Source organism: Corvus hawaiiensis, chromosome 17 (assembly GCF_020740725.1).
Source record: "Corvus hawaiiensis isolate bCorHaw1 chromosome 17, bCorHaw1.pri.cur, whole genome shotgun sequence".
NCBI classification, from domain to species: domain Eukaryota; kingdom Metazoa; phylum Chordata; class Aves; order Passeriformes; family Corvidae; genus Corvus; species Corvus hawaiiensis.
In genome coordinates, this window is record NC_063229.1 from 7,179,710 (window position 1) to 7,290,466 (window position 110,757).

The 110,757-nt window shown below is 54.4% G+C and overlaps 7 protein-coding genes across 15 annotated transcripts; 3 read left to right on the forward strand and 4 right to left on the reverse strand.

Annotated features, from left to right (window-relative positions):
* The first annotated feature begins 6,248 nt into the window (after nucleotides 1-6,248).
* SRC (SRC proto-oncogene, non-receptor tyrosine kinase) lies at nucleotides 6,249-34,095 on the forward strand. 2 transcript variants are annotated; one of them, XM_048321720.1, is made up of 14 exons: nucleotides 6,249-6,332; nucleotides 18,908-18,982; nucleotides 22,441-22,690; nucleotides 22,910-23,009; nucleotides 23,464-23,481; nucleotides 26,803-26,901; nucleotides 27,646-27,749; nucleotides 28,939-29,088; nucleotides 29,344-29,499; nucleotides 29,662-29,841; nucleotides 29,922-29,998; nucleotides 30,171-30,324; nucleotides 30,479-30,610; nucleotides 30,955-34,095. In XM_048321720.1, exons 3-14 carry the CDS (start codon nucleotides 22,450-22,452, stop codon nucleotides 31,161-31,163), a joined length of 1,620 nt encoding a protein of 539 aa, XP_048177677.1. In that variant the 5' UTR covers nucleotides 6,249-6,332; nucleotides 18,908-18,982; nucleotides 22,441-22,449; the 3' UTR covers nucleotides 31,164-34,095. The 2 variants fall into 2 exon arrangements, with proteins under 2 accessions (XP_048177677.1, XP_048177678.1); XM_048321721.1 differs by lacking the exon at nucleotides 23,464-23,481.
* A 4,344-nt stretch (nucleotides 34,096-38,439) lies between these two features.
* On the reverse strand, nucleotides 38,440-46,238 carry LOC125334648 (BLCAP apoptosis inducing factor). 3 transcript variants are annotated; one of them, XM_048321724.1, is made up of 2 exons: nucleotides 46,042-46,238; nucleotides 38,440-40,034 (listed from the first exon to the last, which is right to left on the reverse strand). In XM_048321724.1, exon 2 carries the CDS (start codon nucleotides 39,948-39,950, stop codon nucleotides 39,687-39,689), a length of 264 nt encoding a protein of 87 aa, XP_048177681.1. In that variant the 5' UTR covers nucleotides 39,951-40,034; nucleotides 46,042-46,238; the 3' UTR covers nucleotides 38,440-39,686. The 3 variants fall into 3 exon arrangements, with proteins under 3 accessions (XP_048177681.1, XP_048177679.1, XP_048177680.1); XM_048321722.1 differs by having other exon boundaries at nucleotides 38,440-40,039; XM_048321723.1 differs by lacking the exon at nucleotides 46,042-46,238 and adding an exon at nucleotides 44,762-45,865 and having other exon boundaries at nucleotides 38,440-40,039.
* A 2,747-nt stretch (nucleotides 46,239-48,985) lies between these two features.
* Nucleotides 48,986-54,378, reverse strand: PIGT (phosphatidylinositol glycan anchor biosynthesis class T). 2 transcript variants are annotated; one of them, XM_048322142.1, is made up of 12 exons: nucleotides 54,186-54,378; nucleotides 53,601-53,778; nucleotides 52,648-52,775; nucleotides 52,075-52,175; nucleotides 51,834-51,920; nucleotides 51,496-51,583; nucleotides 51,324-51,421; nucleotides 50,839-51,004; nucleotides 50,555-50,723; nucleotides 49,851-50,117; nucleotides 49,660-49,743; nucleotides 48,986-49,533 (listed from the first exon to the last, which is right to left on the reverse strand). In XM_048322142.1, exons 1-12 carry the CDS (start codon nucleotides 54,376-54,378, stop codon nucleotides 49,281-49,283), a joined length of 1,812 nt encoding a protein of 603 aa, XP_048178099.1. In that variant the 3' UTR covers nucleotides 48,986-49,280. The 2 variants fall into 2 exon arrangements, with proteins under 2 accessions (XP_048178099.1, XP_048178098.1); XM_048322141.1 differs by having other exon boundaries at nucleotides 49,851-50,016; nucleotides 50,555-50,755.
* A 1,951-nt stretch (nucleotides 54,379-56,329) lies between these two features.
* On the reverse strand, nucleotides 56,330-63,928 carry DBNDD2 (dysbindin domain containing 2). 4 transcript variants are annotated; one of them, XM_048321777.1, is made up of 4 exons: nucleotides 63,810-63,928; nucleotides 58,279-58,434; nucleotides 57,703-57,846; nucleotides 56,330-56,922 (listed from the first exon to the last, which is right to left on the reverse strand). In XM_048321777.1, the coding sequence occupies exons 1-4, from the start codon at nucleotides 63,814-63,816 to the stop codon at nucleotides 56,714-56,716; spliced, it is 516 nt and encodes a 171-aa protein (XP_048177734.1). In that variant the 5' UTR covers nucleotides 63,817-63,928; the 3' UTR covers nucleotides 56,330-56,713. The 4 variants fall into 4 exon arrangements, with proteins under 4 accessions (XP_048177734.1, XP_048177733.1, XP_048177736.1 ...); XM_048321776.1 differs by lacking the exon at nucleotides 63,810-63,928 and adding an exon at nucleotides 63,205-63,317; XM_048321779.1 differs by lacking the exon at nucleotides 63,810-63,928 and adding an exon at nucleotides 59,753-59,955.
* Nucleotides 63,929-67,471: 3,543 nt separating this feature from the next.
* Nucleotides 67,472-70,987, forward strand: LOC125334676 (neuritin-like). The gene is made up of 3 exons (XM_048321781.1): nucleotides 67,472-67,637; nucleotides 68,032-68,179; nucleotides 70,743-70,987. Exons 1-3 carry the CDS (start codon nucleotides 67,595-67,597, stop codon nucleotides 70,966-70,968), a joined length of 417 nt encoding a protein of 138 aa, XP_048177738.1. The 5' UTR covers nucleotides 67,472-67,594; the 3' UTR covers nucleotides 70,969-70,987.
* Nucleotides 70,988-75,004: 4,017 nt separating this feature from the next.
* SYS1 (SYS1 golgi trafficking protein) lies at nucleotides 75,005-77,354 on the reverse strand. Its single transcript, XM_048321780.1, has 3 exons — nucleotides 77,165-77,354; nucleotides 76,456-76,523; nucleotides 75,005-75,882 (listed from the first exon to the last, which is right to left on the reverse strand). The coding sequence occupies exons 1-3, from the start codon at nucleotides 77,324-77,326 to the stop codon at nucleotides 75,642-75,644; spliced, it is 471 nt and encodes a 156-aa protein (XP_048177737.1). The 5' UTR covers nucleotides 77,327-77,354; the 3' UTR covers nucleotides 75,005-75,641.
* A 6,737-nt stretch (nucleotides 77,355-84,091) lies between these two features.
* On the forward strand, nucleotides 84,092-103,055 carry SDC4 (syndecan 4). 2 transcript variants are annotated; one of them, XM_048321874.1, is made up of 5 exons: nucleotides 84,092-84,252; nucleotides 97,768-97,909; nucleotides 98,784-98,836; nucleotides 99,078-99,261; nucleotides 100,508-103,055. In XM_048321874.1, the coding sequence occupies exons 1-5, from the start codon at nucleotides 84,178-84,180 to the stop codon at nucleotides 100,657-100,659; spliced, it is 606 nt and encodes a 201-aa protein (XP_048177831.1). In that variant the 5' UTR covers nucleotides 84,092-84,177; the 3' UTR covers nucleotides 100,660-103,055. The 2 variants fall into 2 exon arrangements, with proteins under 2 accessions (XP_048177831.1, XP_048177830.1); XM_048321873.1 differs by lacking the exon at nucleotides 84,092-84,252 and having other exon boundaries at nucleotides 96,448-97,909.
* The last annotated feature ends 7,702 nt before the right edge of the window (nucleotides 103,056-110,757 follow it).

The window sequence follows — 110,757 nt, forward strand, 5'->3', positions numbered from 1 at the left end:
TTTTCTGGCTTTTGGTGCCCAGGCCACTGTGCAGTAGCTGCTCCAAGTGTCTCTTGCTTGGGGCTGGCAATTGCAGGGCAATGAAATCGGCTTCCTGCCTCTCCCTTGAAATTCAGCTGATTTTCCCATTTCATGATGATTCTTCCCACTTTGTGGCTTTTCTGTCACCATAAATCACTTCCATGACCCCTCTTGTTGCTTCCAGCCTGTAGACTCACGTCCACTGCAGTTGTTCTGTCCTTGCAGACACATTTTACCTGCCAGTGACAGTGGGCATTACCTGCTGTTATCAAAGACTGATATGAAGGAACAGCTGGAGGAGCATCCAGGATGGAGAAAGGTGTCCCTTTGTAATATTTGGTGATGATTCTTTTGGCCAGCAGATGTAACAGCTGGGGAAGGAATTTTCCCTGCCCTGAGAGCCCTGGGTACACCCAGATAGCTGTGCCAAGCACATCATCCCTCTAAGCCATGAGGAGCCAAACCCATCCCACACCACATTTCCGAGCTCGTGGTGAGTGAGCGCTGTGGTGCTGCATGTGCTCCACACCACCCGCTCAGATCCTGCTCCTCACCAGCACACGCAAGATTTGTCTTGCACAATCCCAAACCTCTCACAGTGCTCACTTCCCTCCTTGCATCTTCCCTGGTTTCATTTACTGCCTGGAGGCCCCAGTGTGGCTTTGATGCCACCTGCACCCTACTTGCCATCCCTGGGAAACCACAGTCCTGGTGAGGACTGAGCGATGCAGAGCAGGGGGTTGGAGCACAGAGGCTGACAGGCTCCTCCATGGTTTCAGTCCAGCCTTTCTGGCTGGTGGGTACAAGGTAAACCTGCTTTGGGTCACATCTGCTCTGCTTTTTAAAAACATCTGTTGCCTGGTTAATGTGTCTCGTTGTACGAGAGGAGCTCAGCTCCCAAAGGGGGGAGCTGTGGGTGGAAGGGTTGAAGGGCTCTCACTTCTCCCTATCTCCAGCTCCAGGCAAGGAGCTGTGTCCTTAGCACCGCACTCTGCTGGAAGTCCTATTTGCACAGCACTCCTTTTTTGTGAAACCTGCACTCTGGACATCTCCATGTTTCTTGCCAGAGGCTGTCCCAGCCTCTGAGCTGCCACTGCTGTGTCAGGTCCAGCCAGTCCCAGTGCATGGACTGGGGCCATGGAAGGCATCAGCAGTGGCCTGAGACATCTTGTATCTTGCCCAAGCTAACAACCCAGGTGTCCCTGGCTCCAAGGCTTGTTCCTGCTGCCTTCCCTTTGGCTGCTGCTTCTGCAAAAGCCATCCCAAGCTTATAAATTCACCTTGCCATGAGCCAAAGTCCAGAGTACAACAGGCACCGTGAGCTCGCAGGCAAAGCCGCTCCCACGGCTCCAGGAATCAGCTCCAGACGTTTCCTGCTGTTATTTGTGCCTCAACTCTGGCAGCACAGGCAGGGACCATGCTGGAGCTGTGCTGCTGGTGTAGAGCTTGTGGGGTCACGTCCCTCTGGGTCCCCAAGGGCAGCTCTGTCCATGACTGGGTGGGCCCATGCTGTAGCCAAAGGGCTGGACTGCAGGTGCTGGGGTCTGTGCATGGCTGGGATTCCCACAGAGCAGCTATTTGTGATTCTGTGGTGGCTCCTTTGGTGGCTGAAGCAGATGTCCCCCAGTGCCAGGCCTGGGCAGGAGGAGCAGATTTTGAGAGAAGCTCCGAGCAGTTCTCATCCCTACCTCCCCCCTCACTTAAATTGTTTTAAACAGCTTGGATCCCAACATCATATGGTTTAAGTTTTTCAGATTCAGACTTTGGCCTCCTTCGCCCATCTCTCGCTCGAAGGACCAAGAATGGATGATTAAGGGGAAACACCCTCGTGTCTGCCCCGGCTCTGCTTGCTCAGGCTGCAGGCGAGCCAGCAAGCAGCTGGGTGTTGGCAGGGAGGGAACATCACAGCCCTGGGGCAGGGTGTCCTGGATGTGGCCACCAGAGCTCTGCACCAGCCAGCCATCCTCTGCTGCTCTGCTACCAAATCAAGCCAGAAACAGGGCTATAAATCTCATCTGGATGAGCTTCCTTGGGTTTTTCTGAATTGCTCTTTTCTATGGATACTTGGACTGGCCAAAAAGCAGAATTTCCATTCTGGGAGATGCCAATATCTTGTGTGTGGCTTTCATGCTGAGCTCAGGCAAGAAGCAAAACGTGTCAGATTTATTTCCAAATGAGCTATTCTAAGATATTTAATTCAGATTGTATCAAAGCATATTTTGTCAGTCAGAAACCTGACAGGAAATGTTGTGCCTTTATTGACCATGCAGATAATTTCGGCCCACAGCTGTTGAACTCCGTGCCTCCTTATTAAATATTTGCATGTCACCGAGTCAGTGGTTTCCCCGCAGCCCTTTCCCCCAGGGAATTTTGCAATGACACTTCCTGGCTGGGGCTAAGGGCCCCTTTTGCACAGCAGATTGTCACCACACTGAGGGACACAACAGGTCCTGAGCCCTCCTGGTAATTTCTTCTCAGCTGCCCCTTATTATCCTATAACCTGCAGGATGCTGGCAATCGCTGCTCAGCCCCTGCAGCCCTGATGCTCAGTGTGGGAGAGAATGGCCAGAATGAGCATTTCTAGCATGAAATATTGCCAAATGGCTCATGCTGCAGGGGTTATTCTGGTCAATCCCCCTTAGTAAATCAGCTTCTGAGCTTGAAACTGCAGCTTCCCTAACGGGGCTGATGGTGCTGATCATTTCCCATCTCACACTCACTATTTGCAGGGCTATAAAGCTCAGTGATCGTAAAATCTCAGGGCGAGAGCTGTGGCTGCCTCTCTCTCTGTCCAGCATCTCAAACACAACCATTATATTATTAATAGTAATAATTCCTGCAACTATATTTGGAATTTGCAGTGAACAAAGTGCAGCCTCAGGAACAGAATCCAATAGACAAAACTTACTCACACATGCCAAGGGGATGCTTAAAAATAAAGCTGGCTGGAGATGAATAGATGTTTTGTTGTAAATCCTCAGTTACTTTGGGGAGGTCAGGACTCAGATCAAATACTGGACCCAACAAGCACCCTCTTACCTCGCAGGAGGATTTCAGGAGCCCTGTGGAGCGGTTTGATCTGCACACCTGGAGGGGGAAGGAGCCACGTACTTACTTACTTACTCATGAGCATGACAGCATCTGCCCACAGTAGCTCTCATTCTTCTTGTTCCTGATGAAACTCGCGTAAAGGTCAGCAAGAAAACACAGAAATACCTGAGCATGTCTTCATTTATTTTTAAAGTATCATTTCAAGACATCCTGTAATAACCGAGCTGCTGGAAATACTCAGTGCTACTTTTGTTCAAATTGAAAGTACCTGGTTTTCAGTTTCTGTAACCCTCTTCCTCTCTCTGGGGCGGGTTTTATCAGCGCTATTTAAAAGTGAAGAATCATATCAAGAAATAGGTTTCAGACAGGAGACTGAAATCCCTGGTTGGGTTTAAAAAGTAGTAATGGTGCGTTAGGCTGCTTAAAGATAAATATTTGGAGTGAGGCAGGAGGCAAAGGGAAGTGGGTGGCCAGGGGGTGTCTGTCAGGCTCAGGATCTCATGTCTGAGCCAGGAGTGTCCTGAGGTGTGCTGGGTTGCTTAAATGGTCTTAAATCGCAGTATCACCAGCACTGCATGTTTAATGTTAGTCCTGTGAGGGCACATTCCAGCATCTGAGCTCAAAAGATAAGAGTCTGGGTTTAGAGACTGTCTGTTTGTAATTTTAGATTTGCACGTTGGCATCATCTTAGAAGAAGAAGAAGAAGAAGAGGTTGTGTCGTGGACTTGGCGTGGCGTGTTGAAAGGCACGGTGCTGTGGGTGTTTGCCTTCCAGCAATGGGCCGGCACCACCAGAGATGGGAACTCCGATTGGGAGGACAGCCTGGAGAAAAGAAGTTGATTGCAAAAGAGAAAAACAAAATACAAATATTTATAAGTCATAATTGCATCTTAGATTTGGGTCTGGATCCAGTAGAGGCTGAGTCATCCTCACCAGCTCACCCGGGGCTGGAGCCAGGTCCTCGCTCCCGCGGGGTGTTCTCCCCTCCGGCAGCGCTCCCGGCCTGCGGAGTGGGTGCTCCTGGGACAGGGAGGGACAGGGGAGTGTCCCCGTGTCCCTGTGCAGCACAGCAGGGAGAAGGTGTGGGGCTCCCCCGGTATTGGTGTGACGCCCTCTTTTCCCTACGGTACGTCCGTATGGGTGAGCAGAGCAGTACCCGGGACTGCCCCACAGCACCGGGTGAATTCCTGCCTCCCGCATCGGATGAAGAATCCTTCCCTACACATCCCCACGCCAGCTGAACAGCAGAGCGGGTGGGCTAAGCATGAACACCCTCCTAAGCTTCGGAACAAACCGGGCTGCGGCTGGATGCTCCGGCACGGAGCAGGCAGGGCTGGTCCCCCACTCCACACACGCCACGGCTGTCCGGGGAACCCGGCCGGCCTCGCCCAGCCCTGGGAGGGAACCGAGAGGGAAAGCGTCTGCTGCCCGGCTGGAGGGACCTTATCAGCGTCCGCTCCTCCCAGGGAAGGGCCCCTCACAATGCGCTGGCCAGGGGTGATGGATCGGCGCGTGCATGACTCCTTGTTCCTGGTGACTCATGGATTCGCTGGCCTTCGCCAGTGTCATGGGAAATATTTTTTTAATAACTCAAAAGGCGGGCGGGAGTGGGAAACAGAAAGAAAAACTCCACCACATAGTTCTCTAAAACTTGTTAACTTCCCAAATTGTTTCTGAAGCGTCAGATCTCGCTCAGAGTAAGGGGGGTTTTCGGAAAACCCCCTCGGAGTGGCTGCAGCGTTGGTCGGAGGTGTGGGCAGGGATGCCAGAGGTGGTGCTGGCTGTGGAAATACACGGGTCACTGGAGCTGGCCAGCAGCCGAGCGTGCCGGATAAAAGAGCTAAATGGGGGTTTAAGGAGTGGACTGCTTCACCCCCTTTTCTTCCTGGAGGATAACGTGACAGGGAACACTTCACAGGATCGCCAGTGGGGGAGGTGGGAGGGCTGCCAGCGCCGCTGAGCTGGTCGGGCAGCCCCGACGGGCTGGGTGCAGGCACCGGGACACCCGGCTGAGCCCTGAGCCCGTGTGTCCACCCCGGCACTGCTCTGTGCCAGGGGAAAGCTGGGCATTTCCCACCTCCTACTGCTGCTGAAGGGGGAGGGTACTGAGGAGCAACGGGGAGGATGGGTGGAACTGTTCCCGTGTGCCCACCTGCCTGAGTGGAACTCAGGGACACCCACACCATGAGGGGGAGATGCTGCCAGCTGGGGACTGGATCCCCCAGGAACACCCACAGCTCCACTCTGCCTTGTTTTGGAGGCCGGCTCCGGCTGCAGGGGAGACCGGGGGTGGGGGGTGTTAACCCATAAACGGGGCAGATGCCCCAGCGGAGCACAGACACCGCTGCGTGCCTGTGCTGCTGCCTCCAAAGGGCCCCATGAAGTTCTCCGGGTTCCCAGGGAGGCCCAGGACGTGGTCTATCTTTGCCTGCTTTTCCATCTGAAGTTTTGCCTCCTGATTTCAGAGCAGGGGGAACGTGTGCTGCAGCTCTCCTGGGGATGGGGAGGTACAGAACCTGACAAAACAGCATTTCCCCTGCAATTCGCCGTGTGTTAGAGCTGTTGAATAAAGCGAACCGCAACCCAGCCGGGTTTCAGCCTCCTGACGATCACTTTTGTGTTACCAGCTCCGGCTTCCAGGTAACACACCAAGCCAGCCCGCCGGGCTAGCAGCGCTGGGCTCGGGTGGGAGCACCCCCAGCCCCTCACCCGCAGGGCGACGCGCCCCGAGGACCGCGGCCGCCGCTCCCACGCGTGTCCCCGGCGCGACCAGGCGGTTCCCCCGCCGCGGGCCGGGACGCGCCGGCAGAGCCGGCGGCGGGGGCGGCCCCTGGCCCGTGCGCGCCCCGCGGAGCCCGGCTGCCCGGAGCCTTCTCCCTGGAAAAAAAAAAAAGCCACGGAGGGAGGGGAGGGGCTGCTGCTGCCTTTTCCCCCATCCTCCGTTTCCGGTTTGCTGCCATATTACTCTCTTTTTTTTTTTTTTTTTTTTTTCCTCCCCTCCCCGTGGTGCCCCCCCGCCCCGCAGAAGGGGTGAGCGGGGGCGGGCGAGGCACCAGCGCGCCGGGGCCGCGGCGCTGCGCGATGCTGCTGCCGGCGGCGCAGCCCTGAGCCCGGCCCGGTGCGGGGCGGTGCGGGCACCGAGCGCGGCGGCGGCGGCGGCGGCGGGGGGCGGCGGCCGCGCCCCCGGCGCGGAGACAAAGCCGGGGCCGAGCGCTGGAGGCGAGCGGCGGGGGCGGCCCCGCTGCGCGGACAGGCGGGAGGTGAGTGGCGGCGGCGGCGGGGGAGCCCCGCTGTGGGGCGGGCGGGGGGTCCCACGGTCCGGCAGTGGGGTCCGGCGGGGGGTGCCCGGGGTCCGGCAGTGGATCCGGCGGGGGATACCCAGGGTCCGGCCGTGGGGTCCGGCGGGGGATATCCGCAGCGGGGACCGGCGGGGCTGCGGGGGGATGCCCGCAGTGGGATGCCCGCAGTGGGATGCCCGCAGAGGAGTCCGCCGGGTCGGCGGGGAAATGCCCGCGGTGGCGCGAGCTGGTTGTGGGTCCGATCGGGGTTGCTGGCAGTTTGGCAGGGAGGCGATGGGTCCAGCCAAGGATGCCCAGGCTGCCGTGGGGCAGCTGTGGGTCCAGCAGCGTGGGATACCCGCAGCCCGGAGAGCTGGCTGCGGGTCCCCTCAAGGATGCTGGCGGTCAGGCGCCGGGTGTCGGTGGGGCGGCTGTGGGTCCGGCGGGATGCACATCGTCTGGTGGGTCACCCGTGGGTCCGGCTGGGGCTGTCACTGCCTGGCGGGGTCGAGCTGGGGACGCAGGGGGTCCGGCGGGGCGGCCCCGCCTGCCTGCAACTCCCCTTTGTTGTGCTCAGGGGCTGTGGGGGACCCCCGGGAGCGCAGGGCGGGGACAGCCGGGCTGTATGTAGGCCAGGACATGAAATATTCATCGCCCCCCTGCTTTGATGTCTCGTGATCTGCTTCCCTTGTCGTGTTTGTTCACCGGTGATTCTGGGGCCAGTGTCCAGCCCTGGTGGACCTGGCAAGTCGTGCCCCTCGCCGTGCCCCTCGCCTGCCCCTTGCCGTGCCCGGCTTGCTCTTCTGCTGGGCGACTGCAGAGCCCCGGCTTCTCCGATTTAAGACTTCATCCAGTCGGGAAGTTCCCCATTACAGCCTGGGCGATCCAACCTCCATGTGTGGCTGCAAGTGGTGGTAGTGGCGTGTCCCCACTGTCACAGCCCCCAGTGCCATGGAAGAGCATTGTGGGTTTTGCTCTGAGCCACACTGGGATCGGGATGAGGTTTTATCCTGCTCAGTGCCCAGACAGGCTGTGCTGCATCCTGGGGCCACTTGGGATGGACACAGGAGGCAGCCTGCAGGGATGAGGCCGCTGCCCAGGGCTGTATGCATGGGGACAGGTGTGGTAGGGGGCTGGCGTCTTGTGGTGCTGATCCTGGCATGGTCCTCTCTGGTGCTGGGCATCCTGTCAGGAAACTGTGCAGCCTCGTGTGAGACCTGCTGGACTGAGTGGGGATCTGCTGCATCTCCCTGTGTTTTGCTGGCCCTGCACAGTGCACTTTTCCCTGGCCCTTCCTCACCCTGGTGGCTGCTGTAGTGTGCCAGGGCTCAGCCCTGGACTTGGTGCCAGGAAGTGACTGTGGTCCTGGTCCTGGTCCCAAAGATGTTGAGCAGCAGTTGTAGGTGGCAGGGAGCAGGCTGTGCTGCCCTGTGTGTGCCATGGCCCATCCTCCTGGCTCTCCAGAAGTGATGCAATGGAAGGGACATGATGTGACATGCAGCCGGGGGGGTCCCTCAAGACAGGTTCCACCGCACTGTGGCATTAGGAGCTGGGGACAGTGGAGGGTGCAGAGCACAGGGTTCCCCTGAGGTGAGCTCCTGCCTGTGCAGCAGGGACAGGGACAGGACAGCACATAGGCAGCAGTGCTCTATCAAACTGCATGAAGGTGGCAACAAAAGACTTGATTTTTCTTTCTCCTCCCCAGCTGGTCCTCCCAGAGGAGGAGGTGCTGGGGGTCTCTGTTGCTCTCCTCTCTTCTCCTCTCCTATAGAGGAGATACCCACTGCCAGCACGACCAGTGCGAGAACCGAGTTGTGACAAATCTTCCCAAGACCCAGCCATTAATGATGGGAACCCATTTGTCCTTGCCAGGCTTGAAGACCCCCCTCAGAACGCAGTGGCTCATCATGTGCCCAGGCCCCCATGCAGCAGGTGTTGGTCACACAGTCACAGGGCTGCCCAGGAAGGCATTAGGAAAGGGATGTGCAGGAAGACATCAGCAATCTTGCACTTTAGAGCAATATCCTTTCTGTCATTTCCACTGTGGGGCTCCTCCTGACACCCTTGCCATAGAGTTTGATCCTGGCTTACCTATGCTAAGCCATCAGCTTCAGCTGGCTCTGGACCTAGCCAGAGCAAAACCTTGGCACTCGGTGTCTGAGCCCAGGCTCGTGTGCTGGCTCCCCGGGGAGCTGTGTCCCTGTAATCATTAGCCAGTTAATGCTTATATATCAGGAAAGAACGCCTTTGCTTGGGAGATCGAGGGTCAATTCTCACTTCCAAGCTTTGACCTGGGAGCAGCAGGGCAGGGGCTCCTCCAAACACCTGGCTCTACCAAAACAGCCCAAGACAGGGTTATTTATGGTCTCCGCAGCAGCAGCGAAGGGAAGTCCAATGTTCCCTGTCTCGATCGTTAGTGGCCTTGCAGTGCTCCCTGTGTGATGGAGATGCCCTAATGATAGCTCTGCCCTTTAATGACTTTGTGCCAGAGTGATGGAAAATCGTGGAGGTTCCGCGGGGAGGCAGAAAGGGCCGTCCCAGCCCCTGCTGGAGAGCTGGGGGATGAGATGAGGAGAGCGCTGCGGTGACCGACCAGTCTGGAGGCTCTGCTGCAGAGACAAGAGGGTCCTTTTCTGCCTTGGTGGCACGGAGGGGACATCAGAGATCCTGAGGCAGGGATGGCCTTTAGCAGCATCCTGGGCAGCTCCTGCAAAGCAACATCATTTCACTGGACTCACTGAAGCAAGCAGGGGATGGACCATGGGGCTCCCACGCTTCCAAATCCCATCTGCCTCTCCCTGTTACTGGTGCAGGATCCTGCCTGGCCTTTGAAGTCATCGCAGAGCTAAACTCTAATCTAATGAGACCTGAAGGACTTGGTCCCCAACCTCTCATTTAAACAACCAGCAAATGCCTGTAAGATCTTGAAAGAGAAGAGGCAGGAGTGAGCAAGCAGCCTGCACCTCCTCCCAGCATGTCTAAGTGGGGGAACCCACGAGCATCCCTGGGACAAAGCACTGGACTCCTGGCACAGCTGTGGGAAATTGGAAAGCCTATCTGAAGCACTATTGTTTCCTGTGCTGTCTATTTTGCAGCTTGGTTTCCAACTTGTTTCTTTATCTCTTGGAACAATTTCCCATCTGAGCTCACTTCAGCAGTGCTCCACATCTCACTCCAAAGCCCGCCTGGAGATGTGTCCAGCGTGCATCCCATCGGAAACGGCCTTGTCAGACAGCAGCACATCCCTGCACTGCTCTCTGCAGAAGGGAGCCCTTTAATCCCATGCCCAGAGAGCGGCTCGGACCTCTGGATGGAAATAACCATCCATGCATAGCTGTTCCTGGGACAGGAGCGCGGATTGTCACTGTTTCCAGTCCGAGCTCCTCTTCCCAACCGCCTGTAGCTGTGGGTGGTGCAGTCCAGCTCCCCGGGACTCATGTCTTGCTGAAGTTTCCACCCATCAGCAAAAAAACATGCCGTGTGTCACGGGGCTGTTTTAAAGCCTTTGCTTCCTCATCGCTTAAATGGGCAGCAAACTGGGAGATAGTCCAGTATATCTCAGAATCATGGGGTGGTTTGGATTGTAAGGGACCTTAAAGCTCATCTCCTTCCCAGTTCCCCTGATCATCTAGTTCCAGACTTGCCCAGAGTGTGCTTAGGAGGGGCACCCAGGCCCCCAGCTCGGTCCCAGGTTGGCGCAGTGACCTCGGCGCTGGCTGTGTTGGGAACCGGTGCCGCCGTGCACATGGCTCTGCACACGCATGCTTTGCAAAGAAAACCCTGAAACAGATTTCAGGAACAAATGTGGTTTGAACCTGGGCCAGGAACCAGGACCTGCAAATCTGCGTGTTGCGCTGACTTCCCTTCAGGCTATGGATCTGCTGGCTGTTCTCGCTGGGGAGCAGGGAGGGGTTTTTGAGGGCTGGGGGCTGGCCGGGCTGCCAGAGGCATCGGCTGCTGGGTGAGGTGGGGCTGGTCATTGATTTTAACTCAGCGCTTAAAAAAATCTGCCCAAGCCCCTTGACTCCATGTAGTCTCAGTGGAGATGCAGCATCTGAAATATCCATAGGCTGGCATGTGGGGTTGGTGGGCTTGTCTGGAGAAATGTGGGGAACAGAACTACCTGGGCATTTAAGGCAAAAAAATAAGGAATGGGGCCCATGCGTAGTGAGCCTGCCCTCACCTCACAGCCATGGGCCCCATGCCAGGAGGGCACTGGGATGGCTTTGGGGTCTGCAGCCAAGGCAGACGTGTGACACAGGGACATCTGTGACTTGAGCTGTACTGTGGTTCTTTCCCTGTGCTGCAAGACTCGGAGGCTGGCCCCGAGTTTCCCAGCCCATGCTTGACCTGTTGTGCTCTCGTTCCTGTGACTGTGAGGTTTTGGCTGGCCCTGAGGCCCCTCTGCTGGGGAAGGAAGGAAGGAAGAATGGATGGATGGATGGATGGATGGATGGATGGATGGATGGATGAAAACCTGACTGCATGCTGTGAAAATAGCTTCCACCCAGCACAGCTGCTCCCATCCTTCCTGCTTGGCAACCTTGGCCACCAAAAACCTGGGCAATAAGGGTAAAAGCCCCTTGCTACATTGCCCCCTCCACCATGGGAGAGGTTAACAAATACAGCCTGTCCTGAGCAATGTGTCCCCCTTCCCATGCCAGGCACCAGTTTGGGGGCAGCATGACAGGGTCAGGTCGGTGCTAAATTTATCCTAAAAATATCTCACCTTGGGGCACCCTTTAGCAGTAATTTGAGGTTGGAGGTGTAGCGCTGTGTCTGAGTTTCACTTCTCCACCTTGCTTTCCCACTGTGTTCCTCAGTTTCCCCCAGGAGCACCTGAGAAGCTGCTGTTGGAGTTGGTGAGGTTTTACACAGTGTGTGCCTCAGTTTCCCCCTCTCCCAGCCCCACTGCCCTGCTCCATGCACACATCACAGGTAAAGCCTCCCCTTAGGCAGGGCAAATAGAATCTGATCTCCATGAAGCACAACCACCTTCCTCATCCTCAGCTGCAGCTGCAGCCAGTGCCAGCAGCACTGGGGTCTGCCAGTGTTCTTCTGGGCTTCAGATGTTCCTGGGTGGAAGCATGTGCCTGCTGACTTACGCAAAAAAACCTACACGAAAAGGCTGTTGGAGTCACGCCCTGCTCAGATGGGCCCTTTCCTTCCCCTGCCCATCAGGCAAGTGCTGGTGGGGCCCTCCTGTGCTGGGAAAGGGATTGGGAATCCTTGGCACAGCTGGCAGGAGCTTCCAGTGAGCACCATGCTGCATCAGGCAGGGAGGGTGACATGGGATCAGGAAGGGTGCAGATGTAGCTGCAAAAGTCACTGTGACCAGGATGAGTTCTGTGCTGTGACACCATGAGCGGCTGGGTTTGGAAGTGTGTGGGGTGGGAAGGCTCAGGATGCTGGGACTGGTGTGTGTGGCTGGAGCTGGGCAAGGAGGGCAGCTGGCTGCCCACCTGGCTGCCTGCACAGGTGCAGGTGTGTGGGGGTATGCACGTGTGTGGACATGCTCCCCTGAGCCCTCTGGGTGCTTTAGGGGCGGGCACAGCTCTCGTGCTCCCGTGCTGTGGTCCAGGGGGGCTGCGCTGAAGGCATTGTGAGCCACAGGTGATGGGAAGCAGAGGAGACGCCCTTCATCCCTTTGTCCCTGCATCCCTTCACCCTGTCCCTTTAGGATGAGCAGCACAAGCGAGGGCTGGAGAGATGCCATGGGAGGGTGCAAGGTCCTCGTGTCACTGGTCACATCCACCTCACCCACAGCCCATCTCTGTTCCCCACCACGATTGCAGCAAGTGGTGCCAGAGGTGTGCAGAGCCCAGCTCTCTGCTCCAGGAGTGACAGGGATAAAAGACACCAGCTCAGCATTTTTCTTTGTTTTTCATCTGCTCGGGCTGTTGATAGTGAGCACTGTCTGGGGCTGCACCTCCCAGCTGGATCCTCTCTGGTGTGAGCATCCCGCTCACCCCAGAAGCAGCTGGCAATCCAACACAGCTTTTTGGGCTTGGGAATGCCCAAGGCTGGCTGATGTCTGTTTGCCCCTCAAGACCCTCCCTGGTTGCTTCGTCTGACGCATCCTGAGCGATGCTTTGTTTTGGTGGTGCAGATGGGAGTGGCTGTGGGGACCAGCATCTCTCAGGGCTCTGTTGCCAGTGATGTCCTCAGTGTTCCAGGGCCAGAGCCACAGTCCCATGCTGTGATCACTGGTATGGGACCTGCTCCCAGTCCCACCCATGCCCATGGAGGTGAAAGTAGGAGTCGAGTGAGCATTGCTGGAGGCTGATCCCGATCACCCAGCCCTGACCTGCAGCCACACGTAGCATGTGTGCGTTAGGGCTGGTGGCCCCACGGTTCCCCAGAGCATGAGGCTTGTGTTGGGCATATGCCCCAAAGTCCCAAAGTAACCCAGGAAAATAATCAGCATAAATTTGCTCTGTGGGATCCTCCTTATTTGAAAATGATCAGGGGTCTGCAAAGTGGGAGGTGTTTGAAATCTGTGGCAGAAGAGCCTTGGCCTCTGCTTGGCTTGTCCTTCATCCCCTCCCATTGCAGTGAACCCCAGCATGAGTCCTGCCAAGTCCCCGTGGCTCCAGCTGGGAGAGGGGAAATTCCCAGCTCCCTGGGTTTGTGTCAAGAGTGCACATACCCACATACCCTCCCCGCATTTTCCTTTTTTTTTCCCCACGAGTGTTTCAGTGCCTGTTCCATGTCAGAAGGGCTGTTGGGAGGTTTCCTGCCACGGGGGTCCTGCAGGACCCCTCAGCAGGGCTGATGGGGCTGTGGCTCTGGTCCTGGAGGGCCAGTGGAGCCCCGGGAGCTCCTTGCCTGGCTGGACTGGATGGGCTGGTTTCTCTGAAAGTGGAAATGTTTTAGCAGTGACGCCAGCATGGCCAGGGGTGGTTGTAACTTGCTCGGATCTGGAGCTCTTCTGCCTCCTGCGTTCCTTGCCCCCTTCCTCCCCCTGCCCTGGAGATTTGCCTCCTGCTTGCGCTGCCGTCCCGCCCGGGTCAGAATGGGTGTGGCAGCCCTGGAGCCATGGCAGACGCAGGTGGCACCACTGTTTTGTCCGGATCTGAGACACCCGTGAGTCACATCGGCCTCCTGCTGCCACCTGCCCCTTCCCCAGGAGCCGGGCAGGGCACAGAGTGGGCTGAGTGCTGCCTCAGCCATCCCCGGCGAGAACCCGGGGTTGATATTCACTTCCAGAAAGCAGAAGGAAATCACATTTCCTGGAGCCTGGGGCTGCCTGTGCTGGGAGAGGCGCTGCAGAAATGGGGAACAGAAATCACCCCTCCTCCTCCAGGGGCCACCTCGTGTCACCAGGTCTCCATCAGCCCCTCCAGCTCAGCCAGTCCCTTGTCCTGGTGCTTTGCCTGGAGGAGGATGGGAACAGCATTGATGTGATGGGCCATGGGAAGCTGAAGAATTAGGTGGCAGGCAGTGGGAGCTCGGAGGTGCCTGCATGCCCAGGGGCCAATGTTAAAAGGGCACATTTTGCGAGTGTGGAGCCAGAGGGCTGTTTTGGGGAAGCATTGCCCCGTGGCACCAGGCAGTCCTGGTGGCCAAGAGCTCCAGCTCCTAATACCATTCCAGCTCGACATCAGAGTTTCCCTGCCCAGCATTGTCTCTTCCCAGCCCCAGGGGCACTCCTGCCCTTGGAAGCATTTCCTTTCAGTTTCTTTCTCCTGGACTTGGCAGGAGGAGATCGGTGCCCTCATCACCTGCCTGGGAGAAGCCAGCTTCAGGTTAACGCAGGCCAAAGGCTTTGTGTGCCTTGGAAAGCATTTGCTGGAGCTGGTTGGGCAATTCCTGGCTTTGGCTGGTGTCCTGGTGGGAATGCTGGAAGTGCAGGCTTGAGTCAAGCTGGGAGGTACTGGGAGGCATCCCTGCTCCGACTCAGAGCAGCACCAGCACGGTCAGGCTGCACAGCACCCAGCCAGCTTTGAGCATCTCCTGTGGGGATCCCACCACCACTCCGGTTCCTGTTCCTGTGTTGGACCACCCTCAGGGTGAGAAAGCTTTGTTTTCCCTTCTCTAATTGTTGGATGCCCTTACAGGGCAGAAAGGATGCCCCCGTACACTGATGGATCCAAAGATGTGGCCCTGTCAGTCCCCAGGCCTGCTGCAGTGCAGTGATGGGGATGTGACAAGGTGTGGCAATGGGCACCTTCCCTTCTCACATCTCTCAGTGGAGAAAAGGCTTAAAACTGAGTGCTCAGCTCAGCACCAGCAAGCACAACTTGCAGCACATTCCGCTTCTTCCCTTCAGCTGCTTGCATTGTTTCAGGGAGATAAGGCTTGTGGCTTTCTCCTGCTGGCCTTATGCAGGATGGTGCTTGGGGGTGCCCAGTGTCAGGATGCCCCTGCCCTTGCCTGGTTTTGGGGTGCTGTGGGGGCAGGGAGGGCACAGCCTGCAGCTCTGTGTGGCCACTGATGTTGGCAGAGCCACTGCCCATCACCCCAGCAAGCCAAAATCTGCATGTGGAGGGGTTGACCCTGTGATGAGGGGAGAGCTCAGGCTCCCTGCATGCTCCCAGTGTGCATGTTTGGAGTTTCCCAGTTTCTTGGCCACGTGAACATCCAGAATGTGCTTGTGTGCTTCTCAGGGTTTGTTTTGGTCTTTTAAACTCCCTGTTTTGACATGTCTTTTCGGAGGCATTTTGCATCGCTCCTGACCGTGACTCTCCCCCATGCTGAGGGGGAGTGAATTTGGATGGTTGATCTAATTATCCTTTCCCCTTTTTTGATGCAGTGGCCTCTGCTGTCTTGGGCTGTGGAGCTTTAATTAAGATGGTTTTAATTTTAACGGGAGTTGACAGGGTCAGAGAGGAGGGGTTGGAACTTCTGTCTGTGGGGAGTGTGTAGCTGGGGCCCCTCACAGCAGCTGCACTGCTCTCCCTGCTCCAGCCATTCCTTCATCTGGAAGAGCTCTCCATCAGCCGGGGGGAGCCAGGAGACGGCTGGAGTGCCTTGGCTCAGGTGCCTTCAACATGCAGTTACTGGGCGAAGCAGAGATCCCAGACAGGCACTGGGGACACCTGCCTGTGGCTTCCCCCATCCCCAAATTGGAGCTGAGTGATGAAGTGACCATCTCTGCATTGCTCCTCCTGTTTTAGGAATCAGTGCAGCTGAGAAATGAGTGTCGTTGTGGAGGAGAAGGGCTGGAGGCACAAGCCAGACATGCCCTCGCTGCGTCAGCCGGGCAGGGAGAGGGTCTGCAGCATCACAGCCCGCTTGCGGGGCTGGGGCAGCAGCTCCCCCTTTTCACAGCTCCTGGGACTCATTGCAGTGAGGCTGGTCCCAGCCTGGCAGAGACGAGCCTGCGTTTCCTGTCTTGTACTGAGCAAAGCCTGACGGCATGGGACAGGGGACAGGGTTTGCTTTCTCCATGGGGGACACGGTGACTGGCTGTATTTGGGTGGCAGAGGGGATAGTGGGCTGAGCCGGGCCAGGGAGGCTGTCCCCAGAGCACCAGGGGCTGTGCTGCTGCTCGCTGGCCCCCAGCTGTGATGCTTGCCGTGGGAAAGGGCAAAACCAGGAGCATCCCCTGGGACAGAGGGGGAAACTGTTCTGCAAGCATATCCGGGGCTGTGTGTTCTACCAGAATGTGGGGAGGGAGCGGAGAGCGATGCGGGCGGGAAAGGGGGCAGGGTGCCACTTTAGGATGATTAAAAGACCTCCTCGATGTGGTTACAGCAGCGCTGACCAAGCTGGGACTTCAGCCGCAGCACTGACCCCGCTCTCTGGGGGCCACGCTGGCAGGGCCACCACTGCTGCCACTTCGTGCCACCCACGCAGGGGGACACGGGGGATGGCAAAGTGCCCTTTGGCTGCCTCCAGCCTGGGACCTCTGGTTTAATGGCACCCCTTGTAGGCAGCGTCCATTGGTCCTGCACGGATCTGCCCCGGCTGGCCCCTGGCCCGGCTGGGAGGGGGTTGGTTGTGTGCCAAGGGGACAGAGGGGCTGGGTGTGTTTGGGACCGCTGCTCCGTGCTCTCCCTGTCCCCGGTGCCGGCTGCTGTGGGCTGGGTGCCGTCAGGCTGCTTTGTCTCGCCCGCCGTCCCGCGCGCTTCATTTTTCAGTCTGGTGTGAGACAGTCGCCGTGATTAATCTCACCGGGGCTCTGCGAGCTGAGGACACGGCTCGGCTCGTCTCCCTCCATCAGTGGGTGGGTGCTGGTGTTCCCAGCCCCATGCCGCCTCTCCTCCAACACCCCTCATCGTGCCTGCCGGCAGTGCTGCTCAGCACCCACCCGGCTTTGGAGCAGCTCCAAGGACAGTGCCTGTTTTGCCAGAGATGCTTCCCTCCCCAAAGCTCGGTGTCGGGTGTTGGGCCCCAGCCTGTCGCGGCATTTCCCAAGGTTTCTGCCTCTGCTGTGTTTTGTCTGCTCCCAATCAGTGTCTTTTGTTAGTGTCTTTGCAAAGACGATAAGATCGCTTCCCCCAGCGCCAGCCCGCTGTCAGCCCGCCCGTACCACGGCCATTGTATCCTTGAGCGATCCAGGCGGAGCGGAAAACAGGCGGAGCGGGACTCGCCGGGGAGCTGCCAGGTTCCCCTCGCTGTTGCCTTTGCGAGAGCGTCTCTCCACAGGGAGGTAGGGCAGAGGATGGAGCCGTTTCCTGCCACCCAGCTTGCCAATTAATTTTTGGGGGGAGACAGCCTGGAGCGTGGGTGTTGGAGGCGTGGGGATGCTGGGCAGTCCAGGTGGCATTTCCAGCGCCGGCAGTGGAGGACGGGGATGTCGCTCTTTCGCCTGCCGTGATCTGATCCGAGCTGAGTTGTGCAGCCGAGTGTGCTTCATTTTTAATTGCTTTTGGAGAGGGGAGGGCGGGGTTGGTCTCTACTTGCTGCGGCCTCTGCCCCGGGCAGGTTGCGTGGCTGAGCTCAGCCCTGGCACCCTCCCCTCTGGCTCGGGAGGAATGCGGGCCGGGAAGACCCCAAATGCTGAGCCAGGTGGGGATGGCAGTGCTGGCCAGTTGTGTGAGCCTGGCTATGGCTGTGCCAGTGATCCGCTGATGAGGATGGCACCTCACTGCCAAGCGAGCAGCAGGACTGTGCCAGCTGTGCCAGATGTGCCAGGGAGTGCCAGGCTGCTGCCACCAAAGAGCCAAATCTGGCAGCGTGAGGTTGCTAGTGCATCCATCCCCCCAGGGACCTGCCCCTTTCCCATCAGAGGACCTGGCACCTCGCTGCTCCAGTGCATGGCTGACCCCAGGCTGAGGCATATTTGGATTTTCCTCGTGGCTGTTTTGGCCCTTTTTGGTCTAATCATGATGGTGGCCTCGCAGCATGAGCCTATGTGGCAGGGACATGGGCACCACGTGTGTACGCGGCTTTATTTGTATGTGCTGCAGCCTGGAGTTGGGGCTGCAGCTTCCCCCCTCCATCCCGCTGTGCAATCATTGCCAGCCAGTATTTGTCAAGTACAAATTACAAACCATTCAACGTCTTAAAGAGCTGCCAGTCAGCTCCCACTCGTTATCCTAATCAAATGCACTAAAAATAGTGACAAAACTTATTAGCGGGGGGAAGGGGAGGCCGTGAAAACAAACCTGCGGTGGGACGAGGCCCCTGCATGCAGCCGCTGGGATGTTCCTCTTATATGAGGTGTGAAACCCGGGATGTCCCCCTTGGATGAGGTGTGAAACCTTGGCCCCAGCTGGGACAGGAGCCTGTTGGGATACTGTTTGGGGCCTTGAAGTGGGGTCTGAATCCCCTCTATGCAGGAGCAGGAGCCCCTCGGGGATGGCTGAAGCCTCTGCCCAGCGCTGGGTGAGCAGGGCTGGTTGGAGAGAGAATTTCCTTTCTGTAGGAGAAGAGGGAGCAGTTCCTGCAGGATCTGGGGCTGGGAAAGGGTGGCAAAGCAGGTGAGGGGCAGCCCTGGCTCTGCGGGGCCGTGTCTTGCTCTGCTTTCCTCTTGAAGCTCTGCCCCGAGCTGCTGCTGCTGCTGAGAAGCGTCCCTCTGTCACGCACACTTGTGACAGAAAACCGTCCTTTTTGAAAAATTTCGCTAAAATATGCTTTTCTGGATGAGTCAGGGCTTGAGCAGCACAGGTTGCTCCCATACCTTGTGCACGGTTTGTGCCGTAGCATTTGTCTCTGCTGATGGGGATGGAGCAGGTGACTCATCCCGGGGGACGAGGTCTCTGGTTGGTGGCCCACCATGCCTACCGCAGGTCGTGGCTGTCTGGAGATGGAGCAACAGGGCTGGAAATGCTGGTGTGTCTGGAGGAACTGGCGTTGCTTTTCCTGTGAAAAATCCCTTGGTGGGCTGAGGGTGTCTGCGCTCCCCTTCCACTCTGGGACATCGCCTGAGGCGGCTCCAGCCGCCTCCTCTCCCATCCCCAGTGGGTTTGATGAAGTGGAGCAGAGAATCATCCCTTCTTCACACATGAGAGATCAGAGCGAGCGGGTGTGAGCTGCCGGCCCCGCGCCGGAGGGATGGCGAGGAGGAGGAGGATGAAGGCAGCCCTGGGCACTGGACCGTGGCGTGGGGGGAGAGGGTGTCGGGGCGCGGGGGCTGCCGCGGGTGCTGACGCTCCCTCTCCTCGCAGGCTGCAGCGGGAGCTGAGCTGAGTTCGCCGGCAGCACCTCCCCACCCCGCGGCGAGGCTGTAGCCGAAAGCACCGGTAAGACATCGCCGATGGCCCGGGGAGGGGGGACCGGGCTGCTTTACCTTCTGGGGGGCTCACAGCTGCGGCACTGGGTGCTCTGCCACAGCCCGATTGGCCCTGGAGCATCCCTGGGTGGGCTGGGTGCAGGTGCAGAAGGCAGAACCCTCCCTGGGTGTTCCCCGCGGCGTGGCCGGCCCGGGCGGCAGAGCTGAGGCCTCGCAGCTCATGCCGGTGGTGGTTCGCGATGTGCCGCTGGCGCTGCCCCCGGAGCGGAAAGCAGGGAGTTCCTGCAGGCTGCGACGTGCCCGGGGTGCTAATCCCCGCCGCAGGAAGGCTGCCTGTCCGCCGCCTCGCATCACTCAGAGCCGAGCACAGGGAACGCTGGCCGGGCTCCAGCCCTCTGCACAAGCCTTGGGAGGGGGAGAGGGGCAGTCCTGCTGAAAACCAAAGCACTGGCCGCGATGGGGAGCGATGCTGAGCCCTCCACCCCAACGTTGTCAGCTGTGAAAGCACGGCAGCAGGGCAATATCTCACTGGGCATCAGCCAGGCTGCCCCGGCTGGGTGTTGGTGGTGCTGAGCATCCCTGCAGCCTGCTGCGTGTAGAAATGCTGTATTTATTAGACATAAATTTATTAGACATAGACACAGCATAGCTGCTGGCAGTGGGTATTTTTTGCAGTCTGGCTGCTGCGATGCTGTCCCAGTGCTGCTGGGGTGTGCTGGGAGCCACCACACTTCCTTCTCTGCCCTTTGACTCTGGGGGGGTTTCATTGACGACTATGCCAGAGGCAGAGGGGTCTCTCCCTGGTGCCTCTCGAGGACCTGAGTGCACAGCGCATTCCTGCTGTCATTAATCACTCCTTTGCCAGGCTCTTGCACAACCCTGCTTTCTTCCAGGGGAATCTGCACCCTTTCCTTGCCAGCTGCCAGGGGGATGTGGGAGCTGTAAGGGTTTTCTCAGCCCCCTCTCCTCCCTGGGGACAGGTGGAGAGCCACAGGGCTGAAGCCACCTGGTCGTGTTGGCCGAGTTACCTGAGACTCAGAGTGGGGATGGTGTGAGGCTGCCAATGCCTCTGGGCACAGTTTGGGGTTGCCAGCCTGCATTTTGCACTGGCCACATTGAAGTCAGAGAGGACAGGTATTTAGATGCAAAGCAACAGGAGAGCTCGGATTTGGGCTGGCTGCTCTGCAGCCCGTTCCCCAGAGGGCTGTGGGCTCATGCTTCCTCCTCCTCCTCTTCCATCTTTGGCTCTTGCAGCCAAAGTCCTGACAGCTGGACTGGGCCCTGTCAGAGCATCATCAATGACCAGCACATTCAGCAAAGCCCTTGCCCAGGAAGATCAGCATCCTGGTGCAAGGTGGGAGCTCTCCCTGCCCAAACTGCTTCGTGAGGAGGGATGAACTCACAGTTCACGGTGTCCCTGGCCAGGATGTGCCTGGAAATTGCACATCCTGTGCCCACAGCCTCACAGGTGTGAAGGCGAGGGCCCCCCTGTTTTAGGGACGTGCCTGGGAGATCCACTGTCCCCCCTCTCTGTGCTCTGCTCCTGGCTAATCTCTGGGCATATTGAATATTTTATACCCTGATTTCCTCAGCACACTGATAAATATCTGACCCAGGCTCTGAAAATGTGCTTGGGCAACACTTGTGCTCCCAAAGTGCTGCTAAATCCACCACCCTAGCTGGGGTATTTTCCTGCTTGGGGAAGTGCTGCTTCCAGGGAAACTCTGAGCAGCTCTACTCTTGCTCACAGTCCCGTGGGGAGTCACAAGCCACACGGTCACAGCCCTGCCATGCTCCTGCTTTTCTCCCTGCACTGCCACTGGCATCCTGGGAGCCCCAGCAGGTGCCGGAGCCCCGGGCAGAGGTGAGCAAGGGGCTGGCTGGGCACAGGGAGGTGGGGGCTCCGTGTCATCACTCCTAAGGTCCTACTCTCCCCTGCAGTTCTGCTTCTACTGCAACAAGCTTTTAAAGTACATTTATTTACAAGACAGACTCCTTCCCTTTGGCTGCAGGATCTGCCTCTGGATTGCCAGAAGTGACCATTTGCAAGTCCAAAGCTTTTATTTGACCCTTATTTGCTTTGAGACCCTCAAAGCCTGGCACAGATATGGGTGGACTGAGTCCTGGGGCAGACAGGGGCATGATCCCTCCTCATCACCTGCATCCACAGGAGGAAGGACAGCTCTGCTGCCCGCTGGAGTGGCTGCTGGAGTCATACCCAGCACAAAAAAAGTCAGTTCATTACATTTCCCAAACCCTGGCAGGATCTGAGCCTGCCGGCGTGGGTCACACAAGGACACTGCTGGTCCTCTGTGCAGTGTGGGAGCTGGAAAACAGTAGATGGAAATTGTGTCTTTTGGGAAATCAGCCCTGATCGTCAGGCAAAGCCCTCACTGTGGGAGGGGAGCTGAGGGTGACAAGGGAGCAGCTTGTGCCTGGCACCCCTAAGCTTTCCCACAGCAAGAGCTGAGGGCTCTGCCACAGTGGCACTGGGGCTGTGCAGGCTGCTGGGGCTACCCATGGCTCTGGGGGGCTCAGCCCGAGCTTCTTTCCAAAGTTGGGCTAGAAAAACCCTCTGTTGGATGGGGCTGAGCCTTCCCAAAACCTCATGAATGGCTGCGTCCAAGTCTGCACCCTGTGGGCAGCAGCTGCCTCCTCTGCTGCTTCCCTGCTTGTGTTTCCTTATCAGAGATACTCTCCTCCCTAGTTGTCTCCACCTCCCTTTTCCCTCCTGCCATGCGTGATCTAGCCTAAATGTTTCTGTCCATAGCTTCAGGACACTGCTGGGTATCCTGCCATCTTTGGAGATTGCAAATAATTCCCTGCCTTCATTTATGTCATTACCTTGAAGGTATTTATAGAGTGTGGTCTTGAGTGGAAAGGAAGGCTATATATAAACTATTTGACTATATATAAAGGCGAGATCCCTTGGTCCTTAGCTGCAAACTGCCTGAAACTGCTCCTGATTTAAACTTTTATCCTGTTTGCTGCATGTTTTGGACTTCAAAGGTCCATCTTCATTACTTAAATCCCCATCCTGGTAGAAACTCACGTGTAGGAGGAAACGTGGGGACTGAGCTATGTCCCATGGCAGATGCCTGGCCCTAGAGCTGCCACAGTCTCAGCACAGGTCCAGACTCCATGCTCAGCATCCTTACTCTTTATTGCCACAGCTCAGCGTGCTTCCCTCTGCTCCCAAAGCGTGTCCTGGCAGTTTCACTGGCTGCTGCAGCCACGCAGGAGGTGTCTCGGTGTTAATGAGGGGCGATGGTATCCCAGGGCAAGGGCAGGATGGCCAGACTGTCCGGCAGCTGCTGCTTGAACAGACTCCAGAGGTTGTTTCGTTTCCTGGTGGGCAGGCATCTGTCACTCGAGCCCTGGGAAACAACTTCTTCTTATTAACAATAATAATTACTATAATAATAACAATAATAATAGAAGCCCTCTGGATGTCTGTGTCTCCTCCAGCCCGGGACTATGGGGAGCAGCAAGAGCAAGCCCAAAGACCCCAGCCAGCGCCGGCGCAGCCTGGAGCCCGCTGAAAACACCCACCATGGGGGTTACCCAGCCTCGCAGACACCCAGCAAGGCGGCTGCTCCCGACGCCCACCGCACCCCCAGCCGCTCCTTTGGGACCATGGCTGCTGAATCCAAGCTCTTTGGAGGCTTCAACACCTCTGACACGGTCACCTCGCCGCAGCGTGCCGGGGCACTGGCTGGTCCGTGTGGGTTGGGGCTCGCCAGGGTGGGGAGGGTCTCAGGCTGGTCTTGGTGGGTTTGTGTCCAGCTTCTTGGGGTCTCGGGCTTTTGAGGGGCTCTGGGCTTGGGGGAGAAGCAGATCTGTGTTATCAGCCAGTGGGAGGATGGTGAGAGGGTGGTGAGCACTGTTCCATGGCCTCACCCATGGCTGTGCCCCTCCTGAGTGCTCTTTGTCACAGGGGGAGTCACCACCTTCGTGGCCCTCTACGACTACGAGTCCCGGACCGAAACGGACTTGTCCTTCAAGAAAGGAGAGCGCCTGCAAATCGTCAACAACACGTGAGTGTCCCTGTCCCTGCAGCCAAGCCCATGTGGTGAGCTGTCACCTCTGTCCCTGCTGTGGAACCCCCCGCCCAGCCTGGCAGGACCAGCTCTCCCAGGGGTGGGTGCTGAGAGAGATGTGCCAAAATGCTCATGGACACGATGACTTGTCCAAGGACACTGACACTGGAAGCAGTCACTTGCCTGCTTCCTCATCCTCCTGGCCCTGCTGCTGGTCACTGTGGCCTCACAGCCTTGTCACCAAGCCACGTCCTCTGCTTGCTGGCCATTCTGTGCCCTCCAACACAGAGCCACGTCCCCAACAGTCCCGTCCCCATCCGTGCTCAGCTCCCTTTTGTTTGCCTGGACACATCCCTTAGCTTCATGGGTGCTTTCCCCTGTGCTTGTATGCTGTCTCTGGTCTCAGCTTCTCTCTTGACTCTTCTTTCTCTCCCTCCATGCTGCCGTTTAGGAGAAAAGTGGATGTCAGGTGTGTATTGCACATTCTTACTGCTATTAAAAATGACCTAAATGACCAAAGCCCATCTGCTGCCCACATGAGGGCAGGTTGGATGGAGCAGGGCTGGGAGGAGATGATTTCCAGATGGTTTTGTGGTTGGTTGCATTTGTCCCACCTGAGTGATCAGAACAGAGCAGGGAGTTCCTTCCCATGCTGGGGAACTGTTCCATCCAGAGCTGTGTCTGCACCTGGGAGCTCTGAACCCATCCCCTTCCCTTGTCCATGCCTGGCTCCCCTCTGCACTCTCTTTCCAGTTGGCTCTCCACTCCCCCCGGCCTTTGCATTTTTCTTTTGCATTTTTTAATTTTACTTTTATATTTCATGAGTGGCTCTGGTGATTCAAGTATTCCCTTAAGGGTCTGACCCCCTGGTTTGCTCTCCATCCTGCTCCCCACAGCACATCCATCACGTGCAGGGCAGCATGACCAGCTGGAATATGCTCCTGAAAATGATCCTGCATTAAACCCATGTGTGGTCCGTCCTGACAGGGGGCACGCACAATCCAGAGCCTGGCTGGCAGAGCCAGTGTTCCCAGCCATGGAGCTGCCACAGGGTCTGCAGCTCCTGCTCCCCCTCCACTGCTGCCTTCCAACACGGGCACCCAAAACAGCTTTGCAAAGTCCAAGGGTGGAAAGATGAGGGAACATCCCAGGAGTGAGATTTCTCCTGAGATGCTTGGGCAGTGTGGCACAAACATGTTTTCAATCTGATCCTTGTTCTCATTGTTCCGATGCTGTTTATTAATGGTGATTTGTTTCATCTATGAAGTCTGGGATGGGCAGCGTTTCAGTGTTGCAGGAAAAGCCTGAATTTGGGAGTTTTGGTGCTTCTAACTTCCAGTCTCAGCAGTGTGTGAGCTCCATGCTTGAGTTCTGCTGTGGGCTGTTGCAAAGTGAGCTCTGGAGGTCCAGATCAGACCCACATATGAGGGGTTTTTTTTAATGCCTTTTATCAGTTCTGGGGTTTCTGCACTATTTTTTTCCTCTACTGCTATTTGTCAAAGGCTTGGACAGAGGGAAGGGTTGGTCTGTGATGGGCTCTGCAGCATCCTGGGGAGCAAAAGGGCTTTTTTTGGTGATGCAGTCCTTTGGTGGAGGGTGCAGGATGTAGCTGCCAACCTTCCCAGTGTCTGTGTGGGTGCAATGTCCACAGGGAGAGAGGCAGTGGAGGAAGCTGGGCAGTCTGTGCAGCGCTCAGGAGGTGAATCACTCTTCTCACTGACCTCCATGAGATGCTCACACAGTCTGGGAACAGCTCGGGCTGCTGCACTTTGGGGACAGCAACAGACAGATGTGTGATCTCCCCTTCCTCTAGGGTCCCTGGCAGGACAGTCAGTGCCCTGGAGCTGCGGGAAGGGGACTTGGGTTCAGTCCGGGAAGGGCTGGCAAGTGCTGGGCATAGTGGGAGCCCATGGCTAGGGTGGCTTTGCAGGGTGGCAGCAGGTTTTGGCTGATCTGATGGGGCTGGGGCTGCTCAGGGTGAGAGGAGGAGCCTCCACATCGCTCACCTCCCTGCTCTGGGTCATCCTACCAATCCACCCAGTTCAGGAAGGCTCTTGTGGTACCATTGCTAGTGGGAAGGAGTCTCCTCCCAGCCAGCAGGCAGCCAGCTGGGATGTGGTGGGATATTTTGGGTAAGACTGTGCAGGGAATTGTTGAAATGCTTTGTTTTGATGATGATGATGATGATGATTATTTTTTTTCCCCACTGAGACATTTTTGGAATAGTTTGTTTTGCTGAATTCCCAGCTTGTAGCCTTGCAGCCCAAGCTGGAATGAAGCCACAAGTCAAAAGCTGGGCATTTTTCAAGCAGTTGTTTACTCTGGACCTGTGGGAAAGGAGCCCAACCAGCCTCCTGTCCCCTTCAGAGCCACCTCAATGAAGGTGACTGGGGCAACAGCCCTGGCTGAGGAGCACAAGCTGTCTGCCATGAGATGTGCTGGGGCTGGAAGAAGCTAAAATGTCATCCAGGGCTGCTGTGAGGCTGGTCCAGGGGCAGAGCCCAGCTCTATGGGTGGGAGGAGATGCCTGGAAGGCACTCCTATCCCCACCCCACTGACACCATAGCAGGGAGCCGGGGGCCGTGTCTGGGTTATCCTGGTGCTTTGAAGCATCACTGGTTTAGCTGGGAAAAGCACAGGTCTCAAGCAGCTGGTGAGTCTGGAGCAAGGATGGAGGTTTACACGTCTGCAGGGTCAGGGATGGGTCTGGATGTGGTCTGATGAGCCTTGTAGTGGTGACTGAGGTTATTGGTGTTTTTCTGTAACATGTTTGCGGACGTTGTCTTGCCAAGTCCTTGAATCCTTACGGTGCTGTTCCCACAAATCTGCAGTTTTCCCGTAGCTTCGTCTCCCTTGTGGTCAGGATGAATTCAGTGACTGTCTTTGATGGGCAAGAAGATGCAGGTGGTGGGAGGAAAAGCCCTGCTGTCTGCAGGAAGGGGAAGCCGCCTCCTGCTGCCCTCTTGTTCTTCTCTATTTGTTGTCCTTCCCAGCCCCATCCGGAGCAGGAGCCGGCGGGAAGGAGGGCAGAGCACCCTCCAGCTCCTGGGGACGTGCCTGGGGCCGCTGTGCCCGGGCAGGAGGCATGGACGGTGGCTCAGCTCCAGGTTTTTAGGGACAAGGAGCCTCACTCGTGGCTGTGCAGGCACAGCCCTCGCTGGGGCAGCAGGAGGCTCACGGTCAGAGCCACAGCCCTGCAGGGTGTCCATCCCATGGCTGTGAATGGGACACCCGGGCTGGACAGATCCCACTGCATCCAGGCTGGACACCACAGCTGGGCAGGGCTCAGCCCCTGCCCAAGCCTCAGCCCTGTCCTGCTGCTTTTCTGCAGCCTGTGTTTAACTAACTCTCTTGGGTCTTCCTGGTGCCTTTTTTAATCACTGCCATTAATCTGTCGCTTCTCCCTGTTTCCTGTCCCTCCCCTTGCCTGCTGCTCCCTGCTGCCAGGACCCCCAGTGTCTCACAACCTCCAGCCAGATCCTCTTCCCATTCAGGTGGCTCCAAAGGTATTTTGGCTTGCTGGCTGCCCTGCCTGATTCAGGTTTAAAGCATTCCACATGTGGATGGGTGGCCCCAGTAATGAGAGCTCACCCAAACGGAGCCACGGGAAGAGGCTGGCAGCAGGAGCACTCCTGGCTGGGGTCTGGCTGTGGGGTTGGGGTCTGTGGGGCCGCACCTTTTCCCAGTGGGGCTCTGTGCTGGCTCATCCTCCCCCGGTGCCTGTGGGCGGGTGAGGGGCTGGCCAGGGGGCTCCTGGCTTCACACTGAGTGTGTTTTGGTTCTCTTGCAGGGAAGGTGACTGGTGGCTGGCTCATTCCCTCACTACAGGACAGACGGGCTACATCCCCAGTAACTATGTCGCACCCTCAGACTCCATCCAGGCTGAAGAGTAATTGCCATCTTTTAGACAGTTTATAGCAAACACACCCCGAGCGCTCCCCCTCCACCCCTGCCCCGCTCCTGGGCGAAGCCTCCAAGTTCTCTGGGTTTTTCCTTTTTGTTAGTTTTCCCTGCTGAATGTGCAAACCAGCCTGTCTTTAAGACCATTAAGTGCAGAGCTGCAGTATGCTTGCATGGTGGAGGGGTGAGTGGTGGCATAGCAGGACTGTGGATGCTTTTGGTCTGGTTTTTATGGAGAGCCTGGAGAAGAGAAGGCTCCAGGGAGATCTCATTGCAGCCTTTCAGGACTTAAAGGGGGTTCCTAAAAAGGAGAGTGAGAGACTTTTTACACAGGCGGAGGGGCCTGTGAGAGGACAAGAGGGAACATTTTAAACTAAAAGAGGAGAGATTTAGATTAGATGTTAGGAGAAAATTCTTTACCCAGTGGATTGTGAGACACTGGCACAGGTTGCCCAGAGAAGTGTGACTGCCCCATCCCTGGAAGTGTTCAAGGCCAGTTTGGATGGGGCTTGGAGCAACCTGGTCTAACTGAAGGTGTGGCACCACATGGCAGGGGAGCAATGCCCAGCCCAGGCTGTACAGGGACATGGCACACCCCGAGGTGCCAGAGCCTGGAGCTGCAGCCCCTGGTCTCCCAAACCTGCAGTGGGTGGGCCAGGGCTGAGCCCCCTGCTTGGGCAGGCAGTGGAGGGGGGGCAGTGCCAGGTGCTGAGCCACTGCCTTTCTCCTGCAGGTGGTATTTTGGGAAGATCACTCGCCGGGAGTCCGAGCGGCTGCTGCTCAACCCCGAAAACCCCCGAGGGACCTTCTTGGTCCGGGAGAGCGAGACCACGAAAGGTGAGCAGGGCTGGCCTGGAGGAGACCCTCTCTTGGGGGTGTGGGGGTACCCTGCGTCCCCTCGGTCTCTCCTGCTGGTGCTGGTCTCCTGGGAGCCGATGCTGACGTGGCCATCACATCACCAGTGACACTTGGCCTGTGCCAAATGCACTGTTACACCACTGAGCCCATGGGCTGCAGGGACACGGCCACTTCTGTCCCACCACTGCCTGCCCAGTGAGTGCCCTTCAGAACATCTCTGCCTGAACAGAGATGGTTCAGCTCATGGCAGGGTGGAAGCCAGGGGTCTCACCAACTCTGGAAAGACCACCAGGCAGGATGGTCTCTTTTCCTGGTTTTTTTGTTATTGGTTTGTTTGGTTGGGTTTTTGTACACCCTCAACCAGATGATTTTTTGGTTTTCCCCTGGTTCCTGTATAGTGACAAAATCTTGAATGTGTTCTTCCTGGGCAGTCAGGCCTAGGGAGTGATGAACTTTAGTCCCTCTTTCAAGTCTGACAAGTCTTTATACTTGTTTTCTGTCTCCCAAAAGCACGAGTTGTGATCTGTGAGGTTTGACTGCTGAGGATGATGGAAATTTAGTTTCGTTTGGCTCCAAATGCCCCTTTGGGAAAAGCTCCTTGATGTTCCCTTGTGGTTTTATGCCTTGAACTTATCACTATTTATTTTATCCTGGTGGAAACAGCTCCTTTAAGCAGCAGCATAAATCTTCCCCTCTGCCATCTGTGGCCCCAGCAACACCACCTTGTTCTCATGTGGGCAGAGCAGAGCCAAGCTCCTGAACCAATGCCCATGGTGGGATTTGTGGAGGAGGCAGTTGGGCCCACCAGCCCTTTGGCTCCTCTCTGAGATGCTGAGGAGTTGCTGGTCAGCAGCTCCCCTCAGCCTGGCTTTGCCTGCTCCTCTCCCCTTGTTAGCACATCCTGTAGGATGGCTGGTGGCAAGGCTTGGCAGAGCTGCTGTGCAAGCAGAGGCAGCTGGAGGTTGTGATGGCGTGCCATGGCTGTGCCGTTCCTCCCTGGCACCTGGTGCCAGCTCGTGCAGCCAGGAGCTGCTCCCCATCCTCTGCTTTTGGGTGAAAGCAGCACCTCCGTGCCCAGTCCTGCCTCCCCATGCTCACCCACGGTGGGACCCCATGGGGAGCACCCATCCATGGCACACCTCCCCCAGCCCCTCGGTCCTGCCCACAGGTGCCTATTGCCTCTCTGTGTCCGACTTCGACAACGCCAAGGGGCTCAACGTGAAGCACTACAAGATCCGCAAGTTGGACAGTGGCGGCTTCTACATCACCTCCCGCACCCAGTTCAACAGCCTGCAGCAGCTGGTGGCCTACTACTCCAGTGGGTAGCCATACGGGATCCCCTGGGGGTCGGGGTGGCATCCTGGGTGCTGTCCCTGCCCTTGCTGCTGGGCAGGTGCTGCAGGGAAGTCACTGCTGAGCTGGGGGACACCAAACCAGTTGTGTGGGACTGGGTTTTAGGGCAGAGGGTGAGGGTTTGGGTACAGGTCCTCAAGGTGTTTGCAGGAGATGTGGGGTAGACATCACATGCCTAAATACCCATGTGTCACCCTGCTGTTGTCCCTTCCTGTGCCAGAACATGCTGATGGTTTGTGCCACCGTCTCACCAATGTCTGCCCCATGTCCAAGCCCCAGACCCAAGGCCTTGCCAAGGATGCTTGGGAAATCCCCCGGGAATCACTGCGGCTGGAGGTCAAGCTGGGACAGGGCTGCTTCGGAGAGGTGTGGATGGGTAAGGACCACTCCCACCCTGCTGTCCCCTCTGTGTCACCACCTGCATCCTGTCCCCAGCCATCTGCAGATGCCTGGAGCCTGTGGTGGGGTGGGGGAGCAGTGGAGGGACACGGCTCCCTGCTCCATACACGTGTCCTGAGCAGCATGTCCTGTGCCACAGGGACCTGGAATGGCACCACCCGGGTGGCCATCAAGACACTGAAGCCTGGCACCATGTCCCCAGAGGCCTTCCTGCAGGAAGCCCAGGTCATGAAGAAGCTCCGTCACGAGAAGCTGGTTCAGCTCTACGCTGTGGTGTCAGAGGAGCCCATTTACATCGTCACCGAGTACATGAGCAAGGGTGAGCATGGGAGGGACACCGAGGGGGCAGCTGAGGGGCTCTGCTCCTCCAGATTGCTCTGACCGTGGTTTTCCTTACAGGGAGCCTCCTGGACTTCCTGAAGGGTGAGATGGGCAAGTACCTGCGGCTGCCCCAGCTTGTGGATATGGCTGCTCAGGTGAGTTTGCACATCTCTGGGCCTCCCGCATTCCTTGTGAGGGCACTGGCTGCCTGAGCCTCTCACTGGGCTGTGGTGGCTGTCACTGGTCAGGCAGTGGGGTGCTGGGCTCTCCCTGGGGACCCTCGTGTCACCCTGTCAGCCACAGTGCCCCACATGCCGGTCCCCACAGATCGCATCCGGCATGGCCTATGTGGAGAGGATGAACTACGTCCACCGGGACCTGCGGGCAGCCAACATCCTGGTGGGAGAGAACCTGGTGTGCAAAGTGGCTGATTTTGGCTTGGCACGACTCATCGAGGACAATGAGTACACAGCTCGGCAAGGTGAGTGCCCACGGCTGCCGGCACCGCACCCGGGCAGGTGGCACCGGAGCAATGGCCATCGGCCCCCACGGTGTGTGCTGTGCCTGGAGCCAGCACATGGCTCTGGTTGCATGGGGGTCCTGGAGGCACCCCCTCACCCTGCCTCTCCATCCAGGTGCAAAGTTCCCCATCAAGTGGACGGCCCCCGAAGCGGCTCTGTACGGCAGGTTTACCATCAAGTCAGATGTCTGGTCCTTTGGCATCCTCTTGACCGAGCTGACCACCAAGGGCAGAGTGCCATACCCAGGTGAGGGCTGGCACCTGCTGGCAGAGGCCCTGTCCCTATTGTAGTGCCCAACACCAGCTGTCCATGCCCAGCGCTTGCCCCTGAGCTGCCTCTTCCCAGGTCGGATCCTGCCCCACTGGGGTGAGCAGATATTGTCCAGGATGCAGTGTCCCAGCCACCCTGTCCCACTCTAGTCCCTGAGCAAGGTGACAGGGACAAGTGCTGCTAGGTTCCTCTCTCCCTGGGTCACTGGGATTGCCCCTGAGGCGTGTCCTGGCAGACACCCTTGGTGTTCCCCTGGGACAGGCACAGTGCAGGACTGGCCTGGCTCTGATCAATGCCCTGTCTCCTCTGGCCACTCGCAGGGATGGTGAACCGGGAGGTGCTGGACCAGGTGGAGCGGGGCTACCGCATGCCCTGCCCGCCCGAGTGCCCCGAGTCCCTGCACGACCTCATGTGCCAGTGCTGGCGGAAGGACCCGGAGGAGAGACCCACCTTCGAGTACCTGCAGGCTTTCCTGGAGGACTACTTCACCTCGACAGAGCCCCAGTACCAGCCTGGAGAGAACCTATAGACACGGGGCTCCTCCTGGCACCAGGGACACTGCTGTCCTCACCACGGGGCGCCGAGGGCTGGCCTCCCCACCGAGGGGCTGTGTTTGTGGGGCAGCCCTGGAGCAGGACAGGGCATTAGCTCTGGATGCAGCTGGGGGAGCCGCTGGGTTCCCCCATTGCTCATTAAGACTTCTGGCCCGTGTTTAACGAAGCGGCGCTGTCCTGCTGGCGAGAGGAGCCTGTGGGCACCAACGGAGCCAGCTCAGGAGGGCAAGCAGAGCATCTCCTGCCAAGAGACTTGGGTTTTGGGAGACTTTTTTCCCCCCACAGCTCTGGGGTGAGCCAGGAGGAACTGGGGGACAGCATTGCCCCACCTCAGACACATGGTCCCAGTCTCCTGCACCCCCTTTCTAAATCAGCACAAATTTCCTTGCCCCTTCACCCTCCCCACCATCTTCCTCTTGGCTCCAGCTCTCCTGAGGATGCTGGAAGAGATGTTTTGCCACAGAGATGTCACAATCCCAGGCTGGCTTGAATGGGGTGACGTGCCAGGGTGGTGGTGGTGGCGGCATGGGATGACAGTGGAACTCTGGTGGTCCCTCTGGCCTCACCATGACCTTAATGGCTGCTGGGTTCTGGGACTCTGAAATGTGACTGCTCCAGGCTCTGATGACCATCACTGTCTCACAGGAGCACCTGGGCACATGATCAAATCTTCCAGTTATGTCTGTTCCCCCAAGGGACACATCTCACCTCTCCCAGGAGCAGGACTGGGGATGCCAGCAGAGCCCTCAACCTGCTGCGCTTTCTCCCACCACATGCTCCAGGTCTTCCAGCCAGACCCTTGGGAAATACCCCCCAGCTGCCCTCCCCACCTCTGCCACCAGCTTTCCCACCAGCAGAGCCCCCTGGGCTGGCCCTGCCACCAAATCCAGTGCCACTGTGGGGCTTGGGTGCATGGCCCATGTAGCTGTTCCGGGTGTGGGAATGTTTTGGAGGAAGTACTTGACTTTCACAGATGATTTTGTCCACCTGGTATGTTTTTAGCTGCCTTCCCTCTACCCATTGTGTCTCAGCTTCCAGGCAGCAGTCCCCATGCAGCATCCCCAGCCACATGCCACCACCTGGAAGTGCTGTGCCACGTTTGCATCCTCATCTCCCCCATGCTGACTCCTAAAGGCCTCAGCCGTGTCTCAGCTGTGGGTGGCTATTCCTGCCCAGCTTTGTCCCACACACATCCCATGGGACTGATCCCTGGTGTCGGCAAGGCAACCCTTCATTCCCTGCCCTCTCCCACCCAGCACCTGCTTGTACATAGCCCCTGAGTGTTCCCTGCACTGTCCCAGACCTTGACTTCATTGCATGCGTTGGTGCCCAGCTGGAAACCTTTCACCATGGTGGTTCACAAAGCTTCACTCCTTCACCCCCTGGGTCCCAGAGACCCTTGCTCGGAGAGACCTGGGGGTCTTCGGATGCACTCCTGGAACACGGTGGGTTGGGGGCTCGGGGGATGCTGTGGGGCAGGGGTGCTGGAGGGAAGGACCTGCAGAGGGGAGCCAGTGGCTGTGCCCTCCTCTCAGTCCTCAGGCAGTGGGCTTTCTGTGCCTCCCCATCACCTTTGGGATGGTGTTTGCCTCTGGCACAGCCTCCTCCCAGGCAGCAGACCCAAGCCGCCCCTCACCAGTCCCTGCCATGGTGCCAGTGTCCTACAAAAGCTGGGTGGGAGCCAAGCATGGGCACGAGGTGGCCAAAACCCCCGCCCCAGATCTCCACCAGAGCAGGACCCAGGCAAGCCACTGCCTCTCACTCACTCCCACAGCTCCCCGGTGTAGTGGTTTGACCAAGCCACTTATTTATGAACCAAGTACATGGTTGGTTGTTTGGTGGCTCCTTTTCTAATGAGTAAAACATTTAAAATCAGTTTGGACAGGCTCTTCAGCAGTATGGAGAAATCCTGCTGGCTTGAAGAGCAGCAGCTGGTTCAGTGGATTTTTTTAAAAATCATTTTGGGAGTTGGAGCCTTTTTTCCCCCCCTCCCTTCCTAGCAGGTTTGCTGTGTTGGCATTTCTGCATATGGGCAGGGACCCCCCAAACCTCAATGTTCTGGGTCTTCCCATGTTTGCAGCCTTTTGGGATGGGCAGCTGCCACAAACGCCCTGCCCCTTGGTAGCTGTTCCAAGGGGTGGCTTATGCCATAGCTCTGCCTGAATTATAAAAAATCTCTGTCCCTGGGAGAAACCTTTTACAACTGTAACATGTGGAAGCCAGATTTGGTCTGGAAGCTGGGGAGAGAGAAGGCAAGCACACGTGTTAAGGTTGGCTTTTGGTTGTCTGTTGCACGTGCAGGGTCTTGGGTGCAGCAGGACAGGAAGGGCGAGTGCAGCCTCTGGCTCTTTCTGGAAGGCAGCAGGTGCAAGGAGCACCCTGGGTTGGCTTAATTCCCCAAGGCTTTCAGCAAGATCTGGTGAAGGAGATGTGCTGGGGACCCTTCACGGCAGAAGGCAGTAAGGCAATCCCAGAGAAGCCCTCCTGCATGGGGCTGTGTGTCCACGTGTCCGTGTGTCCATCCGTGTTTCTGTGCAGTGCTTGTGGTGGGACCCATGTCGCCGGACTCACCACCACAGCCAGCGTGACCTGGAGGCCCTGGGAGTCCAGAGCCTCCCCTCCATCATCATTCTGTCTGCCAATTTACTTTTTAAGCCAATAAACTCCAGAGGGGAGCCCCTGCCTAAGGATGCTCCTTGGCTTCCTGGGCTCCCTAAAACCCTACAAGTCATTCTCCTCTGCTGTTATAATTTTTTTACACAGTCTTTTGTAAGATCTCCAACTGACTATGCAGAGAACGTGTGGATCTGTGTCTCTCCCCATCTCCCTTACCTGCCTTTTTCGGTGTCTAAGTAAAATATTTAGCTTTTTTTTTTTTTTTTTTTTTTGGATAATAATAAAACTTTGGAAAAAAACCTGGAAAGGTTCAGCTTTGTGGGTGGTGGGGGGGTTGAAGATGCTTTGAAACTCTAACGTTGATGTAAATACTTTGCTATTTGATTATTAAATACAAACAGACCTCACAAAACAAAAGTGTAGCTTGTGTATGAGAGGACGTGTTAGCTCCTCCGCATCCCTGTTAGAGGAGCTGATGCTACCTGGAGCATGTGCAGTACCCATGTGAAGCTCCTGGTGCTTCAGACACTTTTTCTGGAAAATGCTTCTGGGATCTGGTGCTGCTTCTGTGCTGCTGGAGCCATTCCCCACACAGGCTTGTGGTTCAGCACAGGATCAGGGCCATGTCCGGCATCTCCAGCAGTCCTGGAGGAAAAGCAAGTGACATGGTCATTGGAGTCAGGCCCTGAGGGGTGTTCCATGTGCCCCCAGCCTAGGACACGCTGGCAGAGCGGGACTCAGCCATTGCATGCCCCAAAGCAAGCCCAGGGCAGGGCAGGGGTGGTGTTCGTGCTGCCAAAATCCAAGGCACGGTGTCCCTGACTGAAGCCACCCAGGCTGGACTGGGGGGGACAAGACAGGGGCAGCCTCCCTTCAGCAGAATCTGCTTTATCAGCAGCTCCAAGAAACAGGCCTGCTCTGTTTAGGTAATTAGTGGGTGCTGATTGGGGTCCACAGCGCTGGGGGTAGGAGGCTTTCTAAATGCAGAGTGAACGCTGCTACTGTTTATTCACCACTACCATCATCACCCTGGGGTGGCTTTAGTGCCCCAAGGTCCCAGTCTGGCTGCCCCCTCCTCCTCAGACTGGTAAGTGACTCAGTCTTATCACCTTAAAAATGTAACGCTTTATGCTTTGTTTGTCTTTAAAACAATTAAGCGATTGCGGGATTATCTCTTGTGTGCAGGTCTCTTGGCCCACGTGCAATGCATGGGCTAGGGGTGGGCTGGCAAGGTCACCCCAGGAGGGAAGCTGAGGCCGTGGCTCCTCCAGCCTTTGGATCTGCACCTTTGGCGTTGCTGTTTGAGAATGGGATGGCCATGGGGGGGGGCAAATGGAGGAGGAGATGGGTGCTGGGAGAGGCCAGGCTACTGCTGTCCAGCCTGAGCTCTGGGGCAGTGCAGGGGGGACTGAGGTGGTTTGTGTACAGGTGGTGAGGGCACTGGATTCAGTACTTCCAAGCCCTGCCTATGGCACTGTTTGCTTCCTCCTCTCCCTGTCCTGTCCTCAGCCTCAGTGGCAGCTGAGGCGTCTTAAGAGGGTGTTAGGGTGAGGCTGTGGCTGCCCCTGAACAGCTCTAATGAGGAGGCAGGGGCAGTTTGTGCTGGCAGTGGGCTCTAAACTGGAGAGGATGCGTTGTTGTTTGACTTGAGCATCCCCTTCATTTACCCAAAGCTCAGTGGTAGCACTCCCCAAGAACATGGAGCCCTGGCTCCCGCAGGATAAATGCTTTTGAGTACACAGGACCCACCCTGAACTGGAAATCCTGAGTTGTGGTGAGGGTCTGGGGTCTCTCCCACAGCCAAAACGCAGCAGAAGGTCTCCTGGGGCAGGAGCAGGGTGCTGTTTGTTAAAGGGGTGGCTCACAGCAGGACTGTGCCCCTGTGTCAGGCTCTCAGGTTTTGCTGACAGTGCCACCAGAGCTCCCAGTGCCTGTTACTCACTGGAAACAAGGGGTGGACAGGAGGCTGCCAGCATGCGTTGACTTAGAGGACACAGCTTGCTGTCACTTGGATGTCATCCCCTCCAGCAGCAGGTGTGGGTGGCACCTGAGCTGCTCTCCCTTGCCCTACTATCAGAGGATTTGCCTTTGCTGGCAGAGTAGCAAAACCCTCTTGCCAAGGGTTAATCTCCAGGCTCTGGAGGGGAGGGCTAAAGTCCTTAACGGACTGTAGCTTACCTCCCATGGCTGGGAAACCACCTGATGCCAGAGAAATGCTGCAGGGCAGGGCTACCTGTGACCCTGAGCGATGTTTGTGGTTTCCCTGGCTCAGGAGATTTGGCTGGACAGCACGAGGGGACAAGCCTCTGGACTTGGCTGCCTCCCTGAGCCCAGTGGTGGGTGCTTCCAGCCCAAATGGCTCCTCCATGGGATCAACCTCTTTCCTCTGGCTGCTGCTGTTCATAAGGCCACGTTGTGGGCTTGTCTCAGGGTGAGCAGGAGGAGAATCCAGGCAGGAGGCACAGATCACCCAGCAAGATCCCTGGATGAGAGGCAGATGCTGGGAGAGCAGGCTGATTCCCACCTGCACCCCAAGCGGTGCTGGGGAGCTCAACTCCCAAGTATCAGACCCTAAGATCTGCACTATCCAAAAATCCATATCATGGCGAGCCTTGTGGTATTCCAGCTGCTCATCCTGGGGATGCTTCCTCTCCCTGAGAAGGCTTGAGGAGGAGTATGAAAAGCCTCTGCACCCTAAGGCTGCACTGAGGAGTCCAAGGACTGCCTGAGCCAAGCTGCATCTCTAAGGATTGGAGCCTGAGCTGGGTTTTGTTTTGGTTTTTTTTCCTTTATTGACCCTGCTGTGTCACTGATCTGTTATGTGACCTAGAAAAGAAAATTATCTCTCCCTCATACGGAAAGACAAAGGAACAGCTTAAGGCTCCAGCTCCCTGTATCTAGGGAGCATCAGGCAGATGGACACTCTGTAATTCAGCAAGGTGATGAGACTCACTCAGTGCCAAAGTGTCAAGTGACAATTGCAGGCAGCGTCCAGGCTCAGTGGGGCCTGGCACAGCACAGTGGTTGTGTTCTAAATCCCACTGCTTTTAGTCACTGGTGCAGCTGCTCACCCATGCGGTCCCCACACAGAGACCCCATGGTGCCCCCAGGATCCCAAGGGACAGAGCCACCCCACTGTTGTTCTGGCAGAGAAGGGCAAAACATCTCATGTGAGTGTTTTTCCATGTAGCTGGCAAACGCCTGGCTGAGCACTCCAGCTCTGTCTGTCCAGGCTCAGCTCCATCTGTGGTGCACGAACAGGGAAGCTCTGATGCTGCTCTTCAGAAGCCATCGGGTTCGACCTGTTCTGCAGTCACAGGCTGGTTTTTCACGGTCTCTTTATGGAGAAGGACGAACTAGGCATTAGCATGGGATGTGAGACTTGGTTGGGTTCCTCATTCTGCCCGAGGCTTTCTGTCTGACCATGACAAAGTTGCTTTAATTTTCTATCTTTAAAATGAAGATGGTATCTCAGGGCCCTAAAGAAGGTAAGAGAGTGTGCTGGGGAGGGCTGTGTGCATATCAAAGAGTGCTCCTTCTCTGCATCAAGGCTGGGAGGTTTCTTGCCCCACTGAAAGCTGTCCTGCAGCCTCCCTCTTTTGAAGTGCTCTTCTCGAGCTGGGTCTCACAGAAAGAAAAGAGCCCGCAGCTGTGCCTTGTCTTGAACCCCACGTACAAAGCCAGGGCTCGCTCTCATCCAAAGGGTTGTCTGGCTTTGTGGCTAGTATTTATTTAAATTGCTGTAAAGTGCAACTTGGCTAGTGAGCAACCAAAGTGTACTCTTGACAGAACAGAGTGCATTAGCTTAAATATATTGAAACTTAAAAGTAGCTCAGAGCAAAGCTGTGCCACGGCTTGCAAAGAGTGCCCTCCCCTCTCCTTTCCATTTGTTATTTATGCCTGAGTTGATGTGACAGCTACTGGGATTTCCCTCAACCTGACAGGTGACAGAGCTGTCACATCTATTTTTGATGTGGCACATACTTTTTTTTTTTTAAATCGTGTAAACACTAATAGACTCTGAACTTTTTCCAACTTGGACCTGGTCTTCAGAGCACGGGACAAAGCCAAGCCTGTTTCAGCCCCAGCAGCAGAGCTCCCACACCCTTTAACACTCTCAGGTGCTCCTGGGCGCCGTTGGATCTCATAGTCCGTCTCTCCCCGTTCTACACAGGGCATGGGATGGCAGCTGGGCTGCCCTGAGCAGAGGGACAGGTTGGGGTGACGAGGTGTTGTGGGATGGGCTTACACCACTTGGGCACCCAGCAGACACTTTTCCTGTCGGCGCTGGGGATTAGTGGCTTCCAGGACACAGCTCGGGGGTTTAACTTCATAAGCAGAAAAAGGGGAATCTGTCACCTAAGTGCAGAGAGGTAACACACGACACAGGAGGTGCTTCTGGTTGTGAGAGGAGGCTGTTTAGGAATTGCCAGTCTGGCTCCCTGTCTGCCCACGGTCAGGTTAAACAGTCAAGAGGAGTCAGTACTGGAAGCTACAGAGCAAACAGGCTCTGCCTCTTGCTGGAGACTGTTTGGGGTTGCTGTGCTAGGAACAGAACAATGCAGAGACACGTGATTGCTGGGCTAAGGCATCCACAATGAGCAGCCAATGCATCATGCTGGGCAGGAGGCCACAGACCAAAGTTTATAAAGCTTTATTAAACATTTTGAACAGCTGTGCAATGAACAAACAATACTCTGGAAGTTTCACAACCTCATAGCTTGAACTGCCTCAGGACAGCAACAGCCACTTCTGCTGCTGTCCACCAGGAGACTGAAGGAAAGACAAACAGATGGCAAAGGGGAGGGAAACCTTCAAAGTTTAGAGATAAGTGTTTTATGTCAACCTCTAAGGCTTCTCACAAACCAACCTCTGCCCCAGGCTGTAGGCCTGACGCACCACCACCTTGGATTCTTGACATCCTTCTGCCAGGGAAGCTGGAGACAACCAGGCATTTTTTTGCTAGTCAGTAGCACCAGCACCTTCTGTCACCTCAGGCCCAAAACCATTATCTCTGAAAATGGCTGAAGCATTTACTGCTTCAAGCCATGCCTCCACCTCAGGGTCCTCTCCTGCCCTGCCTACACCCAGCCTCTCAGGCTAGCATGAGTTTTGTAGGGTGAAGTTCACACTGGCTTCCAAACCCTGTGTCTTGCAGCATGCCAATTCTTTATCCCAACTGTCAACACCTTGGTAAACCCAGGACATGGAGGAGAAGAGACAGTCTCCTGTGAGGCTTTATAAAAGCAGCAGCATAACTGAGGCTTTCAGGCTGGGATCTTGGAGCATTCGGAGTTCAGAAAGCACTTCAGCAGTGCACACATCTCTTTGGCAGGCTGAGCAGGAGGAGATGACTCAACTGCCTCTGGCTCCAGCAGCTTTTGGCCAAGTCCATTTGTGAGCTGTTGCACTTGCCCTTGATCAGCAAGGTGGGAAGGCTGGCTCCCCACAAAGAGAGACTGAGAAAATCTTGTAGCTATTCAAGCAGGACCAGTGGGCCAAGAGCCCTGAGTTAGACCACCATGGCCTAATGCAGACAAGTGACACACAACTGCAGCACTCTCAGCTGGGCAGGGGCTGCAGGCTCAGGCTTCCTGCAGTTCTCAGTTGAGAGGGCTGGTGTCTGTTCCCGGTGATACGGGAAAGAAAAAAAAAAAAGACTTCTGCTTCTAAAAAAGCAGGTGGTGCTGCCAGAGTTCACACAGTAAACGAGTCGAATTTCACAGGCAGAGTGGGAAGAATTTGCCACTCTAGTCCACACAGTTACAGGAAACAGGCTGTCCTTACTCCAGTCCCATACCCAACACCCCCCTCCTCCCCAGCCCCACCCCCTTTTTAAAAGCAAAACAAGAGCCCTCAGCAGACTGGAAGATTATGATTCTCTAGGTGCCCACTATGTTGGGATCATGAGCTGATTCCGGCAACTGGGATCCTGTGCAGTGATACAAGAAGCAGTTCCCCCAGCAGCTGTAGCAGATGAGGAATAGAGCTGCCAGGAAGACCAAGGCACAAATTGTGCAAGGTTTCCGTTCCAGGAGAAAACTGAGCAGGTAGAATCCCATGAACATTGAGTGACTGAACCACAGTGCTGGGTTGAGGGGCTTGGGTATGAGCAGGACAGGTAGCAACCACTGAAGGCAGTACATTGTGGCTGGCTGGCTGGGGCCTCGTGGCAGTAGCAGTCAGATGTGCTCCAGAAGGGGGTTCCAGCAACTCCTCCCGAGGGCAGGCTGCTCTGCAGGGAGGGGAAAATGTCAAACTGTCAGAGAAATGCAGGGAGAAAATCAACTGACATTCTTTTAAAGCTTCATTTACTCCCAAGCATCATATGCCGATGGTTGAACTGCCAGTACTAAATTCTGGTGTGTCTTGGAGCTGGTGGAAAGCTTCTTGCTTTCTGAACCACTCAGCTGGGGACAGGATCAGCTAATGCTGGTGTAGAAGTGTATCCTGTGTGCTCTGCTCCTCAGGCCTTTATCCAGGCTAACAAGTGAGACCCTTTTAGCATAATACAGGAACAGAAAAGGAGAGGGGAAAATGGAAAGGAAAACAAGCTGCCACAGCCTTCCCTACACACATTGATCTGAGACAGTCCAAAGGCTTGAGTGATGATATAAAGAAATGCAATTGAAGGGCAATAATTATTTGGTGCTACAGAGAAGTGTTAAGGAAGCATTACTGTAAGGAATTGTTTTGCACACAAACAATAAAGTCTTCCAGCAGGACAGTACTAGACCAGCCACACATCAAGCTACCCAGGAAAGCCCTGGCAGTGTCCAGGCTGCAAAACAAAGGGGAGGACAGTCTCTGCTTAAGGATTTATAATCCTTGCCAAGCAGCTGAAGTCAGATAAGACAAAGTATGTGAATAGATCAAAGGGGGGGACAGGCTCAAAATGGCAATTTCCGTAAGTGCTGTAAACACAGGATTTCCTCACTTGGATTATTATAAAACCCTCTAGAAACTGAGCTTTAAGGGCTTTCCTAAGCAGGGATGGTAGCACACTACAAGTCCAGAAAACCTGCTTCTACCTTTAGCAACCACCTCAATGACACTGTGTGGTTTTGTTTTTTCCTTTGAAGCACTACAAACACCTTCAAGAATTTCAAATAGCTTTAAAAACAATAAAAGCCTCACCCCCACTAAGAAGAATCTGGTGGGAACAGCTCCTTGCAGCAATCCTTGTATCTGCAATTACTCAATGGAGCAGTGCTCCCTCAGAAAAGGATGAAGGGCTCAGGCGAGCCTGTTAGGATTACAACTGGGGGGTGGGAAGGTTAGTAGGATGAAGGAGTGAGAATGTAAACAAACAGCACATTCCACTGGCTCCTGTTGGCAGGAGAAGGGATTTCCTGGCAAAGGGAGGGAGAACGAGGGATTGCAGGGAAAAGCCAAGAGAAAACCACACGAGGTTCTCTTCCAAAAGAACACTAAGGTCAGACTTGTTTCACAGGTACAATGGGCTCTGCTGTCAGCTGCAGGAAATGCTGCCATCCTGAGCAGCACGATCTATTTTACTTTAATGTTAACAAGAAAATGCAGGCCAACATCTCCACCAGCACAAACATTATTTGGGGAAAGTACACTGTGCTAAAGCTCCTGCAAGGGAGTGTTCTCCAGCAGAGAGGGCAGCTGGAGTTCACTTAGTAAAACTAAGCTGCAGCTCAGTAGCCAAAGAGTAAGGAAAAAGTTATATTATGCTGAAATACAGATAAAGCCAAGTCACAGGAATGAAGCTCCCAGTGTTAGTCCTGTTTTAGGCAGGTCACTCACTTGCATCTTTAAGGGCAAGTCTAGTCCCAAGCCTCTTCCCGCATCTATAAACTGGAATTAGCTATTACTCATTTCATAACAAAACATGCTGTCTGCTTGCCTTTGTGAATTGCTCAGATGTTTCTGGAGTAAACAATACCACAGAAGTATTGGAGAACTTTTTTCCAAGGGGGAGAACGGAGAGAAAAAGATCTAACAACAAATATTTGAACAGGAAAGTAATTAAACCCCATATCCAACTTTTTAGTTCAGATTGCATTGAATGCAGCAAAATTGTACTAAATTGATGATCTGCAGCTGCCTTAATCCTCCTGAAATGTTCCTTTCTTGAAGTTTCCTGTAATTGTTTTCTCACAAGTGCTCCAAACACTGAGTATTAAAAATCACTGCCTAAACATCATGTCACGTTTTTGCTAGATCCAGCCCTAAGTTGCATCAGCTTGACTTCTGTGGCAATTTGTGTCACCCGTTCTTGAAACTTTAGTTTTAAGTGCCTACTTTGCTTTGGGTTTTCTGTCTCTAGAGCAAGGAAATGGGTAAAGAATGTGTCTGTTAAGTAGCACAAGGCTGAAACAAAGCACTAGAATTTTTCAGAACTAATGTCACAAATCTCTCAGCTTTAATAGGGTCATGTATCACTATTGAGCCTTTAGCCCAAACTTCACAACTGACTACAGTTACAAAATAATTATAATTTGTGTTGTAGCTACACTTTGTACTTCGTCTGAACTCCTCGCTCCTACAATGCTCTTAACAATAACAGTCTAAACACTGAGTTGATTTTAAGCATCTAAACTTTACTTGAGCACTTCCTCCAAACACAAAGCCATCTCAGAACTAGTCATTTTTAAATATTAGTATTTCCTGCAAGAGCCAGTTGCTTGTAGCAATCAATGCAACCACTCCGCAGAATAAAGAACCATTTAATGGTAGTTATTTTTCCTATGAAGTTTCAATGTCGATGCCCTTCAACCTGCAAACCTCTTGGATTTCTGATAAATGCAGACGTTCACACAGTTGCTCTTTGTAGTCAGTTTGCTTGTAATTTCACGTGCCCCTTCACCACCCACCAGTTAAAGGCTGAGGACCCTTTGCTGTATCCCACAGCTGGTCCTAGATCAAGTACCTACTACTGAAGGCTTCTACAGCTCTATCTCCCTTGAGGGACTTTCCACTAGTAAGATACGTGCTCTTCACTAGAGATTATTTGTACAGCTGGCAATGAGACTGAGTTTTCTTTCCACTCTATTGATCAAAGAGAAACAGCACCTCCTGCTATCAACTCTTTAGTGAGCAAGGAACATTCTCCTTTGTGCCCAGAACAGGCAGATCCTTACTGGAAGCCACAACAGTATTCAGTTTTGCCTGATTTCTCAAGCAAGGTGAAACGTGCAAATTAAAGATTCCTACCTCGTTGTCTTTGTCCCCTCCTCACAATGCAAGCCAAAGATTACCATGTTCCAGAGCAAATAACTACCTGTCACCCAACAGAACTGGTTTCACAATTGCATCCTGCTTTCCCTTAACCAGTTGCTCTTGTTCTCCCCTGCCCGACTCACCTCTTGCCTCTGCCACCCCAGTGTCCTGCTATCCTCAGACCTGCTCCTGTGCTGTTCCTCATGTCATCTGATTTGGTGGCCACTTGTGTTTACCTGATGGCTCCTTTCCACTGCCTCCTTTTGCCCCTCCACAGCTCGTGGAGCCACGTGAACTCACTTCAGACCCCTCAGCAGCAGATGGCTCTGATCTCCACGTGCTGCCAGAGCCTCCTCCTGCCAGTTCCTGCAGGCAGAGGAACAGCCAGGGGAGGTTCCCTGCACACCTCGTTAGTAAGCAAGCACCAATACTTTTCCACATGCTTATTAGTTGGCTTCCACTGCATTCCCAGCCCTTCCTGCTGTCATCTTCCCTCCCAAAAATATTCAGGTCCTACTCGTGTATGTTTGTGGGGAGGATTTTGGAATTCCAGTGTAAAGACAGCAGCACACCTTTTCCAGGGAGGAGCAAAACTTCAATTATGACAGGTCTAGAGTGAGTAGCACAGTGCACTGCTTTGCAATGGATCAGTCACCTTTTGGAATAAATCCATCTGAGGAGCTGTTCCTTCAAGGAAGCTGTTCCTTCATATTCTACAAACTAACTCAGCAATTAACACAGCCAGAGGTGTTCCTACACCATTGGTTTGACACATCAGTATGCCAATACCAAGTCTGTACCTTTCTCAAGAATGTTTGAATTCTTTAAGTCATTTACCCTGGAAGGGGAGAATAATCAGCCAGCTTTCCCTAAGCACTTCAAGGGTAAGCTTGTTCAGACCTTGCTAAGGCAGCCTTTAAGCCAGTGCTGTCCACACGGAACTCCCCCAGCAGATGCTACAGAAAGAGTCTCCCAGGCTGACAGCTGAAAGGTCTGCAATAAAACACTGAGTAACCTTTTTACTGGGGTGTGCTGGTGCCGTTCTCCCCCTTTCCCAAAAGCTGAAGTCTCTGCTTATGATGTAAAGCCACACTGGTTAGATAAAAGTCTCTCCAGTTATCCAGGGCACATAAACTGAAGAGTAAGCCTCAGGGATTTGTTTCTTACCTACAATGCTGACCTGTTTGCTTAAAATTGTTTGAATCAAAAACCCTGTCACAACTATTAACTGATGTGTGTGGGCAGTGCCTCATACTGCCCGCCTGTGTTCAAAACCAACTCAAATATCACACAGCATCCAAAACAGCTGCTGAAAAAGACACAACATCCAAACACTGGGACAAAAAGAGAAGTGAAGAACTATCAAGTGACAAGTTTGAAGAGTTCAGCTAAGAAAAGCAACAGCAGACCAGATTCCCAGATGCCAACACTCTGTCGTAAACCCAAGAACCGTAACTGCTCAAAGTTTAAGACCTATTTGCAGCAGGGGTTAACTTCTCCAGGGTTTTTTTTTTAGCCCTGCCACTATTATTTCAATTTTTTTAAAAGCTTTATCTGCTGGTATGACTCAGCTGGAAAGAGTGAGTCTACAGTTTTTGGCAAAGATCTTATCCTAGTCTTGGATCATGCCTTGGACACTTGATGTAGACTCAGAAATGGTGCAGTGTAATCACAGCAGTTTCCAAAAAGAGCAACAAATCCTTGACTAACCAAGCCTCGGGGTTAGTGTTCTGATTTCTCAAGGTAGACACATGCCAAAGCAACTCACCTGGTGAAAAGTGGAGGCTCTCTGTTGAGCCACGCTTTTCACCACTTCCAAAGCTGCTCTCTGAGCTTCATTACTGATGGGGAGTGGGTTAGCTTTTCTCCAGAGGCAGTGCCCACTCCATCTGGACTGCAGTGCCCTCACAGCACCAGGGTGAATCCTCTTCCACCTGTGAGCAGGAAGGCAGAGGAGAGATCCAAACTAAAACTAACTGGTTTTTTCAGAGAACTTGGAATGGGCCTGGAAATCATCAGGAGTCAGAGGAGCAGAAGCTTAAGTCAGCCAGCTCTGTAGTGGGAAGAGATGTCAGTAGTCACAGTTGTCACCTGAAGTATTACTGATTTCATTTGTACTAATTAATTCATGTTCAGAGGTCCTGATTCCCACCTTCTGCCTTTAACTGCCAAAGATCACAACTTCCAGGCCCATTCCAAGTTCCCTGAGAAAAGAAGTTTTAATTTGGACCTCTTCTCTACCTTTTGTGCCTTCACCGGGCTTCAGAGGTCCAAATACAGCCTGATAAAGATGTTTTCTGCATCTCAGGTTAAGAGAGGCAAAAATGCTGTTTGGGCAGCTATGAGGAGTTATGACCTATAGTTTGGAAAGACAAAGGTTACTGCACTAGAACAGTACTCGCAAGGTCCACTGAAATGTTTCAGTACCAAGGAAGTATGGGAGAGTTCAGCATGTTGTGGACTGCTTTTAAGAGCTTGTTTTTCCTCTCCTCTTGCACTTGCGTGTTTGGGATATCGTGAGCAATGTTCGTATGACGGAACAGCTTGTGAACTCACTTTGTAGCTGGCTCAAAGCATGTATGGGGGCTCGGGGAGGGTGCCTGGCTGGGCACAACAGCACTGCAGAGCACTGTATTCACAGACTATCTCAGAATACAGGATGGAAGGGACCCACGCGGCCCATCCCAGTCCAGCTGCCTGGACAAAAGCTTGTCTCAGAGCGTTGCGCTGCCCTGGGGAGAAACGGGCCCGGGTTTCCTTTCAGAAGGCGCTGAAGAGCGCTACGAGCGGTTCGTGAGCGAGAGCAGAAGGAGAGGAGGGGAGGGCACACACAGTGCTGTTATTTCCATGCCGGCACCGACCTCGCCGAGCTCAGGGTCGGGCTGAAGCCTTTTCCATCCCGGCGCACGCAGGGCTGCGAGCGCGCGGCTCCCCCGCAGCGGAGAAACCTTCCCCCCCTTTTCCCCCCGGACCCCCGAAGCTCGCAGGGTCCCCCCCGCTCTACCAGCCCGCCGGCTGGGCCCCCGCCGCTCCCCGGCCCGTACTCACCGCGCCGTGCCGCCGCCTCACGCCGCCATCCCGGGGCCGCCCTGAGGAGGGAGGGAGAGAGGGAGAGGCCGCCCGGGAGCCGGGGGACGCCCCGCAGGCTCCACGCGGCCGCCCGGCTGTCTCCGGGAGTGCTCCCGGCCCCGGTGCGCTGCTGCTGCGGCGGCGGGACCGGGGGCGCGGGGAGCGGCGGCTCCGTCAGGCGGCTCCGGGCAGCCCCGCGCGGCGCGGAGCGGAGCGGGGCGGGTGCTGCGCATGCGCGGGGGGCGCTGCGCCTGCGCACGGCACGGGCGGCGCTTCCGCGGGCGGCTCTGGGAGGCGGCCTTGGCCGCATTCTTGTTTTGTGAAAAGATTTATGTGTTTATTCTTGTAATGAGCCGTACTTGGTCTGTTCAGCCTGGAGAAGAGGAGGCTGAGGGGGAGAGCTCATCGCTGCTTACCGCTTCCTCACGAGGGGCAGCTCCGATCTCTTCACTGTCATGACCAGTGACAGGGTGCGAGGAATGGCCTGAAGTTATGTCAGGGGAGGGTTAGGCTGGAGATCAGAAACAGGATTTTCACCCAGAGGGTGGTTGGGCACTGGAACAGGCTCCCGTGGGCAGTGGTCACAGCAGTGATCCTGTCTGAGTTCAAGAAGCGTTTGAACAACGCTCTCAGGCACAGGGTGGGATTCTGGGGGTGCCCTGTGCAGGGTGAAGAGCTGGACTTGGGGATCCTGGAGGGTCCCTTCCAACTCAGAATATTCTGTGGTTATTATACAATTGTGTTCACACGTTCCATTGCACCCTGTGCTGCTTCACAGAGCCACGGAGGACAGCAAGGCTGGCAGGGAACACTTCAGGCCATCCAGCCACCCCCCTGCTCCGCTGGGTACCCTCGAGCACAGTGCTCTGGATTGTGTCCAGGGGGCATGGGAATATCTCCAGGGAAGGACCTCAGTGGGCAGCCTGTTCCAGTCACCCACGCAGTAAAGTTGTCATGTTCAGGTGGAACTTCCAGTGTTTCAGTTCCTGTTAGCTCATGCCATTGTTCAGCACCACCCAGGAGAGCCTGGCTCCATTCTCAGAACACCCTCCCTGCAGCTGCTCACAGGCTTTTATAAGGTCCCATCTCAGTCGTCTCTCATCCAGCCTAAACAGCCCCAGCTCCCTCAGCTTTTTCTTGTAAGAGAGATGCCCCAGTCCGTTATCTTCACAGCCCTCCACTGGACTCTCCTCTGGGAGCTCCATGTCTCTCCTGTACTGGGTACCTCAAGGGAGCCTAAGGGAAAGATGAAAAACAGTCCAGGAAAAACAAAACCAACCCCAAATACCAAGATTTGGTATTTTCACAGCCATTTCAAACCCACACAGCCACAGTTGCAGGGCCACCCACATTTCCCACAGAGTTTTCCACTTGGCTGGCCCGTGCATTTGATGGGTGTGATAAGACCTGCTCTCCCAATGGCCTGGCAGGCGTGATTCCAGCCCGGAATAGTTTCCCTCTGCTCTGCCGTTATTCTGGGCTCACCTCTTTATGGGGTGTTTAAAATTCCTGTTTTATGGCACTGCATGGGAATGGCCCTAAAGCCTTTGGCTGATGCCAGGTCTGATGGTAGGTGCTGGCTGATGATTCCCGTGGCACTCCATGACCACTCAGGGGTCTTTCAGGATCCCACCTAACACCAGCAGCAAGCAGGCTTCACCCAGGGAACTGGGCTACTCCGAGCTGCTCCAGCACATGCTGCTGCTTGCAGTCTGCAGGATTTATACTGGATCCAGCCTGAAACAACTTGAGCTCCCCAAATCCTTTTGCAAACTGCAATGTGAACCCTCATGCCTAAGACTCCTGCCCTGCTGTGAGAGCTGCGTGCTCGCTTGGGTTTTGGTTGTAGTTCCAGCTTTCTATAAAGAAATTCCATTTTGCACTTGAAGCCTGGCTGGCAGAGCTGTAGCTGGAAGCAGCGTGAGCTCCCAGCCCCGTAGCACCTTTTCCAGCAAGCAGGAACAGAGAGGGATCATCCAAAACTCCTATTTCAGCAGGCTCTGCAGGCTGCATGGAGCCATCCAGTGGAGTGGATCTGTAAGGACCTGCAGAGTAAAGAGCATCTCTGGCAGGGAAGAGAAAGGTAATCCCAGGCCAGTGGGAACAGATTGTTCTGTGCAGCACAGGAGGCCACGGGGTTTTTATGGTCTTTCTGTTCAAGCAGCTTTTAAATGACCGCTGGCTGTGCTCTGCTTTGGTTCTGGGAGATATTTCTTCCAAAGATTTCCCTGTGCTTTGTTTAGCTGGTTGTAAGCAGTGTCTGTTCCAATCACAAAAGCCACATCTGAGATGAAAAGGGCATACCCCTGAAAGCAGCACTGTCAGAGGCCAAGCAGCACCACCACTGACCTCCCGCTGCTCTGTGTGAACCAGAAGGTGGTAATTTGTATTTTGAGAAAATAACTGAGGAGCACAGTGGTACTGGTGTTCCTGCATTCCCAACCTAGGGCTGGCTGCAGCTCAGCACTCAGTCTGCTGAGCCAAGGCTCCCCAAACCTCTAGGGACATCATGGGTGCAGAGGAGGATCTTGTGCTGTGGCAGAGGGGTGAGCAGGTGGAGGGGTTTCAAAATGCTGCAAATAGAACTTGTGAGCAAGAGAAGCTTTTTCCTGTGAAAGAAAATAAAGCCTTGCCATTGCTAAGGGGACAGACGTACACTGTGGCCAACAATTAATTTGCAAACCGGCTTAAATGTGGCCAACTGTGACAGGACACATCTGTGAAATGTGGCAATTGTGAAAGGTGAGATGTCAGAGCAGATAAATCCCTCTTTGCTGCAGATCAAATCCCCTTGCCTGGTCCTGCCTGCATCAAATCCCAGCTGATCAGGCAGTGTGCTACACACTTGGCAGCTCACAGTCTTAGAGTGTCAACTCTGCCTTTGGGGCTGAGAAAGTAAAACCAAACAGAAGCAGCACAAACATAAAAAACACTCAAGTGTACTTCCAGCACCATTCCCAGCATGTAAGTTACACCTCTCCCAAACAGAAGTCTTTTAATTTTCCCAATCCCATAGCAGTGCAGTTCAGTAGTCAATGGGCTTAGAGCCATTCCCCATCCTAGCAATGGAAGTGATGTCTCAGCTTTTTGGATCCCAAAGAGAGGTCCAGGCAGCAAAACAGAACAAGCTGCTTCCAGCAAGACAAGAGGCAGCAGTGCTCTGCTCCCCGAGTCTCCCCACAGAGCTCTGCAGGCAGTGCTGGCTGCCCTGGTTCCTCTCAGAGTGGGGGTACCCCTCTGAATTTTCGGATGATGTTGGCCAGCCGCTTGGCCAGCCCGCCCCGGCTCGGCTCCTCCACGTGGAACGTTCTGGTCAGCAGGTTGTAGAAGGAGCCGTAGCACACGGCCACCACGGTGCAGGTGAGGCAGATGACGTTATAGGGCATGCTGAAGTCTGGTGTTGGCAGGTTCACCAGCAGTGGCTCCGTGTACAGACGCACAAAATAGCTGGAGCCATCAGAGGAAGGAAACCTGGAGAGTGGAAGAAGGAAAGGGGGGGTCAGCCTGCACAGGACCTTTGTGCTCACCAGACAGGATGAGAGCAGCCACAGCCCTCAGGCTGTGGCACAGCCCTGCTCCCAGCACAAGCACACTCACAGCGAGGTGAAGAGAGGGCTCTGCTCCACATCCATGTCCTTCATCGCAGTGACACTGGGAACCAGGGCACTGAGCACAGATGAACTAAGGGCACAAAGAACACACCAGTGTCAGTCCTGACAGCAAAGACCTCCCCAGAGACCTGGGCAGCAAGGCCCAGAAAGGGATGAGGAGCTGAGGAATGTCACTACCCGACATAAAAGCCGTGATTGGGGTCAGGCGGGTACTCTGTCCACTTCAATAAGGCCCTCTCAAACTGGATTGTGATCTTGGTGACGGAGTTAGCTGGCAGCTGGATCAGCATTTCCAAGAGGTGAGGCCGTCTCCGGTCCTGGGCTGGCTGGTAGTGGATGTAACCTAACCCCAAAGAGATGTTGGCAATGGCACCACAGGGGCCTTGTCCAGTCTCGCATTGCCTGGACATCTCCCATGAGGTGGGTGCTCCTGCTTCCACTGTCCTGAGAGAGGTTTTCTGGGCAAGTGAAGATGTAGCCATAGCAAAAAGCATGTGTTAAAGCTAAATTTAGCTGGTTTTTAAAGCTACTGACCCATGAAATTCAGGTGTTCATAAGGAAAGGTATAAATGCAAAATAAAACCCAGGCATCAGTTTTAAATTGAGCTTCCTGTGCTACAAAAATTAAATCACCTTGGTTTAGACCCTTGTTGGATTACCAAACACCATTCATGCGCCTCTTATAAATAAAACAAACTTAAATGGTCTCATCTGCTGGCCTCACTGAACTTGAGGCTAGGAAAACATCCCAAGATATTTTGTTTCACAATCCAGTTTCCCAGGGATCACTGGGGCCTGAGGGAGGGACTAAACCATCTTTGGAATGAGCCACTCATGCCAAGGGAAGCGGGTGGCGTGTGCTCCTTGGAGGATTTACTTACTTGGCTTGTTTTCCTTCCCCTTGGTGGTGATAGTCAGGGTGTGCACGTAGAGCCGCAGGTACCAGGGCACAGTCTCCAGCAGGATCACGGGGAAGGCCCGGTAGGGGTGAGTGTTGTAGATGAGGGTGCAAATCTCCCCGGTCTGCAGCCCGTACCCCCCCACGTAACGCTGAGCATGGAGTGTGGGAATGGGCATTTCTGCTGTGGAAGAGAAGGACAGGAGTGGGGTGATTTTCAGCCCTGGAGCCTTGGCCAGTGGTGCAGATGAAGTTCTGCTCACTCACAGCTGTCTTGGGGCCGCTTCCACTTCAGCTGCACATTGAGGCTGCGAGATGTGTTGAAGAGCGAGGGGCTCAGCAGGTCATAGACAGCATAGGTTTTCTTGTCTCCCTGGACAATAGCTTCATGCACAGATGTTGGAGGGGGGGACACTTCCAGTAGCTCCTTTTCCTGAGGAAAGCAAATGGACCATGAAAGGAAAAAGTGCCCCTTGAAGAAACTGGCAGCACTGGGCAAAGTCCCTCCAGGTGGCCCTGAGCTTTCCCACCCAACAGCCAGCTCCGTGCTCTTGCTAACACCACCAGGCTCATCCCCTCAGCCCTGCTCAGAGCAAGGAAATCACTTCCCTTCATCAGCCCTGGAAGGTTTCCAGGGGCCAGGCCATGCCCTTCTATGCCCTGGACACTTCTAGGGAGGAGAGGATGTTTCAGAGCCACATGAAATGGCTGAACTGAGGGAGGAGGGCATGCTCTCTGGCCCATGAGCTTACCTTGTTCTTAGGGGAAATGTCAACGTAGACTTTGCTCTGCGATGCCAGAGGACACGAGTCAGTCAGCGTGCGAGAGAACATCTTAAAGAGGGACCAGTCTGTGAGAAGGAAGGTTAGGTAGCAGGTCAAGTGCTGCAGACTGGAAGCACTCGAGCACAGCTATCAAGCTTACCTTTCTTTCCTTGGCCACTGGAAAAGAAGTCAAAGACCACAGTGAGGGTCTGTCTGAGCTCCCAGGACACTGCCAGACAGGAGGCATCCTAGACAAGAAAGAGACAAGCAGCTCTGATCACACCTTCTGGAGGGGCAGGACACCAGGATGGAGCTGGAACTCCACCAGGATTGCAAGATTCCCATGGGGGTGACCAGAGAAGCAGGATGACAGCTGTTAGACACAGTGAACCCACCACAGGGTAGCTGGGCAAACCAGTGTGATTCCTTGCAATGTGACAAGGTGGCTTTGGATTTTCTCTTGGGGTGTTCAGGGAGGGAGCTGAGCCCAGCACTCACCCTGCAGACGGGGCGGATGTGCACTGCCTGTGAGTGGTAGCTGCTGTGGAACAAGCGCTCGGCCTTCAGCAGCACAGCGAGCCCAGCCTGCAGGAAGCAAAGGAGAAACTCAGCCCCTGCCCTGTCCTCTGCTCCCAAGAGAAAGGCCCCACTGGAACTTCCCAGTGCATGCTCCTGGATTGCTGTTGGGAGCCCAGGTCCATCAGGAGTGGCCCAATTAGGCAGCAGGACTTGTCTGTACCTTTGAGCCACATGGCAGCAACTTCTTCCAAGGGGTGAGGTTCTCTGTGCAGACGACTTCCCGGGGCAGGACAGCGTAACGCAGGAGATGGTGATCTGTCCCTGGGCAGGGACAGGGAGGGTCAGCAGCCTGGTACTGCTACAGGTGTGAGGACAGCAGCAGATCTGTTCCACCCCACAGCCCATCACCCTCTCAGTATGCCTGAAATGCCAGGACCTCCATCAGAAGTAGATCCCACTCTGTTCAGAGTGATTGGAAAGAATAGGTAAGGATATATTGTAGCAGTTTTTTTCTTGAGTGCCTTAAATCCTTTAGTTCTCACTGTTATATAAAATACTTTTCAGAGAGACAGGTAAGGGCCTGGGAGTATCTGCCATGTACTACTTGTGGGTTTCCTCTGTTCAGACCTAAGCCTTGTGTGGGGAAAGGAAATGCTTCCAGGAGGAGGTTAATGGACCCTGTTGCACACACCCAGACCCAGACTTGTTGCAGGACCTGCACCTGGAATCTTGGCAGTGGCATGGGGCAGAACTAAACTGAGAGGCAAGAGTGATAGGGCACAGCCAGGCTCACCATTGGCTAAGCCCAGGGGTTTGAAGGATGCTGTTGGAATCACTGTGTTGGTCGAGTCAATGAAGTTGAGAGAAGCACAGAATATTCCTGAAAGGATGTTACTCAGTTCTTTCCAGGCTTTGTCAACACTGTGTGAGAACAGATAGCAGAAATTACTCAGCAGCTCAAATCCCTGGAACAACAAGCATTAAGTCAGTAATATTTAGTAAATACAGTGGGGTGACCACATTGGATTACAGGAGCTGCATGGAGTGGGCAGAGAGGCTGCTGGGCTTGCACTCCCCAGCTCTCTTGGTATTTTATTTTAACACATTAGATTTTGGGGACAGCAGGGACACACAGGCATCACACAGCCAAGGGACATGGCAGTGGGCACAGCTGGTATGTGAGGAGAGAGGCCAGGGGAGCACGGAGCATGCAGGAGGTGACGTGTGTGAATGGGGAAGGAGCTCTGAGACTTGAAGCAATGCCTTGGTGCAGCTCCAAAGGCTGACCTGACCAGCAGACAAGGAATGGGACACTTCTAGGGAGGAGAGAGCTCTCTGAGTCCTCACAGGGCTGCTGCAGCTTGAACAGGGGTGGTGTGCTAAGGGAGATGGTGACAGGTACTGGATGGGAGTCAAAGGATGTGAGTCATGGATGAGAGGTCAAGATATAGTCCTGCTGTATTAGTGTAGCAAGGGGTTTGTCATCACAGATGCCCACAAGGGAATTACGTGGTCCTTTAGTGAACAAGGTTTTGCCCTCAGCACCACATCCTGTCCTGTGAACAGATGGGGATATGTTCTGTGTTTTTTAGAGCTACTCCTGGGCTCTTCTTTCCAGTAGACATTTTGCAAACCAGGAGGCCTGCTCACACACTGTGGCTGCCTCATGAGAGAAGAACAACAGCTCCTGGGAGCAGAGGCCACAGAGGAGACCCAGAGGGACAGATCCATGGCTGGGGTACCTACTCGGTGACTGTGGGCTGGAACCAAACCCAGAGCTCAGCGCCGGCAGGTGCCTGGAGGGGCGGCTGCCCCCAGTACCGGGTGCGCCAGAAGCCCTGGGTAAGGGCGAGGTGGAGCTCCCTCACGCCCAGCGCTGCCACCAGCCGCCCCAGTGCCTTTGGGAAGAGCCTGTAGTGAGAGACTGTGGGCAGCGTTAGTCCCTGCCCATCTCATCCCCTGATCCCTTCCCCTGACATCGCACCAGGCCCTGCCCAAACATGACACCACCCACCCCGACACTGCCTCTGCCTGCACCATCACACACAGCCCGCTTGCATCACGGCCCCGAGCCCTCTCGTGTGATGTCACCGCAACCCTCTGTCTCCACAGCCCCGCTCTGCGCTGTCCCTGCTCCTCACCCCGCCTCTGACGTCACTCGCACCGCTGACGTCATCGCTCGATGCAAACATCACGTCGCGATAGCCCCGCCCCTGCGCCGCGCCCCAGCCAATAACAGCCCGGTCCGCCCCCAGACCAGCCAATAGCGGCGCGGTCCGCCCCCAGACCAGCCAATAGCGGCGCGGTCCGCCCCGGCCGGGCCCGCCCTACCTGCGCCCCGCTGCAGGTCCGCGTCCCAGCGCGTGCGGAACTGGAAGGTGGCGGCCACGTCGCCGGTGGGCAGCGGGCTCAGCAGCAGCTCCTCCCGCAGCGCGTCCCGCCGCTCCCGCCCCGCGCCCGCCCGCCCGGGCCCGGGCCCCGCCGCCACCAGCAGCAGCAGCAGCAGCGCCGCCGCCGCCGCCATCCCGCCGCCCGCCCCGCCCCGCGCCGCTTCCGCTTCCGCCCGCGCCGCCAATGGCGCCGCTTCCGGGGGTGCCATGGAGACGCTCCCTCGGCCGGGCCGCGGGGCTGTCCCGGCCTGGGGCCGGGAGCTGCTGAACGGAGCGGGCCTGGAGCCTCCGCGGGGTGACGCGCCAGCCTGGCTGTGCCTACGCGTGCTCCGAGCCCAGCAGCGAGCGCCACCGCTTTCACAGAACCGCACAGTATTCTCCGCAGAGTATTCTGCGTTGGAAGGGACCCACAGGGATCATCGGGGCCTGCTCTGGCGGTTTGAGAGGGGGCTAAGCTGCTCCCCGAGGGCTCCCTGCCACCACTTTGAAATTGGTGCTGCAGGGGAAGCCCTGGCGCGGCCGCAGCTTGGGTGGTTCCCAGCAGGGCTTGGCTGTGCCCGAGGATGCTGCGAGGACTGTGGTCTGTCCCCGGGTGACTTCCCATCTTAGCAAGGGAAGTGATCTCTCTTCCAGCTCTTCCCGCGGCTGACGGCTCTCCCTCGCTCCTTGTCTCCTTTCCGGAGGGCAGCGTCTACCTCCGGGTGCAGAGCCATCCGGGAGCGCCCCGCTTCCAGCATCCTCCGGCCCGAGGCCGCCCCGCGGGGAAGGGAACGGCAGCCACAGCAAGGCAGCGCCGGCGGTGACGGTCCGATGGAGCTCACACCATCTCCTATTCTCCCGGTGATGATTTGAGAATGGTGATGATTTGCTCCAGCAGGAAATAAGCATAAAAATTATCACGTCGTGTGGTTGTCACTTACCGGCTGCTGTGACTTGTTGATTACCCACTTACTTGCTCAGAGCTAAGGTAGTCATGCAACATTAACTTGGAACTGACGATGTGATTCAGTATTTGTAAAGAATACAGTTACTTTATATCTCTTTTTCCCGTGTTGCTAATTAATGGCATCACATAAAACCAGAAAGTCAGCATGCCCAGAAAAAAAAAAAAGGGCATATTTACATAATATTGTTGGGTTTGGTTTTTTTTACACGGCAACTCCTTGCAACAGGATACTGGTAGGTAATAAAGGTTTAGGTGCATTTTGGAAGTGATCAGCCAAATTAAAGGTAAAAACATCCACCCAGAGCTATTAATTACCCTGTACCTAGTTAGGGAAGTCCCTGTGCTACGATCTGAAAAGTCATGGAGCCTGGCCCTTTTTTCTCTTCTTGATCAATTTCCCATCTTCAGGCAGCACATGCAACATATTTATGCTGCACTTGGATATGGGGCACTCCAGCTGGTCCCACAAAGTGTTGGCTGACACAGGAGCAGTGCAGTAATGTCTCAACACCCCCTGGGAAGCAGCCAGGATGAGGAGCATTCCCTGGCTTCTGTTGCTTATCTCCCAGGCTCCTTTCCCCGTCGTGACCACGGTTGTGCTGAGGCAGGAGCAGGGACAGTGCTTTGGTGGCCTGCAAGTGCTGATACTGGCAAGGGGCCTGTGGCCAGCTTTGTGCCCAACTCCTCTTGGCCTGGCCTGCAGGGACCAAGCACAATGGGCTGTGAGGTGGTACTTCACTCCTGTGGAGCAGCACTGGGGGAGCAGCTGCTGGTGTTCTCTGCTCAGCCCATTTGCGTGGGAAGTCCCCCAGTGTGCTCATGGCTGGTGGTTCCAGGTCAGGAGCACCCCAGGCCTGCTCAGGCCAGCTGCGTCTGTGTGGCTCTCTCCATCCTGGAGGCAGAGCCCGAGTTGCCCAGCATCGTGACCTGCTGTACCACCAGCCCTTCTCTGCCAAGGTCTGTGCTGTCTGCTCCTGCCCTGGGTGCAGGAACCATCCCCAGCCTGTGCAACAGGAGGTTTCATTTGCTCCTGCATGGCACAATGAGCACACTGGCTTTGCACTGCTCTCTGTCCTGCAATCCACTCTGAACCCTCATCCCCCATGCTGTTTTCTCCCAATGACACACACACCCACTGCTTGGTTAGATCAGTGTTATTTCTCTCTGTGCCATCATTAAGTGCTTGTCTGGACAGAACCTTTGTCAGTAGGGCAGGAGGAACTGGGATCCTAAGGGATGGCTTTCTGGGAATGGTGGGGCTGTGGGATGCTGAGCATATTGGAGGGGGTGAAGCAGGGAGTGTTAGCAGCAAAGCCTGAAGAGTTAATTTTGGGAGCTTACAATACCCCTATCCTTCTCCTTTGGCTGCCAGAAGAACACGTGGAGGGAGAGGAGAGGAAAACCATCTCTCCCCACTGGCAGGGCAGCAGTCCAGGATGGGGTTTACTGAGCACCAGCAGCTTTCCTTCTTCTGGGCTGACAAGTCCGTACGGAGGAGGCTGGGAGCAGGGCAAAGCTGGCTGCTAGCTTCTCACCACCTGCTCTTTGGGACTGTCCTCCTGCAGGTCCTCCTCATCCGACTGCACCACAGGGGTCTCGGCCCCCTCCTCGCTGGTGTCCAGGCTGTTCAAATCCGTGGAGGCGGAGGACGTGGAGGAAATGCGAGACTTGCTCTCGGCTGCCTTGGGCACTTGCAGGGTGATCTCCTCTGGGCACTGGCTGGCATCTGCCCCTGGAGAAGAGAGCAGTATGACAACGAAAAAGGCTTTTGGAGGTTTATTGCTGCCTAAGCTTCATGGATAGCCCCTGCAAGACTAATTCCTCAGTGAGCTATGCATTCCTGACTGCTCCCCATGTGGCTGCTGCAGCCATTCCCCACCTCACACCCCCGGCTTGGCTCAGGCCAGTTGCTGCACATTCCTTCCCCGTTTTTGGCAGTGGAGCCTCTTCCATCTTGCCTGAAACACAGCTCAGAGCCACGTTGTGTGGGGCTGTTGGCTGCAGCAGGCGAGGAGACTTTTGGTTTGACCTCATTACAGTGTGTGAGTAGGGAGGAATGTGCTGGCACCCCATGGTTTCCCTGAAGACCCCAGCCCAGGTCCCTGGGGTCTAGCTGGGAGGTGGAGAGGTTCTGCAGCCTTCCTGCTCAGCACAATGAGCTCTGCAGCATGGTGGGGACCTTGGGAGTTGTGACAAGGCACTGGCTGCTCCAGAGAAGCTTCAGGATAAGGGAATTTGACCCACAGACTCTGGGAGGTGCCTGGGCTCTTCTGTCTTCTGCAGCATAAGGTATTTACAGGGGTCTGTATGTGTGGGCTGTGGAGGTGGATACTGATGTGGAACAGCCCAGTATGAGGTCCCTCCAACCTCACAGACTGAGCCCCAGTGTCTGCCTTGGGGGGAGTGTGGATCTGCCCACAGGGTGGCCGGGGCTGAGGAATGAGTCAGTGTGGGCATGGGGGGCAGGAAGGGCTTCCAGCCTGGCCCACAAAGGGTTTGGGACTGCACATACCTGGCAGGGACCCAACAATGCTGCTCTCCTCTGTCCCACAGCCCAGAAACACATCCACAGTGTCCTGGTCTGACAGGTCCAGCACGTCCATCTGCTCCAGCATATCCACATTCACCTCCATGGAGGAAATGCTGCCTAAGGGGGCTGCAGAGACAGAGGCCAGTGAAACGGTGAGTGATAGTGCCAGGCAAAGGGCACCATCAGCCCTGTGCAGGCAGGACCCTGAGGAGGGAGACCAGCCTTGCCACAAGGAACTGAATTCTACTTGCTGGTAAGAGGTCCCCAGGAAAATCATGTTTCCTCTGGAAACCCCTGCTGTGTCACTGCAGTCCTTGTCCCTGCTCCAAAATGCAGCCTGCCCGAAGTCAGACTCTACAGGGCGCCAGCCTGGGTACAGTGCCTTCAGTTAAGGGGTGTGAGTAATCCACAGCACACCCACACGCAGCCAGTGTTGTCCCATCTTGGTGCAGGGCATGCACGTCCTGTTTAAACTGGGGTTGTCCCACCAATCCCTACCCCCTGTATCATTGTCCCCTGAAACACCCCCAGCCCCATGCTGGTGCCCACAGCACGTACGTCTCCGGTGCTCTATCTGCAGGTGAGACATTGGGAAGAAGAAATCCACATCATGCTGGAAAACCTCCTCAAAGAACTTCTGCCGGTCCCGTAGTTTCAGCTGCTGCTGCTGCATTTGCTCTGCATCCAGGTTCCGCTGGGCCTGCTCCATGTCAGCTGGGGAGCAAAGGTGAAGAGAGTTGGACTAGGCAGGGCTGTCTGAGCCCTTCTGCCTGTCCCAGCTCACACTTCATGGTTGTGCTGGATGGTTGCTGGTTCCCTTCTGCTCTGCTTTACCAGCACACATTGATTTAGTCACCATGGATAGATGTTACACACCAGAACAGCAGCGTCACCAGCACTTGCTGTGCTGGAGCCTCAGATTCCACCCCTGAGGTGCAGGGCAGCCGGGAATGGGGAGCTCATACACTCTGCTCACAACAGCTGAAGGGAATTGTCAAGGGGGAAAGGGAGCTGGTGTGAGATCAGCAGCAGTTTGCACACGTTCAAGTTTCAGTTTCCCTGCTACCTAACAGAGGGCTGTCTGTGAATGCTAACGAGCAGGGGAACTCACAGGGTCAAGAGCTGGCCTTAGTGCTCCAGGCTTTCTGGGCTGAAGAATGCACAAGGAATAAAAGGAACTGGCAACCCTGTCACCCCTGCCCGTGCACAGCACTGCCCGTGCACAGCACTGCCTGTGCACACCCCCGCCACCACCGTCGCTATAAATGCAGCCGCACCCACGCTCGCAGGCTCCCACTCACATCCCCGCTCACAGCCAGCTTGGCTTCTGCCTGCACAAACATTTTCATTCCTGTAATTCCTCACGCAGTTCACCGCCGGTGCCTCTGTCCCCAGCTCACGGGAGGAAGCGATGGGAGCCCTTGGGCTGTTGTTGAAGGAGCTTGTTGCTGTATCTCTGCTCTTGGTAACTTGCTTTTGGGCTGGGTACCCAAAATAGCAAGGACCCAAGTGGCACAGAGAGGCTGTGGTTGGTGGCCCCAGCTGTTCCCAGGCTGGTGTTTGACCTCAGCCATTCCACATTTCCTTTCTGCTGCACTTGGCCCAACCGGCACAAGGAAAATGTGATTATTGGAGCAGGCGGTGTAATAACCAAGGAAACCAAACAAACATCCTGTGCTCTGCCTGAGCACAGCCCAAACCCTCTGCTCCTCCAGGCTGGGGAGGAGGGAACAGAGGGAGCAGCATCCCCACCCTGTCTGGCAGGAGCAGGGGCAGGGGCAAGGACAGCAGGGGAGCTGGCTGTCAGCAGCATGGAGTGGCACAGGACTCACATAGGAGAAAGGTGGTGAGCCTGGTGAGATGTCGTGGAGATCAATGTCACATCTTCCTGAGAGCTCTTCCAGGGCTTCTCTGTATCCCGTTTCTGGGGCATCCTTCAGTGAAACCCCATCATCTGCAGGTGCCTGCCCCAGCGGGCTGGGTTATGCTGGCAGCACCACGTGGGAATGCACCGTGACTCAGGGCGACTCACCACACACTCCCTTGGAAGAGGCTCTGGTCTTCTTCTGGCTGCTCAGCGTCTTCCTGCACTGCCTAGGGCAGCAATCCAGGCTGCCCGAAGGAGTGTCTGCCTTGGTATGTCTGACCAAAGCACTGGTGCCTGCTCTGGTGCCGAGGCTCAGTGTGCTGTGCAGGGCCCAGCATGGTGGTGCCAGTGAACCTTTCCTCCCGGAAAAGCTGCCTCAGCAGGTGGCTGCAGCCCGGTGCTGCTGGGGTACAGCAAAATCTCCAGCCTCCCTGTGCTGTGTGCAGAACAGAATGAAGCCAGGGACAAGAAGGGAGTGATCAAGGCACCAATTATGGAGCTGTCTCCCTTTAGCAGCTGGCTGTCCCAGGCAGAGCTGTGCTCCCCGGCCCAGCTGTGCTGAATCCATGGCAAACTGCCGCAGTTCACCACACCGAGGAGAGCCCATGGTGCTCCAGCTGTAAGGAGGCTGGGCTCAGGGCAGAGGCTGTGCTGGCTCCGGGATTCAGGGTGGCAGACCAGCTCTCCATGGGACATCTTGCCAAGGGGACCTCAGTGTGGAGGTAAGGAGCAGAGTGTCCAAATCCTCCTGCAGTGCAAATACAAAATGAACCGAAATGCTCTTGGGCGCTGTCCTGTGTGCCATGAATGTGGCTGATCTGGGCTGTAAATGCTCTCTCCCCGGCACGTGACCGATACTCGCAGTAAGTGTGCTTGGGGAGAGCCATGACGGCTGCTGGTGGCAGCATTCCTGTGGGCGCCAGGGTTTTTCTTGAGGGAGAAATTAGCAGGACCTGTTTATGAACTTGTTTTCGAGCTCTGGTCGGGGAGTTGGGCACGAGCACTGAGATCCCATTATGTAAGGAACGCCGGCAGCGAGACAGCAGCTGGGGCTGTGCTTGGCCCTGCCTGACCCGTGACCGCGGTGAGAGTCGGGGATGGAGCCTTCCCCCCTCGCAGGGCTCTTCCGGGCCCAGGGCGAGCGAACAGCCCTGCTAGTGTGGCTGCCCCCCGGCAACCCTCGCCGGCGAAATAAAGGAGCGCGGCGTTCCCTGCCGCGGCCCTTCCCCATGTGACGGCCGGTCACACTCCGTGGCTGTCAGTCGCGGAGATTGTCTCATCCGGCTGGCATGTTCCCACCGCGGGACACGTTCGCACACACAATGCGGCCCCTGTGCACCGTGGGGGATCTGTCGGTACCTGCTGGTGGCCTGGCTTTTATTACTATTGTCATGGTTATTACTACAGCCCGCTCAGCCAAGGGGCTGGAGGCTGATCAGCATTCAGAGCCAGGCTCTGCCCCGCTGGCTGAACCGCCCAGCGCGCCTGCGGCGGCTCCGAGCGCCCCGCTGCCTTCAGATCCTTCCGGCTCTCACGGCTTATTCGCCAGCGCAGCTCGGAGAGGAACTGGGGCCAAACACTGGTGCAGAGTTTTGGCGGGCAGGACAGGGCAGGACCCCCCGCAGGAAGGGCGGGCAGGGATTTCCTTCTCACCTGCTCCTAGGCAGATGCCCGCAGGGTGGGTGAGCTGTGGGCGAGGATGATGACCCCACTGGTCCCTCTGCCCTGCCAGGGCGCACCGAGGAGCCACCACCCCTCGCGTTGTGTGGGCTCGTGGCCACGCTGTGGTGGGGAAAGGCGTGGGAGGGTTGGCTGAGAGGCAAAGCTCTGTGAGCTCTCCCATCCGCACCTTCGCCAGAGCAGGCTGGAAGAGGAGCAGCTCCTGGGATGCAGTTTGGATGGGGCAGGGGCCAGACAGGGCTGGAGGGTGCTGGGAGCACCAGCTGAGTGTACTCGGACCCAGCTGCCTTTCTGCTGGGAGAGGATGCACTTTTCATCCTTCATGGCCAACGGGATCCCGGCACACCCCCCTCTGTGCCGGTAAATAGGAGGGGTGTGTTTGAGTTGGGAGAAGGATTGTTAGTGAAGGCACAAGGCCAAGAGAGGATGGGAATGGCCTTTTCTTGAGGCCACAGCTCTGCAATATCTTGCAGAGATTTCAAGGGATTTAAAGAAGGTCCTGAAAAATAATATGGGCTGTGGAAAGGAGCAGCAGGTGCTGGGGAGGTGAGCAGAGTTTAAGTGGGAGGTTGCTCCAGGCATGGGTCAGTTCCCTGGTGCATGAAAGAGCTGCAGTAGGCTGGCTTTTGCCCTTCTCCCTGAGCCTTCCTGGAGCCCAAACCCCTGACTCTGCTCCTCCAGAGAAGCCCAGTATGCCCCACTGCTCCCAGCTTGCCAGGATGCACCTTTCTCCCCCAACAAAGTCTGCGAGGAGATGGGTGGGGGACGATGCAGCTCCATAGCTGCCACAGCATCTTCTGGGATGCTGTGCAGAGAAGGCAAGCCTTTCCCTGTCACCCTGCCCCAGCATAACCCCTGCCGAACAAGGATAACTCCCAAGGGCTTTCAGCTCCTTCAGCCTTGGGAGAAGCGGCTGGTGGGGAGAGCTGGCAGTGCCCCAGAGAATCACGCAGGGTCAAGCCGTGCAGAGATGGGATGCTCAGATGCCGGCTGCCTGAGTGTTAATGCCCTGCACAGTTCTCCATCGGCACGTCTGACCTCGTGTTGCAGCACAGCAAAAAATAACCGTAGTCCTGATGAGAGGAAATGCACCAGGCGAGTGCGAGGAAGGCAGTGGTTTTGGCAGGGCTGCTTGCTGGGAAAAGCAGCGGGGGGGGGAATTGGGAGAGAGGACATGGCACCTCGTAACCCCTGTGTGTGCCGTGGTTTCATCGCCTGCACTCCTCCGAGCGATCTCCAAATCCCCTGCGTCTCAGCACTAAAAATATCCCTCCCTGCCGCCCGGAGCTCCTTCCCCGGCAGAGGCTGTGTCATAAGACCCTGCTATTTGCGGGGCCCTGCTTCCTTTCATGCGAGGAGAAGCACGAGAACGGGGCAGCGCGGTGCCCGGGGCACGGCAGGCACGACCCGGGCACGGTCCCTGGCAGGCTGCTCCTCTACAAGCCCCGGTCCCCCGGCTGCCGCTCGCCCCGCCGCTCGCCAATGAGTTTGCTCTGCTCAGCATCCTCAGCCCTGCGGGTATGGGGGGATCCGCTCATTCCGGGAGCCACGGGGCTCCCAGGGCTGCCGATGCCACTTCAAAACAAGCCCGTGACCCAACAGGTTCCCGAGCTCTGCCACTTCCCAAGCAGGTGTCCCTCAAATCCCCCCGGTCCCCGAGCATCCCCGTCCCAGGTACGGAGCTCCGCGGGCAGCCTCTGCCCTACAAGCAGCCGGGCAGCGGGGCTGGCAGCAGGTTGGTGCAGCGGGGGGCTCGGGGGCGGCCGGGGCCGGAGGCTCCGGGGGCGGCAGGTGGGGCACAGCCGCTTTGCCAGGGGCATCAGGTGGACGCTGCAGGGAGAATGGAGGGGATATGGCACCCCAGCCCTGCCTGCCCGCCCGCCCGGTGCGGTGCCCCGCTCCCATCCCGCCGAGCCCACCCCGCGACCGGCACTTACCGGGCAGCTGCCGGCTGCGGCTCTGCGCCCCGGGGCCCGACATGCGGCTGCTGCGACCGGACCGGACCGGGCCGGGCCGGGCGGGGGGACGGGGCTCAGTGCGGGCCCCCCCCGCCGCCGCCGCTCTCCCAAGCCGCGCTGCGGGGCGGCGCTCGGCGCGGCACGGGGCGGTACCGGCGCGCCCATCACCGCGGCACCGCGGCCGCGCCTCTCGCCCGCTGCCCCGCCGGGGTCCCGCACCGCCGCTGCCGGGGCCGCCGGGAGTCCTGCGGCGGGGATGGGGTCTCCGGCCAACAGGGAGAATCAGAAGGTCCCCGTGAAGGGTCCCTGGCCCCCATGGAGAGCAGGGTTCCCGTGCGCGGTACCCGGTCCTCTACGTTCCTGGGACCCACGGAGAGTCCCCATGCAGGCAGGGTCCCTGGCCCCGAAGAAGAGTCCCTGCAGAGGGTCCCTCCCCACCACAGCCGCCCCAGGCAGAGATCAGTGCCCGCAGTGGTGGCCTGCAGGTGCCCTGCTCCGGCAGGAGCTTTGCCCCGCGTGGCAGGAGGTGGGCAGGGGGAGGCGGGGGGAGGCAGGGACTCTGCCTGAGCAGGGAGAACAGTTACCATTCATGCTTGCTTTTTCTTTGCTTATCTTCTCAAAATGCCCAGCTCATGCATTCCCGCAAGAGAGAGGACAGCATGATGTATTGATGGGCCAGGGGCTCCCTCCCCATCTCATTCCTGGCCTCGTGAGACCCTTATCCCCAGCAGACCTCACTCTGGGGTGCTTTCTCCCACGTTCAGCCCTGCACATCAGGGCTGCTCCTTGGCAGAGCCACGGACTTGGCCGCCGCCTCCTTCCTGTGTCTCAGCAGGGTGAGTCAGTGCCTCGCCGTGCCCTGCGCCAGCTCTGCCCGGAGCCTGGTCACTGCCAAGCCGGAATGGGGGACATCCACTGTGCCCTTTGCTGTGGCTGGAAGGGAGTTTCCAGTGTCTGTGGCGTGTCCCGCCTGTCCCGTCCTCAGTGTGTTCCTCTCACTGTCTGCATAACAATAGATAACTAGGTATTGTTTGTATCCCAGCTCTATTTTGGCTACTGTTGCTCTGCAGTCGCCCCTATGTCTCCTGGGTCCTCCTGCTGCCGAAAACCGGCTTTGTGCTGGGGACCCGGAGCCTGCACCCTGGGGCTGGCTTCAGCTTTCACGGCGGTTTTGAATTTTGTCCACATAAATGTTTATCCCTATCCATAAGCACCTGCCTGATGATTTGCATCGTAGTGCGGGATGCCAGCACTGCAGTTTGGGGGGGACCAGGCTGGTGTAGCACGAGTGGGGGCTTCTGGTCTCTGAGGAGCTGCAGGAGCAAATCTCTGCTGGGTGCCTGCCGGCGCCGGCTTGTTCACAGCTCCGTGTGGCCTCCGGGCAGCATCAGCCTGTCGGCACCGTCCCTACTGCCCCCCTGCCCGGCCCGGCCCGGCCCGGCGCGGCCCGGCCCAGCCCTGCCAGTGGCGGGGCGAGGAGGCAGGGCCGGGGAATTAGCTCAGGTCTCTGCTATGTGACACGTCTGTGTCTTTTGGCACCAGTCACTGCTGCGAGGCAGGGAAGCTGTTTGTGCGCACACGAGTTTTCGGAGCACCCCGAGGTCCCCAGGGCTCACTGCATCCCGAACCCCCGCTGCGGGGACGACACATGTGGGTGCTGCCCGTGCAGAGTGACACGTTCCCAGGCCCCTCACTGTCGTGGCCCCTTCATCCTGCCTTACCGGGAGGGCGTAGAAAAAGCACTGATATCATCGGCACCGAGCCTGACTCATCCTGGCTCTTCAGCACAAGCCGTGCCGCTCAGCGGGGCACACATTTTATTCCAATTAAACCATTGCAGGCAAGCCAGCTCTACATAATGATTTTTTTTTTTACTCGTAGCAAAGCGTGCCTGCCCCGGGCCAAAAGGTGAGAGGGGACATAAGTGACACTGGAGTCAGTGGAAAGTCTCCACTCCTGGTACGGAGCCCTAAGAATAAGTCTTGCCAGAAACCTGCAGGGTCTGTCTCGGCTGCCGCAGCATCCCTGCCTCCCTTGTGCCTCCAGTGCAGGCTCACAGCACTGTCTTGTGTCAACAGCCCTCGCCCTAACCGCAAATGCCCAGGTCACGAGCCCAGGTCGGATTGTCACCTCTTCTCCTCACGACACCGAGTCCAGCTCCTGCCAAAAAGACCCCGGGGGAGGCAGCATCAAAGTGCCCCTGTCACTGTGAGAAAACGTAAGGTGACTTGTTCCTCCTGCCTTTCCTGCTCAGGTTTTTCCCGTTTATTAGAGGTTTGGGAGGTGAGTCAGGGAGCTGCGGGGTGAGGATGCAGCTGGGGAGGAATCAGCAGCTAAGGGAAAGGCAAACCAGTTCCAGGCACAGGTGAATCACTTGCTGGTGAAAATACATCTTATTCTCTGGGAGGCGTGCATGGATGGGGCTGGGAGTGAGCTGCAGCTTGACTCCATCAGAAAATTGTGGAGTCAAGAGAAAAACAAGGCAAGGCAAGGCTGCTTTTCCAGTAAATGAGGCGATACATTGCAAAGGAGCAGCCTGCAGCCGGCAAAGCTCCAGCAACCCGTAGTCCTGTGGCTCCCTTAAAAGGGGCGATTTTAGCCTGGGACAGCGGGGAGACAGAAAAGCCATAAACACCCTCAAAGGAATGTGGCTGCCGAGAAACGAGAATCTCCGCAGGCGAGGAGAGGTGGGGGGAGCCCGGAAGGGGTTTGCAGCACCACTCCATGCTTGGAACCAGCCGGTTCCTTGGCCATGCCCTGTCCCGAGGGGAGGATCCCAGTCTCAGTGCTAACAGTCCCTGTGTGGTGCTGGGGGAGGCTCCTGCCAAGCCCCGGGGGTATCATGTCCACATGTCCTCGGGCCCGATGCCATACAGACATCGCTGTTTGCCAGCTTCTGGCACGAGAACTGGTAGAGCTGGGAGGTCGTGTCCGGATAGGACACCAGCCTTGGCCGAAGAAAGAGCAGGCAGGGCTGGTAGAGGGTGCCTGTCCCAGAGGAATTTCCTCTCCATCATATCCCACTTCTTTAGGGGTGGCTGAGCTATTCTGCAGACTCTGCTCTTAATGCCATGGAGCAGCCCTGTGTCCTGGGGCATTGTGCAGGTTCTCGGGAAGCACCCTTGGGGCTGGCTTGTCCCTGCAGGTAGCTGAGACCATGCGGTGACACCTCTGGGCCAGGCTTTGCCCTGTATTTCCCAGGCTGGTGGCAAATGGAACGTGCATCAGCAGCCTGACTGAAATCACTGTGCTGCTTGCTTTTCTTCCAGGACTGATGAAGATGCAGCACGTGACACTCATCTGTAAATAAATGTTGTAGTTTGTTGTTTTTGCTGCTCTTTTGTAAAGAAATAGTCTTTGGTTTTCACACCTCAGCTCTTCTTGCATTAGATTTGGGTGTGTACAGTGTTTGCAGAGTTGCGGTTTCCAATTGCTCCGGGTTCCTGGGGCTGGAGGTGTCTGCGTGTGGTGGTGCGGCTGCCCTGGGGGTGAGGGTACCCGTGCACAGAGGGGTTCCACTTACGAAGGTCCTGGTACTGGGCACTGGTCGTGTTCATGGGCTGGTGCAAAGCAGTGTCCCCAAGAGCAAAGCTATCACCAGAAAGGAGAGGGGTCTGACATGACCAGCCTCCACAGCAATGCCACCAAAGCAGGCAGGAAACCTTCTGTTCCCCTTCCTGCTGGAGCCAAAGGGACTCCTGGAGCGAGAGCTAGGATCAGGCCACAGACATGCAAAATCCCAATTGATGCCACAAAGGCCATGCAGCCTTGGGAATTGCTGGAGCCAGGGTCTGGGCAGAAGGTTTTGGAGCTGTAGGTGCTGATGTTTAAGGCTTTGACCCTTAAAACGCTCTAGGCTTTGCTTCCCACCCTTCATTGCGTTCCCCTGTGCTGTTCAAGAGTACCAAGCGAACAGAACCTCGCCCTGCCTGGATTCCTGTAGCGGGCACTGTCCCATGTCCCCCACTTGCGTCACGCCTGCAGTGGGCAGCAGAGGTTGTGGCGGGCAGGGGGCTTTGGGGTGAGGATGCTGGTGCCGGGGGCCCTGGGCGCTGGTGCCTGGAGGTGGCTATGGAGTATGTGGAGCTGTGGGTGCTGGCAGAGACTCCCGGCGGGATGCGATGCGGGAGGTGCAGGGCTGCGGGATCCCGGGGCTGCGGAGTGAGGGGCTGGGGGTGCTCCCGGACGCTCGTTAGCCTCGGCCCAGCCCCCTCCTTAATTAGCCGCGGCCGAAGCTGCTCATTAGCGGCGACCGGGGACGGGTGCCCTCCCCGCGGAGGCGGGAGGGAGGGGAGCGCTGCCGGCCCCGGTGGTGCGGACACCGGCACTGGTAGCGGGAGCGGAGCTGGAGCCCGAGCCCGGCGGAGGGATGGGGCAGCGGCGGGGCCCGGCCGTGCTGCTCCTCGCCCTGGGTGAGGGGATGTCGGGGGAGGGGGGGGACCGGGCGGTGTCTGGGGTATTCGGGGGGGGATGGGGACGGGACGCGATGAGGTGTCCCATTCTTCCCTCCCTCTCTCCCTCCGTGCGGGCGGGCTCCCCTGGCCGTCCCCCCGCCGGTCACTACCCCCTGCCCCGGGCCGGGGGTGCTGGTGCCGGGATGGCCGCCCGGGCGGGCTGGGCTCGGGTTGCCCCGTGTCCGCCGGGCTCTGGGCAGACGCCGACAGCGCCGGGCACAGGCGGGGGGCGGCGGGGGCTCGGGGCTGTCCTGCGTGGAAGGGGCCGCTCGCCGAGCTGGGGCACCCCGGGGCGGAGGTGGGTTCTGTCTCCAAAGGCGCCGGTGCTCACTTCGCCCCCCGGTGCTGGCAGGGCACCTGGCCGGGCTGCTGGCAGCGGGACCCGCCTGTGCCGACGCTTACCGGGGCCTCTCGGACTGCGTCCTCAAGCTGGGGGACAGCATGGCCACGTACGAGGAGGAGGAGGGCATCGAGCTGCAGGGGCTGCGCCGAGTCTGCAGGTGAGTACGGTGCATGGCCAGCCTGTCTTTTGGCATTGCCCCTGTCTGTCCTGCCGTCCTGAGTCCCATCATGCCTGCACACACACATGTGCTCCACACCTCCCTCCGGTTGCAGATAAACCCAGTGAGCTTCCTTTCTCTGTCCATCCATCCATCCATCCATCCATCTCCTGCCTGTCTCCCACCGGAGTTTGTATCCCTGGTCCTTGGCAGCAGCTCCAGCCTCCAGCACTGGTCCCATGAGACCCTGCATGCCCGCAGCCAGGAGGAGAGGGGCTGGAGAGACGCGACCCACTCTGCACCCCAGGAAAATCTCCCCTGGATCCCAGGACTCAGGCAGTGATGTGCAAGTGGCTGCTCTGGCCCAGGGCCCAGCACTGCCGGCAGCAGCCTGCACTGGGCATCAGGTGGGTCCTGCTGCCCAAAACAAGCCTTCTCCCTCCCTGTCCAAACCCTTCATCCTTCAGGCTTGGATTGTCCCAGCCCTGGTTTGCCTGAGTTTGTAGTGATGCCCTGAGATGACGGTATTGGGAGGATGTTAACTTTAGCAGAACTGAAGAAGAGCTGGGTGATGAGGGGTGATGTCGGGCAGGTTTGGGGAGAGGTCTGCTTAAAAAGCAGACGAGCAGAAGCGACAAGGTGGATGTAAAATGTTTGCAGAGATAAATGGAGGCAGCTTTGCATCTCCAGGGCGACCTATGGGGAGTGAACAGGAAATGCAGGCAGCAATGAAGGGAAAACCCAGGTGCCTGGGGGTGGTGGAAACCTGGCAGAGCAAGTTGGAGGGCTGAGTGCCCTGGGGTCAGGCTTTCTGAGCTGCTGGAATCCAACCTGCAGGCTGTGGCCTGCTCTGTATTCCCCCTTCTCCAGGAGACAGCCTGGATCAGGATGAACAACCTCTCTGGGACCTGCCTACGGCTGGGTTGAAATGGGAACTGCTGTTTTGGACAGAATTGATACTTTTTGGTTGTTTTTTTTAAAGGAGGCTTGTTGGTATTAGAAACACCCAAGGAGTCAGCCCAGCCCATGCTGGGACTGGAGGAGCGATTCCGTCGCTGAAGCTCACGTGAAATGTGCGAGCTGAGTTTTTCTTACAGCTCAGAGGCACAGACCACCACCGAAACAGGTCCTGAGATCTTCCCCAGCAGGAAGTTGATGATGTCCCAGCTTTCTGCCAGGAAATATTTCTGAATTACTTGCCTTTGACGCTCAGCCTTACCCACTGCTGCTTGTATTTCTGGTGCCGTGGTCCCCTCTCCAGGAGCGTGGGTGAGGGATGGACAGGGAGCCAGGAGCTGCTGTGGGGGCTGGTGATGTCTCAGCCCTGTGTGCAGCGCTGCCCCAGAGCCGGCCGAGCAATGTGCTTGCCAGCAGCCTGCCTGCTTGAGCCAGATGGGGGCTGTGAAGGCTGAAACGCTGGCAATTGCCATCCCAGCTGAAAGCAGATCCAGGCCGGAGCTGCCATTCCCCTTCACCTTCCCCCAGCTTGTTTTGCCTTAAGACATGGGTCAGGTTTAACTCTTACCTGTCAGAGCTGCCTTCTGCTGCCGCTGCAGATCGGGAGCGAGCGCCGGAGGTTGCCAGTGTTGGCAGCAGCTTTTCTCATTATCTGGGGACGTTTATTCTGCCACAGTGACTCGGTTTAATGAACTACCTCACAGCTGGTGTTCTGACGTAAGCCCTGGGTCTAAGTAAGCAGAGTGCTCAGGTTTGCCTGTCTGCACAAAGGTGTCATCTCCAGCACAGCACACTCAGACAGCACCGTGCTGTCCTTTTGGGTGCACAGTGTCCCCACTCAGCCAGCTGGGCTGCATCCCCTTCCTGACGGGTGGCATGTGTGCCTGGTGTGGGGGCAGACACCGGGAAAGTGTCAGAGCAATTGCTCCTATCCTCCAGGCAGTCCCCAGCTTGCAGGGAGCTGGGCGTGGTGCCCAGCCCCAGCCCATGTGCGACAGGACAGCAGAGCAACTCCTGGGTTTGTTTTTTTTTCTTTGCCTGTTTTGTCTTTTCCCTCTGTTACTCCCCAAAAGCCTCTTTCCACTGAACAGCTTCTACTTGTGCAAGTAATACCCAGCAGATAAATGGAGATGATTCTAATGAGAACACAGTGAATAATTCCTCCTGCCCCTGCCCATACCTCAGTTAAAGCTGTGACAGTCTGTGGGAGCTCTTGTCCTTCTCTGTGCTTTGTGCTCCCATTTGCCCTTGACTCTGCTTGGAGAAAGCTTGGAGAAAGTGATGAATGAGATGTGCTGGGCCTTTGTTTGCAGCCTGTGTGAGATACTCAGGGAAACATTTGTTGATGGAAAATAATGGATTTTATTGACTTCCAGAGAAAAGGGGGGGAAAAAAAAGGAATAAATAATTTCAGTGTTTTGAGATTCGGAGTTTTAGCCAAGATGCTCTGGCAGATGATGGAGGGGATGAATAGTCTGGGCAACTTGCACAAAACACGAGGGTTGTTGCTGCTTAGAGGGCAGGCTCAGGGCAGCAAGGCTCTGCCTGGCATCCAGCACTGTGGGTGTGCAAAGGGTCTGACAGCGTGGTGTCTCCCTGGCTGCAGGTATTGGGATGAATTCCACACCTGTGCCCTGACGGTGCTCTGGGAGTGCCAGAAGGAAGCAGCAGCCGTCTGGGAGATGCTGAGAAGGGAGTCACGAAAAACCAAATTTCAAGGCAGCTTGTTCAACCTCTGCAGCCCCAGCATGGCCCAAAGCTCTGCCTGGATCCGCGTTCCCAACATTTCCATCCTCAGCATTCCCCTCATCGTCACTTGGCTGAACTTATAAACTCTGTGAGTATCCCAAAGTGGTGGCAGTGTGTGGCGTGGCATCTTTCAGATCTGTTTTCCAAACCTTTGAGGAACACGCTGTGTGGAGCTCAGAAACTCCCGGCTCCATCCTGCGCCTGTGAGACATGGAAGAGCTCAGCACCATCTCCAGGGTGTTGAAATTTCTCTGTAATTTGGAATAACTCCTGTCCCCTTCTGCCTCAAGGCACAGGCATGGACCTGGCTGTCTGGAGATTTGGGAACTTGTACATACAGGGCATAGGATTTGGGGAAAAATTATAAATTGTGGAAAAAGGATGAATGTTGGACACTTTTGCACTCTTCTATGGCTACTGGAAGCAAACCTGTTTACTTTTCTGACTCCTTCTATCAGATCAACTCTCCAGGTTTTTGATTTGGGCACTCAAAAGAAGATGGGTATTTTTCCCACTGCTCCGTGAGGTGCAGGGGATGGTTTCTGTCCTGTCACAGGCTGAAGAGAGACCTTACTGCCTCGTGCTGGCCTTTTTTCTTTGAGGACGTGGTAAAACCCCTGCTGAACCATAATCACAGTTGCATGACTTCTCTTCCACACATCTGAATTCCTGAGTAACTTCTGTGTTATGTGTAAATCCCTTTTCTAAGGACAGAGGTCAAAAATGTTTGGGGGGGAGAGGGAGTATCAAGCTAGCAGGACGAAAGGGATTTATAACAACTCTTCTGCTTTAAAGCTTTCCCCAGGGTACCTGTAAGCAGCTGTGGGTAGAAGTGTGTAATTCCAGAGTATTAAAGTTTGTTGTAGAGCCAACAGCATGGCAGAAGTTATTTGTCCTGGCTCTTGCTCGACAGCGCAGTCTCCTCGTCTCCTTTGCAGCTCAGAGCATTGTAAGTTCTGCAGCTTCAGTACAAGCATGGAAGTATTTGGAACAGAGAGGTGTTTGCAAGTGATTTTTGAGTATGTTAGAGGAACAACAATATTATTGGTTAGCCCAAGGCAGTCTGTTTTAAGGATGCTGATGGATCTCTGTGCCCTGCCTGGCTGCACAGGGCCACGGGGTGTGTGCTCTAATGTGTGAGCAGGGAAACCAGGGCCCTGCTAACTCCTCAGATCCCCCAGATGCATTGCAGGCACTGGGAAAGCTTCTAGAGCAAAGGATCATTTTCCTAACAGTGGTGTTGGGTCATGTTGCTTTCCTCTGGCATTCACGTGTTCTTCCTCTTGCCTTCACTATCACTCAGCACTTGGCTCCTGCAGCAGCAGCAGGAGATAATGAAGAAATTGAGGCAAATTCCAAGAAATAAGCCAGGGAGGAGAGCTGGTGTTCAGACAGCACTTCAGTGCACCTTGGCTTTCTACAGACAGCAGAGTTGTTACTTACATATTCAGTCCTCAGCATCTGGGACACAAAGCCTTAGGGTGAGCGGTGGAGAAAGGGTAAAGCAGAGCATGGTAAAACCTGGAGTGAACCACTCAGATGCTTCATTTTTTTCTTCTTCCTCCACTCCAACAGCACTATTTGCTGTTTGATCCCACTCCCCACTCCCCTGTTATCTCTTGTGGCTGGGGGAGCTGAAGTGGGGGGAGTCACGTACAACCAAGACTGGAGTCTTTTGGCTCCAGATCCTGTACCTGTTCTTTGTTTAGAACAGCTGTTTAATGCCTTTAGGAAAAGAAATAAGCACAGCCCCCTAAAATCCCACAACCTTTGCCTTCTCTTTGAATTTGGCAATTCCTCTCTTAAAATTTTCTACGTTGAAACAGCTTTGGGGAAAGGGAAGGTAGAAGTATCAGATCTGCAAGAAAGCTTCTTTTTGCAAAACCATGGATGCACATGGATGACTGCCACTGCCACCGTCTCTGAGAAGAGCAGGTGTTGGGACATACCTTCCCTGGAAGCAAATCCCTCCACTACTGCACACAAAAAAACCCCAAAGATTCATTAAGAAACAAAGACCATCTGCCACTGTTCTGGTATGGAGCAGCAGATTTTTTTTTTAAAGCCAAAGGTGCTTCTAAATCTGACTGAAAGCATGTGAGAGAAAACTAGGTCTCACAGTATGGGAGTGATGAGTTTCCTCAATCAGTATTTCATTTTTAGCAGAACCTCCTCTATGACTAGGACAATTACAGTAGAAGTCCTTTAAAAAAAAAAAAGTAATATACAGCTTCAGTTCTCCTAGGCAGTCAGCAGCCTTTCACAAAGATTTCTGATCCTACAGCACACTTCATGCTGATGCAGTGCAGCTCCTGGGATGTCCTGCAGCCTCAGGGTTAAAGCCCCGTTTGTCAAGGATTCTTCTCATGGCCTTGCTCTGAGTTTAGCCAGGTACAAAGCTGTCCCCAGACTTCACCCCCCTCCCCGGGAAGCTGCTGAAGCAGTTACAGCATATCTTGTGTATTCAAAAAGAAATAGGTTAAGTGTTTCTTAGTCCAAAGTCTTCACCTTTGTTTTTGCAGGGGAACAAAGGTGGTAGCTCTGTTAATACAGACCCACAGCAACTCTGGGAGCAGCTGGAAAAATGTGGCTTTGTGTCCTTGCTCTCAAATTCACTGTAATTAATCTTTAGCTCCCGCTTGCCTCAAGAACAGCCCCGAACACAGGAGTTCCTGTGTCCAACACCACACTTTGGTGTGGTATTAAACCTTGAAGCAAACTTGCAAACTTTCCCTGTCCCTGCAGGACTGGGACGTTCTCTCTCAAGAATAGCACCAAAAAGCAGTAGAGGACAAAAATGACCCTGAAGGAGTCTTAAAACATGACTAACAACGAGCCAGCGCTTGTCATCCCGAGGCAGCGCTGCCCTCTGCTCCACGCCCTGATCCCATCCACATGCACACTCCCTGCTCCTTTCTGAGGGAGATACTGGCACCTACTGGAGACCAATTTATATCCAGGCTGAAGTGACTGGGAGAAAGGCAAGTATCCTTGCACATGAAAAATGAGCAGATTTTGAGAAGGGATGGACTGCTGTGCTGCAGGGGCAGCCCTAGGAAGTGACCTCGGGGGGGCCCTCCAGGCTGACTCCTGCCCAGAAAAACACTTGTGTAAACTCTTCCCTCTGAAAGGCTGCTGCTGTTTGAAACTCTGCTTACAAGGGCTTTGGTCAGGAAGGGCTCCTGGTGAAATCCCCCAATATAAAAAGTGCTGGTTACATTTGTTTAGACAGAAATCCTCCTCTGGAGACCTGCCGAGTATGTAAAGCAGCAGGATGTCATCCTGCCCCAATTTACAGTGTCTGAGTGTGAGAGCAGGGATTGAAATACAGCTCAGCTCCCCAGTAACAAAAGTCAAAAGAGCAGCTTCAAAGAGTTTATCAACTTCAGTCTCACATCATCCCACCACTTTTCAACAAACTGAATTAACAAATAACTTATGCAAATTGAAACTTACAAATATTAACATACAAATGGAAGTTCCTGCAGCAAGATGCTGCACAGGAGAAAAATTTGTCTTTAGACCTGGCTTTGCCCTCATTTGGGATTGCACAATGTGGTCATCCCTCAGTGGAAACCAGGCAGGATGTGGGGCTGTTTGCTGGGGCTGTGGATCCAGAGGAACCAAGCAGGTCTGGCCCCTCAGCAGTATGGGGGTGTCCCTGCCTGCTGAAGTTTATTTGAAGGGCCTCTAAATAAAGGCACATCCTATTATTTTGAGAAATAACAGCAGTCTCTTACTTAACATCACCTCGACCAGGCCACATATGTTGCTAGACTGCTGAAGCCTGACAGGAAGGCCCATCCAAGGGAGAAGAGCATCATGGCTCCAGGACACTTTTGCAAGTTTCCCCAGGACAGCTCCAGGCTCAGGCTGGACATGTGGAGATCCTGGACTGCTGACACTCCCTCTGAAATGGGATTATGCCAGCTGACTTCCCAAGACAGCACTCAATACCTTCCTTTCAGAGCAGAGGTATGAAATGTTTATTGTAGGAAATTTTATGCGCCCCACACAATGGGCACCTCCCAGCCAAGTGTTCTCTGCCTGCATCCTTCTGTTGCCACGATACAGACACTCGTGGTATTTCTTGAAGTGCTCAGCTTCTCAGGAGAGCTGTAACACTCACAGCAACATTATATTTTTATTATTACAAAAGATTTCTTCAGCAAACTGCTGTCTGTCACCTCTGTGTATCAAACATGGAAACAGCAAACAAACCCATCTAACGGTACAGGTTATTTAGTGTCGCAGCTGGTGATTCAGGTAAGTACAACTATTTTCTTTCTCCCCATCCATTCACTTCCTTGACTCTTCCCAGGCAAGGCCCAAACAAGTCACAGATTGGAAGCAGCAGCTCCCAGCCCCACTGCTCACCATGCCAGCTCCAGCAAGAAGAGCTGACCACTGTGTTATCCATTCAGGGCACTCCCACATCGTTAAATTCCAAATGCTCCTCACGCACCAAGTTTTGCTACCTGGCTTTTAACAGTCTCATGAGTGAAGAGTTTAAGGGCACGCTCTCCATACAGTCATATTAATACTTTGTGTTAACAAAATAAACATCTGCTCCTCCCCTGCTGTCAGCTGATGCCAGAGGAGATGCTCACGCTCATGCAGTCACCGAAGTCCAAAAAAAAAATTAATCATAAAGTCTAAACAGACCTGCTGTGCTTCTTCAGGGATGATTCTGAGGCATTGGATGCACTGTGCTGGGAACAATGAGATAACGCAGCATGGTGTTGCCAGAGCCAGTCTATACGTTGGATTTGGGGGCGGAGTTGAGGGGGATCTCCCGGAGCTCTATCCTCATGCACAGGTACTCCCCGATGGCCGCCATCAGCGCCGTGCACACGATGTGCACCAGCCACCACGTCAGCGTCGAGGGGAAGCGCGAGTTGTAGATCCAGCAGCCCAGCAGGTGGAAGAAGTGAACGGTGACGGTGAAATCCAGGCACTGCTTCCCTCGCCGGATGAAGTACAGCAAGCCCAGAGCACTGCAAAGTAAAGACAAGAGATTAGTGAACTCCACCAGACCTATGGAAAAGGGGGTGCAGCAAGAGCTATCAGCAGCTGATTATGTAGTGGTTTTAAAACTTCTTCAAATATTTTCCGAATAGGTTGTTTCTGACCTCTCTCCTGGCTGCTGCAGCAAGACTTACAGGCTTACAGCTTTTTAATTACATGATGGCAGGAAAATGAGATTTTAGTGCAGTGAACAGGCAGGAATTTTTAGACTATCTCCCCTAGTAATCGCTGTGCAGTGGCAAAATACATTAGTGTTTATAGATCAGTGTTTGCTGAGATACATTAATTCTAACTTTTAGTAAAATCTCCCACAGAAGCAAATCTCATTCCCAGCTGGGAAACTGAGGCAATGAAGTGAAATGACTTTTCCGGGTTCTAGAAAGCCAAGAGTCAGCAGATCCCAACTGTCCTCAGCAGACATGCTTAAAAAGGCACAGGGATTCTGGGAGATGTTTGGAGAGAGGCAGTACATCACACTGAATTCTTTAGCTTAATGGTACAAAAGGACAAAACGCAGGTACTCCAGCTAGCTGCAGACTTACCAGGTGAGTGCATTGAGGATGAAAGCCATCATGGAGAGCCTCCCCGGCGGGGTTGAGAAGCCTAAAATCTATATGGGACCATTAGTAGGAACCCGCGGCACCAATCGCAGCCTGAAATCTCCCGTGGTGCAGCCCTGCATGGATCAGGATCTACACGAGGAGCTGGACATGTGTGTCTGTCTGGGGGCACCTATGGGAAGGGAAAGGTCTGGTTCTGTGCTGAGGGGAACCACCTAAACTGGGGGTGGAGGGTGTGTGTCCATACTGGGGTTGCTTCCAGGGGGTGGGGGAGTTGTTTTTATACTGGGGGTACCGAGGGAGGGTGTCTCTATAAGGGGTATCACCTACAGAGCGAGGTGCTCTCTCTCCACAGGGGTACCACCTGTACAGGGTGTCTGTCTCTATATGGGGGCTATCGCCCACCATGCACCGAAGTGCTGTCTCTACCCCGGGGTACCACCTATTCAAAGGGAGGACTCTACCTCCAAACTGGAGCACCTACACGGGACAGCAGGTCTATGTGTTGGGGGGCTGCTACACCGGGTAGGGGAGCTCTGCGCCCACACCGAGGTGCTCCCTGGGCAGGGGGCTGTCCCTAACACCGGGAATGCCCACACGGAAGCGGGGTCTGTCCCCCAGGAGAGCCCCAGCAAGTCCCCCCCGCTCCAGGGGCCTGTGCCCACGGCGGCTTCCCGGGGCGCGCCCTCACCTCGTCGCTGAAGACCTGTTGGAGGGAGGGCCCGGTGCTGCCCAGGGTGCCGAGGAGGGCGAGCCAGAGCCCGAGAGAGCTGTAGTACCCCGCCTGCAGCAGCACCATCTGCGCCACGATCAGCGCGGGGTCCCACACGTAGCTGCGGAACTGCGCCGCCATCGCCCGCCCGCCGCCCGCGACGGAAGTGCCGCCGCCGCCGCGCGACAGCGCCCCCTGGCGCGGGGGAGGACCCGGTGCTTCCCCCGACCCCCGCTCTGCCCGCGACCCGGCTCGATCCCCATCCCCATCCCCATCCCCATCCCCATCCCCATCCCCATCCCCATCCCCGCTCGATCCCCATCTCCATCCCCATCCTCATCCCGATCCCCATCCCGATCCCCATCCCCATCCCGATCCCCGCTCGATCCCCACCCCCATCCCCATCCCCATCCCCGCTCGATCCCCATCCCCATCCCCATCCCCATCCCCACCCCCGCTCGATCCCCATCCCCATCCCCATCCCCATCCCCATCCCCGCTCGATCCCCATCCCCATCCCCATCCCCATCCCCATCCCCATCCCCATCCCCATCCCCGCTCGATCCCCATCCCCATCCCCATCCCCATCCCCGCTCGATCCCCATCCCCATGCCCATCCCGATCCCCGCTCGATCCCGATCCCGACCCCCGCTCGCTGCCCACGACTCCCAGCTAGGACCCCAGACCCCCGCCCGCCGGCCCTCTGTGCCCAGTGTCCAGCAGCACCTCTCTCACATCTGCCTGCCCAGGGCGTCCCCAGCCCTGTCCCCTGCCCTGGGTCGGTGCCTTCAGAAACTTAGCAAAAAATTGCTCAAAAGACACAGAGTCCCTCGTGCTCTGCTGTACCCCTCCTGTGATCAGCTCTTGGCTGCGGGGGCTCAGTTTGGTGGCCTCAGTGAGCCGCGGTGTTTGCTTGGCTTCAGGTATGAGAATTGTCACTGCGTGAACAGTGAAATTCCCAAGCCTGAGTGGGACAGCAGAGGATTTTGGAGATAAGGCTTCCCCAGCCCCTGTCCCTGCCCATCCGCACTGGTGTCAGTGTGTTCAGTAACTTGGCTGAGCAGCCCTTGCTAAAGATCAATCTGCCCTGTTTCTGGGTTTCTAATTAACACTGGAGGATTTTCTTTTAACTTTGCTCTTGTGCTGTTAGAGAAATGTCTAAAAATTGGTGGATCAGGCTCTACAAAAGAGCTGTTTAAAAAATTAAAGATATACAGAGCTGTGCTTTAGCTTTCCTCTGGGCCTGAGTCCAGAGGAGCTTTCACTCCAACATCTCCCCCTCCTGTTTGAACATTGCAGAAAACAGCTTCTCCTAATTTTAGTTTCTTCTCTATGCTTTATATTTTTTCTTAGAGAAGTGTTGATTATATTTCTTAAGTGACTAATAAGATTAACACATGATTCTAGTTGGTTTTTTTTTTTGAACTTATCACAAATACCAACCATACAAGAAATTCTTGTCCCCGGGTATTTCCTTTCAATTCTAGGCCAGTTCCGTAGGCGCCGAGGCTCTTGGCAGCTGCTCCCCAGCCGTGCTCATTTTAGCTTTAGGCCATCGGGTACCAGGATGTTGTTCTGAGTCCTGGTATGCCCTGGCAGCACCTTTCCGTTACAGGGCTGGGTTGGCTCCTTTTGAGAGGTTTCTTCTGGTGCGTGCTGATTTCTTCTACCCAGCCTCATGGAATGGCCAGGTGCCACAGACCTTCGTGCTCCACTGTACCCGTTCTGTGATCAGCTCTTGGCTGCTGGGGTTCCCTGTGAGCCGTCCTGCTTGCTTGGCTTCAGGTATAAGAATTGCCACTGACTTAACAGCAAAATCCCCAAGGCTGTGTGGGACAACGGAGCATTTTGGAGATAAGATCTATGCTGGAAAAAGGAGAGGAGGCATCCCCGGGCTGTTTTAGTGGACAGGGGAGTTGCCACAAGGCCACAAGAGCCGTTTTCACCTGGAAAAGAGAGGAGGAGGAATAAAAAGGGGAATCCAGCTTCTATGGGAGGTGGTAGGCTCACATCAGTCGTGGGTGTGGAATATGCTGGCTATGGGAACTCAGATTATGATCTCTGACAGACTCTCATGACGTTTTTTCCATGCCTGTTATGGGAAGTTCCCTATGCAGCTTTGCTGTATGTTTTCCTTTCCTCATTCTGTGAATTTCTGTGCTGAGCCAGGTTTGACACATTTTGTTCCCTGTTCCCGGACCATCTCCTAGGAAGGATTGTGCAAGGCAGAGGCATGTGCGTGGTGGACGTGGGCCACTGTTGCTGAGTTCTCACTTAGGCCTTTGGAGAATTTACTTTTGCAGAAGCTCCAGCCTTAGTCAGTGCAGAAATGAAGAGGGGAAAATCCCAGAGTTGTCAGGGCTGTCTGCTGCCAGCACATTGCTGAGCATAAATTGTGACACTCGGCACTTCCTCTGTTAATTCTTGGTAAAAATTGGTTTCCTTTCCTGAAATCTGCTGTGTTTGGCTCTCAGAGGCAGGCTAGCCATCACTTAGATATTAATTCTCACTTACCTCTTTCTTTTATAGTCCTTTATAGGACTAACTTTCCTTTGCCAGCAAAAATTTTGGCAGTTTAGACAAAGCCGACTAAAACTCCAAGCTAGTGTAAGGTAGGGCTGTTGGTATTATTGCTGGGTGTTTTTCCACAGCCAAATATCTAATTTATCCAGAAGTCCATGGTATCACAAGACACAAGCTAGTGTTTTGGGAGGTGTTGACTTGAGTTGCTTTGGAATTCAAGGCTCCTCCCTGCTTGGTTGCTGCCCTGTGACTGAAGGCATCAAATGGGCATGGCAGCAGCCGAGCCTGAGGTGTGATTTGAGGCTCCCTCCTGCCCTGGGTGGGCAGAGTACCCACATGGACATGGGGAAGTGCTGGGGCAGAAGGACATTTGTGCTGTGACTCAACTGCAGCCCAGTTTGTGAACTTGTTTCCTGCTTGACTTTGTGAGGGCATCTTTCATGGTCATGTTTGTTTGTTCCTGCCCCTGATTTGGCTCTCTCTCCTCTCCAGGCTGCTCCAGCATAGGGGACTGTGTCCTTCTCCTGGGAAAGAGGGTATTTTCCCTATGGGGTGCCTTGCCCACATCCCTGCTCTGTGCAATAAGGTTTAAAGTGGAGCTGGAAAGCAAACAGTATTGGGGAATTAAACAGCATTCTTAATTTCCCTTTTCTTCCTCTTTAGTTTAAACAGAAAGTTGGAGACAGCTGTGAAGGGAACATGTGTTAAAGGGAAAAAGGATGTCGAAACACAGAGATCATACTTTCTAGGGTGCCACAGTGGGTGCTGCTCGCCTGACTTCTGGTTAGAATGTCCTTTTTAACCAATGACTGTTCTGTGTGTGACACCTGCGTGTTGTGAAGAGCAGCAGGTGGAAGGAGAAGTGGCGATATGCCCAGGACACAGCCGATGGCTTGAGGCTGTACCCAGATCACATGAAACTATTGTGGTCGCTTCTTTATCAGGAGTGTAGAAAAAGAATGCCCTATTTAGCCACAGACTCTTTCCGTAAGCAATAGCTGTCTAGGAGGGTATTGTTTTTTCTTCCCAGGAATCCTTGCCTAAAACAGGAAGCTGTTTATTTAGGTGAGCTGTATTTTACCAGCTGGTGTGCAAAGGGTGGTGCTGTCTGAATGATCTTTGCTGGAGTTCATTTCCCTCCTGACAGGAAGGTAGGATTTGTTCTGAGGTCACCTTTGCTAAAGGGACAGTAAGGCTAAGAGCACACTTTTCCAGAATAACTCACCATTAAGTGGCTCAAACTGTGGGATGAGAGTTTTCAGCCACTCCTCTTCCTCCACCCACGTGGCGTGCAGGTGTGTTTTTCCAAAGAGTTCAGCATACTGAATGGACTTTGGAAGTTGCAATTTTTTAAAACTCTACTTAAAAGTTTCGTTGTGCTTGAGAATTCTGCTCTAAGCTCTCTAAAATCTGCTGATCTTGGCTGGACAATCTCTTTCCCTGATGAGTGCAATAGAATTTATGACCAAGAGTTGTCTAAAGAGCCTTGTGTGTGGCCTTCTCAAGATTATCTAGACATTTCTTGATGCGCCATGTAAAAGTGTGATTCCCCCCACCCTCCAAATGTGTTGTATTTGGACACTCCATTCCACTTCCAGCATGTTTGTGTCGTGTTGGTAACTGACAGCTGTTTATTTTTATTTTCAACAAGAGGGTTAGGTAACCCTTCACTGTTGAGCACTAGGTTAGGAACAGTGGTGGCCAGCCTGTGTTGTTTGTCTGCCAGGTGTAATTTTTATATGGAGAAGGCAACTGACACACCTTGAATGTGAGAATTCATTGCCCAGAACAAATGTATTTCTCAACATGCATTTTATTTTGCTTCTGCTTCTCTCCCTTGTAGTGAAGTTTCAGGAAAGGACATTTCAGTGATGCATTTTTGTTCTCTGGGCCCATTTGTCTGTTGCTCTCTGTGAGAGTCATATACCCCTGGATTTTCTGCATTATTCCAGAGAGGAGAATGTCAGTGTTTTGAAAGGGAACACTTGAAGGGCAAAAGGAAGGCAGTTGTTTTATGGCCATGAGTTTACAGAACCATATTATGATTTTTATGGCTGCATTTCCTCTCATTCTCTTGAGATACAGTCTCAGAACATTTCCGTGTGTGTGAGGAAGGGAGGTGGATCTACACAATGCACTTAGAAAATGTAATCAGTAAAGTCACATAAATTTGTTCTCGAGGTTGAAAAGTGCATTAGGGTTGAGTTTAATTTTCTCTTCTGTTTCCAGAAGCCCAAGAGCAGTTTGCCTGAAGGATTGTGCATGCAGGTGTGACTTGGATGGACAATGTGTGTGGTCCCTGGGCCAGGCAGACTGACTCTATCCTATCACAGCAGAACTTCCCTGGAAGGGAAAACACTGTCCTGTGCCATTCAAGGGGATTTTTTGGTGGAGGGGTATGTGTTGAGGGGTATGATAACAAGGAGCTCAGCATATTGTGCTTTTTTGGAGAGGAAGTTAACAGGTGAGTGAGCAATGTTTGTAGCCACAATACAGAAAGCTGGTTTTGAAAGCATCTTTGTGGTGGCTGCTTTATCTGGAAGGAGGTATAGAGGTCATGGCCACATGCACACAAACACAGGTGGCTTTTAGAGGGTTAGGGGGCATGGAGTACTTCTGGCCATCTTGTGCTGCTGAGGCTGTCAGTCCTGTCTGGCAGATGTCATGGTATGGACCACTCTTTGCACATTTCACCCAGTCTGTGTGCTCTCGTTCCTCACCATCTACTGCTCCCACCTCTGCTGAGTGTCCAGAGCTGGAGATTCATGGGAGCTGGGCTCCCTGGCTGCACCTCTGTGTGATGAAGTGAGGGTAATAAAGAAGAGTAGTAACCCAGCGCACAGCACAGATCCCTCCCTCATGGCCTTGGATGCTGAGGTGAACTAAAGGGTTAGTGACACATGGCTGTCCTGAGCACAGTGGGTCATGTACTACAGCAAACTCCCCCACAGCCTGCTCCAGGTTGGTTCCTGCCATTACCTGCATGTGTGCTGTCTTCAGGTTGTAACTATTTTTTTAAGCCCTGAGCAATGCTCCTTGTCACTTCATGTTATGCCAACAGGCTCCGCAGCCAGCTCAGCACGGTGCTGTCGGGAGATCCTCCTGCCAGTGGTCATGTGTGCAGGCAGTCCTAGCAAACATTGAGGACACGTCTGGATCTCAGCTCATACCCTCTGTAGCTGTCTATTCCCAAAGGAACAGGCAGTTGGAAAAGCTGCTTCACCTTAGGCATCTTTTAGGTTGGAGATGGGACAGGGGAAGGCTACAAGTTCTTTTGGGATAACTTTGTAGTGCTGGAGCAGGCTGAGAACCAGATCGAGTGGAGTTGGCATCCATACCTTGGCAGGTGGGATCATAGCACACATGCTTTGCTATGCATTGCTTCCCTGTTAAAAAAATATTTTATTCTGTACAAACTAGAACCCAAGTGCAAATTGATGTGGCTGCAGCGTGAGCACGGGGCTATACTGTTATATTTCAGGTGCCCCTCGGGTTAAGGAGCTGAAATATATACTGCCAAGCAAATTCTTACGGTCAGGCGAAGTTATTAACGTGAGGACAGAAAAGGAAATAGTTAAACTGTGCTGTTGGGTTTTCCCCCCCCTGTTTATCAGCGTGGGTTTTTTGCGCTTGTCACTTACATAGAAGACTGAGGGAGCGGTTTCGTGTTCCATCCCCGACGAGCCCCGAGTGATGTAACAGCCCGGCGGATAACCGCGGCGGTGACACGCTGCCAGGGACAGGGACTCGCTCTCGGTTTTCTGTGCATGTGAGAGTGTCACTTGTGGAATGCTGCAAAAGCGGATGCTGTCTGCCCGCTCCCCCCACTTTCTCTTGCCCTTCTTTTTACCCTCGCTTTCCCTTCCCTCTTTTCCTTTTCCTCCTCTTTTCACTTCTCCCCTCCTTTCGCTTTTCCTTTCCCCCCCTTTTCACTTCTCCCTCCCCTTTCCCATCCTTTTCCTCCTTTCCTTTACTCCTGACCCATTTCTCCCTGCCTTTCCCCCCCTTCCCCCCATCTCCCCTTCCCTCTCTTTTCCTTCATCCCCTTTCCCTGTCTCCCCCCGTTTCTCCTTTCCCCCCACTCCCCATAACGCAGTGACCGTGGCCGCCGGCAGTGCGGGCTCCCAGCCGTGCACGGCGGGTTCCGCACCCGCGCAGCCGGAGCCGGACCCCTCCGTGTCCCCCCTGGGTGCCTCGGCCGTCAGCCCCACAGCATCCCCGCGCCCGCCGCCCCCCTCCGCCAGCCCCGGTGTCGGTGCGGGGCCGTTCGCAACCCCCCGGCTCCCGGCGGGTGTGGAGCGGGGCCGGGGCATTCCCGGCAGGCGGGGGCAACGCCGCTCCGCCCCCGCGGGGCTGAGCCGGCCCTATAAGGGCGGTGGCGGCGGCGGGGTACGGCCAGAGCTCGCTCTGGTCGGATCCGCCGCTGCGTTCCTCTGTGTGTCCCTCTGTGTGTCCCGGCACAGCCCAGCCATGCCGCTGCCCCGCATCCCGCTGCGCGCCGCGCTGCTGCTCGGCCTCCTCCTGCGAGCCGCCGCCGCCGAGTCGGTGAGTCCCGCCGGAGCCCCCGCGGGGCCGGGGAAAAGGGGACGGTCTGCCCCGGCAGCGAAGGGCTCCCGGTGCCCGGGGGAGGACTGGGTGACCCGCGGGGCTTGGGTCCCACTCGCTAGCAGCCTGAGAGCTGGTGCCACCGCTGGCCTCCAGGCGTTCTGCCCCCGCTGTTAGCCCTTCTCCGGGGAAGGGTGGCTGAAATAGGGGGACGGCGATAGGGCCGTTCCCGTTCTTCCTCCGGTTCCCCTGGCTCGGACGCTGCTTCCTTCGGCAGATGCCAAAGCAGCGTCGCCCCTGCCCGGCCGTGCCCGGTGCAGGGCTCCTCCTGCCCGGTGCCGAGCTGTGCCCGCGGCTGTGCCGCTGCTCACGTATCCCGCTCTGCCCCGTGCGCAGGGTGCTGGGCTCACAGCAGTGCAGGGGACCCGGCTACCTGGTGGAAATGAGCTGCTCTCCGTTACGGTTTTAATCTCCAACTTCTGGTCGCGAAAGTCCTTTAATTTTTCTTTTCTTATGCATGTGTGGTGGGTCGGATGCGTGCGATGCGTTACAGCACCTGGATAAGCTTTCCAGCCTTACCTGTTTGGTTGTGCTGGTACCTGGTGTCTTTCCGTGTGTATCAAAGCTTCCTCGTGTCCACATGGGAGTGAAAAATGATGAGTTACCGTGGAGGGTTTAATAATCTGTTAAATATATAGAGGTGAAACATTTTGGATGCTTTAAGCCGGCGCATGTGGGGTCTTCCTGGTGAAGCAGAGATCTGGGGATTCTGACTTCCCCGCTGTTTGTTTGTTTTTGTGTGTGACCATCTTGCTGATAGTGCAATCAGGGCGGATTCCTCTGTGCTGCTGAGATTAAGGTAACTGCAGGAGATCAGGGGTTCCCAAAGTAGGTTTAATCATTCCCCATTGGCTTGTTTTGGACTGAAGGCTGGGTGGGCAGATCAGAACTGATAAGGGTCTGCTGCTTTCTAATAGGGCCACAGGGCTGGGAGGTTGCTGGTTGTAGAGCAGGAATCTCCCACAGAGAGCATCTGTAGTAATTGTCAGCTACTCTGCTAAAACCAACCAGCCCAAATCCACTTTACTCTAATCTGGTGTCTTTATCCCTGCCATTAAGCACGTGAATCGGTCGTTTGGGAACTGGCCCAAACTAGTAGGGCAAACCTTTGGGGCAGACAGCATCTGGAAGTTGCACTGACCATGTTTGGTATGAAATGCAACTTGGTGTCCCTGGGGACTGGACTGGTCTGCAAGCATCGGATTTCTGAAAAGACAACAAATTTTGCACAGATGTGGTCTGTGAATCCTTATATAGAATTTACGTGAAATATTTATCTGTGTCCTTTAAGCTACCTAAGATCGAGTGTATGCTTGAGAAGTAACACTGGCCTACTATGAAGCCTAATCCAAACAAATTGTTTGGGTTACAGGCTGCCAGGGAGGAGACGAGGATGACACATGTCTTGGGAGGGTTCTGCTGGCACTCCTCCCATATTATTTTTTTTAACAGCACTGCCAAAACGTGCAGGGCTGCACAGCATGTGGCTCTTGGTTTTTCTGCGCAGGCAGGGTGAAGACAGGTAGCTGTTTCTTAACAAGATGGGGATTGTATTTCTTGTGCTTATGTAAGAGTGTGGATGTTGAGAGTGATTCGGTGCTTGAATATTTCCCCAAGCCTGTACAAACAAAAATGCCTTGGCTCTTTTCCCCTTCAGCAGCTTTCTGGTGTAAATGGGATTTCTCCATGTGAAGCAATCCTGGATGTGTAAGAGGGTGGGGAATATTACTGAAGTGCTTAAGTGTGACGTTGGTGCTCAGGCGGTGGGTGGGTGGGTGGGTTGTGTTACAGCAGCCCCGCAGCTTTGTGTGAGAACATTGCCTTCTTCCCGCGGGCCCGGGGAGGCTGGAGCTGATGCCTGATGTCACCAGGTGGTCCCCAGCCCTCTCCGCTTGAGTGCCTTGGAAAGCAAAGCATGTGTGGGCAGGATGCTCCCCTCTGTGCTGTACAAGGATGGGTTTCCTGCAGAAGATGCTTGAGGGGGGATGGACAGAAAGTCACCAATGCATCCAAGATGTGGGATCAGTGGAGTTAACAAAGGATGTGAGGTCTGCCTTGCTTGGGCAGAGTGGCATCGCTGAGCTTTCCTTGTGCTTTTAGCATCCAGAAGTGCCCCTGGCAGCACAGGAGGGAAGCAAGGAGTATTCCCCCATGGCAGAGGGTATTCCCTCTGCTGCAGGCTTGGGCTCTGCTCCGTTTGTCTGGGCTGCTAAAGGACCAAGTGCCCAGAGCTCAGCAGGGCCGTAGTAGTGCTAGTGGGCTGCAGGCTTGTTGCAGTCATCCTACTTTTGTGCCTTGAACTACGCAGAAAAAGTCTTCCTGCAGCACCATGTCGTGTTTGCGTGTCCTCAGCAGTAGAGAGGAGCACAAATCCAACCCAGAAGCTCCTGGCAGAGGATTGCTCAGGGAGAGGGGGCAGGCTTCGTGCTGTTTGTGGGCTGTTTGCTGGTTTAAAGCAATCATGCTCAGAGGCCTCCTGATTGGCAAAGCTGGTGTCTTGTTGATGATAGCTGTGTTTGGAAAGTAGTGCAGCATTATTAATGTTAAAACCGGTTTGGCTTGTCCTGCTGCCATTGATCCCCGAGGCCTGTTCTTTCTGCTCTTTGCCCAGTTTCTCATCTGTCCCTCCCAATCAAATCAAGACATTGCTATCTGCACGTTTTACTTTATTTTACCTTGACTTGCCATGCTCACATTTAGAGCAAATCTCTGCTTTGCTTCAGTCTCCCTACAACACAGAGCAGCAAAGTGACGGTGACTAAAGCGATGTCCCTTAGCCCTGAAGGGGAAGGAGCTCATGACTTCTGGTAGTCAAACCCATAGCTGTTTGTGGGGATGAAATGACTGTAATGTGTAGGAAAAAAATAACCACTTTAGCACCTTGTGCTTTCTTGTCGTGCATACACGACTCCTGGGGTGGGAGTTCAGGGCTGCACGGTCCCTCCACAGCTGAGCACCTTGTCCCCGGTAGCTGTGGAGGTTCCCATGGGTAGGAACAGTCACCCTGCAGCACTTGAGGCACAGTCAGGGAAACAGGGCTGCTGCCCAGCTCTCATCTGTCCCAAGTGCTGCCAGTGCCCACGCTGGAGAGTGCTTTCCTGTGGTTCAGAGCTTTCCCGAACATCTTGCGCAAGAGGCAAACTGGGGCTGAACTTGGTACTTTTCAGATTTGTGATACCAGAGGCTCATTCACCCTGGGAACTAAGGGCTGTTAGCCAACCTGATTGCTCCCTTTCCTGCCCCTCCTGTTGCTCTCTCCCAAGGTCTCAGCCCTTTGAGTTCCTGCAAAGGTCTGCATCCAGTCCAGCAACAGGGAAAATGTTTTCCCTGTGTGTCTTCCCCTCTTCCTTCCCTTCCAAGCCTCTGTTAATGGCTTTACTATTGCCTTGAGCTGTTTGAATGGCATGGGGAGGCCATTTACTCTCAAATGCCTGAACTAGAGCCTAATGTGACCTTGCTATGATTTTCCTGTAGTGTCATACTGCCTTTTCGAAATGCTTGTGTCCCACTTCCACCACAGGCTGGAAGCTGCTAACCTGACTTTCCAAGTGATGATGAAGAGGGGGCACACTGGCTTGCTGCTCAGCAGGCAGCCTTCAGCACAGTTCTTACAGCTACTTTTCCTTCCCTTTTGACTCGTGGTGCTGGTAAATGCTCTGTTGGAAACATCCTGGCTGCTTGAATCCCCTTGGTGACAAGTTACCACTAGGTTGTGTATTTGATGTGTAAGCTGTTCTTTCTCAAATGAATGGATTGATGGACTTAGGTTTAAAGACTTTTCTTGATTGGTGATAGTATCTGTATGTGTAAGGATGGCATGGTAACTGTGGTTCCACAGTCTGCAGTGTAAATTACTTGGGTTGACTTGTTAAGATTACTTGATTAAGTTATCGTGGCTCTCCGATCCTGCAGAACTCCCCAGCTATCACTTTGGCCAGACTAAATGCAGCATCCATCTTTCAAAACACTTCCTAGCTCTTGAGTTAACATTTATCCTCTTGAGCCTGCTCTTAGGTCTTGCAGCTGCATTCTCCCCCTCTACTCAGTACATCCTGTTCCTTTATGCTCTGTAACAACAGCCGGGTTGTGCTGCTTTTGCAGCCTCAAACGAGAAGCTGATGCAGTTGAAGCACTACAAAACCGAAGGGACAAGCCCTGCACACGCCTGACCTCCGGGCTGCTGCTGAGGAGCATGTGTGGCTGTTTGTTTGAGACTCGATGGAATGCAAATGCTTGAGATTAAGGATTCAAATGATTTGCACTAGAATGAGACTCTTGTGATGAGACTGGGCTTGGTGGCTCTGAATAGACAGGGCAGCCTGCTTAGAGTTTCACTTCTAGTAAGCCTCTGCTCTGAGGGGCTGTAAAAGATCCTACACTAATGAGCAGTTAGGGCTGTGCTTCTAGGTTAGTTCAGACTTAGGTTTTTTTTGTCTTTAAGCATGTGCCTGAATGTTTGTCCAGTAAATGCTGCTGGTCAGAGGACCAGCTCTGCTGTGTGTCGCTCTGACTTGCAGCAGTCATGCTCTGACTCAGGTTTCTGGCACTTGGCTGGACATCCCAGCTCCCGGGAACACTGCTGTCACCCTTTGAGTAACGGCCCTGGCCCCTTACCCAAAGCAGTGACTCAGACTTCTGAGGCGCTGCAGCACAGAGGTGGATCTCTTCTTCTGGGGCTAGAAAGGGGGTGACAGGCAAAACTAGTGCTGCTGCTTGGCACCCAGTCTGGGCTGCCCTTGGCACTGAGCGCCCGCCTTTGCGGCTGCCTCCTGTTTAATCTGGTCGTGGCTTTGGTGGGCAGAAAAGCTGTCGGGCTCTGACATGCGACTGCTGCCAGCAGCCGAGTTGGTGTTGGCAAAGGCAGATCAGAAAATGGCCCTGTCTTGAGCAGCCATAGCTTGCTCTGGCAGCTCCGTGGTTCCTTCATTTTCAGGCAGATACTGTTGGAAACAAGAGCTGCATGGGAGAGAGGAAAGCAGCAGTATTATCTGAAATGACTGAAAGCATTCAAAGCAAGCTAAAGGAGCATAAAGTCTCAAAAGAGGGGGTTAAATACTTAATCCTGAATCTGGAGAAAATGTCAGCGTAGGAGGGGAAAGCACGCAAGATGTAGCTGCATCCCTCTCAGTTTCTGAGGGCTGGCTGACTTGAATAGTGTGCTTCTTGTAAAAGTCTTATTTTTGCTGGAAATACACACTCTTGTCAGTTTATCCTTAAATCCTTTGAGGCTGAGACTCTGCTTATGAAATGCCAAGAGGCTCTTGTTAGACAAATTATTGGGATAACTTAAAAATCAAAGCAGTTAATTAAAATCTCAGGGAGACACTCCTTGGGGCAGGAAGGAGACTGGGAGACCCATAGCACTGTTATCCAAGCAGCTGGTGTTACGTCAACCAAAACCACGGCTGCTTCTTGCTTAAGCAAATCGTATTCTGTCAGGGAAAGCAAAGCCTTCCATGGGAAGGATTTCTCTCTTTCTGCCTTAGCTGCTGAAGGGGAAAAGGTGTCTTCACCATGGGTCCTGGAAAACTGTGCTGCTGTCAATCTTGAATACAAGGAGATGTGGCCTTGCCCCACTTACCTTGCTGCGAGGCCAACCCTGCCTCCTGCCCTTTAGCTGCTGTTACAGTCAAACTAGAGCAATAAGAAGCAATGCTAATGTGGGCAGAAATCTCTGTGCAGAAGGCAGATGACTGAGAGGAGTATGGCTGGAAGGAGAGCACCTGGTGTGATGCTGTGCTGGCCCGGAGAGGAGCAAGACCCATAGGTGAAGGGACAGATCCTGACTGGTGTGGTGTTAGGAGGGTGGCAGAAGCTCCTTTAGTGGGCTAGGGCCCCCCTTTAAAAACAGAGAAGCTCCTACTCTCCTCCAAATGGAAATACAGACCCTACTGATGTCAGGAGTTTTTGCTTGGAAGATTCTGTTCCCCAGCAAGGTAAATATTTATTGCAAATCCACACTGTGCAGTGGAGCAGAGTCTGGAGCCAGGATCTTGCAGGAGACTGTTTATGCGCAGGCTGTTCTTGGCGCTAATTCCAAATTTCCTGAGGCTGAGTATGAGGAGCTGGTCCTGCGTGTTGGTTACTCACAGACTTGCTCGTCCAGCTGAGCGTGGGCTCTGCAGCGCCAGGGAAGGAGTGACCAAAACAATAGCTGGGTCCCTCTGCTCTGGCTGTGACACTGTGGGTGCACAGACGTGATCAGGGAGGGCTGGAAAGCTGCTGCTGGCTGCTCACCCTCTGCTCAGAGAGGGGAAGAAGCCTCACTGGGAGTTCAGAGCCCTCAGAGAGAGGAAAATGCTTCTGGAAGTGACAGGTTTCCTGAAGTACAGCTGCACTATCCTGAATAGCACACGCTGTGTCTGCTGCTTCCTGGGCCCAAGCCAAGGCATAAGTAGGGAATGTCTTTGTGAGAAAACAAACCAAAAAATCCCCACCAAACCCCACACACTGAAAACCCAGCCTCTGCTGCTGCAGCTAGCCAGGAAAATCCCTGCTGTTGAAATGTTTATTTGTATAAATGCTCACACGGGTATGGCTGATAGTGTAGCAGCAGCACTCCACTGTCTCAAGTGCTTTTGTGCCGATAACTTCCTCTGCTGCTGTTCTTTGCTGGCACCTTTGCCAGCAGAGCAAGGCTTGAAATAGCATAACTGTGCTGGCAGAGCTCAACTGCCTGGGCTAAGCCTAAATCTTTGGGCTACTACTTCTGATTAGATTAAAATGGATCGTGGGAGGGGAAGCGTTTGTAGGGCGCAGCATTGGGAATCTTGACTGTACAAACAAGCTGAGATTAGCCACATGGTGAGCCAGATAGGAAAGGCACTCTTTGAAGTTGGGTGTCTGCCTGGCTTAATTTTGCTAACGCTCTGGCATGAGGGAGCATAAAGATCCCAAAATGGCACGTCACGCATTTCTTGCCAAGTGGAAATTCTGCTTGTGTGCGTGTTTGGGGAAGCATTGGGGTGCAGCTGTATTCTAGGAAAGGGCAGTGAGGGCAGGTCTTTTCCTGGCATGAGGGGGAAGTATGATATGTGAAATAGCCCAAGTCTGAAGTGTCAGCATGAAAAATCATCCCTGATGGAAAAGCTGTTCTGCTGGGGCATTTATATCCTTTTTTTCTTCTGCAGACAAGGATGCAATAGAAGCCTTTAATAGAGTAGGGCAACTCAGAGTGAGCTGTGAGCTGGAAAAACTGTGAATTCCATTTTTAACCTTGAATAGAATTTTTCCAGCTTCTGAGCTGAGCTCTGGACAGTGAAGCATATGAACTACTTATGATTAGGTTTGTAAATACCATAAAAAAATATAATCTTTTTATGAACTAGGTGTGAATCATGGCCTGTGACCGGGAGAACCCTTCAGGGGCGTGAAACGTCTCTGTCACAGTTGTTTTCCTCACATGAGAGCTCCTGCTTTTTCCTCCTGTAGTTTTCCTCTGAACTTTCTTTATTTGCTTCAGGGCAAGTGATGCACACACAGCTATCTGCAACTGCCTGCTGAGCTTTGTCTCCCTGAGCTGGACTGGGAAGTGGTCACCTCCTTCATGCTCGGGCTCTGGAGCTGGGAATTGAGTGTTTAGAGCAGCTATTTTGCCACCGTTGCAGTAAATATATCCCAGCATGTGCCTTTCTGGCAAAGGACTCAGTCTTTATGGCTTTGCTCTTGGCTGATAATCACGCAAAAGCAGTTAAACAAGGGTTCATTCCTTTCTAATCTCTCTGTCCTGCTCCTACAGCGTGGCTGGTGCGTGATGTGGGCTGGAGGGAGCAGGCTGTGTGTAAGCAAGAGCACAGCAGCTCAAAGGTAACTTGAGGTTTGACTTTGTAAGTGCAAGGAAGCCTATTTTGAGCAAGCAGAGCCTGGGAGGATTCATCCCTACTGCAGGGAGGCACCCGTGACAGCGAATGGCTCTCCAGAGCCCGGGATTAGAGTGTAATTGTCATGGGGATTATGGCTCCGCTGCCACATGAGCCCCCGGGAGAGCTGCTTGTGGCAACACAGCTTAAAGAATCACACAGGGAATGGGGGAGAGAGGGAAGTGGGCCAGGCTGGCACTGGGATAGTGCTGGATGTGCCTTTCACACGTGGGCTGTGGAGTGTGAGCACACCGGGCTGCCTGGCGATGGAGACCTGCTTGGGCAGGGACTGGGCAGGCTTCCCTAAAGTCGCCTTGAGCAAGCGATGCTTTTCCCAGCTGAACAGTTCCCCAGCCTGCATGTTGCTCCTGCTGCCTTATTAAGCAAAAGTCTTGTTTGTGTTACTGAGCACAATTTAAAAAAATTCCTTTTCCCCTCTTTGGTAAGAGGCACAAAGACTGTGCAGTAGCTGCTGTGGGTACTGGAGCTGCCTGCAGGCTCTGGTCTGTGCTCTGCTCTGATTTCCCCCTTAGTCCTCAGAGTGTCGTGGATTTACCTTTATGGCTCACTGTGGTGGGAGTGCTGGACAGTGGCTGTCAGAGGAGATGGGCAAGGCTGGCTGTGGTCCTAGGACTGCCTGGAAAGTGTTGAGCAAAGGTAGTATTTAACTATGTCTGGAAGCCTCAGGTGATCCTGCCATGGAACTAAATGCAAACATGTGTCTGGAGGGGAGCTGTTTAACTTTTGTCCTTGGCACCAGGGCCAGGGCAGGCTGTGTGTGCTGCAAGTTTTATGTGGGCCAGACTGACCAGGAATGGGTGGTAAGATGGTACCTCCAGGCATGGTCACAAGGAGCCAGCACAAGTGGATTTTTTTACTTTACTGTGGCTGATGTGTTAGGGGAGTTAGGTGTGACTTCGATTGAAATGTTGATATTTGCTTTGCTCCCAGGACTAAAATGACTTTTGTATATTTGTTTTCTTCTCCTCTACACAGAGCTGGAGCATGGAGTGAGGGAAGGGAGTGAAGGGTATTTTGGGGGGGAAATATAGACCTTTCCCTTACTAGTCTGGAAGGAGCTGCCTCTGCTGGAAGCTCATGTCACTTCTAATAAGGTTTTTTAGTGCTTATTCAGATGGGAAAATAGAGCAGTCTTTGCCTGTTGCCACTGCACACCTCCCTCCTGTGGAGATCTGCTCTGTTTGGGCTGTTTCACACTGATTTGAGCTGCCCTGTCTCCAGTGCTGTGTGGCTCCTCTGCTTTTGGAGGGCTGTTGGGGCTTCAGGGGGATGAGCTCACTCCTAACCCCTGCTCTTTCACATGCTTGATGTGAGCTTTAGAACCTTCCTGGTTTGTGGGCTCCTGCAAGAGCTGGGTGGAAGTGAACTGCATGGAAATCCCCTCTCTTGGGCTCGGTGGTTTACAGAGGTTTGCATCCTTGCAGCTGCTCATGTTGTTCAGGAGCCCTTCCTGGTTAAGCCGATGTAGATGTGCATGGTGGTGGTGGGAGGTGACATCTGTCTGTGACAGGACAGGGGCTGGGGAGGATATTTTGTGTAAGGCTGCTTGCTGCAGGGAAAAGAGGTGATCTGCACAGCCGACCCTGACTGCAGCGCACCTGAGAAGCCCTGGGAGCAGCTCACACCTGCCTGTCCCTGCAGGCTGCACAGGGTTAACAGGTCTGTGCCTCTGCCCCCTTCTGCCACCTCCCAGGCTGGCCCAGCTCCATGTGCTTTTGTTTAGGAAAGGTTGACTTTCACCTTGCTTCTGTTTACTCCCAGGTTTATGTACACAGTGCTGGGGAGGGAGACCAGGAGCAAGCGCTGAGTCTCCATGCCAAAATTATAAACTTGATAAAGGGTTCTGTACACTGTGAATGCCCCAGTCTCTGCAGTCTGACTCCCTTTGCAGCTTGCTGGCTGTGACCCTTCAAAGGAGTTTTTAATGAACTCTGTGTTCGATCAGAGACAAGGGACAGCTGTAAAAGGCAGTCCTATGTCTGGAAAACTTTGTCTCTGCCCCAAAACATCATTTGGGTTTTTTGGAAGGGGTTTGCAAAGGCTGTGGTGAGGGCATGTGGGCTGGGGCAGGTGAGCTGCCTGGGTTTGTTATTTCCCAGAACTTGTCAGCGGCTGGGGAAATTCACACATTGCACAGAAGCTTTGCTTGCTGCCTCAGTACAATAGCTGATATTTCTTTGAGAAGAGGCGAGGAAAGCCCCAGGAGCACGAAATGGAGTGAGATGGGCTAGGGATGGAGCACAGCAGGGCCTGGGGTCCCAGGGGTGCTCTTCTTGTGCCTCCACCAAGCAAGTGTCTGGCTTCATCCAGTAGTGCAGCTTGTCTCAAAACATGAGCCCTCTGTGCCCAGCTTTTCCAGGAACGATGCTCACAGTTCACCAGCCTGATGTGCTGGCTGTCTGGCTGGGAATAAACTCTTATTTATTTATTTTTTTGCCACTGGCAGGCAGGAAAAGCTTCTGCTCCCCAGCAAGCTGTTTAATCTCCCCCAGTGCTTACTGGGGATAAAGCTGCTTAACATGAGGAAGAAATCCTGGAACTAGATTCCTGCAGGGAAGGTTGATTCCTGTACAGACCCTTCCTAGAGAGGAGCATATTAATAGTAGGACTCTACTTCAGCTGCCAGGGTGAGGTGGGGCTGTGCAGCCGCCCAGTCCGACTCTCCCAGCAAGTCCCTGGCCTGGCTCCAGCACGGGGATAACAGGTGGTGGAAAGGAGCCTCGGAGCAGCGCTGGTGCCCCTCTCCAGCTGGCAGTTGCAGAAGGTGTTCAGCTGAACGTGGCCAGGGATGGCTTGGCAAGGGCTGACAATCCTCCTGTGGCAGTCTCAGAGCTTTTTCCTCTTGGCTGCAGCCTGCAAGCTGAGAGGAAGTAGCAGCATCTTCCGTGGTGCCTGTTCACCAAGCAGCAGAGCTGCAGGGAGGACTGTGTGCTCTTGGAAAGGGATGTACTTTTTTTGAACAATACTCCAGGGAGCTCTTTATGTGGCACTTGGGAAGCCCGAAGCTCTTGCTTTTAAGTGCTGTGAAAGTGCCTGTGTGCCCTCTCACAGGTGTGTATGCAAGGAATGTGCCTGCTCCAGACCTGCCCTGTGAGCACCGCGCTCCAGCGTTAACTCTTCCCAGCCTGCCCATGCCCCAGCTCCCAGGCAGGGCCTGCTTCCTAGAATTACATGCCTTGAAACCTGGAGAGTAATTATGGAGGTGCCCAGCAGCCCTCTGACTTCACTGTCAGGTGAACCTGTAATGTGAGGCCACTGCCCACAGGAAAAGTTTCCTGTACGGTTCGAGAAGTTCTTGCAGCTTCCAGGAACTTCCCCATCCTTGCTCAAGAGGATGATGAAGAATGAGTTCAAGGAACACTCCCATATAATCTTATTTATGCTTGTGAGTCAGTAATTTCCTTGTTGTGTGCTCTGCTGGTAAACACAGTCTGTCCTGATTTAAATAGAGTTTTTTGATAGCCAGACCTGGTGTGTTCCACAGCGTGCACTAATCACTGTGGCTGTGTGCCGCCGATCAGCTCGTGGCTGGGCTGATCTGATAAGGCCAGTGGGCTGATCAGTCACCCTGGGGCTTAAACCTCGGTTTTCTTGAGCCGCCCTTGCTTGGACATTAGTGGCTGTGACTCATGGTGAAGTACCGGGTGAGCTGGCACCGGGGTGTGGCACAGCACAGCACTCGCCACCATCATCTGCCCGATGCAGGGTTGTTTGGATCTGCAGCAAATGTGCTCCCCAGCCCCGGGAATTGGGTTCTTCCTGCCCCTCGATGAAATGGCCAGAAGCTGCCCTGGGAACAGCTACTGCACGCTGGCAGCAATTTCCATTGCAGGGCTGGCTTTGGCTGGGTTTCGCATATCTTGAAATGAATATGCCTTGGAGCAAGTGATCCGTAACGTCAGGAATGCCTGATTCCAGGCTGGGAGAGGATTTCTTTCAAGCTGACTTTCCTCCCAGCCCCCTTCCCGGCATCTAGTGCCAGACCTGGCATAGCAGAGAGAGGGGGTCTGGGAGGAGAACTGGCCTCAGCACTTCATGCCCTCTGGGCTGTTCATCTGGTTATCCTGTAGCCTGGTTGCTGGGGAGACCAAAAATGCCTCAATAAGCAAGGAAAAGCACATCCAGTGCTGCTGCTCCTGGTGCAAAATGAGAAACATCTTGTGCTTGTTTGTGGCAAACCCAGTGTGCCAGTGGGCAGGGGAATGGGGCTGGGAGCAGGGCTGGGGCTGTGGGCAGAGGAAGCTGACACATGGCTTGTGGCTGATAGCTGGCCTCGGCTAGAGATCGATAGCGGATGTAATTCATCACCTCTGGGCTGTGGGATGGGCCACACCTGGCCAGGTGAGCAGGAGGGCTGGCCCCAGCTGCTCAGGGCTCGGTGGTGCTGCCACCCAGCTCTGTGTCCCCACGAGTCTCTGATCCTCCTCACCCCAGTGAGGCTATGGCCTGGTAAGCTTGTACATTGAGGGAAACCCCTTGGATGTGCAGGACTGTGGAATGCTCTCCTGGGTAGACAAAACCTTTGTCAAGACTTCCCAGTCGTCCTGTGAGGACAGCATGAAAGAATGTTGGCAGCTTAGCCCCCAGCTAAGGGACTCATCCATCTGCATTGTGCCTCTTGCCTTGGGGGAAAGGGTTGAGTCCCCCTCCGTGGTGGTGATGATTTCATGGCTGTGGAAGCATCTGGAATCTGTGGGGTGGTGTTGAGCAACCCCAGAGCTCATACCTTCGGTACCCTCACCAAGGCTGGCCCCAGGGCTGTGGGGAGAGGAGAAATAGTTCTGGGAAGTTGCATAACTTTGGTGAGGGCAGGAGATCTGGGCTTGTGGCTCCTGGAAGGTTCGAGTGTAAATGAGCTCTGGTGTGCAAATTGCCATTGTGGCCAAACAGCTGATCTCTGGGAGGCTGTCCAGCTTTTGTGCTGTTAACTGCACTCCTTGGGCCTTTGGATCCTGGAGAGATTTTATAGGTTTGTTTGTTTACATGCTTTTTAAAAAGGTGAGGCAGGGGAAGCTCTTCCTTCAGGCAAGTCATTACTGATAGCGAGTGCTCTTGAACGTCAGCCTGTATTGCACTGCAATTCAGCTGAACTGACAGGCCAGCTCTTAACCCTTGGGTGATAAAATAGGCTTGTTCTCAGTATAAAGAGTGAGGAATTGCTTTGGCATGAAGCTTTGGTGCTATGCAAAAAACTGACCTATGCCTGTCAGATTTTTTTCCTGGGAATAACAAGTCCTTCCAAACTCTCCCTTATCACAAACAGAAGGTATTGCTTTTCCAAATGCTTTTGTTACAAACTCCTGACCAAGATCCTGTTGTGGTACTTTCACCCTGGGTGTTCAGGTGAACCTCTTGAATCTGTAGCCCTCAGGAAATTCCCCTCCTAGACTGGCTCTCACTTCTGTTCTGAGAAATTCCAGGGGAATTCAGCTGATAAAGATAATGCTTTTGGTGGAGAGGAAGTTCAGCATTTAATATTTTTCTGGTGGAAGTGATGTGCTCAGGCTCTGAACTGTCTGTGAAATGCTTCCGAAGAGTTGTCTCATATTTAACATGTTTCCCCCTCCATTTACAGGTGAGAGAAACTGAAACCATGGATGCTGGGTGGCTTGACTACCCTGCCTCTGGGGACTTGCCAGATGACGAAGACATTGGTGAATTCAGGCCTTACTTGACCTCTGATGGATTAGATATAGATGAGGCATCCGGGTCGGGAGGTAAGTGGGGAAGTGGATCTCCCTCAGCTGTTCCTGTGAAACTTCTTTCAGCACCAGCCCTTGAGTGATGGGCTAAATCACAGCCAGAGCTCCAGAGGAACCACAGTGTCAGGTGGAGATGAAAGCTGTGACTCGTAGTCACTCAGATGAGAACAGTGGAAGTGGTGATGCTGTGATGTCGAATCACTCAGGGAGGACAGATGGAGTCCAGCCAAGCTTGTCTTGCTGCAAATGAAAAGGCCTTGTGCTGGCTGGATCTTTTTCCTGTTGAACTCCAAAGAACTGCTGAGGAACTTAAAAAAATATAATCTATTGTTGAGGCAGTGTTAAAAGGCTTAAAGTTAATGTCTCAGCTGAGGCCAAACAAGGTAAAGGACTAACTGTTGTTCAAGTGAGCTCTTTGTGATGTGCAAAGCTCCCTGCCCAAACCAGTTTCTGTAGCTCTGTGTCCCTTTATGTGAACACTTGTTCTCTAAAAGTAAAAGAACAAGTGCTGAAATTGGTGCCTGACATGTTTGGGCAGATCTGGAGGGTTGGTGAACGATCCTTTAGGGACGGGTGGTGGGAGCAGTGCCCTCCATTGGCATTGCCTTATAAGCTATGGCACACCTGCTCTGCAGGGGCCAATGGATCCAGCTGAAGATCCCTCCCAGCAGAGAGGTGTTGGTTTCAAGATTACATCTCGTGGTCTTGTGCAATCCTAGTCATGAAATGATAAAGAGTACTAGTAGATAAGAGGGAATTGTAGAGGACCAGAGTCCTAGTTTGTGTGCAGTTGCTGGTATTGCAGGAAGTATCTGAATTCTGTAAAAACAGCATGTAATGAGACAAAAACTTGAGAGCCCTTTCTCATTTTTTTTTGCCCCCTCTGCAGACTACCCAGACTCTGAAGATGGCATCTATCTGACCACCATGGATACCCCTGTGGTAGGTATTGCCCTTGTGTGTTTTTAGGCACCATATAGCTCCTCTGGTCTGTCTGTGGAGCTTTTCTGAACACCCTCCCCCTCTGTAAGATGTGGCATCAAGATGAATCCACCTACATGAGCAGACAGTGTACTCGTAATACCCTGAGCAAACTTTCTACTCCCTGCACACCCTCCTGGTTTCAGCTGTGGGTAGGCTGGGTGCTGGTTGCTGATGGGTGTGGTCTGTCTGTATTCTGTAGATATCTGACAACTATATCCCTGGAGATACTGGGAGAAAGATAGAAGGTGAGAAGAAAAACACAGAGGTGGACAATGAAATCATTCCAGACAAAGCTGTACCTGTCGAAGAGAACCTGTCCAACAAGATCTCCATGGCAAGCACAGCCAACAGCAGCATCTTTGAAAGAACAGAAGTCCTTACAGGTAATACTCCACCTTGTCCTGGTAAATCATTAATAATGAAAATCAAAATGGCTTCTGTTGTTCCCTGTTTCTCTGGGGAGCAGCTCCCTGCTGACAGGGGAGTGAGTTGCTTTACCTCTGTGGCTACCTGTAGCAGGGTGGCTTCTGCCTCCCAGTCCTTAAACAACAGCAGAGCCTGCTGCTGGGATAAACAGCTTGTTTTTGAGCCTGCCAGCTGACTGTTGGCTTAAGTCATGTGGCAGCTGCTCTGCACCCGGATTCTGCCTCAACAAGAGGTGTCTCGGGCCATAAAGCAGTGACATCATAGACTTTGATACCAAATACAGGCATTTTCCTTCCAACCTCTGCCCAAGTCCTGCCTTTTCTGAGCTTTGCCAGGAGCCAAGCAACCACTCTAAGGGATTCCAGCACATGGTCAGCTGTAGGAATCTGAGTACCAATGTCTAGAGCAAAACGCAGTGACTGCCTTCCCCTCAGCATGTGGGAAGGGTCTGTCTCCAGCATATTGCTGCTTCAAGCACTTGGCCTGGTGGTCCAAGTATAAACCCAGGCCCTTTGTGCTGATCTGCAGCCATCCTCCCAGTCAGAGAAGAGACTGGAAGAGTGGATTGCAGAACCAGCTAGCAAAGAAGCTGATTTAGTGCAAGGAATAGGTGTCACAACAAGGGATAAACTTCAGTGAAGTCTTGTGGCCACCCTTGGTGTGAGGAGAGAGGAAACCTTAGTGGTTTTTTGCAGGTTTGTAGGTTTTGGTTGTTGGGATGTGGGTTGTTGTTTTGTTTTGGGTTTTTTTTTTTTTTTTGAGGGAAGTGGTGTTGGTAATTGGATGTTGATGAATTGAAGCACAGCATCCCCAGGGTGTGCTCACACAGGTAGCTAACAAAGCATTCAGATTGGAGCTCTACCATTCTCCTGTGGCCTGTAGTGGGGCTTTTTTGGGTGGGTTTTTTTTTCTCTACAGGGAGAACATCTTCTTGTCAACATTTCTTTCTTGGACTAAACTGGAAGATTAGCTCAAACTGGTTAATGTGGAACATGTTATTATTCTGTGGCTGGACTGGAAGCAATCCTGGCCTTTCCCAGTGACATCTGCTGTTGCTGAAAGTGCCAGCACATATGGTGACAGGCACATGGACACGGACTCTGGAGGCAGCTCTGGGGGCTGCTACTTTGGAAGCAGATTTTGAGATGTTGCTGGTGGTTTGGAGTTGCCCAAGACTTATTCCATTCTCTCTTTCCTCCCCAGCTCTCATCGCAGGAGGAGCAGTGGGCCTCCTGTTTGCCATCTTCCTGATCCTGGTCTTGGTCTATCGCATGAAGAAAAAGGATGAGGGCAGTTACGACCTAGGGAAGAAACCCATCTACAAAAAAGCCCCCACAAATGAGTTCTATGCCTAAAGCTCAGCAGCACCTTGTGCCCATCAAGGGACAAACAGACTGTATGGAAACACTGTGCCCTCAGATGAGATGTGCTGAACAAATGCTTTTTTTTTTTTTTTTTTTTTTTTTTTTTTTTTTTGGATTGAATTTCAAGGTGACTTTGAGAAAAAACAAACTTCCTTCATGACCCTTCCCATCCCACTCAGCTAACAAGGGCCCAATGAAATACAAAGAGTCTGAAAAAAAACCTCAGTGTATTTTTTTTCTAAGTTAGTGTAAAAAGAATAAAGATGCCAAATTTTCTGCTTGGTTTTATAGAGGGTATGTAAACACAAACCAGACTGTATGGAAGCAAACACCATGTGTTTGCATCCAGCGTGCCGTGCTGGGATTGGCTGCTTCTATAGAAGATGGCTTTTTTTTAATAAATCTTGCTACTAGATGTCTTGCAGCAGGCTGTTGATGTGAAGCATTTTTGTGGAGAACTATTTATGAATCTCTTACACTACAGATAAATGTTGCCTTATCAGGGAGCAAAAGGCCCACAAGGGCTCAATATCCCTGAATGCCATAAAGGGCCTATGGGAATGTCTTCCCCAGGAGAGTTCTGTCTCTTCCTGTTGGCCCCAGGCAAGGGTCATTAGTCCTTGAAATCAGGACAGCCAGTTGTGTTTGGCTATGGCGACACCCTTTCCTTGCCTTCAGTCTCTTACCTTTTTTTAAGGTTTGCTTGTAGGATTTTTTTATAACAGAATTTTAAAGAAAATAGCCTAATGTTTATATAAAGTTTGTAGAAATTGTTTTGAAATAATAAAAAAAGTAATCTACTTTTTTAATTTCCTCAGATTTATTTTTTCAATCCCTTTGTGTTTCCTTTGGCCGGGCATTTCTTTAGAGATGCTTTTATATGATTCATATTCTGAACTGAAGCAGAGTTAGCTACAGTGTGTTACAGGTTTCTTCTAGTTCTATAGCAGCTACTATAGAGGTGACAGATATTTATGATTTTCTCATAACTTTTCTAGGATTTTTTAAAAAATAGAATTATTTATAGTTTCTGAAATGGCTGCTTTCTCATTTGGTAACTTTTATCCTTTTTATGTAAAACACTAATATAATGAGTCTCTGTGAAAACTATTTAAGCTTTATTCTGTGAATTTCAATTATAAATTCAAGGCAATAACTTCTGTATGCAAAGTTGGATGCATAAATATGATTGAAGTAGGGAAAAGACAAGAGTAATTCTAGGCTGTAATATATTACAATCAGTCCTATAGAGCTATATATTATATATTTTACTGAGATACATACAGATGAGAATGAAAAGGCTGGAGTTAATTCTTCAGCAGCCTTATGGTGTGTAAGAAGCTTCTGATCTTGTTTGTGCTGCTGTTTGTCCAGTGTCTTGTGTAGAGCACCAGGGGCTTGTGCTCGGAAGGCACGTGGGTGCAGCTGGAGCTTGGGGGCTCTGTGGCCGTGTCCTGGCTCCTGGAAGCAGGTTGGGATGTGCCAGGTGTGATCTGCAGAGTCAGAGCAGAGATCCCCACCTTGAGTTGCCCTTGGAAGCAAGTGTTGGAAGCTTGCAGTGTGGAGGTGATAACTTTCTGTCCCCTACAGCGCTGTGCCGAGCCCTGCCTCTTGGGGAAGGCTGGATCTGAGCTCTGCCTGGGTGGCATGTCCCACTGGGAAGCACTGAGCTTTCATAGGGGTAAGCTCTGAACCCCCCGCTGTGGATCTTTCTTAGCATCCCCTGTACACGGCTCCTACCTCCACTGGGAGTGGGACCAACCCCCCAGTCTCCCAGAGCAAAGGCTGATGTGTGTCCGGTGCCTCCGTGCCAGGAAGGTGTTACAGAACCGTGAGCGAGTTGTGTCCTCCTGCGGCTCCGAGTCTGGAGTGGTGAGAGACAAAAATCTGAGTGGGAGTCCCCAAAGTGAGCACCTGAGCAGGCAGCACAAAACCAAGCAGTTGCAAAGCTGGTCGAAAATGTCATGGCTCCTGAAGCCTCTTTCCTGAGGCTTTGCTGTAGGCTTGAGGCCAAGCCCAGAGAGGCAATAGAAAGAAGTGTCCCCTTCTCAGGGTGAGGCAGAGATGTGTTGAGACATCGGTGGGAGAGGAGAGCTCCTCCTCCTCCGGGTGGCTCACTTGGTCCCAGTACAAGCATGTTCGGGGTAACTGTGGGCTCTGGGAGGCTCTCAAAGCTGTGCAGAGTTCACTGGAGGCTGGGAAGGAGAGGGAGGATTGTGCTGCCTGTGGACAGCACTACCAGGAAGGCAGGAGCTGTGGCTGCCTCTCAGGATATTTAGATTCTCTTGTGTAATTGCTCTTGGGGATTTTCCACTGTTACTGGTTTTTTTTTGTTGTTGTTTTTGTTTGTTTGGGTTTTTTTCCCAAATAAATGGTACTTTCTAAAACTGGCTTCTTGGACTGTTTCTGATCTGAAATTACTTTTGGGAGCTGGATAACCGGGAGCTCATGTTTGTGTAACTACTTGGTTTTCTGAAGGGCAAGGCACACTGGGACCTGGTGCGGTGGCCCGCAGCTCAAAGGCGCTTTGTCAGCAGCTCCTGGGCTGCCTCCAGTGCCTGACCCATGAGTGATTCCCATAGGAGCAGCAGCCTGGGGTCTCTGGAGCTTCTCAGCTCCTTAAGCAGAGACAGAACAGTGCCATGGGGTGAATCTGTCCTGTCTTGTGCTCAGTTTTGTGATGGCACTTTAAGAGCACTGTCCGCTCTAAATCAGGAGGGACAGAGGGAGGTAGGAGGAGGCCTGTGCCTGTCCCCTGATGGCAGCAGCACATGCCTGTCCCTTCAAACGAGAGCAATGTCCTGGGCGTTTTGCTTAACCAAGTTTCAAGCCAACCCTGTTTAACCAATGTAGGCCTTCCACTGGGTGCAGAGCTGATCAGCTGCTCTGGGAGCAAGTCCACGGGTAACTTCATGCTGTTTGGGCCTAAAACAGCTGCTCTTTTAGGCAAGCTCTGGAGGAAGCTGCTGTTTGTCTGAACCCCTCTGCTCTGCCAATTTGGTGCTCTCAAAGGACAGGACCCACCTCTCTCCCCAGGCAGATGGGAGAGAGGGGGAGCAGGGCTGCTCACTGGGACCAGTGCTGAGGCGCCTCAGAAGTGCTGTACTTAAATGGATTATCATCCTCGAGAAAATCTAATTCCCTTCTCCCTGGTGGGAATTCCTGCTCCAGGTGGTTTGGATTAGCACAGACAGAGGAAACAAATGGGGAGTACTACACAGGCTCCCTTGGGCTGAGTGAGTAGCACATGCTCTTCTGCTCCTTGTTGCCTGCTCTGTGCCAGGTGTGCTCTCAAAGGTCCTCTGAGAGTCTCATCCAGTGCTAAGAAAAGCAGATCCATGTGCTCCCAGGGCCCTCCTGTGCTCCGTGGGAGCTGCTGTTTGTCAGCACATTGGTGACGTACTCCTGCGATCTCCATGTTCTTGTGGCTGTGACAGGTTCTTGGACGTGCTGCTTGGAACAACCTGGTTTGTCTTATTTTTTTTTTTTTCTTTTTCCTTTCTTTTTCTCCTGGGCTTCGTCTCTTGGTTGCAAGAATCCTGTGTACTTTCCAAAACTGCCCTCAGCGTAAAAGTGCCTTGTTTTTGCAAAGCAATCTGGATGGGTAGTCTGCAAATCCCCAGAGCACAAGCCTGGCTGCCTGCCTGTCCTTGTAGAGCCCCAGCTCCTGAGATGGATCTGTCACCATTCCCTCCATCTGCCTTTCTGCCCTTCTAGCTAGCCTGCCTGTACCCGGTGTGTGCTGAGAGGCTCTAATACCTTGAGAATTCCTGGTCTTCGTCTCTGACCTCACACATGGCACTTGTTGTTTTTCTTCTTAGTGCTGCTCTGGCTTTAAAACCAAAAGGCTGAGGATCTGCTTTATCTGGCTTGAAGATAGCTGGAACCCTCCCAGGTACTGATGTGATCAAGTGGCTGGGGAAGGTCTGTGAGGGATATGGAGGAGCTGGAAAATTAAGTGTAACCTTGCTGACCTCCTTTGCTTTATGGCTTCCAGGGGGTTTTGAGGTGATGTTCGTGGGTGTTTGGGTCCCTTGTTTTGCAGTGTGAGCTGAGGCACTGGGGTATGTGCTGTGCCATGTGCCAAAGGTGCCAGAATGGGTCACAGCAGTGATGTGCTGGTAACTGTGGTGCCTGTCCCCAACACCTTGAACCTGCAGAGTCTGGGAGGGCACAATTCCTGCACCCTGGAGATGTGGTGTTTCCCATGAGCCTTCTCCAGCCCGCGGGTGCTGAGTCAGGTGCAGAGTTGAGCTCCCTGTGGCTGCAGGCAGGGTCAGGGTGGGCCCAGGGGCTGGGGGTTCTGGGTACAGCCCACTGGGGCTGGAGTGGGGCATCACTGGGCTCTGGGACTGTGTGGGAGGTAACAGAGGAGGTTGTCCTTGGGGCTGGGGTCTGCCAGGTTAAAACCTTGCATCGGTATCACTGAGTGCAGGTGACCCTTCGCTGCAGGGATGCTTTGACACTTGGGGCTAAAACCTTTCACCTCCTCCTTCCCCATCCTCTGTCCCATCTTGCTTGGTGCCAGTCACGGTGCAGGTGGTGATGCCCAAAGCTCTGGTTCTTTGGGGGGGGCCAAGCCTGTCACCTGTGCCACAGTGGCTCTTGAAGGGTTGTGTTTCATAGAATCAGAGTATGGCTTGCTTTGAAAGGGACCCCAAAGGGTAATCCTCCACCGCCCCTGCCAGGGGCAGGGACAACTTCCACTAGACCAGGTGGCTCAGGGTCCCATCCAACGTAGTCTTGAACACTTCCAGGAATGGGACAACCATAATTTCTCCGCCGAACACCGCGACATCCCCCCGGGTCCCCTTTGGCGGCTCTCTCCGCGGTCCGTCCCCTCTCCCCGCGTGTCTGCTGCCCCCTCCTGGGCACACCCGGCACCGCGGGCGGGACCCCCGGCGCTGCCCCCGCCGCCCCCCGGCGCTGCCCCCGCTTCCCGCTGCCTCCCACCGGGAACGCGATTTTCAGGGGGCGTCCCTGCTGGTTACAGGCTGCCCGACCGGCCCCCGCTGCGAGTGGGAATTCCTCGGCGGCAGCGCGTTCTGCCGTAGGACTGCGGTCTGCGATCTCAGTAACGCTGGTGAATCCTGCTGGATGCGGAGTTTGTCTTTTCCCCCTTTTCTTTTTTCCCCTTTCCCCCCATTTCCCCCTTTTTTTCTTCCCCCTCCTTCTCCCCATGCCAAACCCCTTGCTCTTTCCGCCCGTGGGGTTTGGCATGGGCAGGGATGGACACGTGTCCCCATGGATGTCCCCACGGCTCTGTGAAGGTCTGGGGTGCTGGGGGTGTTCCCAGTGCCAAAGGCACCGGCTGACCTGCTGGCCCTGCCCTTGCTGCCACAGCGTCGCCCTGTCAGCCCTGGGTAGGGGGGAGGCTTGGGGGGCATTTTGCCCAGTATTGGAGGGAAAAGACCTGTTTTTTAATCACAGGCTGGTTATTTTGGGGAAGCGGGGGGTGCAGGAGGTGGTCTGGCTGCTGCAGGCGCATGGAAGGGAACAATGGAGCCACTGTGCAGCCAAACGCCCCGGCTCCTGTCAGAAAGGTCCAGCGAGGGGTTTTCAGCACGTTTCTATTCCGCTGCTCAGGTATAATTACACGGGGGAACAAAGAGCCCTTCAAACCCACCCACTCCCCCAGCACAGCCCGCGGCTGTGGGCACACACACGTGTCGGCTCCCGGCGGGGTGTAAGGGGACGGTGATCATGCACACCCACTAAAGCAGCCCACGGGGCTGGTGACACTGGGCAGGGGCATGGAACAAACCCTAGGTGCATCCCCAGCTTCCTGGGAGCCACAGCTGGAGTGGGGAGGCTCCTCTCCCAGAGCCACTCTCCTGGTGAGCACCCCAAGGCAGAAAGCAAAGAGCAAATCTCACCCTGCCTCTTGGCACCCATCCCGCTCTTGCTGTTCATTTAGACAGACATTTGCTGGAGTGGGTTTGATGAAGTGCCTTTTCTTCTGCCTCTGGCCAAGTCTGCTGCAGAGATGAGGGGCACCAGTGGGAGAGCTGGGCCTTCACCCCATAGCTGTCACAGCCCAAACCAGCCAGGGCAGGAGGCTGGATTTCCAGGAAATAGGGCACGGGGGTGTTTGCATGCAGCTGGGTGCCAGTGTGCTCCATGCGTGGTACTGCACCATCCTGCCTGCTCCTCACAGGGCTCTGTGCAAAGCCACACCAGGGTCCTGCCAAGCCCCACAGCCCTGGGGCTGTGGATGAGCACCCAGGGGTGCTGCTCAGCTCTTCTGTTGGCAGCTCCACCGATGCTGAGTCCTCCCTGGGCTCACAGGGAGGGAGCTGCGTCCAATCCTTTCCTTCTCAGTGCTGATCTGTTACCGCCTGCCTGGTCTGCACCCTAATTACTGCAGCAGTGCGTGGAAATCAGGGCCATGTTTTTCAAGCCCAGCTGTTTATTTAAGCTGTTTGAAAAGCTATTTTCCTTCCCTAGTGGATCCTGAGAAAACTATCCATGTGTTTCTTTTGAGAACAGGACGAAAGAAGGTTGCCAATGCCCTCCATCTGGCCCCCGCTCACTGGATCCCCAAACCCCCCAGCAGTGCTGCAGCGTGGGGCTGACCACAGCAAGCCGTGTCCAGCACTGACCCCACACCCCTAATCAGGCCATGAAGCCCCAGCTTCAGCCTTGGGGCAGTGACCCAGCACCCCAGCCTGGTGGGATACTGCTGGCCCCTGGGCTTGGTCCTTCCCTTAGCTGCAGGAATTCCGGAGCTTGACAGGAATGAACTTGTTTTCAACTTGTTTTTAGGAAAAAAACCAAACCAAAACACTGACAAAAAGGAAGCCTAATTTTCCACAGGGCAGGGCTGGGTGCCCAGGGCTGTGGGCTTGGAAGCGTGGCAGTCTCCACCCCTGAACCGCCCATCTCGGCCCGGGGCTAGTAACACCCACTCCTGGCATTGCTGGTGACATGGGCACCCACGGGTGCCTCGGCCTCACTCTCTCCTTGATGCTATTTGGGTTTTTTTCAGAGTCTGGCCAGCAGGGCCACACGCCTGAGCAGTTCCCAATGTGCTTGAAGCCTCTTGAGCAGGTAATTGTAATTCCTCAGCAGCCCAGCTTGGCTTATTTTGGCCCCAGCATAGTTTTGCATCCTGAGGCCCAGCTGGGTAATTTATAGCTCTGTCAGAAAAAGGATAAAATCAGCACAGGGTTTCTGGGCACTGTGCAAATCTATGGCCCTATGTGCTGGGGGCAGGAGTGCCCTTGGAGGGATGCTCAGGGTAACGGGACCCCGCTGAGGTCTGTAGGCAGCACCAGGCTTGGTAGGGAGAGGGGAATTTATGGCTCATGGTGCAGTAACTGGCCCCTTGTTTCTGTCTTGTTGGCTGAGTCCCTTTTGTGCACTGCATCAGCCCTGGGCATCAACACCTGGGGGCAGTTTTCAAGAAAAGGTTTTTCTCTGCTCCTTTCCCCTGGCTGATGGGCAGAGCAGCATCCCCACATCCTCTGTTCCTGAGGGCCAGGGATACAGATATTTTCAGTGAACAGTGTGGGCCATGGGCCCCCTGGCCTGGCTGGAGGCTCTGCCCAGGTCTGTGGGGCAGGGACAGCCCCAGGAAAAAGGCTCAGAGAAGGGGAGACAGGCTGCTCTCAGTGGGTGTCTCCAGCACTGGCTGCAGCAGCTCATCCTGAGGCCAATCCCCTGGTGGTGCTGGCCTACAGCTCTGTGCTTCCCCACAGGGGATGGACAGAGACCTGGGAGAACGGGCGCTGCCCTGACCACACTCCTGTCAGGGAGGTGACCAAGCCACAGCACAGCAGAGGGACCTGCCCCGGGGCTGTCCTTGCCGAGGCAAACACCTCACTGGTACAGAGCAGCCCCACTCCTTACAGCGCCCCGGCCAGCTCCCTCCTTGCCCACCCCTTGCACTCAGGGGTTGCAAAAACTCCGTGTAACCGGAGTTTTTCTGGTCTTCCTGCAGGTGTTGTTACAAATTGCCCTACAAGCAAGCCAGCCCACCTGCCACCTCAGTGCCAAGAGTGGTGTCACCAGCTGGATGTGAGTGAGCAGGGAAGGGACATTGCCCACCCTCCACATGTCCCACGGCTGCCCTCCCCTCTCTGAAAAGCATTCAGCCAACACATCAAAGGAAACCTGCTGTGTGATTTGGGGCAAAATGCAGTGCAGTGGCTGTTTAAAAAGCAGCCAAACTCTTTGATTTGGGCAGAAAATATCCCCCGGAGATGGCCAGAGGTGGCCAGTGTGTCTCCCGGGCTGGCCTGAGCCGCGGGCACAATGGGCAGTCAGCGCGACCACTGGGCTGCGGTTGGACTGGGCTGGGCTGGGTTCACTAGATGGCAGCAGCTTCTTTCAAACGGGCGGCTTCTCCAAACAGTGACACCCAGCCCGGGCAGGGAGGGAGACAGACCCAAAACGGGCTTAAGTGTTCTCGGGGATATTGTGTCACGGCGGGAAAGCCAAGATTTTATTTTCTTCTCCACTTTTTTAAAGGTAATGCTTTCCTCTGGGACCTGAAGTGGCTGCTCGATGTGGTGGAGCTGCGGGCAGCCCCAGCTGCACCCTGGATACTGGGAGCAAGGGATCCCCATTGCCTTCAACCTCACCATCACCTGGAGATGTTCGTGCAACACTGCATCTTGCACACGAATTATCCCGTGCATCCTTAAAGCATTCGATGCTTTTCCTAAATCCCCAGCTCTTGGAGCGAGGTAAATGTTTTTCATGCTCGATTTTATACCCACCCATGTTTCTGGCTGCCTGGAGGACAGGGAAAAGCTCCAGGTACAGCTCAGGAGCACAGAACAGAGCTGCCAGACGGGCTCAGCGGGCAGCCCAGCTCGCCAGAGCCGGCGGGACGGGCCGTGTTTCCTGGACACACGCTGGATTACTGCAGGATCCGGCAGAGACAGGCACTGCTGACTCCGGAGCGAGAACATGCAACTGGCTGGCTGGCGCCTGTCCGAGACATTTGTGTTAATCAGTGATTATGCAAATAAACAGCTCTGCCACGCTCCCAGCTCCGCCGCGCGACGTGGAGCATATGTTCCTCGTGGCAGGCAAGTGTCTCCTCCAGGAGCTCAAAGCTCCTCGTTCCCAGAGTGGGACCCGCTGTGAAAAGCAGATTAAAGGCAGCCTGTGGCTGGTGGGGGAAGGTAGGAGCCCCTCGAGGCCCCCCAGCCCGCCGCCGCCACCTCTCCCCGTTCCCCATGTGGCTTGAATTACTGCGGCTGTTTGCTTAATCCATCAGGCTTCAAGAATGAGCCACTCGGTGCTTTCTTGGCCTCTCCGTCCAGCAAAGCGCTGTAAACATAACAAGGCAGGCTTGTTCCAAGCCCCTGAAGTCAATAAGCAGTGCTCCTCCTGCCCTTTGGGTCTGGGTTGGTGCTAAATATAACCCAGGGTGCTTTCCATTCATAAAATGTGAATTATGGCCCGGCCTCTGAAGGAGAGGAGCGGGTTGAGGAGCCTGTGGGCTCCAGACACTCTTGATGCAGGCAGCAACCAAAAGGTTTCACCCCATCTTTTCACAGCCCTCCAGCTCTTCACTGAGTAGATGGGGGAGGAAATGCTTTTGGGGGAAGCATGGGGGATGCTCTCTTTGGGTTGATTAAAGTATTTTCTTGCATCTCACCCTCAGGTGCATTAGGGCCTGGGTGGATTTGCTGGGGAGGTGAGTGCAGGGGATGGTAAACGTGGGCTGATGGGGTGGCCCAAGCAGCAGCAGCAGCACAGGGGAAGCCCCTGCTGCCCCCACACCTGTGTGAGATACTGAAGCATTTTCCAGGAATGGGAGCAGTACAGTCTTTTACCACTGCTCCCAACACCTAATGAGCACATTGAGACTTTGCCACCTGCTCAGGGGACTTGCTTCCTTTTGAATCCTTTGTGGATCTCCATGTGATTACCCTTCCTGTATCCTCCAGCCCTTTCCTCCACCAGCCCTTGGTTGTTGGCATGTGCTGTAATGTTCTCCCAGTTTTTCCACAGCAGCTCCAGATGCAGAGATGTACCTGCCAACAGCTTTTTACCCTCATTGAGGTTCCCGTTTTGGGGAAGAAGGAACCCCATCTCCTGGTGGAGTTTAGGGAGGTGCAGCCCCCTGGGAAG

Coding starts and splice junctions, on each gene's coding strand:
- SYS1 (XM_048321780.1), bottom strand. CDS start 77,326: ATGGCGGCGCAGTTCCGCAGCTACGTGTGGGACCCCGCGCTGATCGTG. Junction 76,524..77,164: donor AACAGGTCTTCAGCGACGAG/GTGAGGGCGCGC, acceptor GGTCCCATATAG/ATTTTAGGCTTCTCAACCCC. Junction 75,883..76,455: donor ATCCTCAATGCACTCACCTG/GTAAGTCTGCAG, acceptor TTTACTTTGCAG/TGCTCTGGGCTTGCTGTACT.
- LOC125334676 (XM_048321781.1), top strand. CDS start 67,595: ATGGGGCAGCGGCGGGGCCCGGCCGTGCTGCTCCTCGCCCTGG. Junction 67,638..68,031: donor CGTGCTGCTCCTCGCCCTGG/GTGAGGGGATGT, acceptor CGGTGCTGGCAG/GGCACCTGGCCGGGCTGCTG. Junction 68,180..70,742: donor GGGCTGCGCCGAGTCTGCAG/GTGAGTACGGTG, acceptor CCCTGGCTGCAG/GTATTGGGATGAATTCCACA.
- LOC125334648 (XM_048321724.1), bottom strand. CDS start 39,950: ATGTACTGCCTTCAGTGGTTGCTACCTGTCCTGCTCATACCCAAGCCC.
- DBNDD2 (XM_048321776.1), bottom strand. CDS start 63,247: ATGTCGGGCCCCGGGGCGCAGAGCCGCAGCCGGCAGCTGCCCG. Junction 58,435..63,204: donor CCGCAGCCGGCAGCTGCCCG/GTAAGTGCCGGT, acceptor TTTGCTCCCCAG/CTGACATGGAGCAGGCCCAG. Junction 57,847..58,278: donor GCAGATAGAGCACCGGAGAC/GTACGTGCTGTG, acceptor CTGTCTCTGCAG/CCCCCTTAGGCAGCATTTCC.
- SRC (XM_048321720.1), top strand. CDS start 22,450: ATGGGGAGCAGCAAGAGCAAGCCCAAAGACCCCAGCCAGCGCCGGCGC. Junction 29,999..30,170: donor TTGTGGATATGGCTGCTCAG/GTGAGTTTGCAC, acceptor CGGTCCCCACAG/ATCGCATCCGGCATGGCCTA. Junction 30,611..30,954: donor GGGCAGAGTGCCATACCCAG/GTGAGGGCTGGC, acceptor GGCCACTCGCAG/GGATGGTGAACCGGGAGGTG.
- PIGT (XM_048322142.1), bottom strand. CDS start 54,378: ATGGCGGCGGCGGCGGCGCTGCTGCTGCTGCTGCTGGTGGCGGCGGGG. Junction 51,422..51,495: donor CAGTGGCCAAGGAAAGAAAG/GTAAGCTTGATA, acceptor TCCTTCTCACAG/ACTGGTCCCTCTTTAAGATG. Junction 49,534..49,659: donor AGCCCTCTCTTCACCTCGCT/GTGAGTGTGCTT, acceptor TCCACTCTCCAG/GTTTCCTTCCTCTGATGGCT.
- SDC4 (XM_048321873.1), top strand. CDS start 97,687: ATGTGCTCAGGCTCTGAACTGTCTGTGAAATGCTTCCGAAGAGTTGTC. Junction 97,910..98,783: donor TGAGGCATCCGGGTCGGGAG/GTAAGTGGGGAA, acceptor CCCCCTCTGCAG/ACTACCCAGACTCTGAAGAT. Junction 98,837..99,077: donor CCACCATGGATACCCCTGTG/GTAGGTATTGCC, acceptor TGTATTCTGTAG/ATATCTGACAACTATATCCC.